The sequence below is a fragment of the Pteronotus mesoamericanus genome, unplaced genomic scaffold (assembly GCF_021234165.1).
Source record: "Pteronotus mesoamericanus isolate MK-2021 breed Mesoamerican mustached bat unplaced genomic scaffold, CSHL_Meso_final scaffold_54, whole genome shotgun sequence".
In the NCBI taxonomy this organism is placed as follows: Eukaryota; Metazoa; Chordata; class Mammalia; order Chiroptera; family Mormoopidae; genus Pteronotus; species Pteronotus mesoamericanus.
The window spans coordinates 47129019-47250914 of record NW_026555321.1 but is presented as its reverse complement, the minus strand read 5'-3'; the positions used below and the strand labels follow the sequence as shown (position 1 = coordinate 47250914).

Genomic DNA, 121896 nt, shown 5'->3' with positions numbered 1-121896 from the left:
GAAAAGACAAAAAGCCAAAGCAGGGCAAAGTCTAGTCAGAACACAATCTCCTTTTGTTCTCAACATTATCCTTCTATTGAACACATCTGAGATTGCATAATTCTGTTTAGGTAACCATAACAACAGTTGACTCTTATTGAGATAGCAATTGATTGAAACCTTTAAGTCAGAGATTGCAAACAAGAATGCTTAAAGAGCCAGGCAGGTAAATGTGAGCAGCTGTGGGATGTAGCAGGGAGGGGTGGGAATGGTGGTAAACTGCAGAGTGCTGGACCAGTCAAACCTTATTGAACTTCAAATTTTTAAGAATATTTGTGCATTTAAAAATGTGGTCTGCCAGTCATATTTGGCCTATGAATCACCAATTTGCTGCCCCCAGAGTTCTTTTTATTTACACTCTGCATTCAGTTAGCCACATCTTTCCCATCAGTGGACTTAAAGCTGATTTCCCCCAGGTTTTAACTTAAGTGTATTAACTTGCATTCTATTGGTTTTTAACTAGTTGTTAAATAGTTTTTGCATTTTATCTCTGTCTGGTTGCATGTTAGTCTCACCTAATAATTTGTAAGCCCTCTGTAAATTTAGTAAGCAGAGATTCTGGGTCTTATTCCAAATCTGGGAGAGATAAACACATAGAACAGGGCAGTACAATATAACTTAGTGACCTGGAATCATTTTAAAACAAAATCCTTTAAAAAATGAATGAGTCTGGTGAGCTGACCATTTCCTGAAGGGCCCCCACAAATTCTGGTCACCCCAGATTTACCAGGATTTGGGAGGCTTTTGCTTTTAGAGTAATATGAACATGGAAATTTCCCCTTTTGTTCAAGCAAATCTCCTTACTGAAGCTTTTGTCCTTTTGAAAGAAGAAGGTGTCACTTTACAGATCAGTTAGCAAGAATTGTGTCATGAGGAAGTGTGTACAGTGTACCTAGAGACAGAATGTTTCTCTGGAGAAGACTCCTGACTCCTTGGAAGTCAGCGAAGGCGAGGGCTGGAGTGAATGTTTCTGTAGAGGCAAGAGGCTTTCCAGTACATGATGCCTTTTTCACACTTGCTTTTGGTGTTGGTTGCTGGCCCAGGTTGGTATGTTTAACTCTGGACTTGTAACACATAGTTCTGAAATAGTCATTTGGTTTGGTTTTACTTTCTTTAGTAACTTCTCAGTGTTGGTCCTGGAAGTTGTTAAGGGTGCTGAGCTGTGTCACATTGGAAAGTTCACATTTCAATCAAAACATTCTCTCAGATACACTTGATCTGTGTGTAGACTGGTGCAAGTTCTTTGGAGGGAATTTTGGCAATATGTACCAGGTCTTAGGGCCAGTATTCCACCTCTGGGAACATATTCTATGAAAATACATAAAAGACAGGATACATGCAGACTTATTTGTGATGAAAAAAACTAGAGGCAACCTATATGTCTATCAATATAGGATTAAATAAATGGTTCTACAGACATACTATGGACATTGGAACCATTAAAAGGAGGAAGCAGATCTGTGTCTTCTGATGTGTAGGTAAAAGGTAATCCACAAAATACTGTGGAGTAGAGACAAGATGTCTTAAACTCTGAACATAAGAAGATCCCTTTTAAAAATCTGTCTATATTCTCAAGCACACAGGGATAGAAAGTTCTGAAAGAATATCTACAAAATATTTAACAGTGTAATTTTTGGTTGGGAGTGGAATGGTAGTAGAACAGCAGAGGTGGGGAGGAATAAGTAGGAGATTAAAAACTTTTTACTTTATATACTTTATATTGTTTGACTTTTAAAAATGAGTATGTATTACATTAAACTAGAAAAATCAAGCCCTAGGATTTAGAAATTAACAAAATTTTGAATACATAACATCAAGATGTTAAAAAGTTTTTTTTTTCCTTACTGTTGCATGGTTTGATTTCATAAAATAACTTAATTGATGAATTTAGCCATTTATTTTAGAACCAGTCACATCTAGAACTGGATAAAAACCAAACTGTCATTATTGCCAACAAAAAGTCATATAAAATATGTTTAATATTCTAAGAATAAATAACAGGATGGGAAAACTGAAAGAGCTCTCTAATTTCCAAATGCTTAGCTAGGCATGATTAGGCTTGATATTTCCAGTAAAATAAATGATAAGATTTGCAAAAACAGCACCAAACTTCTAGAGCTGTGCTGCCCAGTATGATGATCACCATTCAACTATGGTTATTCACCACTTGAAAGTGGCCAGTGTGGTTTGAGTTGTATTGTAAATGTAAAACATATAATGGATTTTGAAGACTTCATATGAATAAAACAATGTAAACTATCTTATTAACATAAAATTCTTATTAAAAATGTTGATCACATGTTGAAATAATATTTTGAATGCATTGGGTTAAATAAAATATAATACAAAAATTAATTTCACCTTAAACTTTTAATGTGGTTACTAGAAAATGTTAACTTACATATTGGACAGGGCTATTACATAGTCCTGATATTCTTTAAACAGAATTTTTCTTCAGGTATGGAATACTCTATGTGAATCCACTGCTCCAGTTTTGTATATTCATCTGTTTCTTTGAAATTGAAATAACAGATGAATTGATCACATTAACTTAGTGGGTGGGACATTTTTACTAAACTTTACTAGTAAGAATAAAATGAAATCTAAGAAAGATTTTTTTAATTTAATTTGTTCTATTTTCACTTATTCTCTGAGTGAAGATTTTTATCTTAAACCTGAGGTCACAAACTAGAAACTCTCAATGCATTTGGTATACCAGATTTTTTTATAAAAATGTTTTATTTATTTGTTTTTAGAGAGGGGGAGGGAGAAAGAGAGGGAGAGGAACATCAATGTGTGGTTGCCTCTCGCACGCCCCCCTACTGGGGACCTGGCCCACAACCCAAGCATGTGCCCTACATTGGGAATTGAATTGGTGATCCTTTGGTTCTCAGGCAGGCACTCAATCCACTGAACCACACCAACCAGGGCTGTATATCAGATGTTTTGAATAGCAGACTATCTTACCAAAATATCTCCATTTTAGGACCCTCACAAGAAATAAGATCCAGCAACTCAAATCACATTTCCATGTGGGCAAGTAGTTGCTGACCTCCCTTAGGTAGAAACAAAAATCTTTTTTTTCAAATCTCTTTTTATTTTTGTCATTGGATACAAAGATGTAGCCTTTCAATCTCCATTAGTCTATGGGCCTACAGTTATTTTGATTCTTTTTACTTTGACTTATTGATTTAATTTCAGAAAGTAGAGAATTTAATATTGAACTATTCTGACAGTAAATGCATAATAAAATGTCAACTTTACTTATTTAAATAACAGCTTGGTGGATGGGTTGATATGCTCTGAAAAATTATTGTTCTCTCTTCTAGAGGTTATTATATGTTCAGGTATTGAGCTGTTTTTCAGAATATACCTTTAGAGTGGAAAACTAAGTATTCCCAAATTTTTCAACACATAATAAGTTGAAAAATATCTAAAATCAATTCATTCTTTAATGCAATGGCAATGAGGTATCAAATACAGAAGTCACCCTTGACATGGAGCAACCTATAGAATTGAATAGAAAATTTGAACCAGTGAAACATCACACAGTTGCAACTTTTCAACAGATACAGTGTCACAAAATAATAAGGTCTTGAGGAATAGGCTGATAGTATGTAATTGACTTACCTCAGTGAAACAGAATAATTTATTTTATTTATTTACTCACTTATTCATTCAACAAATATTTATTAAGTACCTACTGTGGCCAGACACTGTTCTTGGTCCTGGGGATATAGCAGGGGCCTAAACATGGAAGTTCCTCAGTTTCATGAAGGATGTATTCAAGGTGGGAGGAAGGAGGCAGAAAATAAACATATAATATAAATAAGTGAAATAATAAAAATAAACAAATAATATATGAAATTTTATAATTTTCAACTGCAGGAGTGAGAAGACCTCTCTGATACAGGAACATTATATCAGATTCCTAAAGGAAGTGCGTAAATGAGAAATCCAGGGGAGATTGATTTTGGACAGGGAAAACAGTAAAGGCAAAGACCCTGAGGCAAGTCCTGCATAGTATGTTTAAGGAACAGAAAAGTGTGTGTGGCTGGAGCAGAGGAAGTGGGGCCAAGAGTGGAAAATATGAGGCCAGATAAAATAAAAGGCAGGCTTTGTCTGTCATGTGTGGCCGGGAGGCCAGCATATGAACTTAGCTTTCACTCTCTGTGAGATGAAAAACTGATGAAGGATTTTGAGAAAAGGAGTGATGTTACTTGATTTCACTTTTTGCATATTGTGGGTAGCTCAATCTTGTAAAAGATGCTTATTTGTATTTTCTTATGTAATCTAAATAAGCCCTGATTTACTTTTTTTTCCCACTGTAACAAATTACCACAAACTTGGTGATGACTTAAGTCAACATACATTTGTGAACTTCAGTTCTACAGTTAGAAGTCTGGCATGAGTAAAATCAAAGTACTGGCATATCTACATTTTCTTTTGGGGTCCCTAAATGTATGCCCATTTCCTTGCCTTTTCCAGCATCTAGAGGTCACCCATAGTCCCTGGTGAGTTATACCCTTCCTCCCTGATAAAAGGCAGACAATTTGCATCTTTCTGATCATTCTTCACATCTCTGTCTCTCTTCTTCTGCCTACCTCTTCTATTTTAAGGACCCCTGTGATTTCATTGGGTTCATCCAGATAATTCAGGACATCTCCCCATCTCAAGGTCATCACCTATGCAAGGTTCCTCTGTAACATACTCAGAGCTTTTTGTGATTGGGAAGTGGGCATCTTTAAGGTGGAGCTATTATTTTTATCACAACCCCCAATCATCATACCTTGCTAAGTAACTACAACCTCCACCCCTTCATACACATGTATCCCTAATAGAATGCAAATATCAGTTATGGAGAAAATATTCTGAATAAGACTTTGAAATGTTATTCCAGATGGAAATCAATGAGTGGAAATTAAAAATTTCTATTTACAAACTTCATGGTTCAGAAATCCTAAACAGAAAAGATGTATTATGACCTTAAGCACATGTTTAGAAGCAGAAGAGAATTGATTGATTCAGGAAAGAGGACAATGAAAATATAACTGGAGAGAAGCTTGCAACCATCTTTAGAAGCAGGTTCATGAAATAACCCAGAGTCAAGAAGGATCTTTCAATGGAGGAAAAAATAAAAAGAAAAAAGAAAGAAGCATTAATTTTCTAGCACTTCAGTGCTAGAGAGTTCATCATCAGGCAAAAAGCTAAAGGTGCCAGAGGAAGGAAGCTGGGCCTGTGTGCCCTGAAATGATAAAAGCTGAGGGAGAGAGGCAGGGCATGGAAAGTGTCTGCTTCATTCCTCTGCCTGGATACATCACACCTTCTGTTAGGATGGGATTGTCTGGGGTGGGAAAGAAGAAGAAAGTAGTAGGTATAAGAGCATATATATATTCTCTTCTGTGAATGGCCATTGCAATATTCTTTGGGTTTTGTTATACATTGCAAAAAAAAAAAAAAACCAACAAACAAAAAACAGTCATATAACAATACCAGCTTACCTTAACATTCAATAATTGCTTGACCAACTAAATTGGAACAGAGTTTTCACTTGAAAATGGAGAGGCCACAGGACCTGAATTCAGGGCACTGTCTTAATCTTTGCTTTTTTCAAAGAAGCTTTGAGAATGTAGACTTAGTCTACCTTAACTAAAATCCCCGCTGTAAAGTCCATCTGAAATTCAAGGGGAGCAGAAAACAAATAAAAAAGAGGAAAAGAGGAAAAGATATAAAAACAGAGTCAAAGTACGTCATCCTAGTTGGGCATATAATGACTTTTGTCTCTGAAGGCTTTGTGATTTTGAGCATTGAGTAATTTCATGACACTGCAGGGTTAGACAGAAGTTGTATGGAATTTAGTGTTCACAATAAATACATTCCTTATTTAGTGTTCACAGTAAATACCTTCCTAAATAGTTAAAGAGCTTGTGGTTCCCTGAGGAGTCACACACATGAAAGGCAATTATATAACACAATGTGAAATGTCATAATGGGGACATGGAAAACCTAGGCTGCAGGGCAGGGCAGGGTTTCTAAAAGCAGTGGCGTCTAAGAGGCAACTACATGATGGGTAGAATTTTGGGATTCAAAAAAATGTTTTAGTAATAATCCATATAACTGCCCAGAGATGGACTAGAGAAATGGAAAGAAGGTCAGGAACAGAGAGTGTGAAGAGGAAAGAATGGAGAGGAGGTAAGAGAAGTGGGCAGGGATAGGATCCAGCAGGGCCAGAGGTTTTTCCAAACTTCAGTGTTAACCCGAGAGAGCTGCCTGGTTTGATTCTCATTACTTGGAAGGCCACTGCAATAGTCTGTTTTACTATACATTGCAAAAAATGGTTATATCTGATCACCTTAGTTTGGATTCTCCTGGAAGTAGAACCTAAGAGAAGGGTTCAAGTACAAGTTGTGTATTTGGGAGGTGATCCCAGGAAACCCCAGGACAGGGGTAAGTAAATGAAATGATGAGTGGAAGGCAGCCAATGATGGGTGTGTTATCATGCACGTGAGTACTGAGGGCAACTGAGCTCAGTCCCATTGGGGCCTCAGGGATCCAATGCGGACACACATATTGAGTCTCTGAGTTTCCCACACTAAAGGGTGGATGAAGAGGTCAGGGTTTTAACTACCAGGTCTTCCTGGATCATCAGCTGAAGGCTGCTTCCAGGGCCATGAACTCTTGGCTCCTACCCAGGCAGAGCTGAACATGCTCTCAGGAAGTAGCCTTCCGCACACAGAGGTGAGTATGGACTGAATGGGGTGGGATGCTGAGTGTTGCGTACACATTTCTAAACAAGTTTGAAAAAAAGAGAAAGACCCAGCCTGCCTGGAAACAGTTCTCCATGGTCTCTTTCATTCCTGGTCATCTTGTGAGCCCAGGCGCTAGCTGCCTGTGCTCTGGACTATCTCTTTGGGAGTGTTTAAATAGGGATAGAAGGAGTGCCTTCTCTGTGAGAAAGTGCTCTGTTTTCTATGTTCTAAATTGAAGCTCTTTGGTCCCTCCTGGGCAAGGATCAGGCAGGCTTATAGTTCATTTTAAAAGATTTGGATTCCCTATGCCTAGGGTTTCTCAAATGTTATGCCATCCCAATATGCACACACATCTAACAGGTCCACTCTGTATCATTCCAATGGGCTTGAGGAGCAAGGGTAACCTGTGTGAACATGAAGCTCATGTTGCTTGTTGTGCGAAAGGTAATGAAGTCCCATCTCTGAAACAGCTCAGGCTGCCGTAACCAGGTATCACTAATTGAGTGGCTTAAATAACACACATTGACTTTTCTCCCAGTTCTGGAGGCTGCAACTTTGAGATCAGGGTGTCGGTGCCATCAGGTTCTGGTGAAGGCTCTCTTTCTGGCCTTCTCTCTGTGTTTTCATGGCAGAGAATGAGAGAGAGAGAGAGAGAGAATATCTGCCTGTTTTGGGGGGTGGGGAATTCTGTGTAATTTTATTTATTTTCTAAACTAAAAGAAATGTAAATTTTAATAGAAGTCATATATCAAGTATAAAGGAGAGATCTGCCTTTTCTTATAAGGCCACAGTCCTATCAGTTATGGGTCACACCCCTATAACCTCATCTAATATAAATTAACTCCTAAAGATTCTATCTCCAGATACAGTCACATTGGAGGTTAGAGTTTCAACATATACATTTTGGGGGAACACAATTCAGCTCATAGCATTCTGCCTGAATTCAACAGCCCTGATTCAAATGTTAATCTAATTCATAATCACACTCATGGGTGCATCCATCCATAATGCTTGGCCAAATGCCTGGACACCTGAGATCCAATCAGATTGACATATAAAATTAACCCTCACAGTGTCTGACCAGGAGTCTGTGTGTAACCTGGCAGGCCAACTTGTTAGTAGGAAATTAGGGTAAGGTCTCAGATTCTTTACAGTTCTTAATGATCCTACTAAGCCTCCTCAGCTGATTTTATGACTTTTAATAAAAAAGGAACTAAGTATTTATTTTCCATTCCCTTTTTGTGGTTTTAACATAAGAAAGAGGTTGGGAAGCATTGCAAAAACCCTTATAAAAGTAATATTTTGTGTTTCCTTTTCTAAGATGTTCTAGCTTTTCTGAATTTTGCCATTGAAAATGCCAGCCCTCTTCTGGAGAACGTCTCTGAACATACACGGGTAGCCATAATCACGGTGTCTGTCCCACCTCATGCTTCTCTGATTGGAGATCCTGTTATCATTAATGCCAACCCTGTAGTCCACCCATTTGTGCTGTCTCGTCTATCCAAACATCAGTGGGAAGTAAGTATCTAAGCAAGCAGTACTGTTACTTGGTACCACAAGGATTCTAAAGTAAAACAATTATCCTTGCCCCTCTTACATTCTGCATATTATTTAGCACCCACTCATTGGGACCCCATTATGTGCCAGACCCTCTAAACATTATTGAGGATATCAAGAAACATTTATTTTACAGAGATCTGTTGAGGACCTCCTCACATACAGGGCAAAGCACTGGGGCTCTCATGGTGGAACATAGTCCTTACTGTCATGGTATTTGCTGGTTCATAGGGAGATCTATTAATCAAGTGAATGCTCATACAAGTATAAAAATGTAAGTGTAATAAGAGCTATGAAATACAGGTCCACATGTCTATGAACACACTTAAAAGGGACATAGGGTTTATTAGGCTTCCCTGAGGAAGAGCTACGTAAGAAGATTCAGAATGAGTTGGAATTGAGTAGATGAAGAGAGAGTAGAGACCCCAGGCAGAGCATGTGCAAAGGCCTTGTGGCAAGAAGGAGTATAGTAAGGAAATGGGGCCAAGAGAAGGACAAAGTTTAGGAGCTGATGGGAAAGTGTAGTAAGAGATTAAACTGAAAGGAGGCAGAGCCAAGAGGGCCTGTGGACTATGTTAGGACTTTTTTAAAAAATATATTTTATTGATTATGCTATTATAGTTGTCCTAATTTTTCCCCTTTTGTTTCCCTCTTCCCAGTTCCCCCATTCCCTGCAGCAATCCTTCCCTTAGTTCATTTCCATGGGTCATGCATATAAGTACTTTGGCTTCTCCATTTCCTAGACTGTTCTTAACACCCCCTCTCTATTTTGTACCTACCATTTGTACTTCTTAGTCCCTGCACCTTTCCCCTCATTCTCTTCCTATCCCCTCCCAGCTGATAACTCTCCAAATGATCTACATATCTATGATTCTGTTTCTGTTCTTGTTTGCTTTTATTCTTTTATTAGATTCAGTTGTTGATAGTTGTGCATTTGTTGCCATTTTAATGTTCACAGTTTTGATCATCTTTTTCCTAAATAAGTTCCTTTAATATTTCATACAATAATGAATTGATGATGGTGAACTCATTTAGCTTTACCTTGTCTGGGAAGCACTTTATCTGCCCTTCCATTCTAAATGATAGCTTTGCTAGATAGAGTAATCTAGGTTGCGGATCCTTGCTTTTCATCACTTTGAATACCCTTCTAGCCTGCAAAGTTTCACTGGAGAAATCAGCTGACAGTCTTATGGGAACTCCTTTGTGGGTAACTCTCTGCTTTGCTCATGCTGTTTTTAAAATTCCCCTTCATCTCTAACCTTTGGCATTTTAATTATGTGTCTTGGTGTGGTCCTCTTTGGGTCCATCTTGTTTGGAACTCTCTGTGCTTCCTGGACTTGTGTGTCTCTACTTTGTCAAATTAGGGAAGTTTTGTTTATTTTTTCAAATAAGTTTTCAATTTCTTGCTTTTCCTCTTCTCCTTCAGGCATCCCTATGATTCAGATGTTGGTATATTTGGAGATGTCCCAGAGGCTCCATAATTATCCTTGTTTTTTTTTAATTCTTTTTTCTTCTTGCTGTTTTGGTTGAATGTTTATTTCTTCTTTATGTTCCAAAATGTTGATTTTGAAATGTTGTTCTTCCTCTCCTCTCTTGGTCCCCTGTGGATTTTTCTTTATTTCACTTAGTGTAACCTTCATTTCTTCCTGGGTCTTTTTTATTTTACTGCAGTACTCAGTGAGTTCTTTGAGCAACTTGATCACCAGTGTTTTGAACTCTACATCTTATAGGTTGCTTATCTCCATTTCATTTAGTTCTCTTCCTGGAGTTTTGTTCTATTCTTTCATTTGGGCTGTATTTCTTTGTTTCCTCAATTTGGCAGCCTCCCTTTGTTTGTTTCTGTTTATTAAATAGAGCTGCCTTGACTCCCTGTCTTAGTAGCATGGCCTATTGTAGAAAAGGCACCTGTAAGTTGCCAGGGTGGGGCAACCTTTTTTTATTGCTTTGTGGGTTTGCGTGGGGGAAGGCTCAGAGAGGGGACAATGCTGCTCTCTGGCCCTTGAAGATTGCCTGAGAGAAAGCTGTCTCCCCAGCACTCACCCCATTGCCAGTCACTTTACTTTCTCCCCAAATGCCACTTGTGCCCTTCCAGCTGTTGCCCTGGTGCTGAATCCCAGAGAGGGTGGGTCTGTGTGAGTCCTAAGTCTGTTGTGGGCCCTTTAAGAAAAGTCTCTTGAGAATCCCAGTTTCTTCCACCACCCCAAACCCCACTGGTTTTTGCAGTCAGAAGTATGGGAACTTATCTTCCTGATGTTCAAATTATGGGCTGGGTCGTTTGGTCTGGGCCTGGAATCTCTCACTCTGGAGGTGTCCCTTCCAATCATTATCCAAGATGTGTGAATGTGGGACCATCCTTTCTGTCATCACTCCATTCCCCTCTCCTCTCTGTACCTCTGTGTCTCTGCCCGTCCTACCTGTCTGAATGAATGTGGCTTCTTTAAATCCTTGGTTATCAGCCTTCCATGCAGCTCAATATTTCTGACAAAACTGGGTGAAATTTGTTTTGTAGTCTAGTTGTAATTTTTGCTGTAGTTGTGTGTGGAGGTGAAGCATGTTTACCTACACCTTTATTTTGGCCAAAACTTCTTAGGAAATTTTGTTACCATCCTATAGAATAAAGCTAATTTCTTCCTCTGGGGTAAAGTTCAGGCAAGCTTACTGCTCATTTTAAAAGAGTTGGGTTTCCTAAGCTCAGGGCTCCTCAAACATGATGAAGCCAACTGCGTGCATAGCATTCACCTCATTCCCTCTGCATCCTCCCATGGGACCTGGGAGTAAGCTGAACCATATGAACATGAAGTTCATGATGCTTGTTGTGTGATGAATAATAAAGTCTGTAAGAGCAGTGTGTGATTTCCAGCATAGGGACTTATGTAGGGAAATCTGAATTGGTTCCTGGTTTTAAGGGATTCTGAAACTGGTAGGGTGGACAGATACCTAAATGACCAATTGTGGTGTATCATGAGAGGCAGTATAAAAGAGCACTTTAGAACCAGGACCTCTGGAGCCAAACTGCCTGGGTTCAGATCCTGGTTTGTTATTTATTGCTTTGGGCAAAAGACTTAACCTCTCTGATTGGTCACATGTCCATGGCATGGGGTGGAAAGACATATACAGCTTTTATTGGGGGGAACTGTTAAGTCATATGGCAAAGGACATGATTATAGTGAAGGCTGAGGGATTGGGGACATTCAATTCACCACCCACATCTAAGAAACCACTGGGAGGTTTATGGAAAAAAAAGATATAATTTGCTTACATTTTATGGGGTCCTCTTTAGCTGCTGTAATGGGCACAGAATATAGAGGGGCAAAATATATCTGTTAAGGGGTTACTGAATATCCTTGCCAAGCCTTGCTATTGTCAGATTTTAAATTTGCTTCCAACTTCAGTGAGGTGCAAAATGCTATTCATGCATTTATTAGATTTTTAAAATAACTCTAAAAGCAAAATGGCAGCGAAGATCGTTCAATGGTTAAGCTTATTTAATTTTTTTTTTTTTTTAGTTAGCCTTTTATTTTTTGTGAGATAGTGCATTGTAGCTTTTTAAGTACAGGTTTTGGAGTCTGAGAAACCTAGGATTAAAACATAGCTCCTCCAACTAGCAACAACATGACCTTGGGTAAGTTACCTGACTTTTCTACTCTTTGGTTTTCTTTTCTGTACAAAAAGATTAATTATAATAATACCTCACTCAGGACATGGTAAGAAGATCCTATGAAATAATGTATGCCAAGTGCCATCTTTCTGCTTGCCCCATTACAAGGAATTAACACAGTGGTGGTTACTATAATAAATACATTTATACTTCAATATTCAGCACTATTGTAGTCAAATTACAGATAATAAAAACTATACGAAAGAGAGTCACATTATAATACCTGTATCACAGACCAGCTATAGGTAGCTTTAGAAACAGCTCATTATGAAATTTTCCTATCATGGAAATAAATCTGCAGACAAAAGCAGAACTAAATGAGTTGATCTGTCTCTATTACTTTCCAGTAAAAAAGGGCATACATTCCTACTTGAGGTTTAGCATATCATTCACTATCCTTTGGTGAACTTCCTTCCTGCAGGATTTCGGCTTGTTCGGTTTCCAAGGCTGAGATTAAGTGAAGTGACGGGTCAGGCAGTCAAAAAAAAAAAAAAATTGCCAAAACCAAACTAGTCTCCTGAAGAAACAATAGCAAAGCTTGAAGCAAACTGATTATACAGATAAATAAAAATTTCATGGAAATGAGTCAAAGTACATTCTGATTACATAATCTTCAAATTACTACCTGTCATTGAACAACACACATGGCTTGCGCTGACAGGATAAAAAAGGGAATTCAAGCTGCCCTTTGTGCATGCACTTTTCCCGGATGGGGGTAGTCATCAGAGGGCCACTTCAACCACCTTCTTGTCTTCTTCCACTAATAAGTATAAGATTAAGTATGTACATTTTTAAAAATTCAGTATTTGTTGAGAAGCCTGATATTGTATAAAGTGCTAGGGAGCAAAAAGAACACAACATTGCTCCCATGGCAGAGGGAACCACAGCAGCAGGGCCAGCCTGAGCCTGGGGCTGTGCTTCTTGGGTAAGAAAGAATGTGCTTAATGACAGCTTGAAAATACCATATATCCTCAGGAGCATCAGGGTATGCTGAAAAGAAAAAAAATTTAGAGTCAGGAAGACTTACTTTTAAATCTCAGCTCTGTCACTTGCTAGCTGTATTACTCAGGCTTCTAGCTTTTGAGCCTCAGTTTCCTCATTTTTAGCATGAGGGTGATAATAGCATTTGCTTTGTGAGGTAAAGAGAGAAAGTGTCCATTCTGTATTAAGTGTTCAGTAGAGGACAGCTGTCAAATATGAATATATTACTGACTTCTCATGGCAGTGGGTGGATAACACTCAGGTATTACTGCCAGTCATAGTGCTGGTCAGTACAAGGGTCCTGGGGCCAGCTGGCAGGGGTCAGATCCAGGTCTTCCTCTTTCTGCAGCATCACTTTCCTAGCAGTATTATGTAATCTAAGCTTCAGTTGCCTCATCTGTGAAATGGCGGTAATAATACTATCTTCCTCACAGTTTTGTGTTTTTTGTTTTTTTTTTCTGTTTCAATGAGGCAAAGACCTGAGAGCAATACCTGGCTCCTTTTTCATCCATATTTAGGTGCCAGGAAGTTTAGTTTTGATTAAAAGCATGAGCTTGAAGTCAGATGGAGTAAGAGCCATTGCACTTCTCTGTGAAAACTTGGCCAAGCTTCTTAACATCTTCAGACTCAATTTCTGCATCTGTAAAATGCATCCAATAATAGTATCCATTTGCAGTAAAAAAAAAAAAAAAAAAAAAAAAAAAGGTAGAATGACGTGTTTGTTAAGTGCTTAGGATAATCCTTGAAAAATTGGAGGTGGGAGAGGGACTCAATAAACTCTGTTATTAAGAAGAATGACATGGAAAAGTATGAAGGGTGAAAGTGAGATAGCACACGGGAATTCTCTGTTCATGAGATTTTTCAATAAATCAGGTCACATTGCTTCCACACTTTATTTTTCATTTTTTAAAATTGTTGTTGTATGACAGTTGTCCCAATTTTACCCCATTGCTCTGCCTTGCCCCTCCTACACCCCCATTCCCACAGTCAATCCCCACCCTACATGTCTGCCTATTGTCCATGTCCATGGGTCATTTATACTTATTCTTTAACTAGGCCCTTCCCCTTATTTCCTCCCTTATCCCAATCCCCTCTACCCTCTGGTCCCTGTCAGTCTGTTCCTTGTTCTCTGGTTCTATTTTGATCATTTGTTTGTTTTTTTCATTAGGTTCCGCTTATAGGTGAGATCATATGGTATTTATCTTTTGTTGACTGGCTTATTTCACTTAGCATAATATTCTCCAGTTCAACCCATGCTGTCCTGAAGTGTAGGAGTTCCTTCCTTCCTTCTGATGCATAGTATTCCATTGTGTAAATGTCCCACAGTTTTCTGATCCACTCATTTACTGATGGACACTTAGGCTGTTTCTAGTACTTGGCTATTATAAATAATGCTGATGTAAGCATAGGGGTGCATAGATTCTTTTGAATCGGTGTTTTAGGATTCTTAGGGTATAATCCCAGTAGTGGAATCATTGGGCCAATGAGCAGTTCCATTTTTAGTTTTTTGAGGAAATTCCATACTGTTTTTCACAATGGCTGTTCCAGTCTGCAATGGGCAGTTCCATTTTTAGTTTTTTAAGGAAATTCCATACTGTTTTTCACAGTGTCTGTATCAGTCTGCATTCCCACCAACAGTGTGCTAGGGTTCCCTTTTCTCTGCATCCTTGTCAGCACTTGTTTTTCATTGCTTTGTTAATAATGGCCATTCTGACCATTGTGAGGGTGTATCTGATTGTGGTTTTAATTTAAATACAAGATGTTTATCTCTTTTTAAAAAATGCTGATTTATATTGGGATTATAGGTCTAAAATATTCTGTCTACATCCTTATGAAGCCAATCATTCACTCCATTACTCTGCACTTTTTTGTTTGATTTAGTTATTCACCACTGGAGTACCCAAGCTGGACTTTGAGATGGTGACTCTCTATTCCTTGATCATCTATGCCAAAGACAACAAAGGGGCAGCAGCATCACAGACAATTTTAATCCAGATTGCGGATGTGAATGAGCCGCCCACTTTCACTGGAACCCTTGCTCAGAGAGACCAAGGTACACATCTCTTCTCTTGGGGGAAGAGGGTCCAGTGTGATATATATGTGTGGATTCTGTGCCCTGCATCCTATGTGCTCTCCTAGTGTTATGGCTAAATGAGTGATAATGAGAATAGTGATGAATGTCTGCCATTTAGCAGGCACTGTGCTAAAAGTATCAGATAAATTTATGAAATGCTCATAACAGTGGAGGTGGGTACTATTCATATTTGTATTGTACATAATTTGTCAGACTTGGAAAGGTGAAGTAACTTGCTCAGTGTTAAAACATTCATTTTTCTGTTTGATTATTATGTACTAAAGTTATTCTTTTATTTGTGTGATTATTTAATCAACAGTGTGTCTACGTCATTAAGTTAAAAGCTTTGTGAGGGCAGGGATCACGTCCTTTCTGACTGCTTTCTTGCTCTCTCTCTCTCTCTCTTTCTCTGATTTTCACCTCACGTGAATATTTCTCTCACTCTTCTTTTTCATCTCTGCCCCTTTCTACGCCATCAATATTTAATAGCTGCATGTGGATAATTCATGTTCTCTATTAAAAACAAATGATATTGTTATAGTTTAAATTTATAAATCTCTTTGCTCTCTACCTGACATATGATCGATATTTGACCAATGGTGTCTATTATTATTATTATTGCTACAATTATTATGATTAATGGGAATCATCATATAAAATCATCTGTACTGAGCAACCACAATGCCTTAAGTTTTATCTAAAATCCAGGAGTGGATGAGGAATTTTGGGGCTTACCATATCTATTATACACTTTCTGGCAGTTACTGAGATTTACATCCTAGAAGATACTGCTCTGGGCACAGTCATTTACAGAGCAGCGGCCACAGATCCAGAGGATGCTGTTTTGGAGGTAATTTATGATTTTGGGCAGAGAATATCAGTGTCTGGTAGTTTTATGTATGACTGCATTCACATACAAAGCCACAGGGATAATCAGTGCACTATACCATAATTCTGGTTCCAAACATACTTTTCTCCTCAAACACTAGGACATTTCAAGTGCAAATGATTAAAGGCTAGACTGTCTGGGTAATTGCTTCCCTCTAGTGCATCCCATCTATGTAGGCAGGCCCAGCAAATCCTTAGGTGTTGACAAAAGATTCCAAGCCATTTAACCTTGTCCTCAGGGATCTTGGCTAACCACACACCGTTGAGAAACAATATTGCTTTCTGGTGGAATTAATTTGTATTTCAAAATGCTGGGTCTCATCTTCAGGCTTTATAGGCTTTATAATGCCCTAGGAATGTACTTATCTTCCAGTTATAGATACCATGGGATGGGGAGGAAACTATGGACTTTGTGCCAAGAGGCTTGGGTTTAAATTCTAACACTACTGCTGCAAGTCATTTAACATTTCCATCTCTCTGTTTCAACTGTAAAACTAGGGAAAGGATATCTGCTTGTCTTCTCTCTTACTGCTTTCCTCATATTATAATGAACTTGAAAGTAGTTTATAAACTGTAAAATATCTTACAAGTGACAAAATTTATATTACTGTCTTAATTTTTGATGCTCTATGGAATGGTTATGGCATTATTAAGTAGTTTTAGCTAATGAACTCATAGATAAGAAAATCATGTTTTTAATTTTTAATGTATCACTTTCTGAAATTGGCTGAAACCTAGAGAATTATACATACTGATGCTGTACTTTCAGCATTTATAATGTACTGGTAATGCAACTGGGTCACTCATTGCTCAAGGCAACTTGACTTTTACAAAATATTCATTAAACAAATAGATGGCCACTAATATTTGAGGCATTGTCCACATGGTTTTTAAAAGCATTGAATATACTCAAGTAATTACACACAAAAAAACAGTTGTCGCCGAGACCCCTTCTCCCCCATTTGTCTCATTCTCCTCACAGTAGAACAATACCACATCCAGGATGAAACTGGAAAGATCACAGCTTCCTTTACAACATGTAATTAAGCCACCTAATCATGCACATTGCTCCACATCAACTCGTTCAAGATTATAGTACTGAATCTAGCACTGAGCAATTCCAGATGTAAAAGAATCAGATATTATATTGCAATTGCTTCCTTGGTGTTCTCCATGGCAGCCCATCCACTGTGTTGACATTTTAGGGAGGAAAGCACATCATGGTCCAGCTATGCCTCTAACATGCAATTACAATGACTTACTAGCCAATTAACGCAAGCAATTTATTTCAAATGAAGGACTACCAAATGTTTATTCGTATACGATAAATGCTTCTGGCTCTGGCTCTATACTTTTCTCAGAAGAGAACTGGTTCCTGGGCCATATTTGGAAGTGTTCTCTGTGAATTTTACCAAACATGGAATGGCATGTCAGTGTTGACATAGACTGTGGAAACTTACATTTAGACACACTCTTATACACATTATTCTCACACAGTAGATTAGACCAGATGTGTTGTTCAAGTACTCATGACTAGGCAACAATTTTCATTTGTTTAAATCTTCATATTAATTCATAAAAAACTTGTTCTAATCTGAGGAAGAGCTCAGCACTGTTTTGGAGTCTGATGTATGATGATAATAATGCAATTAATAACTTTTTATCATATGACAGGCACTTACTTTATGTAATTGAATCCCCATTTAATTCCTGAAGTAGATGCTATTGTCTACTCTGATATTAATGAATGGATCAATAAGCTAGAGTATTATGTCTTTAATTTATAGATGAGAGATATTTATTCTAATTGAGATCAAGTAATTTGTCTAAAGAGTAAGTAGTGCAGTTGTGATTCAAACCCATGTCCCTTTTGCTCTTTTGCCTATATGTCTCCTATCATACCAACAATTGCCAAATTGCTTCCACAAATGCTCCATGAGAAAAACAACAGATCTCATGCTCAAGTGATTTTGGGAACTAATGTCTCCATATCTGTTCTAAATATAAAATACACAGCATGTTAAATGCCCTGAGAAGTTCTCCAATAGAGAGATGTATATTTAATCACATTTTTCTAATTATTTTCTCATAGCATTTTGTATTAAAAAATTGTATTGTATTTTTTCCTTTATTATTTAACCTCCTTTTACCCTCTTCGATCCTGCAATTACCACATTGTTGTCCATGCCCATGAGTCCTTTTTCCTTTTTGCTTGATCCCTCTATCCCCTAATCTACCCACCCCCCATAGCTGTCATACTGTTCCCTGTGAGTCTGTCTCTATTTTGCTTGTTAGTTCAGATTGTTCATTTGATTCCACATATAAGTGAAATCATATGGTATTTGTCTTTCTCTGATTGGCTTATTTCAATTAGCATATTGTTCCCCAGGCCCATCCAGGCAGGCACAAAAGGTAAAATTTTCTTCTTTTTAATGGCCAAGTAATATTCCATTGTGTGAATGACCCATAGTTGTTTTATCAACTCATCTACTGATTTACACTTGGGCTGCTTCCATATCTTGGTGATTGTAATAAAAACGCTGCAATGAAGGTGAGGGTGATTCTTTTGAATTAGTGGTTTGGGTTCCTTCAGATAAATTGCCAGAAGTGGGATCACTGGGTCAAAAGGCAGATCTGTTTTTAATTATTTGAAGTATCTCCGTACTGCTTTCCACAGTGGCTGCACCAGCCTGCATTCCCACCAACAGTGCAAAATGGTTCCCCTTTCTCCACATCCTCTCCAGCACTTGTTGTTTGTTGATTTATTGATGATAGCCATTCTGACAGGTGTGAGGTGAAATCTCATTGTGGTCTGAATTTGCATTTCTCTAATGATTAGTGATGTTGAGCATATTTTCATGTCTATTGGCCATCTGTATGTCTGTCCCCTTTGGAGAACTCTCTATTCAGGTCCTTCACTCATTTTTTAAAAAATTGGATTGTTTGTTTTTTTGGTGTTAAGTTTTGTAAGTTCTTTATAAATTTTGGCTATTAGCCCCTTATCAGATGTATTGGAGAATATGTTCTCCTATTCTGTGGGCTGTCTTTTTATTTTGTTGATATTTTCCTTTGCTGTGCAAAACCTCTTTAGTTTGATGTAGTCCGTTTGTTTATTTTTTTTCTTTTGTTTTCCTTGCCCGGGGAGACATATCTGATAAAATATTGACACGAGCAATGTCTGAGTTTTACTGCCTATGTTTTCTATGAGATCTCTGAGTGACTGGAGGCTGACTTTACTTTGCCCTGCAGAGGTTCTCCTGATGCTTCCCTGAGTCTCAGTTCTACCCCTACTCTCCATGCTATACGCCATCCATATTACAACCCCACCCACTACCACCAGTGTCATCTTTTCAACCTTTCTGGTTCAATGATGGTGGGAGTATTGGTGGTGAGGCTATAGCATGTGTCTTTCCTTATTATTTATCACATTGAAAGGTCTGTTTTGAAACTTTAAGTACATTACCTCATTTCAATTCTGCTTTAAGAATCCTACTTCTTGAGGCCATGTGGATGCTGCTGATAGTCATGAACAAGAAGTGGGGCAGAGATTCATTTTTCAACATGTATTCTGTCTTTTCCTCTCTTAATGGTGAAATAAACATATACCCTATAAGTTATCTTTCAAATAGTATATGCCTTATTGTATCTATTAAAATAGGTAATTAGGAACTTGTGCCCTGGTTTTGAGATCAAGCAGCATGAGGTGACAAGTGGAGAGAGATGAGAGTGACATTGTGGTTAGAAAGGATAAAATTGGGATGGAATCAGCATGGTCTCATGAAATAAGCTTTAATATTTCCATTTCAAGGTAAATTATCTCATTCAACTTATCCCAAAGTTAATGATGAATCTTAGCATATAGATTTTAGATATATTGTTTTTAGATATTTTAGATATATTTCTTTAACAAATTTTTATTTTCTTTTGGAAATTATATGAGGGCCTAAGGAAATAATCAGCTAAACCAACATTTTAATAATTTGTTTGAAAAAATTTTAAAAACTCTAATAAAAAATAATTTATGAAAGTTTTATGGAACCTTGAAAAATAAAAACGTACACCATTTACCCTGACTGGCATGAGTCAGTGGGTTGGGCATCGTCTGGTTTGATTCCTGGTCAGGGTATGTGCCTGGGTTGTGGGCCATGTCCCTGGTCAAGGGACATGTGGAAGGAAACCAACTGATGTTTTTCTCCCTCTCTTTCTACCTCCCTTCCCCTCTTTCTAAAAATAAATAAATAAAATCTTAAAAAAAGATATATCATTTAATGACAAATGGAAACCTATTTCTATGGTTTCATTATTTTTCCCTCTGATAAAATAAATGGTATGAATAAATGTAGACAACAGACTATATATGGAAATGAAAAATATTTTCCATCCAGTCAAGTATATTGACTGAAGGCTGACAATAATCAGATTTTATGGCAAAGTGATATTTGGAACTTCTGAGAGGTATAATTAGTGGTGGAATCATCAAATGACACAACAATTATATTGCATTAAAACTCATAATTATGGATCTGAGGATTTTAATTATATACTTCTTTTTTCTAACTCAGCTGTGAAACAAACATTAAAGGGGAAAAAAAGATGAGTCTTTTGAGTTAGAAACCAAAATATGTGAATTTTGCTTTATAACTTGCGTGCCAATTCTGGTTTTAATGGATTGTTCCTAAGTACAATCATTTTAGGGAAAAGACCCAATATTGTCCTTTGAATAGCATCTACATTTTCAATTTTTATAAATTTCCTGTGTGTGGGGAAACACATCAAATAGGTAAAAATGTATCCAACTGTTGAAAGTATTAGGTCATGTCATTTCTGTACATATTTTGTAGACAGAATTAATAAATCAAAGTCTGTTTCTTCATTAATCACTCAGAAAGTATATTAGAATTTGCAGTTGCAGCTCCGAGAAAACTCAACCCAGGTGAGGTTCTTGGCTGCAATAACTGAAAAGATTGTGTATCTAGCACAGCAGAATTCTGGGTTCACATGATGTAAGCAGGGCATAATGTAAAGAGGTTTACTGTAGGACCCATGAACTTCAGTTTTTTCTGTCTTCCATTTGGTATTATGTAAAGGGAAGGAATCTGAGTCCCTACCGACCACCAGCTTGAGACCCACCTGAAGCTTTCTCTTTGAGTTTAGGTCATTTTCAGGGCTCTGGCTGCTTCATGTGCTAGTCCTTAACCAATTACTATGGCAAAGTAGAGATAATGCACTGATTGGCTTAGGTCTAGGTCAGATGACCACCAGAAATTTTAGGTGGAAGGAGTTTGGACTGCATACTCATAGGGATTGAGAATGAGGGAGGTTGATTCAGCAAAGAGCTGCTATTATAAGTGCCTGAATAGATGCTCTAAAATACAAAACCAAACACTGCTTACTATAATGAGACTGTATTGTAGCCTATCAAAACTGGCCAATCTTCCTTAACTTTATTTGGTGTAAACAGAGCCTGCTAATAATCTAAAAATTTCAAAATTCCTTCTTACTTTGTCCATGTTGGTCAATGTTAAATTATATTTCCCTGAAAACATTTATAAAAAGAGAAATGATTCAAAGCAATTAACTTTTAGTGTAGGCTATTGTTTGGGAAAGAAATAATTATTTTTTGCCTTTTTATAACACTAATCATAAGTAGTCATCATTTTAAAAAAAGCCTTTATCATGAAACTATAAACTCCATAAAAGCAGGGATTGGGTCTGTATTGTTCACAAGGGTAATCTGATATTTATGAAATGCTTAATAAGTAAAACAAAACCAATGGGAAGGACCATAAAATAAAATATATTCAAAAAATTGTTTAAAACATTTTGGCATGTAATAGAATTTTCAAATATTTAAAAAACATTAATTTCAAAGGAATTAGAACTGTTTTGACACCTCAGTGTATCCATTGTATGAATAGTTCTTGAGTGACTATTCTGTTGTAGGTGTGAGAAGAAAACATTGAATGTGGCATGTAAACTCAGGGAGCTTACAGTCTAGTGAAGAAAATTGACAACAACCAAAGGTGCAAATAAATGATATAGTGTCAGATAGTAAGTGGTGTGTAAAAGATAACAGTAAAGTAGGGCAAAAGGAAAGAGTGATGAGTAGAAAGAGCAATGGTGTGTATTATTTTGGATAGGATGGTTGGTTAGAAAGGTCCTCTCTGAGGAGGAAATATTTGATCAGAGACCTGAATGAAGTGAGGGAGGAAACCAGGCAGATATATTAGGGTAGGATTTTGCAGACAAAGATAGCAGTCTTAAGTACAAAAACCCTGAGGCAGAAACAGGCTTAGCATATTTAAGGAACTACAAATAAACCATTGTAACTGAAAAGCAAAGAGTGAGAAAGAGAGTTAAGAAGATGATGGTGGAAATATAGCCAGAAACCAGATTACCAAGGTCCTTTTAGATATTGCTAAGGACTGGATTTTATTTTGATTAATGTGGAATTTTGGGGGATAGAAGACCAAATGATATTATTTACGTTTTAAAAAGATTATGCTGGTTTTTGTGTGAAAAAAAAAATTCACTGCGAAGAGGCAAGACTGGAAGCAGAGAGACTATTTAGAGATGATTGCAATAGTTAGGTGAGAGATGATGGTGGCCTGGTCTAGGATAATGGCAGCTGGGGTGGGGTGGAGGGGTGAGAAGACTGGAATTTACAATTTGTTCCTCTAATGTTTTATTATGAAAATTTTCAAATGTATAGAAAAGTTGAAAGAGGGGAAAAATTGAAAGAATGCACACCCTTATATCCATCAGTAGTTTCTATAGTTAATATATTTCATGCTATCACTCAGCTACCCATCCTTGTATTCATTCATCAATTCTATTTTATTTATATATTTCAAAGTAAGACATAGTACACTTCACTACTAAACAAGGCAATTTGCATATATTTTAACGGTAATGTTGACAGACTTGTAGACAAATTGGACATACGGTATAAAGAAAAGAAGAAAATCAAAAAGGTTTCTGGGTTTTTTGGCCAGAGGAACTCTTGAAGAGGAGTGGGGTAGATGAGGAAAATCAAGTGCTTTGTTTTAGACATATTGAGATTGGGAAGCAAGATAGACATGCAGGAAGAGTAGACAGCTTGATTAAAATTGTTGAAGCTCAGAAAAGACAAAGGGGCTGGAGCATCAATTTGTGCTTTCCAGGCAACAATTAGTATTTGTTGTTGAGAATAAAATGAGATTACCTAGGAATTAAGTGTGGATATAAGAGAGAAGAAAAAAGTTCAAGGACTAAGCCTGGAAGTGCTCCAAACTTTGGAAGACAGAAAAAGGAAGAAGATTGAGAAAATAAAACTGAGTAGGGCCAGTCAGGAAAAGGAAAATCAGGAGAGTTGAGTGTCTCCCAGAAGCCCAAGAAAATGTATTTCAAGAGGGGATTGATCAAGTGCTGCTGAGTTGTTGAGGTGATGAGAACTGAGATTACTCATCACTGAAGCTGGCAATATTTTAATTTCTAGAACTCAGGTACATGTCTAGCATATAGCAAGTGTTCAGTGAGTGAAGAATTGGAGGGCTTTGGTGATCTTGATAAGTGGAGTAGTTCAGTGAATTAGCAAGAATGAAAATCTGATTAAGGAAGCTTCAAGAGATTCAGAGGTGAGGAAAACAGGAATACTGAGCATAGATGAATTTCAGAGTTTTCTTAAAAAGCAGAGCAGAGAAATTGGGCAGTATCTTGAGGAAGATGTAAAATCAAGGCAAATTTTAATTTTTGAATGATGAGAAATATTATAACATGTTGTATGTTGGCAGTAATAGTCCAGTAGAGAGGAGAAAATTAATAAATAATACAAGAGATAGTGACAACAATTGCTGGAGAAAGGCCTTGAGTAGGCAATCATGGTGTCAGTGCATGGAGGGGGGCCTAATGTTAAGAGCACAGCGTTTCATCTATAGAAACATGAGGAATATGAGGTATAAAGGGGCATATGCAAAAAGTTTAGTAGGAATAGTAGTTGTATGTTCATTTCAACTTGCCCATCCAACAATTATTTGCTGAGCATTTAAAGTAGTCATCCCTTATCAGCTTAGGGTACATTGAAGACCCCCAGTGGATGCCTGAAACCACAGATTGTACAGAATCCTATATATACTACACTTTTTCCTATGACAAAGTTTAATTTATAAATGCACAGTAAGAGATTAGCAGCAATACTAATAGTAAAATAAAAAATTATAACAATAGGCTATACTCACCTTTTTGCTTAAAAGAATCATTTTACAGCTTCTTTTTGATATATCTGAGTTGCCAACATTTGGGGTCATTATTAAGTAAAATAAGGGTGACTTAACACAAGCACTGCAAGCATTTGATGTCCAAGATGGCTGCTACTGACAATGGGCAGGAAGGGTCTATACCTAGAGATGCTGGACAAAGGGATGATTGATGAGGTATGGCACAATATTTCTTCATGCTACTCAAAATCGTATGCAATTTAAAATGAATGAATTATTTCTAGAATTTTCCATTTAATATTTTGGACTACTGTGGACTACCACTACCAATAACTACAAGAAGCTAAACCACACATAAGGGGGGCTCTGTATGAATGTCAACCAGTGATTTAGGAAGTAGCACTTCAGCAGTGAAGAAAGCAGAAAAGAATCCTGGCCTTCATGGGGCTGATATTTTAGGATGAGGACATAGACATATATTTTGCTATATTATACGCTGCCTAGTATTATGGAGCCAAATGAAGCAGGGAAGGAAATAAGAAATTTTATGAAGTAGATTGTAATTTTTAAAATGATAATCAATGGTTTTAAATAGAGTGGCAAGAGAATGTTTTTAAAAAATTATTGCTTCTACTTTTCCCAGTGAAATAGAATAAACAAGCCTAACAACAGAGAGTAGGGAGGAGGAAGAGACTGGGGAGTGCTGGAGATTTGGGGAAAGAGGAGAAAGCATGAATCTGCTCATTCCAAAGAAGGAAAATTAATTGTCTCGATAAATGTGAGAGGTGAAAGGAACACTCAGAGAAAGGGTGGGGAGGATATAGAGGAGTTTGTTGATGAGAGACATTGAGAAGGCTTGGGGTAGGGTTTGGGGATCAGATGGGATGAGTAATTGTGATGACAAGTTTCTTGGGATGACTGAAGTATGTGAGCTATGACAGACATGTCCTGATCATCTCTTAAAAGGAGCGCAATGGGGATAATTGCACTGATTATAACTAACTACTAATTGAGACCAATCTCTTAAGAAGTTTATAGCATTGATGTTGTTGATGTTGAGGAGAGAAATGTGTGGATGGCTATCTTACTGGGAGCGGAAAGAGCTCTTTGTGGCTCCCTTTAATCTGCTGCTGGCAGTGTCAAAAATTTTGGGAGAGGCAACAATCCTGGGAGCCCCGATGCAGGAATTCATAGCGAGTCTATTTACAGAATAAAAATGAAGACTCAGCAATTATTATCCTTTTCAAAGTAAACAGCTGTACTGAACAGCCAACAAGAGAAAACAAGCAAAAATGTTCTGTTCTTATTTGAAAAGTTAATCAGAAATTAACTCCTTCACTTTGACAGTGCCTACCTACATAAATCTTTGCCCAAATTCTTTAAAAGAAAAACTTTCTGTACCTATTAGAAAAAGTAACTTTTATATTTTGGCTGCTTGATGTCAATTAACATAATGAGGGAATGATTTACTTTTACCTGCTTGGTTTGTCGTAGCCTAGACATATCAATTCTCTTATATAAAATTATATTATCTGAATTTGTATCTTTCCTTCACATAAACAGGCAGTGGTCTTACACTTCTTGATTCATGGAAGACTTTCAGGAAATGTTTGTAGGAGAATGTGAATGATTCATTTCATTTTTATAAATTCAAATTTTTTTTTGGTAGGGCCACTTAATATAAGGTTTCTCAACAAATTTTTAAGTGTACATTATAATATTATTAGCTATAAGAACAAGGTTGTACAGCAAAGTCCCAGAACTCTCTCATCTCTCATTACTGAAGCTTTGAATTCTCTGAGTAGCCACTACCTATTTCCCTCTCCTGCATGCTGCTGACAACCACCATTTTCCTCTCTGCATCTCTGCATCCTATGTAAGTGGAATCTTGCAGTATTTGTACCTTTGAAACTGGCTATTTCACTTAGTATATGCCCTCAGGTTTCATCCATTTTGTAGCATATTGCAGTATTTCCTTCTTTTTAAAGGCTTAATAATATTCCATTATATGTATATACCACATTTTCTTTCTTTATCTGTCAATAGACATTTAGGTTGTTTCTACATTTGGCTAGTGTGAAAAATGCTGTGATTTGGGATGGCCACTATCTTTTCAAGATCCTGACTTCAATTCCACATAATCAATACAGTCCCTATCAAAATCCCAATGGCATTTTTTTTTACAGAAATAGAAAAATAATTCTAAAATTCATATGGAACTATAATAGGCTATAAATAGCCAAAATAATCTTGAGAAAGAAAAACAAAGCTGGAAGCACCACACTTCCTCCTATCAAAATTCATAATAAAGAAAATTAAAGCAATATGGTACTGATATAAAGACAGACATAGAGACCAACAGAATAGACTAGAGAACTCATATAAACATCTATAAATATATAGTCAATTGATTTTTTATACGGGTACTAAGAATACATGATGGGGGAAGAACAGTCTGTAAAATAGATGGTGCTGGAAAACTGGATATTCACATGCAAAAGAATGAAACTGAACTCTTATCTTACACCATACGTAAAAATCAACTCAAAATTGATTAAAGACTTACATGTAAGTTCTGAAACTGTACAACTCCTAGAAGAAAACATAGGATAAAATCTTCATGACATTGGTCTTTGATTTCATGGATATGACATCAAAAGCACAGGCAACAAAAGCAAAAACCAACAAGTGGGACTACAGCAAAAGAAATAATAGGGTGAAAAGGCAAGCTACAGAGTGGAAGAAAATATTAGTAAACCATCAGCTATTGATAAGAGATTATACTCCAAAATGTATAAGAAATGCCTACAACTCAATAGCAAAAAACCCTCTTAATAATCTAATTAAAAATGAGCTAAGGAGTTGAAAAGACATTTCTCCAGAGAAGACATGCCAATGGCCACAAGGTATATGAAAAAATGCTCAACATCACCATTATCAAGGAAATGCAAATCAAAACCACAATAGATATCACCTCGCACTTGTCAGGATGGTCGTTATTAAAAAATAAAAAGCGTGTGCTGGCAAGGATGTGAAGAAATCGGAAGCCTGTGCATTGTTGATGGGAAGGCGTAATGGTGCAACAGGTGTGGAAAACAGTATGGAGGTTCCTCAAAAAATTAAAAATAGAACTACAATCTCTTTTGGCTATTTATCCTAAAGATTTATTTCTGAGTTGCCTCCCATGGCTTGGTTTTCAACCCTAACATCATTTTAAAATTTTACCTTTTTGTGACACCAAGAGAAAAAGGGGAAAAGTTTAAATCATACAATATGTTATTACATTCTTGGAAATTCTAGTATGTGGAGAAATGTCATTCAGTTTAGGCATGTACTAGCCAAATGAATTTGAGAACTGAGGCAATTATCTGGGTTATTCAAGCTAAAGAACAATTTTGTTTGAAATTGTATATAATTGAAGAAAAATTGATTTTAAGAAAAGCTTTAATTATCCCGAAAATAATCTTACACTCTCCACATGAAAGGCAGAGGTTGAGAGGAAACCACAGACAAATTTTTAATAAATATTTCATGGAGTATTTACTTCATATTTGCACAACTTGCACCATCCTCCACAAGATGGCATGCAAGTTTGTAACATACTGTAGCCAGTAGTCATGCTATTGCAAAATCACCATGTAACAAGCAATCACACTGAACAATCACATGATAAATTAGTATTTTGCCTTACAAATTTCAAATGTGTAAATCATGGGAATGTTTTTCATAGGTAAAGACTAACATATTATAAAGATATACACATCAACATGTAATTATTTAAAGGATATATGAAAAGAATCAATGAAACTTTATTTACACAAGGCAAATGAAGTGTTGGCAATGACTAGCCCTTATAAAGGACATTGCATTCAGTTATTCATGTTTAAAAAGACATTTTTATGAGACTAAGAAAAGAATTATAAATAAAACATTTGTTTTTTGGAGAATTTATTTCATTATTTTAAAGTATGCCTGAAAATATTTCCTGGGAAATAGCATGGCAATTCATACTGGATATTATTGTGCTTCATCTGATAGAATCACCTGGGATGCTTTGAAAAAAACACAGATGCCAGGGCCCCCTCAGACTAATTAAATTGGAATCTCTGGAGGTAAAGCCCAGCCATCAGTATTTTCAAAAAGCTCCCCAGGTCCCTTAGAGATTAAAATTCTTTTGATAGTATTGTGATTGCCTTCTCATTTGCTTGTGGTGGGCATCACTGATTGAACCTGGTACTTTTCCTACCTGAGCTGAGAGGTTTTCTTGCTATAATGCAACAGTTAGTCCTTACCAATCAACTGAGAGTTAAAATGAAGCCTGCTTGTTATCAGATTGTCAAAGAATATGGGACAGAATTGAATGTTACTCACATATAAGGTGACTGGTATCTTAATGTGATAACTAACTCTGCTTTCTGGCTTGATTCAGCCAAACAACAAATGTTTTTAGCTGTTGTTAATGAAAGATGTGGTAGGTGATATCGATGCTCTCCCTAGGTCTCCTTGGAGACCTCTGAACCATTTCTGTGTGCTGCTCCCCGCTCCTCTACCTTCATTGTGCTTTGACCTCCTTCAACAACAGGAGGGCTGTCTTTGGACTTTTCTTATACTTCACAGAGTCAGAAGTACCTGGGAATTTCTCTTTCTCTTTCTCTGAGGTAACTCTTAACCACTGGATGAAGGGCAAGAAGTAGGAAAACCCCCTCTCCTTTTCCTTGGGGCGGGAATGTCTCTGAGGCATAAGGTCCACTTTGCAGCTACCAGTGGATGAGGCTTACACTGCCCGTGTGGACTTCGACATAGCCCTCTGGCTTGACTTCCTTCCCTTCTCAGTCCCAATTTCCTACTTCCACCCTGGTTTCCCCAGAGCACTTAATTAATGTCACCTGCATGCAAATTTTTACCTCTGGATCTGTTTCTGAGGAACCTTTAAGACAGATGCCAAAACCTCAGGCCATTAGGTTGAAGAAGCGTCTGTGTAATTAAAAAATCACAGATACTCAGGTTGTACCCCCAGAAATTCTGATTCCATTAGTGTTGGATGTGGCCTGGACATTCGCATGTTTATAGATCTCCAGGTGAATCTGTTACCAAGGACCAACTGTAGAGTACATAAAAATCACTGTGGTTAGCCTGTTGTTATAAATTCACATTCTCAAGCCTCCCTATGCCAGGTATTCAGAATCCATTAGGTTTGCATATCTGATAAAGCTGAATGTTTCACACATTATATAAGTAGAGAGAACAATGTAATGAATTCCACTGAATTATCCAGCTTCAACAGTTAACTCACGGATGAAGGTTTTTAATGTGTGGGTGGTCCATTCATGAGCCACAGGCTAAGAAACATTGCAAAAAGCTTTGTAAAGTTAGCTCTGCAAATGCTGTAACTATTATTGGATGTGTAATAAACACCTAGGTAGTCCACTGGGGACATCTGGGTCAGCCAAAGATGGCAGACTAGTTTAAACTTGCACACCTCTCTCATTGACTCTTTGAGGCTCTCAGGAGTGTTGAGAATTCTGCGGCTGAGTCTGTGTTCAGCCAGCAAAGATAGTGGGATGAATGCTTGCATGGGGTCTCTAACTTTAATTAACCATTGGGACAATGTATTAGATATGGCTAATAAGGCTTTGTTCTAGGAAGAATGAGGGTTCTAACAGTCCAGTGTAAGTGTATAGGTAGCAAACTATTCCTTTTTTATAAAGTTAATGTAAGAGTGTGCCATAGTACTTGGAGGAAAGTAAAAAGAATCTCACGTGAAACTCCAAGGCTTTCAAGGGCAAGGGTCTATCTTGTGATGCTTCTGTTGAGGAAAATGCTCAGGATGAGGTGCTATTACTTTCCGTATAGGCCTAGGACTAAAATGCAGTATTATGTGAACATAATTAATGTTTTGTTTAGAATCATAACTGTTTATAGTTTAAAAATATTTTCTTGACAATATATCCCTATGAAAATGTTTTGTAGGTGATGATTAGTCAGTATTTATGCTTTAGAAAAATCATAGAATGTTTTGTTATATAGAAAAAAATTTAGCCCAGATCATACATATATACTAATTGCTTCAAGAAAATATTACCTTGGGTCAAATTAACAGATTAAACACAGTATATGAATATAAGAACTCAGATTCTAATGTCAGATAGCCTAGGTTAAAATTTAGGTTTTACTACTTTCTGGCTCTGTGACCTTGGGCAAGTCTCTTAACCTCTTTGTGTCTCATTTTCTTTATTTGTAATTGGGTTAATTATAGGACTTACCTCAGGGCTATTATGAAGACTATATGAGGTCATACATGTAAAGGGCTTAGAACAGTGCTTGGCAGATAAAATTTTAAAAAATTATGTAATACTGCTAGTATTCTGGAATAATAAACTTTTTTTCCTTACCTTTATGACAACTCTTTTCTATTTTCTTTCCTGGTTTATACTCCTCCATGGACCTTCAAATTTTGGAAGTTTCTTAGCCTTCCCTCCTCTCCCCTTCCCATTATTCCCTCCCCTCCTCTCCCCTTTTCTCCCTTCCCTTCTTTTCCTCTGTAAACAGTAACACTGAGTTGCTCTGTTTCTATACCTTCAGCAACTACATTCCTTTAATCTCCACACAAAACATTAGAAAACAATTTTAAATATGACATTTTTAAAAAGAAATATATACCACCTTTATTCTAGGAAGACAGAGAGAATAACACAATGGCTTTGAATATTTGTAGAATTTTTTCCCTAAAAAAGAAACTATTAACCCTTTTTTAGATGTGTTGTAAATACTTTCCTATTCTATTACTTGTCTTTTAACCTTTTTTATATGTATATTAGTGTATAGTCTTAAATATTTATTATAGTCATATTGTCAATATTTTACTTTATAGCTTCTGGGTTTGAATATGTTACTTCAAGGTAAGAAAAATATTATTTTGTATTTTCTCCAAAAACTCCTTAGATTTTACATATTGACTTTTAATGCACCTTAATATTTTTTGTATAATGTGTGAAATAGGGCTCTATATTTGTTTTATTTCAAATAATAGTGGTCCATGGACCTTATTTGTTGAATAAACCTATTTTCCCCATTGATTTCAGATATATACATTTGTTTCTAGAATGCTCATTTTATTTCATTGATCTACTCGATCATTTCTGTGCAGCTGTCATGATTGCTGAGATTTTATAATCTGCTTAAATTTTTAAATATTGTCTATTGGATCTTGACATTAAATAAATAAATAAAATCAATCTGCATTAGAAAAAAAAGAAAGAAGGAACTCCTACCTTTTGCTACAACACAGATGGAACTGGAGAATATTATGTTAAGTGAAATAAGCCAGTCGGTGAAAGACAAATACCATATGATCTCACCTATAAATGAAATCTATTCAACAAAATAAACTAACAAACAAAATAAACCACAGTCAAGGAAACATGGAGCAGACTGAAAGTGACCAGAGGGGATAGGGAAGGAGGACAATAGTAGAAAGAAGGAGAAGGAACTAAACAAGAACATGTATGAATGACCCATGGTTGTAGACAACAGAGAGGGAATTGACTGTGGGGGGGGGGTGTGGGGTTGGATGGGTGGAGGAGGGCAAAGGGGGAAAAACTGAGACAACTGTAATAGAATAAACTGATTTAAAAATTAAAAAAAAAGAAAGAAATGTATTCCACCTTTCTTCCAGGAAGATAGAGAGAATAACACAATGGCTTTGGAGTTAGAAAGACCCAGGTTTGGGTTTCAGCATAACCACACACTGGATATGTGTTCTTGGACCATTTCCTTAAGATTTGTAAGCCTCAGTTCCCCACCTATAAGATGGAGCTTAGAAGAGTCCCAATCTCATAGCATCATTTTAAGGGTTAGATGAGAGAATTCAAGAAGATGCTGAGCACAGAATCTGGGTCAGAGTAACTGGCAGCCATCTCAGTTGTTGTTTTTATCGTCACTGATGCTAAGGACACAGGGAACCCCACCATGGTGCCTGTGCGGCTTTTCTCAGACCAAGTCCCCAACTCTCTTTGCTGTGATTGTCCTGCAGTTCAAGCTCTGACATTTCCAATCCCTGAGCTTCTCTGAGAGCAAGTAGTCATGAACTAGTCTTTCACAGAAGGTGGGTTTTGAAGATAAGTCCATCCAGGAGGACCCAAGGCTCCCCTGACCTCACATTCTCTTCTGTGAGCTGTTGTTACACCCTGGATCCTGGGAATGGGACTGCCATTGTTATTCTTATGGTTCAGATAGTTCCTTACCAGTTGATAGTGTTATTGCAGACAAATTGGGGGCTGGGGAAAGAATTTAAATTGCTTGGCCCCACAGAGAGTTAATTTCTCATCCCTTGGACTGCTTTCCTATTCAGGGGATCGTTCATTTAGGTAGCTTTCCCAGCAATGGCCCTTGCTGCCTAGCAACTGCCAGCTCCAACCTTCCCAGAACAATGACAGGCAGCCATTGTGTATATCAGTGCCATCAATTTTTTTTATAAAAGATTATCTCATTTTATGAAAAACTAAACATCATAAAAATACAACTTTTCAATATATATATTTTTTCCAAACTGTTACTGACAACTGTAATACCAAAATGAAATTGGGAACTGCAAATTTTTCAGTGGCTACGAACATAAATGTGGGTGACTTAAAAAGAATTATGTACATTAATATATAACCAGACACAGTGCTTGTGAGCCATGAAACAGGCATCATTATTCCTGTGTTAACCCTAAAAGTAAAATATGTGATGGATTTTCCTGCAGTTCCTGAATGCTAATATTCCACAGCATTGTTTTACAAAAAAAAAACAACAACAACAAAAAAAAACAAACAGCAGAAATCAATTTCATCTTATTTATATCTGCAGAAATGGATGGTATGAATTTAAATTAATCAGGACATGATGATTCATCAGAAAATCAATAAATTAAAAGGTCATTAGTTTTCCAAATAATTTTTAGGTTGCTTTGCAAATCTTTTGGGTTTAATCTTCTCTATTAAATTACCTTTGGGTCTACACAATTATTTAGTCAGTAGCACTCAGTATATTAACTCCCAATATTAACTCCCAATATTAATCCTCTGATGGATTTTTGTCCTGGCTTTTTCTAATCATTTGACTCTCACCTCATCTGGAAACCTTGACCTCACCTTCCCTCTTTGGCAAAAGTTTGTCTTAGGAATGCAATGTGGTGAGCAGAGAGGCATTATGTAAAGTGCCTAAAAGCTCAGCTCCTGCACCAGGGGAAGCCACTTGAATTTTCTAAGCCTCAGTGCTCTCTGTGAAATAGGGACAACATGAGTACCTATTGCAGAGTTGTTGCGACAGTTTAAAGACTGTATTTGAAGCATTTCAGAGACTAACTGGAAGATTGTATGAATGAAAGTCAGTGAGACACTAAGAAAAAACAACTTGATAAAGCATTGCCAGTATCTATCCCTCAGTAAATGAGATGAACAGATGTTCTAGGATTTTACTTTTTCCCTCTACAGCTACCTGCCTCCCCCTCAAAAAAACTGTATCTTCAGAACTACTAAACAAACAAAATAATTTCTGTGTTCTCATTATACAGTCAGCTTGCTTCTCTAAATGTAACTCCTTTTAATTTTAGCTTTGAGTGAAGTCTTGTAAGTGAGAAATGTTCAGGTAGCATACTGAATTTAAAAGATTAGGAAAATTCATTTGTAATAAGGGCAGGTTGTCTGGCCTGGAGTTGGTTGAATGGAATATAATTTCATCATCATCACTACTGGCAAATGTTTAATGAGCACCTATCATGCATCGGACAGGCAGTAGGTCCCAGAGCATAAAGAGATTTCAGACCAGGTTCTTGGTGCATGCCATCTGGCTAGGGAACTTGTTGGTGTCTCTGTAAAATTTTGCCTTCTTTTTTACTGTCCAATAAACAGTACTTCCTTTTCCCGGAGGGCTCTGGCTTCACAATTGACAGCATCGGAACCATTTCTACAGCAGCAGCTTTTGATTTTGAGAGGGGAGCTAGAAGGTAAACACTGCTACTGTCTTTTCATTCACCAAAATGTCTGCCCTCTGGTTCATATTCCTTTCTGCATGAATGGTTTCCTCCCTCTGGCTTTAATGGGCTTCCAAGTGCAGGTGCTATTGTCATTGCCTTAAATGTGAATCATCACTCAGACTGTATTTGCACAATTGCTACTTTAGGTACTGGATGTAGCTATTTTGGCCCCTCTCTGTTCATTTTCTGTCCCCAGAGCCAAACATTGAGGTGATGTTGGTGGTTGTGTTTGTGACTTGAGATGGAAGTCAGTGGGGACTTCTCTCTGGACTGCTGGGACACAGAATTCATTCACAATGTAATCCAGTAACTTTGAAAAGTTAATTGACTGACATTTCCTCCTATTTCCTATTCATCTGCCCAAAATGGGTAGCCATTGGTTTGTAGTTATTACTTCCATTTTTATAATGGTTTCTATTACCCCCTTTTCCAGTCATATGTTCTGCATCAAAGTGCTTTACAGAAGAGCAAATAGACCATTAAGCCCTCCCAATAAGCTTGTGCCTGATTCTCATAAGGAGTATCTTCCTGATCACAAAAGTTGAGGATGGTATATATCCTACAAGTTCAAAAACAGAATATGCTTTCTCCTGCTGATTTCATATAGTCTGCTGGAGAAGAGTTCTCCTAAATTTGTATTATCTTTATATATTTTGGGGCAGAAATACTGTTAAAATTTTTATCCATTTTCCCTCACTACCAAATTCCTCTGTCTCATATTTGTTCAGTCTCATTAATAGTTCTGGGAATAATAGATAATGTCCATCACAGTTTCCTTTTATTTTGGCCTAGTTCCTCATGGAAAATGATTATGCACATTTCAAGTTATTTATAGATCTTAAGATTCATTAACAAATGAGAATAAAATTCATTAATGAGAGTTTTAAAGATTAATTTTTTTGATAAGTGAAAACCAAACTTTCTTTTTTTTCAGGGTCTCTGAAATCAGAGGAGCTGACACAAAAATCAAAGCTCTGCTTGTAGAACTTGAATAAATAATTATTTGGCTAAAGTTACACAATGGATACTTACTAAAGTTCTTCAAAGAGAACCGCACTTCTTAATTTTCTCTGCAATTCTAGAGTTTCTAGGGTCCCCAAGCAGAACTTTAAGTGGGAATGAAAGACATTTCAGAATGCTTCATTGATTTTTATCAATTCCTTCCCTTCAAAGGAAATATAGGGGCTGTGAGGTTTCTTATTCAAATGCTGATGCAAGAGTTAGATGGACTCATTGCTTTCTTGCTCCCTTGTGGTCCATTCTCCAGCATCCAGCTAGACCAAATGTAATTTGATGTCTTTGAGGCTGTGGAATGCTATTCACACCTCATTCCTTATGTTCTTGTAGTTTAGGTGTTCCAGAATTATTTTAAAAATTTCTTTATTCTTAAAAGTAAATTGGCTTTATGAAGTTATATAAAAAATAATCATCTGGTAGAAAAAGTTATAAAAGAAGAGGGAAATTAAGAACTGGTTCAATTATTAAGATAGATAAAAGGAAAGAGTAATTTTGGGCTCAATTATCAGTACATTTTAAGATAGAATAGATTTTTTTTTTCTCAGAGGGTGACCAACTGTCCCAGTTTACCTGGGACTGAGAAGTTTCCTGGGATCTGCATGGGACTATCAGTGCTAAAACACAACAGCTCTGGCAAATTAGGATCATTGTCCAGGTCATAGTTTATGAACACAAACAGTCATCTTTCCATTAGGATATATTTTTCCTCCATTCCAAGTACTCTCATTCTTCAAACTCATACACATCTCTACCAAAATAACACCTCTTTGTCATCTAATGTTCCTAATATGGCCCCATAGTCATTATGTTGTTTAAAAATATTCTCACCACCTTCTCTCCTTTGCATTTGTTATCAATTTTCAGAATTGAAAGGTCAGTGTTTAAGGGTAAGTGTCCATAGCCATATTTTTGTTTGCTCTACCGGATTAATGAGCCTACTTTGCTTTTTTTTTTTAATTTTTATTTTTGTGGATGGGGATTAACAGACTTTCCTAAGTTCCTGCTTGTCCTTTCAACAGATTTGACTAATTTGGTTTGTAATGAAGTCTCAGCATTTCCAATTGTTAAAATAACTGGTATGAGTGGTAATTTAACTAAATGAATCCATTGTTTTAACTGGTCAGTTAAGCCCCAGAGTTTCTGTTTCTGTGAAAGCGTGTTAGTTACTATAAAATCTTAACTGGCTTCACTTTCAGTTTCTCACTAGTTGTTAAAGTGGTTGATCCTGGAGGACTGTTCACTGCAGGGAATCTAAAGATTTTCCTAATCAATGTCAACAATAAAAACCCAGTTCTTACCTGCAGGTAAGAAAATGAAATATTCTTTTAACTGACCTTGAAAATTGGATATGAAGATGTAGTCTCTGAAATTCATAGATTTCCATTAGAGTGCAATGGTTTTCTTTTCAGAGAAGGAAAATAAAGAAGTAAAGTATGAACAATCACTTAAGATATAAGAGTCTAAAGAAAGGGCATTCTTAAAAACAGCAAAGAAAATAGTTTTAAAATATAAAACATGTTGAATTGCAGCAGAATAAGGTATTATTAGTGTAATGTATTCTTTTTTAATGGTAAATTTTTTAAAGTAACAGCGTTATTGAGATACAAATCACACAGTTTAGAGTTTACTCTTTGAAAGCATACAATTCAATGGCATTTAGTACAATTGTACAGTTTTGCCGTGATCACCTTTATTTACAATAATTCCAGAACATTCCATCACCCTAGAAAGAAGCCCCATCCCCATTAGCAGTAGCTCTCAAAACCCCCATGTCCCCAGCCCCTGGCAACCACTAACCCACTTACTGCTTCTGTGGATTTGCCTGTTCTGGACATTTCACATAAATGGAATCACACACTATGTGGACTTTTGTCTCTGGCTATACACACATATAAAGTATAAGCACAGATATTAAAAATATACACTAAATTAAGGAAATAATAAAGAAATTATTGGCCAGTGTTAGCTTGGAGGAACTTACAATGAAGCAGATTTGAAAAAAGGTATTTGAAAATTATCCTGCATATGATTTAACTGAAAGAAAAAGTTTCATAAAACAAACGTTAAAGTGCTAATTTCTTGAACTAGAGGACAGAGGCATATGACTTGTTCCATGTATTTGAAGATCTGGTTCATGGCCCTGAATGGCGTGACTGTTGATTGAGTGTCATCCTGTGGAGTGAAAAGTCACTGGTCTTTTTAGTTAATTCATTAATTAACTTTTTGGTTATGCTGTTATAGTTGTCCCAATTTTTTCCCATTTGCCCCTCTCCACTCAGCACCCCCACTCCCTCTCAATGCTCCCTCTGTTGTTCAGGTCTATGGGTCATATAAATTCTTTGGCAGCTCCATATCCTATACTTGCTCTTAACATCCCCCTGCCTATTCTGTTACTACCAACTTATACTACTTAATCCCTTCCCCTTTTCCCCTATTCTCCCTGACCCTCCTCCCCGCTGGCCACCATCTCAGTGTTCTCCATATCTGTAATTCTGTTTCTGTTCTGCTTATTTGCTTAGTTTATTGTTTTTGGATTCAGTTGTTGATAGTTATGTATTTATTACCATTTTAACATTCATAGTTTTGATCTTCTTTTTCTTAAGTCTCTAAGTTAACATTTCATATAATAATGGTTTGGTGATGATCAACTCCTTTAGCTTTACCTTGTCTGGGAAGCACTTTATCTGCTCTGCCATTCTAAATGATAGCTTTTCTGGATAGAGTAATCTAGATTGTAGGTCCTTGTTTTCATTACTTTGAATATTCTTGCTAATCTCTTTTAGCCTGCAGTTTCTTTTGAGAAATCAGTTGACAGTCTTATGAGAACATCCCTGTAGGTACCTAACTGCTTTTCTCTTCCTGCTTTTAAGATTCTCTCTTTATCTTTAACTTTTGGCATTTTTAATTATGATGTGTCTTGGTACAGTCCTCTTTACATCCATCTTGTTTGGGATTCTGTGCTTCCTGGACCTGCATGTCTATTTCCTTCACCAAGTTAGGGAAGTTTTCTTTTATTATTTTTTCAAATAGATTTCCAATTTCTTTTTTTAAATTTATTATCCTATTGTTTAAATACAGTTGTCTCCATTTTCCCACCACCACTTTCTCCTGCACCACCCACCCCACCCTGAATCCTTCCCCACTTTGGTTTTGTCCATGGGTCCTTTATATATGTTCCTTGACTTGACCCTTCTTCTTTTACCCATTACCTCTCTCCCTCCTCTCCTCTTGTTACTGTCAGTTTGGTTTTTTATTTCAGTGTTGCTGGTTATATTTTTCTTGCTTGTTTTGTTGATTAGGTTCCATTTATAGGTGAGATTATATGGTATTTATCTTTCACCGCTTGGCTTATTTCGCTTAGGATAATGCTCTCTACGATTTCCTATTTCTTATTCTCTCTCTTCTCTTTTTGGCATCCCTATGATGTAAATGTTGGAACATTTGAAGTTGTCCCAGAGGGTCCTTACACTATCCTTGATTTTTGGATTCTTTTTTCTTTTCACTGTACATTTTGGATGTCTTTTTCTTTCTTATGTTCCAAATCATTGATTTCATTCTTGGCTTCATCCATGCCACTGTTGATTCCCTATATTATTATTCTTTATTTCAGTTAGTACATCCTTCATTTCTGCCTGGTATTTTCTATGTTTTTGAAGTACCCACTGAGTTCCTTGAGCATCCTTATAACCAGTGTTTTGAACTCTGCATCTGATAGATTGCTTATATCCATTTTGTTTAGGTCTTTTTCTAGAGTTTTGTTGTGTTCTTTTGTTTGGGCCATATTTCTTTGTCTCTTCATTTTGGCAGCCTCCCTGCATTTGATTCTATGTATTAGATAGAACTGCTTTAACTCTGTGTCTTGGTAGTATAACCTAGTGGAGCAGGTGTCCTGTAGGGTCCTGTGGCACAGCCTTCTCTATCTCCCAAGCTGTATACTTGAGTTATGCTCTCCATGTGGACTGAATACTCCCTCCTCTTATAAATGAGACTTGATTGCTCTCAGGAGGTCAATGGGAGGGATTTACCTAGTCCAGATAGCTGGTAGGACTGGCTTTGACCCCTGGCCAGCAACAACCTCCCTCTGTGGCTTGTGGAGGTGGTTGGGTGGTGCTCCAACATGGTCTGTAACTGTACTCTGGCTACACAGGCTCTGGGGTTTCCTGGGTGGTACAGGCCAACTTCCACCTTCACCTGTGTTCTCTCTGGGACCTCTTGGCATAAGCTATAAAGTGATCTGTAGATGGCTGCTGCTAGTGCCAGGCCTCAGGCTATTCAATGAGAGGTACAGGGGGCTGGGATCAGCTATTGCTTGTTCGAGCTGATTTAGGAAGGTCTGGAGCCTGTACCTATTCCAGCCCTTCATATGGAAAAACCACTGTTACCAGGGTGGGAGAGTTGCTTGGGTGGACTTTTAAGTTGGATGGGGCAGAACCTCAGGGAATTGTCAGGACGAGGCTTACCATGTGAGCCAGGTTGATGGAAATTCAGATATGGTGCCATTGCAGTGTGGATCTGTCTAGGGGAGGGCTTGGAAAAGGTACAATGCCACTGTCTACAGTTCTACCTGGGAAGAAGCTATCTCTCAGCTCTTGCCCTGATGCCAGACACTTCAGTTCCTCCCTATATTCCACTGGTTCCCTTAAAGCTTCTGCTCTGGTGCTGGAGCCCAAGAGGAGTGAATCTGAGTAATTTCACGTGTGTTACGAGGCCCTTTAAGAGGAGAGGACTGAGAATTCTACAGTTTCTTCCACTGATCCAGCTCCCACTTATTTTTACAGCCAAAAGTTATGGGGACTTATCTTCCTGGCACTGGGAACCCTGGGCTGATTGGTCTGATGTGGGGGTGGGATCTCTCTCTCCTGCGACATCCCTCCATTTTATATCTACCACACATGGGTTTAGGACCAACCCATTCCATGTCTCTGCATCCCTGCTCCTCTGTCCCTCCTACCTGGATGAATGTGGTTTCTTTAATTTCTTAGTTGTCAGACTTCCATATGCCTCAACTTTCTGATGGTTCTGAGCAATGGTTGTTCTATATTTGAGTTTTAGTTTTGTGTGGTTGTGTGAGGAGGTGAACTGCATTTACCTACACCTCCGTCTTGACTGGAAGTCAATGTAATATATTCTTAGCGTCTAATGGGCTAGATTATCTCTCACTACCTTCAAGAAAAATTCTGATTAAAATATTCACACAGGTAGTTTGAAAACACATTAGGGCCAGCACTCCTAAGACACTGGTTCTTACTATAAAGGGTAAGAACACTGTGGTTAAGCATACAGTCTTTAGTGTCAGGCTTGGAGTCAAACCCTGTCTCAGTCACTTTGATATTTACTTATGAAAGTTACTTGCTTTCCTAATATCTGAATTTCCACATCTGTAAAGTGAGGGGAAATGGTATCTACTTCCTGGGACTGTGAGAAATAAATAGAAAAAATGTAAAAAATGCTTAGCCTTGTGTTTAAACAACAGGCAAATGCTGAACAAATGGGTTAGCTATTAACATTATTGTCAGTTTCCACTTTTGTCATTTCTACCTCTAGCCCTTTATTCCTCCTCCACAGTAAAGGGGTAAAAAAAAATTCACACCCAGCAAGCACCACTCTAATAGTCTTTTCTTTTAAAAAAAAGTTTATCCAATATTGAGAATGGTGTCTTGAGTGTTACTTCTGTAAAGTCAACTCTGCATAATAAAGTCAACATCACACTGGATGAAGAAATTCCAATTGGGAAAATCATTGGAGTATGCCAGGCAACTGATGAAGATAATTTGGGAGATTTAACTTTTCAGCTAAATCCATGGAATGTTTACTTTGCAGTTGACAAAGGTAGGCTGAGATTTGTTTTCAGCAAATTATATTTCTTATATGCTGTTGTTATCATTTGCTTATATTATGTCTTCTCTCTAAGACTTAGTTTCCTGATGGTAGGTTATCAGATTGTCTTCATTTTCAGAGCCCCTGAAATAAGCACGTAGTACTATAGATATTGAATAACTCTCTGCAAGACCAGTTCTTTGGCCACAGGTGAGCTAACATATGGCTCTTCATGTCTGCTACAGAATGAATGCATTGGCTCTGCACTGTACATGACATCCCTGCTCATCTTCTTATATGTAAATCATTCTGCTCTGCTTCAGGTCTAAATTTTTGTGAGAGAGAATCTGATTGGATTATTTAGAGTCAGTCATTCACTTCTCAGCCAATCAGCTATTGCTGAGGCTGGACTTCACTCAGGTTATGGTCCTTCCTTTGGGGAAGCCCCATTCAAGACAGTCACCATTCACCATCCCTTCTTATCTGAATTACTGCACAGATCTTTTAACTGGGCTTCTGCTTTTGCACTTACGCCCTTCATTTGTGTCAGTAGACCAACTAGAATGAATAAAAAAAGTCAAGTTAGATCATATTCCTTCTCCAAGTAAAACCCTCCAGAGATTTCCCTTTGCACTTGGAATACAATCTAGACTTCTCATCTAGTTCTCAAGAACCTATCCTCTCTGGCCCTTATCTCTCTCTCTCCAACATCTTTGTTTTTTGTCTCTCCCTAGTCCATTACACTGCAGCCAAAACACTAGGTTGCCTGCTTCTGGATCCTGGTCCTTGAATCTTTCAGAATCTGACCATTAGACATTAAATGTATCACATTATGGTTTGTATTTCCTAAATAATATGCCTATTCAATTTTTTTTACACTTGTTTAGTGGTTCATTTCTCAGCCAGATTTTAAGTTCCATAAAGACAGGGAGGAACTTCATTGTGGTATATACAGTATTGAGCATGGTACCTGGCACATAGCTGTCATTCCATAAATGTTTGTTGAATGAATGAGTAAGTGGGTTGGGTGGAATGGAGTATGGGGAGCCATTATTTTGTTAGTGTATTTTCACTTATGATATTCTCTCTGCTGGGAATGACTCTTTTACTCACCATGATTTCCTTATCCTGTATGTCCTTCAAGGCCTAAATTAGGGGCCCCTCTCTTCTAGAAAGTCTTCCCTGGTCTCCTAAATTAAAAAAAAATTGTTCTTTGCTAGCAGTTAAAGGTATTTAACTGAAGGTATTTTGGTGATAAACAATGACACATTGTGCCTACATTTTAAATCAGTTTCTTAAGTCTACTGAAGAAGGCATAAATCATACTTTATCTCTTTCAATGTTGTGTAATAAAGTAATTTTGAAAATGACAGCATGGGTTGGTTTGCAGCAAGATGTGTTGTTCTGTTACAGAGCATGGGACCATAGTTACTGCTGCCCGCCTTGATGTGGAGAGAGCTGGGTTTGCACGTGTTCAGTCCTTCTCCATTAAGGCTTGTGACCAAGACCAGCGGTGTGCAGCAATTTCAGTGATGATCTATATCCATGGCATTAATGACAACTCCCCTTTTTGTGATCAATATCTGATTAGGTGAGCTGAGATGAGTGTGCTGGATTAAGAATTCAGAGTGGAGAACAGAGGTATTGCTATATTTATTGGCTCAACTACACGTGGGTTAATCATCATGTTGACTCTTGCTCAGTCTCATATTCTGGTTCTCAGAAACAACCTGTTGGAAGGGGAACTTCCTGGATCTGAGTTAGTAACATGTTAAAAGCCTATGTTTTGAAGTCAGAGACCTGGCTTGGAATCCTGGTTCTATCACTTATTAAAAATGTGATCTTGCGTGATTTACTTAAGCCCTTTGATTTTCAATTTCTTTCATTATTAAATGGGATAATGATAGTGCTTACTCTATAGGGAGTTTTGAATAAGAAATGGGATAATTAATATAACATTCTGAGCACAGAGCTGAGCATGTGGTGTCAGTTTCATAATTGCTATTTATCACAGTTCCATGACCCCTTTTCCAGTGACCCCTTGGCACTGGATTTTTTCAGGATTAAGAATTTTTTTTTTTAACTTTAGGAAGGTAATATGATATATGTATCATGCATTATGTGAATGCCCTAAATTCAAATCTGTGAATATCTCTGCAGTAAATATATGAATACTCACAGTAAGTGGGGCAAATAAAGATCTGACAATTCAGGCCATGTATGGATATCAACAATTTAAGATCAGGTCATGTTTTGATGACAAATAAGTTATGAGAAAATTCTGAGTTTCAGAGCCTTTGAATTTTGGAATTTGAATAGGGATTGTGGAGCTGTGTTCTTGTCAGCATGACTGTTTTTATCACTTGAGGCTCAGTCTCCAATCTTCCATCTCTGTCACTCTTCTATGTCCTTTCACCTTAGGCACTCAACTACACATAGGAGAGCTGCCTCTGTGTTTCTCAGGCTTTATTCCTGATTATCTGGCTTCTGATAATTATTACCAGTGTGGTCTTCTTTGGGCCCCCATATTATTCACCATTTAAATGGAGGTGATAATATCACCTGCCTCATAGAATTGTTATAAGGATCAAGTACAGCAAGCCTTGGAATTTGCTCAGTATGGGATTTGGCATATGCTCAGCAAATGTTATTCTTTTATCTTCCTTCTCCTTTTCCTTTTTCTTTCCCCAGGAATATTATAGTTAATTAACCAAACACCCACCACACACTAAACCCAGTGCTATAGTCCCTGGAGGTGATAGAAGAGTTGCTATGCTCATTTGCTATTAGGAGGTTGTATCCTGTCAGGATGATAAGATGAGTACATGTGAAACAATAGTAAAAAGTTCAAGATGGTTTTAAATTACATGTGCTGTGCTTTAACTGTTAAGAGTAAGGATATATGGGATTGAAGTACTCAGGGGAGCTTCCTAAAGGAGGAAAATCTATGTTAGTCTTTAAAGAATAAGTAGAATTTAAACTCTGAAGGCTTACGAGTGAGCACTGGGTGAACCCAGGGAAGAAATGGGTGAACACATAGACATGGAGGTAAGTCCACTGTGACTGTAGAATGGTAAGGTTTGTCTCTCTTGACTACACCATACAGATGCTCCAGATTGGAACCTTCCTTCTTATCTGATTCCTACTCAAGCATCTCCATTGAAGTGTCCTTGATAGACTTCTAAACAAGTACCTAGCTGGGTGCAGAAAAAAAAAATACTCCCAGAAAATGAGGCGAGTGTTACCAAATTTATAGCACTTTTTTGGAAATGGCTTCCCAGGTGATACCCCAAACCTGGCCTTTCTTCCCAGGATAAATAGAATAGTCACACTTGAGTGTTATCCAAACTACTGGATTTTTATGCAAAAAGTATTATGTTTTAAAAGACTATCCATCTAAGCCATTTTTTCTTCTTAAAAAACAGGTACACAGGAAAAGAGGTGATTGCAAATAATACAGTAGTTGCAAAACTCTTGTGTCATGACCTTGATGATCCTCCTGATGTGATACATTATGCTCCAAGCTTGGGACCAATTGGTTCTGGACAACTCTTTGAACAAGTGCCAAATGCTGAAAATTTCATCCAGGTGAGCACAAGCTGCTGTACCTCCTGGGAGTTTTCCTAAGGAGGCAGTCATTCATGACTGCAGTTGGTAGATTCAGCAAGAGGAGCTCTCACACAGCGGATAGGGTCTGGCCTCCTCTGCTCTCTTGCTGGAAGATATGTGGTCAGGTGCTTTATTATTTCACTGCTGGCCATTGTTTTCTCCTTTTTATTAAAAAAACTATTTTATTGTTCATGCTATTAAGAGTTGTCTGACTTTTTCCTCCTTTACTCCCCTTCACCCAGCCCACCACACACTTCCATTAACAGTCCACTTGTCATTGTCCATGTCCATGTCCATGGGTCCTTCATATATGTTCTTTGACTAACCCCTTCACCTTCTTTTAATCAATACCCACCTCCCTGCTTCCTCTCTTACAGCTGTCAGTGTTCCATGTCTCCATGCCTCTGGTTCTATTTCACTCTTAGTTTATTTTGTTCACTAGATACTTCTTATAAGTGAGATCATATGGTATTTGTTATTCATTGACCAGCATATTTCACTTAGCATAATAGTCTCCAGCTCCATCCATGCTGTCACAAAATGTAGGAATTCCTTCTTTCTTTCTGCTCTGTATTATTCCATTGTGTAGATGGTAGATGTACCACATTTAATCAACTCATCAACTGATGGGTACTTAGGCTGTTCCTAAATGTTGACTATTGTAAATAATGCTACTACGAACACAAGAGTGCATAAATTCTTTTGAATTGGTGTTTTGGGATTCTTAGGGTAGATTCCCAGCAGTGGAATAGCTGGGCCAAAAAGCAGTTCCATTTTTAGTTTTTTGAGGAAATTCCATACTGTTTTCCACAGTGGCTGCACCAGTCTGCATTCCCACCAACAGTGCACAAGGGTTCCTTTTTCTCTCTACTTTCACTAGCACTTGTTGTTTGTTGATTTATTAACGATAGCCATTCTGATAGGTGTGAGGTGATATATCACCTCTCTGATGACTAATAATGTTGAGCATTTTTTCATATGTCTATGTGCCATCTGTATATCCTCCCTGGAGAAGATTCTATTCAGGTCCTTTGCCCATTTTTAATTGGATTATTTGTCTTCCTGGTGTTGAGTCGTATAAGTTCTTCATATATTTTTAAAATTAAAACCTGTCCAGTGTATTTTTGATAAATATGTTCTCCCATACAGTTGGTTCCATTTTCCTTTTGATGATGGTTTCTTTAGCTCTACAGAAGCTTTTTAATTTGATGTAGTCCTATTTGTTTATTTTTCCTTTATTTCTCATGCCCTAGGATACCTATCAGAAAAAATATTGCTACATGAGATCTAACTGAAATTTTACTGCCTGTGTTTTCCTCTGGGATTTTTATAGTATCATGACTTATGTTTAAGTCTTCTATTCATTTTTAATTTATTCTGGTGTATGGTATAAGATGGTGTTCTAGTTTCATTTTGTTGCATGTACCAGTCCAGTTTTATCAACACCATTTATCAAAGAGACTGTCTTTACTCCATTGTATGTTCTTGCCTCCTTTGTCAAATATTAATTGACCATAAAAACATGGGTACATTTTTGAGCTCTCTATTCTGTTCCATTAACTGTGTGTCTGTTCTTATTCCCATACTAGACTGTTTTGATTACAGTGGACTTGTAGTATAGTTTAAAAGAAGATATTGTGACATCTCTACTTTGTTCTTCTTTCTCAGGTTTGCTAAGGCTATTTGGGGTTGTTTTGGTTCCATATAAATTTTTGGAATATTTATTCTGGACCTATGAAATATGCCATTGGTGCCTTAATAGGAATTGTGTTGAATCTATAGGTTGCTTTGGGTAGTATGAACATTTTAATGATGTTAATTGTTCCAATTCATGAACATTGTATATACTTCCACTGATTTGTATCTTCATCAATTTCTTCTTCAGTGTCCTATAGTTTTCAGAGTACAGGTCTTTTATCTCCTTGGTTAAATTTATTCCTAGGTACTTCTTTTGTTGTTGCAATAGTAAATTTTAGGTTCTCTTTCCAATAGTTCATTGTTGGTGTATGAAAATGCCATTGATTTCTGAATATTGACTATAATGACAGCTTTACTTCCTCTTTTCCAATTTGGATGCCTTTTATTTTTTCATCTTGTCTGATCACTGTGGCTGGGACATCAAATACTTTGTAGAATAGGAGTGGTGATAGCAGACACCCCATGCATTGTTCCTGATCTTAAGGGAAATTCTTTAAGTTTTTGCCCATTGAGTATGATATTGACAGTAGGGTTTTTGCATATGGCCTTTTTTACATTGAGGTATGTTCCCTCTAATCCCACTTTGCTGAGCATTTTTATCATAAATCGGTGCTGGGTTTTATCAAATGCTTTTCCCTCATCTATTGATATGATCATGTGATTTTTGTCTCTCTTTATTTATATGTGATATATCATGTTTATTGATTTGTGGATACTGTAACATTCTTACATCCCTGGGATAAAACCCATTTGATCATGGTTTATGACCTTTTTTATGTGTTGCTGGATCTGGTTTGTTGAGGATTTTAGCATCTATGTTCATCAGAAATATTGACCTGTAATTTTCTTTTTTAAAAATTTTATTTTATTTATATTTATTTTTAATTAATTAATTAATTTTTCCAAATACATTTGTCTCTACCTTTCCCCCACCACTTTCCTCTGCCCCCTCCCCCCCTACCTCCCTCAATCCTTCCCCACTTAGGATTTGTCCATGAGTCCTTGCTATATGTTCCTTGACTTGCCCCTTCCCTTCCTTTTCCCCCACCCACACCTCCCTCCTTCCCTCTTGTCTCTGTTGGTTTCTTTTTCTTTCAGTACTGCTGGTCTTATTTTCCTTGCATCTTTGTTTTGTTGGTTAGGTTCCGCTTATAGGTGAGATCATATGCTGTTTGTCTTTTGCCCTCCTGCCTATTTCGCTTAGCATAATGCTCTCTAGTTCCATCCATGCTGTTGTGAAGTGTAGTAGTCTTTTTTTATTTCTGCTGCATAGTATTCCATTCTGTAAATGTACCATAGTTTTTTGATCCAATCATCTACCGATGGACATTTAGGTTGCTTCCAACACTTGGCTATTGTAAATTGTGCTGCTATGAACGTTGGGGTGCATAGGTTCTTTTGAATTGGTGTTTTGGGATTCTTAAGGTATAGTCCCAGCAGGGGAATCACTGGATCAAAAGGCAGTTCCACTGTCAGCTTTTTGAGGAAATTCCACACTGCTTTCCACAATGGCTGCACGACTCGGCATTCCCATCAACAGTGTACTAGTGTTCCCTTTTCTCCACAGCCTTGCCAGCACCTGTTGTTTGTGGATCTGTTTATGATGACCATTCTGACCAGTGTGAGGTGGTATCTCATTGTGGATTTGATCTGCATTTCTCTGATGGCTAGTGATGCCAAGCATCTTTTCAAATGTCTCTGGGCCCTCTGTATCTCTTCCTTGGAAAAGCGTCTGCCCAGGGCCTTTGCCCATTTTTTGATTGGATCATTTGTCGTCTTGGAGTGGAGTCATGTGAGTTCTTTATATATCTTGGAGATCAAACCTCTATCTGATGTATCATTAGCAAATATATTTTCCCATACAGTTGGCTCCTTTTTCATTTTACTGATGTTTTCTTTAGCCGTGCAGAAGCTTCTTATTTTGATGAGGTCCCACTTGTTTATTCTTTCCTTTATGTCCCTTGCGTTAGGAGACATATCAGTGAAAAAATGGCATGGGATATCTGAGAGTTTCCTGCCAATGTTCTCCTCTAGGACTTTTATGGTGTTGCGACTTATATTTAAGTCTTTTATCCATCTTGAGTTTTTTTTGTGTATGGTGTCAGCTGAGGATCCAATTTCAATTTTTTTGCACATAGCTGTCCAGCTCTCCCAACACCATTTGTTAAAGAGGCTATTATTGCTCCATTTTATGCTTCTGCCCCCTTTGTCAAGTATTAGTTGCCCACATAGACCAGGGCTTATTTCTGGGCTTTCTATTCTGTTCCACTGGTCTATGGGTCTGTTCTTGTGCCAGTACCAGATTGGTTTGAGTATAGTGGCTCTGTAATACTGTTTGATGTCCAGTATTGTGATCCCTCCTACTTTGTGTTTCTTTGTCAAAATTGCTGCGGCTATCTGAGGCCATTTATGGTTCCATATAAATTTTTGAAATGTCTGTTTTATTTCTGTGAAATACGTCATTGGAATCTTAATAGGGATTGCATATTTATAAAAGGCTTGTTGATTTTATTTACCTTTTCAAAGAACCACCTTCTGGATTGGTCGATCCTTTAAATTGTTCTTTTTTTCTCTATGTCATTCAGTTCTGCTCTGATTTTGATTATTTCCTTCCTTCTACTTGCTCTGGGACTTATTTGTTGTTGTTTCTCCGGTTCTTGAAGTTGTAGTGTTAGGTCTTTTATTTGAAATGTTTCTATCTTTTTTAGGTAAGGCTGTATTGCTATGAACTTCCCTCTCAGGGCTGCCTTTTCTGTGTCCCATAGGTTTTGGACTGTTTGTTCATTTTCATTTGTTTCCAGAAATTTTTTGATATCTTCTCTTATCTCATTATTGACCCATTCATTGTTTAATAGTGTACTGTTCAGTCTCCATGAGTTTGCAAGTTTTTGTAGTTTCTCTTTGAGATTGATTTCCAGCTTCAAGCCCTTGTGGTTCAAAAAAAAGCTTGGTATTATTTCAATTTTCCTGAATTTGCTGAGGTTTGCTTTTTGTCCTATCATGTGGTCTATCTTTGAAAAAGTTCCATGTGCATTTGAAAAGAATGTGTATTTTTCTTCTTTGGGATGTAAGGTTCTATACATGTCAGTTAAGTCCATTTGATTCACTGCATCATTCAGCTCCACAATATCCTTGTTGTTTTGTTTGGAAGGTCTGTCCATTTTTGACAGGGGGTGTTAAAATCCCCTACTATAAGTTAGTTGCTGTTTATATCTTTTTTGAAGTCATCCAAGATTTTCCTTGTATACTTGGGTCCTCCTATGTTGGGTGCATATAAGTTTACAATGTTTATGTCTTCTTGATAGATTCTTCCTTTAAGTATTATAAAGTGTCCTCTGGGTCTCTTTTTACGGCCTTTGTTTTGAAATCTATTTTGTCTGATGTAAGTATTGCTACCCCTGCTTTCTTCTCTTGCCCATTTTCCTGGAATATATTTTTTCCATCCCTTTACTTTCAATGTGTGTAGGTCTTTTGCCCTGAGGTGGGTCTTTTGTAGGCAGCATCTGTGTGGGTCCTGTTTTCTTATCCATTCAGCTCTCCTGTGTCTTTTGATGGGGGCATTTAGTCCATTTACATTGAGAGTTATTACTGATAGAAAGCTATTCTTTTTTTCTCTTTGTACCTGTGTTTTTCTTTTTCTCACTCTTTTTCTTCATCTTCTTATACCAATCCCTTTAGCATATCATGTAGTGCTGGTTTGGTGGAGACGTATTCTTTTAACCTTCTTTTGTCTGGGAAACTCCTTATTTCCCCTTCTATTTTAATTGAGAGCCTTGCTGTGTAGAGCAGCTTTGGTTGTAGGCCCTTGCTTTTCATTACTTGGAATATTTGTTGCCATTCCCTTCTGGTTTGTAGTGTTTCTGTTGAGAAGTCAGCTCCTAGGCTTTTCGGGGCTCCCTTGTATGTTACTCCCTGTTTCTCCCTTACTGCCTTGAGTATTCTCTCTTTGTCTTTGATATTTGCCATTTTAATGATGATGTGTCTTGGAGTGGGCCTCCTTGGGTCCCTCTTGAATGGGGCACTCTGTGCTTCCTGGATTCATGAAACCTTTTCTCTCATCAAATTGGGGAAATTTTCCATCATTACTTTTTCAAAGAGGTTCTATATTCCTTGCTTCTCTTCTTCTCCTTCTGGTATCTCTATTATGCGGATATTATTGCTTTTCAGGTTGTCCTGCATTTCCTTAAATGTCTCTTTATTCTTTTTGAGACTTTTTTCCATTTCTTGTTCTTTCTTGGAGCTTTTTTCTACCTTATCCTCCATCTCACTGATTTGATCCTCTGCTTCATATAGCCTGCTTTTGATTCCTTTTACTGTGTTCTTCAGTTCAGAGATGATATTCTTAATATCCTTTGTGTCTTCTTGATAGTGTCTATGTCCTTTTCCAGGTTGAGGTAGCTTGCTGTACGATCCTGATAGTTTCTCTGCGGTTTCTCATAGTTCTCTTTGAGCTGTCTGAGCTCATTCAGCTTCCTTAGAGCCATTGTTTTGAATGCGCTATCTGAATTCCTTGCCTCTATTTCATTTAGCTGTCTCTGTGGGGATTCCTCCTTTCCCCTCATATGGGGGGAACTTCTTTGTCCCATTTTTGTGAGAGTCTTTTGTTTGTTTGTTTGTTTGTTTGTTTTGCTACTGCTTCAATTGATCAGTCTAGATTTCCTGACTTTGTGGATTAAACTTCTATGGTAGTAGGCGGGTCTTTTTAGTTATTTATTTTTTTCTTTAGTTTCCGTTCTGGGTCTGCCTTTCATGATGTCAGTTGTTGACCCTATCTGACCTTGGTTCTTTGTTTGAGGCTTCCAGGAATCTTCTGTCTGTGTCTGACTCCTGTCATGTGTTTGCCAATCTGGTCACTCTATCCTGATCTGTCAGACTTAGGCACCACAGGGTGGTGCAGTGCCTCTTGATGGTTGGGACTATTGTGCCCTTACAGGCTGCTGTCACTCAGGAGAGTAGTCCACCTGAGCCAGATGGAGATCGTGGACTGGGGAAAAATCAGCACCGGGACTCCCCAATGCCTCTGTCTCCAATCTCTCCTCTAGGGTCTTTGGGCAGCTCTGTGACCCCTTCAGCCAGGGATCCACTATTTCTGCGGATTGCTCTGTACTCTCATGCCCGCTTACTTGAGCGCACTCTCTGGCCGGGCAAGCGCCCTCCCTTGGCCCAGCTGGCATACCTGCTGGACTTTGCGCGCTTGCCTGCTGCCTCTGCACGCGCCCCAGCACTGGTCAGTTTAGGGTCTTCTATTGTGTGCTTGCCCCGCTCTTGGCTCTTTGGGCGCATGGCCTGCCTGTGCACAGTGGAGACTACAGAAAGAAGAAGGAGTCAGCTCCAGGACTCTCCGGTTAATCCTGTCTCCAATCTCTCCCTAAGGGTCTCTGAGCAGCTCTGTAACCCCTTTGGCTGGGGATGCACTATTTCTGTGGACCATGCTGATCGCACATCTTCCAGCTCCCACACCTGCTTCTGCCTCTTTGGGGGTGTGGCCTGCCTGTGCAAATGGGGACTATGGAATGGGGAGGGACTCTGCTTCGGGGATCTCAGATAATCCTCAACCCCTCCCCTCCGTCTCTAGTCTCTCCTCAAGGGCCTCTATGCAGCTGTGTGACCCCTTTGGACAGGGATCCTGTATTTCTTCCAGCCAGTCTGCACTCAGCTCCTAGTCCACATGTGTACAAGCTGTGTGCTGAGCACGCAAAAGGCAGGTTAATTGATTCTCTTATGCCTGCACGAGGTGGTAGCTGCAGAGTGGGAGGTGAGTTATGACCAGGGCTCTGCTGGCCACCATCTCTGTTCTCTTAACAAAGTTTTCCTCGCCAATCTTTCCTCAGGCACCAGCCCACTCTCCTCCCGCCTCTACCCAGAGATCAAGGAAGGTGGCTGCCACTGCAAATTTTTCTGTTGGCCCTTTAAATGTCTCTTTGCATCTCCAGCCACCTGTTTCTGGCAGAGAGCACCCCTAAGCTTTTCTGGGTTGCATTTTGTCTGTGTGTTTTCCTAGTTTCAGTTGCTCTAGTCTAGGGGTCCCTATTTATGGTTCAGACCCTGTTCTTCCCAGGGGGATCCAACTGGCCATTTCAATGTCCTTCTGGTGCTAGTGCCCATGGCCGCCCAGCCCACCCTCTGGCGCCTCTACTGCACTTCTTACCAGTTGGGATGTGTGAAAGTTGATTCCACTGTCTGTCTGCAGCTCCAAGGCTCCTCTCCCTCTATTGTTCCATTGTTTTCCAGATGATTTCTCCACCATTTAGTTGCAATTCCAGTTTGGTCTTGGGAGGAGGTCAGTGTGACTCCCATTCACTCCTCTGCCATTTTTCCTCTCCTATTTCTGTATTTTTCTTTTTTGTGTCCTCACCTGGTCTTGGAATTAGGATAATACTAGCCTTGAAAAAGAATTTGGAAGTCTTCCTTCTTGAATTTTTTGGAATAGTTTGAGAAAGATAGTTGTTCATTCTTCTTTGAATGATTGGTAAAATTCTCCTGTGAAGCCATCTGGTCCAGGGCTTCTGTGTGCCAGGAGTTTTTTGATTACTACTTCAATTTCACTAGTTGTTATCGGACTATTCTAGTTTTCTGCTTCTTCCTGATTCAGTTTTGGAAAATTATATGTTTCTAGAAATTTATCCACTTTGTACAGGTTGTACATAGAATATACTTGTACATAGTAACTCCTTACAATCCTTTATACTTCTGTGATATCAGTTGTTACTTCTCCCCTTTCATTACTAATTTTATTTATTTTGTACCTCTCTCTTTTCTTCTTGATTAGTTTGGTTAACATTTTGTCAATTTTGTTTACCTTTTCAAAGAACTGGTGTCTGGATTAATTGATCTTTTGATTTTTCTTTTTTTTAGTCTCTATGTCATTTCTGCTCTGATCTTGATTCTTTCATCCCTTCTACATGATCTGAGATTTTGTTGTTCTTGTTCTAGCTTTTTTAGATGCAGGGTTAGGTTGTTTATTTGAGATTTTTCTATCTTCTTTAGGTAGGCCTGTATTGCTATGGACTTTCCTCTCATGACTGCCTTTGCTGTGTCCCATAGATTTTGTGTTGTAATGTGTTCATTTTCATTTGTTTCCAGGTATTTTTGGTTTCTTCCTTGATCTCATTGTTAACCCATTCATTATTTAATAAAATGTTATTTAGTCTCCACGTATTTTAGTGTTTTCAGGTTTTTTCCTTGATTTCTAGTTTCAGGCCATTGTGATTAGAGAAAATGCTTGATATGATTTCAATTTTCTTCAATTTGTTAAGGCTTATTTTGTGTCCTTACCATGTAGTCTGTGTTTGATAATGATCCATGTGCATTTGGGAAAAATGTATATTTTGCTTCTTGGGGTGAAATGTGCTGTAGATATCAATTAAACTATTTGGTCTAGAGTGTCATTTGATGCCATTATATCCTGTTGATTTTTTGCTGGAAAATCTGTTCATTGTATGATGGCATTACTGTTGATCTCTTTCTTAAAGTCTTCCAAGATTTTCTTTATATATCTGGGTGTTCCTATATTGGGTACATATATGTTTACAAGGGTTATACTTCTGTTGGACTGAACCCTTAAGTATTATGTAGTGTCTTTCTTTGTCTCTTAATATGGCCTTTATTTGGAAGTCTATTTTGTCAGAGGGAGGTGAAGCTACCCCAGCTTTTTAAATGTATTTTGAATATTTATTTATATATTAATTATTATTTTTTTAATTTAATATTTATTGTATTTTTTTCCTGTTACCATTTAGTTCCCTTAAACCCCACTCACCTCAGCAATCACTACACTGTTGTCCATGGGCATGAGTACTTTTTCTTTTTTTGCTCAATTCCTCCATCTCCTAACTGCCCCCACCTGCTATCATCCTGCTCTCCATCTCATAGATCTCATAGTCTGTCCCCATTTTCCGTGTTAGTTCAGTTTGTTCATTAGATTTGACATATGAGTGAAATCATATGGTATTTGGCTTTCTCTGACTGGCTAATTTCACTTAACCTAATGTTCTCCAGGTTCATCCATACTGTTGCAAAATTTTCATCTTTTTCTTTCAGCCAAGTAGTATTCCATTGTGTATATGACCCATGGTTGTTTTATCCACTTATCTACTGATGGACACTTAGGTTGCTTCCATATCTTGGCAACTGTAAATAATGCTGCAATGAACATAGGGGTACTCATGTTCTTTTGAATTGGTGTTTTGGGTTTCTTCAGGTATATTATCAGAAGTGGGAATGCTGGGTCAAAAAGTAGATCCATTTTTAATTTTTTGAGGTATTTCCATACTACTTTCCATAGTGGTGACACCAATCTATATTCTCACCAACAGGGCAAAAGAGTTCCCCTTTCTCCACATCCTCGCTGGCACTTGTTTGACAATTTATTGTTGATAGCCATTTGACAGGTGTGAGATGATACATCATCATGGTTTTATTTTGCATTTCTCTGATGGTTAGTGACATTGAGTATATTTTCATAGATCTATAGGCCATCTATATGTCCTCTTTGGAGAAGTCTCTATTTGTGTCTTCTGCCATTTTGTAAATTTCTTTTTTGTTTTGGTGTTGAGTTTTGTAAGTTCTTTATAAGTTTTGGATAGTAACTCCTTATTAGATGTATTGGTGAATATGTTCTCCCATTCTGTGGGTTGTCTCTTGTTTTCTTGATGTTTTCATTCTCTGTGCAAAAACTTTTTAATTTGATGCAGTCCCATTTGTTTTTTTCTTTTCTTTCCCTTGCCTAGAAAAATATATCTGATAAAATATTGCTACAAGCAATGTCCAAGATTTTGCTGCCTATGGTTACTTCTAGGATTTCTATGGTTTCATGTCTAACATTTAAGTGTTTGATCCAGTTTGAATTTATTCTTGTGTAAAAAGGTGGCCTAGTTTCATTTTTCTCCACACATCTATCCCATTTTCCCAGCACCACTTATTGAATAAACTATCTTTAGCCCATTGTATATGCTTGCTCCTTCTGTCAAATATTAATTGACTGTAAAGGTGTGGGTTTATTTCTGGGCTCTCCATTCTGTTCTTTTGATCTATGTGTATGTTTTTATGCCAGTACCAGGCTGTTTTGATTACTATGGCCTTATAGTATAGTTTGATATTGAGTAGTTTGATTCCTCTAACTTCATTCTTTTTTCTCAGGATTGCTGTTACTATGCAGTGCCTTTTGTGGTTCCATATAAATTTTTGAAACATTTGCTCTTGTTCTGTGAAATATGTTATTGGAATCTTGATAGGAATGGCATTGGATCTATAGATTGCTTTTGGTAGTATGAACATTTTAATGATGTTAATCCTTCCTATCCATGAACATAGTATGTGCTTCTGCTTATTTGTATCTTCAATTTCTTTCTTCAGTGTCTTAGAATTTTCCAATTACAGATCTTTTACATCCTTGGTTAGGTTTATTCCTAGGCATTTTATTCTTTTTGTAGCAATTGTGAATGGGATTGTTTTCTTAATTCCCCATTTTGTTAGTTTGTTATTGGCATATAAAAATGCAACTGATTTCTGGATATTAATTTTGTATCCTGTTACTTTGCTGACTTCATTTACCAGTTGTAGTAGTTCCTTGGTGAAATCTTTGGGGTTCCCTATGTACAGTATAATGCCATCTATGAATAAAGAGAGTTTTACTTCCTTTCCAATTTGGATGCCTTTATTTCTTCTTCTTGACTGATTGCTATGGCTAGGACTTCCAGTACTATGTTGAATAAGTGAGGTGGAAGCAGAAATCCTTGTCTTATTCCTGATCTTAAGAGGAATGCTTATAGTTTTTGCCTGTTGAGGATGACACTGGCAGTGGGTTTGTCATATATGGTCTTTATTATGTTTAAGTATGTTCCCTCTAATGCTACTTTGCTGAGTGTTTTTTATCATAAATGGGTGCTGGATTTTACCAAATGCTTTTTCTACATTTATTTATATGATCGTGTGGTTTTATCCTTCATTTTGTTTTTGTGGTGAATTACATTTATTGATTTGGGAATGTTGTACCAACCTTCCATTCCTGGAATAAATCCCACTTGATCATGTGTATCATCTTTTAGAGGTATTGCTGTGTTCAGTTTGCTAATATTTTGTTGAGGATTTTAGCATCTATTGGCCTATAATTTTCTTCATTTATAGTGTCTTTATCTGGTTTTGGAATTAGGATAATGCTGGACTCATAAGATGAGTTTGGGAGCCTTCCCTCCTCTTGAATTTTATGAAATAGATTGAGAAGAAGAGGTGTTAGTTTTTCTTGGACTGTTCGATAAAACTCCCCTGTGAAGCCATTTGGTCTTGGGCTTTTGTTTCTTGGGAGTTTTTAATTACTGCTTCAATTTCAGTTGGTGTAATCTGTACATTCAGGTTTTCTGCATCTTCCTGATTCACTTTTGGAAGACTGTATGTTTCTATAAATTTATCCATTTTGTCCAGGTTGTCCAGTTTTGGGCATATAGTTGTTCATAATATTTTCTTACAATCTTTTGCATTTCTTTGGTGTCAGTTGTTATTTTCCCTTTTTAATTTCTGATTTTATTTATTTAGGTCCTCTCTCTTTTTTTCTTGATGAATCTGGTTAAATGTTTATCAATCTTGTTTATCTTTTCAAAGAATCAGCTGTTGGATTCATTGATTTTTGTATTGTTTTTTACACTCTATTTTGTTTAATTCTACTCACTTTGGGCTTTGTTTATTGTTCAAGTTTCTAAGTGTAAATTTAAATTTTTTATTTGCACTTTTTTTGTTTGTTTTTTGAAATAAGCCTGTAATTCTATGATTTTACCTTTTAGGATTGCTTTCCCTGTGGCCCACATTTTGTTTTTCGGGGTTTTTGTTTTGCGCTGCCCCCCACCCCCCCCAACTTAGTTCATGTCCATGGGTCACACATATAAGTTCTTTGGCTTCTCCATTTCCTATACTACTCTTAACTTTCCCCTGTCTATTTTGTACCTACTATTTATGCTTCTTATTCTCTGTACCTTTTCCCCCACTCTCCCCCCACCCTCCCCTCTGATCTCCGTTGTGATTCTGATCTGTGATTCTGTTTCTGTTCTAGTTATTTGTTTAGTTAGTTGGGTTTTTTTTTTTAGGTTCAGCTGTTGACAGTTGTGAGTTTGTTATCATTTTACTCTTCATAGTTTCTGATCTTCATCTTTTTCTTAAATAAGTCCCTTTAACATTTCATGTAATACGGGCTTAGTGATGATGAACTCCCTTAACTTGACTTTATCTGGGGAGCACTTCATCTGCCCTTCCATTCCAAATGATAGCTTTGCTGGATAGAGTAATCTTGGACGTAGGTCCTTGTCTTTCATGACTTTGGATACTTCTTTCCAGCCCCTTCCTGCCTGCAAGGTTTCTTTTGAGAAGTCAGCTGACAGTCTTATGGGAACTCCTTTGTAGGTAACTGTCTCCTTTTCTCTTGCTGCTTTTAAGATTCTCTCCTTATCTTTAATTTTGGGTAATATAATTATGATATGCTTTGGTATGTGCTTCCTTGGATCCAACATCTTTGGGACTCTGAGCTTCCTGGATCTCTTGGAATTCTAGGAGATTTTCCTGGAATTTCTTTTGCCAGACTGGGGAAATTCGCCTTCACTATTTTTTCAAATAAGTTTTTAATTATTGCTCTTCCTTTTCTTCTGGTGCCCCTGTGATTTAGATGTTGGAATGTTTAAAGTTGTCCCAGAGGTTACTAAGCCTCCCCTTATTTTTGAAAATTCTTTCTTCATTCTGTTCTGGTTGAATGTTTATCTCTTCCTTCTGCCCCAAATCATTGATTTGAGTCCCCGTCTCCTTCCCTTTACTGTTGGTTCCCTGTATATACATCTTTATTTCACTTTGCATAGCCTTCACTTTTTCCTCCATTTTGTAACCATACTCAACCAATTCTGTGAGCATCCTCATTTACTAGTGTTTTGAAGTCTGCATTTGATAGGTTGGCTATCTCTTCATTACTTAGTTCTAGTTTTGGAGTTTTGATCTGTTTTTCATTTGGGTCATATTTCTTTGTCTTAGCCTGCCTGTTATGTTGGAAGGGGTGAAGCCTTAGGTATTCACCAGGGCAGGGCAACCCAGGTTGCTGCACTGTGACACTGTATGTAGGGGAGGGATCTGAGAGGGAACGATGCTGCTTGCTTGGCTCCTGCCCATCTTTCAGTCACTTCCCCCACTACCACAAGCAAATTGGGCCCTTCTAGTGGTGATTCCCAGGTAGGTGGGTTTGTATATGTTCTAGGACCCTGTGGGTCTCTCCAACGAAATCTCTCATGAGTTTCTCCCCCTTCCACAGGTTTTTATAGCCAGAGGTTTTAAGGCTTTCTTTTCCCACACTGGACCCCTGGATTGTGTGGTCTGTCTTGCTCTCCAGCTGTTCCTCACTGTTTATCTGCATGCAAATGTGGGACTGCCCAGACCACCAGCCACTGCCTCACCTGCCTGGTCTTCCAGCCGCTGCCTTGCAACCTGTCCTCTCCACCTCAGCTGCCTTTCTCCAACCCTCCTACTGGTCTGGAAGAATGTTCCTTTTTTAGCTCCTTGGTTGTCAAACTCCATACTGTTTGATTTTCTGGCAGTTTGGTTATTTTTTGTTTTTAAATTTATTGTCCTTCTTTTGGTTGTGTGAGGAGACAAAGTGTATCTACCTACGCTTCAATCTTAGGTGGAAGTCTCCCTGTTGCCCACATTTTAGATTGTTATTTTCTCATTTTGATTTATTTCAAGGTATCTTTTGATTTCTTCCTTGATCTCACCATTGGCCCATTAATTGTTTAATAACATGTTATTTAACTGCTGTGTGTATTTTTCAGTGTTCCTCTTGTGATTGATTTCTAATTTCATAGCATTGTGATCAGAGAAAATGCTACGTATGATTTCAATTTTCTTAAATTTATTGAGACTTGTTTTGTATCTTAACATGTGGTCTATCCTAGAAAATATTCCATGTACCCTTGAAAATTATGTATATTCTGCTGCTTTAGGGTGAAATGCTCTGAAGATATCAGTTAAATCAATTTGATCTAGTGTGTCAGTTAAGGATGCTGCCACCCTGTTGATTTTCTGTCTAGGAGATCTATCCATTGAAGTCAAAGGGGTATGAATATCCCCAACTATGACTGTATTTCTGTCAATTTCTTCCTTTATGTCCATCAATATTTGCTTCACATATTTAGGTGCTCCCGTGTTGGGTGTGCAAATGTTTACGGGGGATTATGTCCTCTTGTTGGATTGTTCCTTTTATCATTATGTAGTGTCCTTTGTCTCAGTATAGCCATGGTTTTAAAGTCTATTTTGTCAGGTATAAGTACTGCTACCCTGGTGTTTTTTCCCTTCTGTTTGCATGAATTATTTTTTCCATCCCTTACTTTTAGTCTGTGTGTATCTTTCTATCTGGAATGGGTCTCTTGGAGGCATCTATGGGTCTAGTTTTCTTATCCATTCAGGTACCCTATGTCTTTTGGTGGGAGTATTGAAGACATCTAAATTTAAAGTGATTTTCGATAGATAAACATTTAGTGCCATTTTATTGTTCAACTATTTTCCTCATTTTTTCTCTTTTTTTCTTTTTCTTCTTCTTAAAGCAAGTCCTTTATTTTGTTGCAGTGCCAGTTTGGTGTTATGAAACTCTTTTCACTTTTTCTTGTCTGGGAAGCTCCTTAAGTCTCCTTCATTTTTGAATGATAGTGTTGCTGGGTAAAGTAGCCTTGGTTGTAGGTCCTTGCTTTTCATCTCTTGAATGTTTCATGCCACTCCCTTCTGGCCTAAAATGTTTCTGTTGAGAAATCTGATGAGACTCTAATTGATGTTCCCTTGTATGTAACTACTTCCTTTTCTCTTGTGGCTTTTAGGATTTTCTCATGGCCTTTAAGTCTTGTTATTTTAATTTTTATGTGTCTTCGTATAGGCCTCTTTGAGTCCAACTTGTTTGGAACTCTCTGAGATTTCTGGACATATGTCCTTTGCCGTCACCTGATTAGGAAATTTTTTCATCATCATTTCTTCAAATAGGTTATCAATCCCTTGCTCACTCTCTTCTTCTTTGGATAGTCCCATGATGCTGATTTTGTTTCACTTCTTGTTGTCCAAAATGTTTCTTAAGCTCTCATTTTTAAAATTATTTTTTCTTTTTTGCTGCTCTGCCTGAGTGTTTTGTTCTACCTTGTCTTTCAAATCAGTGATTCAATTTTCTGTTTCATCTAACTTACTGTTTATTCCTTCTAGCATACTATTTATTTCTGATATTGCATTCTTTCTTTCTAACTCGTCCTTTTTTATGGTTTCTATGTCTTTTTTTCATGCTATTGAGTATCTTTACAATCATTATTCTAAATTCTCTGTCTGATAGATTGCTTGCTTCCATTTCATCTAGCTGTTCTTCTGTAGAATCCTTCAACTCTTTCATTTGGGGTTTGTTTCTTTGTCCTCCCATTTTGGCTGCTTCTTGTATTTGTTTTTATGTATTAGGTAGATCTGCAAAGACTCTGGTGAAGGATATTATCAGATGCTGCTTGTGACTGGCTCTGGTCAACTGTTTGTAGTGATCAGTGATCCACAGCATATGGCTCACTCTGCTGTACCTGTATGTGTGCAGAAAGAACCAGGCTGTGCACTGATGCTGGCTATTATTAGCACTGGGCCCTGGGAAGGGTCAGCTGAATCACTTGGAGAGGAGTGATCTGCCTGAGAAAGATGTCCTCTCCAGTATGAGGAATGGCATAGCACAGGGATCATGGTGGTTCTTCCTTCAGTTCTTTGCCCAGAGCCACCAGCCCTGGACTCTCTTCACATGTCTCTAGTCCAGTCTACCCACCCTCTGCTGGAGCTCCCTGGCAGATGGAAATCCTCTTGCTTTTCACAGCTGGATATTATCTGTGTTCCTTTCCACCTAGATGCTATAGGCTTGGGATTCCAGCATGGGGTTTAGACCCCACACTTCTCAGTGGGAACTTGCCAGCCACTGAAATATCCCTCCAGAATTGCAGCTGTTGCCCATGGGACCCCAGCCAGTCCTCTTGTGCCTCTTCCACACTCCCTACCAGTCTTTTGTGGTGAAGTGGTTTCTTCTGCCTGTCTGTCATTAAAAAGCTTCTTTCCAGCTAGTGTTCAGTTGGTTATTCAGGATACTTTCTCTAGAATTTAATTCTAATTCCAGTTTGGTCCTGGGAGGAGGTTAGTGTAGCTTCCCCCTGTTCTTCTGCCATCTTAATCCTTCACTACCACAGCTTTTCTTTGGTTCCAATTTGCATGGAATCTTTTTTTTCCATCCATTCACTTTCAGCCTGTGCAAATTTTTTGTTCTAAGGTGGGTCTCTTGTAGAGAGCATATATTTGGGTTATGTTGTCCTATCCATTCAGCTACCCTACATTTTTTGATTGGAGCATTTAATCCATTTACATTTAAGGTTAATATTGATAGGTACTGATTCACTGCCTTTTTTCCCTTTATACCTGTGTTCCTCTCTCTCTCTACTTCTTCTTATAGTAATCCTTTCAGCATCTCTTGCAATGCTGGTTTTGTGGAAATGTACACCTTAATATTTTTCTTTTTTGATCTGGGAATATCTTTCTTTCACTTTCCATTTTAAATGAGAGTCTTGCTGGATAGTGTAGTCTTGGTTGCAGGTCATTTCTGTTCATTACTTGGAATATTTCATGCCATTTTTTTTTCTAGCCTGTATTGTTTCTGTTGAGAAATCAGCTGACAGTCTTATTGGAGTTCCCTTGTGCCTAACTACCATATTTTGCCATGTATAATGTGCACCCATGTTTTTTTTTGGCCCAAACATTCAGGAAAGAAATCTTTTATTTTAATTTTTAATTCAATTGTTTTACATATTTATATTTAGAAACAAAATTGATTATTGTATTCCAGGGTATTATTTTGCATACAGATATTGTTGTTGCTTTCTAGAGTTACACTTTTAATGCAAAAACATAAGTAAAAGAATTAAAAACATTTATATAGATACAGAATTAGTACTACCCATGTATAATGTGCATCCTTATTTTTCTCTCATGAATTTGTACAAAGAAGTGCTCATCATACATGGCATAATATGGTAATTATTTCTCTCTTGCTGCCTTTAAGGTTCTCTCCTTGTCTTTAAAATTTGCCATTTTAATTGTGATGTGTCTTGATGTAAGACTCTGGATTCATCTTGTCTGGGACTCTGTGCTTTGTGAACTTGTGTGACTTTTTCCTTCACCAAGTTATGGAAGTTTTCTGTTGTTATTTCTGCAAACAAGTTTTCTATCCCTTCCTCCCTTTCTTCTCTTTCTGGCTTCCCTTTGATGAGAATATTACATATCACGTTGTCCCTGAACTCTCTTAAACTCTCCTCAACTCTCCTCATTCTCTTGAAGTCTTTTTTCCATTTTGCTACTTTTAGTTTTTTTCCTACCTTGTTTTCCAAATCACTGATTTGATCCTCTGCTTCTATTTGCCTGCTTTTAATTCCTTCTAATGTATTCTTCATTTCAGTAATTGCATTATTCATTTCCGTCTGGTTTTTATTCACAGTTTCTATGTTCTTTTTCATGCTGATATAGTTTTCACTAAGTTCGTTGTTGTTCTAAGTTCCTTGAGCATCCTTATAACAGTTACTTTGAACTCAATGTCTGATTGTTTGTTTGCCTGTTTCATTTAGCTCTTTTTCCTGGGGATTTCTCCTTTTCTTTTGATTGGGGGTTGCTTTTTTGTCTCCCCATTTTTGCTGTCTCTTTTTGTCAGTTTCTTTGTTTTAGATAGATCTTCTTTGACTCCCTGTCTTTTGGGGTAGCCTTATTGTGTAGGAGTCCTTTGGGTTTCAGTGGTGCAAACTCCTTGATCTGATCTGGATGCTCTGGAAATCTTCTTTGTGTGGATTATGTGTGCTTTCCTGTTGTATTTGGGTCCTGGCTGTTTTTGGTTTGTTTGTTTGTGGGGACTCCTCTCTGACTGACTGAAAGGCTCAACCCTACCATGTCTTGTATGCTGTTGTAAAGACACTGGCAGAACAAAGCAAAACAATAGGAAAAAAGTGAAACCAGAAAAAAGTGAAAAAGTGAAAAGGGGTGTGTCAGAAAAAAATCCAAATTATTCCCAGATCTGCCTCTGTCTGCTTCCTCCTGCTGGCCTGCTGTCATCCTTAGACTAGTTGTAAACCCAACTGTTTCTGAGAGGGTTTCTGGTGGGATTGAAGGGGTGGGACTTCTGGACTTCCTGTGGCAGGTGCATTTCGCACTTCAGGGAAGATGGTTGGTGTCTTCTTCCACCCCTGAGCCACTGGTCTGAGTTTCTTAGGGATTACTTCCCTATAGTCAGCAGGGTTGGGTAGGCTGTTGGGTGGGACCCCCAGAGTCCAGGTTTTGGGTCTGCTGGTAACTGGGAGGGTGTTTCTATGGCTGTCCCATGAGGGGGAAATGCCAGTCTGATTCTCAGGAGAGTATATGGCATAGCTGTGCCCTACAGCCAGTCTCTGACACCACTGAGTCTGCTATTGTCTTCTCAGCAGGGGTTAAGATGCAGGATAGGAGAAAGGAAAGAATAAAAGTAAAAGAACCCACACAAAACAAAACAAAAAAAATGAACAAACGACAAAGAACTGGAAAAAAAAATAATTCAGGGTCGACAGAGCAGGATTGCAGAGTAAGGGTGGGGCAAGTGATATCCTACAGGGCTGGCAATTCCTTTCCCCCTGGGAGGGGCTTGCTCTTCTTAAGCAAGGTGGGTGCTGAGGAATCCAAGTATATCTTGGCACAAAAGCCTCACAGTTGCTCTCTCATGTCGCTCCCCAGTACCTCCCATATTAGACTCTCCTTGTGAGACTGTTGTCCATGCTGCCTTCCCTTTGCTGGGGCCCAAGGTGAGTGGTTGCAAACATAAGACCTGTGCTTTGGCTCCTTTAAGAATTAAGAAAGAGAAAAGAATAATGTCTTTGTCTCCTGCAGGTCTCATCTCTCCACAGTAGAGATAAACCCTGAATACTTTCACCATTAGGTTCTATGTGGTCTGCCAATCCTGGCTTTGGCACTCTGTGCTTGGAAGCCTGATTTGTACTCCCCACTTCTCTTCTTTCAAGGGGAAGCTCCTACAGCTGTGCCGCTGCCTTGGCACACTGCCTTTGTAAACACGTCAGCTCCTTTAATGACCTTACCCCTCCTACTGGTTGTGGTGTTTTCTGTTTTCCCCATCCTTAATTAAAAGCCTCTTTTTCAGGTAGTCCTTGGTTTATTTCAGGTGTCTAGTCCTCTCAGTTTTATTTCCAATTTGGTTCTGGGAGGAGGTGTGCTATATATCCTTCTACTCTGCTGCCATCTTTTTTCCCTCTCCTTTTTGTAATGAGCACATTACAAAAAATAACATTTTCTAGTTAGCTGGAGAATTAAATCAGAGCTAAAATTTTTGTGCTGATTTCTTCAGAAATAACTCTGTGTGACTCCATTTATTTTAATGACATCCTTTTGGCATTGGCAGTGGTAGTTCAGTTCCTCTTTTTTTTATCTTCTGGACACTTTCCATCAGTGGGGGGGTGAACATAATAAGCTTGTTCCCACTTCTTATGATGAGATTCTGCCTTGGAAGATTTCCTTCCTTTTACTTTTCACAGCTACTTTTATTTCAAAGTGCCAGTCCTTGTTAGATTGGCATGATTGTTCCTTAACCCAAACATAACTAAATACTCTCCCTAGCTAGAAGATGTGGCTGAGAAAGCCATTAATGACCTCTCTTTTGCTTTGGTCCTAATCCTAAATTTTCTTGACAAGCTCCAAGATACACAAACTGAGTTTTTGCACATGTGAATTTTGGAAGCTTAGTCCCTGAGCTAAGAGATTTTCTGGGTTGTTCTTTTTGAAATGTAATGCTAAACTGTCATTTTTTTTTTAAAAAATGAAGTTTGGATAAAGATGTAAGCTTTATAAATATGATGCCAACTAACATTTGGACCTCCACGTATGTTTGCTCTATTTATGAATAACTCCTTCCACCCATCACCTACCTCTAATTAATTTCTTTATTTTCATAATTATCTTTTAAGTCTTAAATATTATGTATTTCTATAAGCTTTCTTTTATTACCATAACTGGCTTAATTCTCCTGGATATGAGCGCACATTATAAATTCTACTTCCCCTGTCAGACGTTCATAAGATTCTATTATAACTGCCTATTTAATTGTTGGTCTCTTTCTGAGTGGTTGATTTTTGTGTAGCAACGCCTTCTATAGTACTAGGTGCATACTGGATACTCAATATACTTGAATGAATGAATAAATGAATGTATGAATCAGATACTAAAGTTTTTAAAATGTTGTTTTTACCAAACACCTAGGTAGTCTGTGTCATATTGATCCATTTCAACTGAGCTTTGTGCCAATGCTCTTATATTAGGGTTGTCTCCAAGTCTTTGCTCTGGGGCCATATTGTTTATTGTTATATCCCTAATGCCTCTGACTATACCTGAAGCTTAATTAGTACTCAATAGATGGTTTTAAAATGTTGAGTAACTGGTAACAAAGGAATAACATCTATTTATTATAGTGCTTTATCAATTACAAAGTACTTTCAAAATATTTTCTCTTTTTAAATATTTTGCCTAAGGTCACACAATTAGCAGGTATTGAAGGCAGGTTGTGACCCATGCTTTTTTTCTATTAGGCCAGGATGCTTTGTCTAAAAATAAGGTGCTCTGGCAGGAGATCAAAGGGGTCCCTTTGTTCTACCAAAATGCTTCCTTCTTGTGTATCACATTTTCACCAGTGTCAGACATATTCTGATGCCATATTTATTGAGTTAAAATGTCCATACCCTTGTCTTTTGTGGAATGATTTATTACTTAGAACAAGTACATTAAAAAAATCAGGCCCTTCTGAAATAATTTTATTCTAAAAGGTTGCCAAAGACATGGATTATGAAAACCCAAAGATGATTGCAGCTGGACATATCTATGAAATGACAATTTCAGTATTTGATGACCTACCTCCTTCCCATACAGGTAAGCTTGATAAACTTTTCAAGGAACATTAAGTAAGGCACTTTAGACTCTTCAGTTCAATTTTTAAAATGTAAAGATTCATTATTTCTGGGACAGTTTTCTTAAGTTAGGCAAAAAAAGGAAAGAGGGTAGACTCATGTTGGAAGTTATAATTAGATCCTGGAAGTTTTTTTTCACCTGCTAGCATCACTTTCAGCGATACAGTTTGTTAAACACAGCTCTGCTAGAGATCTTTGGTACAGAATGTGGCAGAGGATGTGTAAAGCCCACCATTTATGCTTGACACCTAAATGACTTTATGTCTAGTATCTTAGTCTATTTAGGCTGCTATAACAAAACACTCTAAATGAAATGACTTATAAACAATAAAAATTTATTTCTCAGAGTCTGGAGGTGGGGGATGCTAGCAGATCGCGTGTCTGGGAAAATCCACTTCTGAGGTCATAAGTATCTGTCTTCTCACTGTAGCTTCATATAGCGGAAGGCATGGGGGAGTTCCCTGGGGTCTCTTTTATAAGGGCTCTAATCCCATTTTGAGGATTCCACTCTTACTACCTACTTATCTCCCAAAGACCCCACCTTCTAATACAATCACATTGGGGACATAGATTTCAACTTATGAATTTTAGAGGGACACAAATATTCAGTTGGTAATGTTTAGTAATGCCAAACATCTCTTATTTGGAAAGATCCAGATATTGAGTAACATGTAGTATAAAACATACAGGTAATTGGATGCTTTTTTTTTTTGACATTTAATTGGAATTATTTTACACGATATAGGTAGAGCCACTATTAATGCAAACCACTGGGCACTTGCCAAGTTCTGCAGCTCATTACATTTATAAAGGGGCAAATAATGGTCACCTCCTCTGCCATTTGGTCTCCTCATAACTATTGCACCATTTTGGGTTAGGTTGTTTCAGCAAAAATGAGCCTTTGGCGCACTACGATTAAGTCCATCCAGATGGAATGGTCACAGTCTTTTGACATGTGTGGAATTAACAGCCCTGTTTTTTGCTAGTTGTAAAATACCCTAAGGCACAGATATGATTGTGTGCTGTGGATGCAGAGCAGGGTGCTTAGCTAGTGGGTAAACTTAGCCAACCACTTGATACCTGCTTCTCTCTGCTTTTTGTTGTACAAATGAGGACTCACATTGAGTACTCCAAGGGGTCATGTACATGTTCAACTACAGTTTACCACGCTTTAAGAGTAAACTTGTTGCTGTGGAGGTATTTGTGAAAATAAGGATTCACAAAAATTTCTGGATACATCTATTATTGATACCAGGTGTCTATTGTATCGGAAACATGTGGTAATAAGTGATCTAGTTGGTGATTGGCATCAAATACATTCAAGAAGATGTGGGTTTTTGGGTTTTTGGTGTGAACATAGGCTTAGCAGTAAAATATTGATGCTTGGTAAGGGAGAGTCTAGAATAGGAGTGGTGCTTGGGTTTTATCTCTTGTGTCAACTCTGATTTGTTGGTGGTGGTTGCCTGGATCATTGAGTTGAGAAAGATTCTGAGGTTGCATCTGGAAGCAGTGGGAAAGTACTTTGTCATGGACACGAGAGATAAAAGGAAAAAAACCAGATTGGACTCATGAAAATGCAAAACTTTTGTATATCAAAGGACACGGTCAACAAAGTAAAAAAGCAGCCACAGAGAATATTAGCAAGTAGTGTAACTAATAAAGGATTAATCCAGAATATACAGAACTCCAAAAACTCAACAATAAAAAATCTGATTCAAAAATGGGCAAAGAACCCAAAAAGACATTTCTCCAAAGATCTACAAATGGCCAATAAACACAGGAAAAGATGTAAAGGGAACTTAATGCTGAACTTTAAGCAACATATCTAAAATTCTTTAAATCCCCCTTGACTAACAGATATAAGTGTTTTAATGGGGCTAAGTTTACAAATGTGATTTGCAGATTTAAGTGACCCAACTATGTTGAGGAGTGAGGTGCAGAGGACAGGGACACATCATGACAAGCATGCCAGTATCCACAGAAGTGTTCATGTTGTGTTTTCTCTGCTCCCCACTGGTGAAGGTTTTTTTTTGTTTTGTTTTATGTAAAAGCCTGTTACATAGCCTGACTGATCTTTTAGGAAGAAGAATGCTTTTTCTTGTATTTCTTGTTTTCATCCTGCTGGCCTAACTAATCAAATAAAGAATCTGTTCTTCTCACCAAATTTGAGCTTTTCTCTAATACAGAGAGAAAAAAAAAATCACAGTAATAAAACCACACCCTCTCTGGTCCTCACACACTAATATATGCACAACTGCTCATGAAAGGAGCTTTTAACACCGCGGACATGGTTCAATCCATTTTTATAGGCCAGATAATTAGCACAGTTTTGAGTCTTTATGGATGCAATAAAAAAATCATAGTAATAGCAAGTTTGGAAACAACACCTGAATAAGATTTATTGAAGGAAACATGGAGGCTTTCACATAAATCACCTGCCTCCATTGAACAGTGCTTCCTAACCTTTCTTGGTGGTCATGGATACATTTGAGATCCTTATGAAAACTCTAGACCCTGTTCCTAAAAAAAAGTGCACATAATTATAAATCCAAAAATACAAAGAATGCCACTCTTTAGATTCTCTAAAGTGAATGTTTATATATCCCAGTTTAAAATTTGTTTGACACATCTTGCAAAGATTTTACAGAGATATAATATACAAGTGTTCTCCAGAACATGATTTCTGTAAGACAATCCACTAAATAAAAATTTCATGGTCAAATTACTGTAGACAGCAATGCATAACTGGGACATTCAAAATACAGAATGATATATCAGAAACCTTACAAAGTCTTACCAGAAAAAAACATTTTAATCTTTGTTTAGCTAAGCATTTTGCATTTGACATATTAAATATTTCAGAGGAGATATTTTGGGAGAAGTTGGCAGACACAATTAAGTTCAATGCCCACTCCACAACTTACTAGCTGTGTGACCTAGCAAAACACTTGATTCCGAGAACCTCAATTTGTTCATCTGTAAAATGGGGACAGAAAACTACTACTAATGCCTTGCATAGTAAACTATGATTTTATTTTTATTACAAAAAGTTTCTTACTTGCAATTTGCTTGCTTTTACGTTTAATCATCAAATTTCTTCTTTTTGACAACTTTCTAGCTGATTTGAGCCTGTTGGTATAAGATATAGATTCCTTTTCTATGACATACTGTACATAAACATCTGGCAGACATGAGTAAAATATACTATTTTTACTTAACTTTACAATGTAAGAAAACCTTCTTGGACATGATCTCATTTTGCCTTCACACACACATGGTGAAAAGTGGGAGATCGAAACTGATGTTATTCCTTTTTTATTCATGAAGAAACTGGGCCTCTGAGAATTTAAGCTAGTTAAAGACCATACAGCATATGTCAAAGCCGTTCCTTGAACATGCATTTTCTGAGTCTCTTTCCATTTCACCTTCTGAGACATACAGTAGAAGCAGAATGTAGAATGCCGTACACTGGGTTGAGAGTGACATCCAAAGGAACTCTCTAATGGAAGAGATTGTTCTCATAATAAACGCAATAAACTTTCTTTTGTAAAATGTAAAACTATACATTTATATGTGCTATATATGATATATACATACATATTATTATTGTATAAAATATTCTATGGCATGCAGGCATTATATATCTTTGACTAATTGCTTTGGCTAGAATTCACTTGTGTTCCTTAAGAATGCAGAGTCCCAGGACAGAGGTTATTTGGGGCCAGACAGAATCCCATCATAGTTTCATAATCCTCTAACAATCCTGTTCCTGTGGGCACATATAGCTTTTCTGTAGGCTAAAACCACCAGCACAACAATTATTCACTGATAATTTTTTTTATTCACTATTAATTTTACAGTAACTGTGACGATCATTGTACAGATTGCTCCAGCCAATTATTTCAGCCCTGTGTTTAAAGCTGCACACTATTCATTCTCTGTACCGGAAACATCAGGAGGTAAGAGATTCCCCTTCCATGGTGTTGAAGCACAAGGAAACTTCTACCCTATCTCACATGAGTGACCAATGGAAAGATGACCAAACACAAGCAGGTGAGGAAGCTTTATGGGGCTCCAGACCTTCAGAGAATTTGAAAATGACAATAACCTCAGTGTATCATCCTGATAGTTACCCAGAGTTTCCCTTGTGATTTGATATCAGATCTCAGAATTTTGTAATGGAAAAATAAACATGATAATTACTTCATTCCATTTCTCTTCTCTCTTGCCTCTGAATTAGATCCAGTGTAAAGAAGGTAGGGACAATGTGGTCATCACCCATGCAGTTCATATCCTGTGAACATCTGAAGTCAGATTTCAGGTTCAGAGTCAAGATCTGGTCAGGGTTCTTTCTGAGCCATGAGTTAGAAATGAATTAGGACATAGTTACTAACATAAACCAAGGAACATTAGATTTAGAAGCACAGCAGAGATATTGCTTGTATATGGGGGATTCCGGCCTGCAAAGTCCCCCAATTCACTGTGGATGAAAGAGTTGTCCCAGACGCCGTTTGCCTGCCAAGGAAAAGGGAAGGCAATTCTCTCTAAAGGAGAAGGTCCTGAGCCCTCATGCTCAATGGCTTTTATGGAGAGTATTACAAGTGGGGGATAGGTAGTGGGAGTGTATAGGTAGTCTAATTATTTCAGTAATTTAAGCTTACAGAGAATAGGTGATGTTTAAAGAAGACAATGGCAGGAACACACCGAATTGCTTGGGTCAAAGATGAGCAAACATTATGGCGCCAGGTGAGATTTGGGTCACGATCCAGGAATTTTGTAAATTTCCTTCCCGTTCTTGAGCTGGTTATCTGGTACAAGATTAACAGAGCTTGAGGGAGAAACAAAGCACGCTTCACAGAGTGTAATTTACTTCTAGGCCTGCTTTCCTCCGAGGGGCCCTCGGAGTTATTATTGGGTCCTTCTTATGAACTGCATTACCAGTGGTTCAGCCAAGTCATACAGGTCCTCTCCCAGGCCCCAGCTTGCACAGAACTGCAGTCCCAGATACCATTCAAATCAGCCCCCTACACTTGTATCTTGTCAATCCAAGGAAGGAACGTATCCCTTCTTCGTCATCTCTGGATGATGGGTCCTCCAGTCTTAGCTTAAATACTTCAAATTGTGTGCTGAAGTCAAATCATACTTACTCACAAGAGCCACTTACTACATTTTTAAGAACTTTATAATCTAATTATTACTATCATTAAAGTGAAATTATATAAACTTAGTTGCCTAAATTATTTTAAAAACAAAATTAGTAAGCATTCAAAAAACTCAGCACTTCTTAATTATGTCACTGCATTTCACTAGTAACTATACCCTTGAGGTTATTTACATCTATTTGATCTGCTTGGTGAAATTCTGTATATATAATGGTTTGCTACTACACCTCTCTTTCCAACTTAGTATTATTATATTGATAGCTAAAAATTGGCAATCATGGGAGTTTTGATGTTATGGAAAAAGACAAATACTGAATACAAGGGCTTGATTCTTTTTTTTGTTATTATTATAAAAATTGAGGAAATGTTCTCCTGGAAATTCAAAACTATTATCCAATTCAGTAAAGAAGTTGTTTGCATGATTGATAAACTAGTGAAGCTCTAATATTGTTTCACTTTTCACCTTATTCTTTAACATAAGGAAAACAATATTTATGTTTGAACTATCATCATTTGTTAATTGCAGTCATAATATGATATGGATAGAGTAGTTAGGCAAAAATCAAAGCATTCTGTGTGAATTGATTTATATGGGAACTCACAATAAAGAACATTGTGCAATTTATTTTTTGTAAATTTCATGTTATATACTTTTTATATTAGTATTTATACTAAGCTTGTGTATTTATGTGGACATAAGTTCACACACACACATGCATTTTTTTTTCCAGAGAGTTGGTTGTCAATCATTTACCAGAACACCACTAGGTAGAACCCACTACTTCAAACCAACTTATTTCCTTGGCAGACAACTACATTGATTAGACAATTATTCTGAGGAGAGACTAAGAAGTAAAAAAAAATGTAATTTTTGGATTTTAGTTGTTTGCCCTCCCATGCACTTTTGAACAAACCCTTAAAACTCTCTATAAAATAAATGTACACCTATGGTCCTAGTTTTGAAACATAACACAATTGAATCCTATAATTTATAATGAGACTATTCCAGAAAAATACAAATAAACTGAATTATTGTAAACAGTATTCTGCTCCCTCTCCATGGAATTTTGTTGTCATTTCAGAAGTACTCAATATTGATTTCCGAGTAATATTTTTTTGATAGAGCCTCATTACCTTAACTTCTTTCCTTCCTTTGTATTCTCCCCATTCTGTGGTAGTCTTCTCTAGGGAGTTTTATTAAAAGAGCTTTCTGGTGAGTATTTATGCAGAAGTTAAATAGTTCACAATTTTTAAATTACCTCCTAGCTGATAAATTGTAAATATGGAGCTGAGGGTCTGAGCATTGGTCCCAAGGGTCTCTGAGAGAAAAGACCTACAGCCTTCATCAAATTATTGAAGGGTTTCCATGAACCTCCAATTTCACTACAACCAGTCTATATTTTAAAATAGAGACTGGCATTTTTAATAGACTTTATATTTTAGAGCAATTTTAGGTTTACAGCAAAATTGAGAGAAAGGTACAGCGATTTCCCATATATCCCCCTGTCCCTCACACATACATAGCCTCCCCCATTATCAACATCCTCCACCATAGTAGTACAATTATTAAAACTGGTGCAACTACATTGACACATCATTATCATCCAAAGTTCAGAGTTTACATTAAGGTCCACTCTTATGTACATTCTATGGCTTTGGACAATATATATGATGACGTGTATTACCATATGGTATGATACAAAAGAGCTACACTACTCCCAATAACTGTGCTTCACCTATTCATCCTTCTCTCTCCCTCAGTCCCTGGAAACCCTCTATCTTTTCACCATCTCTATAGTTTTGCTTTTCGAGACTGGTATTTTTTTAAAGTAGCATTTTATGGGAATCAAGTGTTTTATGTCAGTTTCTTTTCCAACTATCTGAAGTTGTCCTGAAATGTAATTTTATACTATGAAGGTAGAACTCTCTAAATGTGTTGAATACCTCTATATTTTTTTAATCATAATTTAATGCCTTCTTGATGGCTTACACAAAAGGTTTAGGATTTTTCAATTATACCACTGTCAATTTGGAAGGACTCGAAAGATTCAACCTCTTTATTTTACTATGAGAAATGGGGCTGGAAAGAGAATTGGGCCGCACAGCTAATAAATGGTAGAGACAATAGGTAAATGCAGACTTTTAAATTCCTGGTCCAGTTCTCTGTTTAGTATTTCTGGCTGCTTTTCTTGGATTTATTTTGATGGCCGAGATGACCAGTAGTCTGAAAACAAGTTTAGAAAATTCATATGAAAGGATAAGAGGATTTTTTTTTTTGAGTGTGTGTACTATTCTCCTAATGGCTTGGCTACTGACCTACTGTACCAGAGAGAAGACTTCTAGTTTTTCATTAAGGAGTAGCACGATGTGGCAGAAAAACCATGAGCACTGAAATCAAATAGAACTGGATTCAAATTTTGTCTCTTCCACTGTTAGTCAAATGACCTTAGGTAGATCATATAACTTCCATGTGCCTTTGAGATCTCATCTGTAGCATAGAGATTACAATAATAATGACATAGAGATGAGAATTAACTGATAATTATATGTATATAAGCTATATGCTACATACTAACAAAAGCCACAACAGTATTGACAATAACAGCAACAACAACCACTAACATTTATCGAGTGCCTACAATGTGTCCGAACTTTTTCCTTGCCATTTTTTAAAAACTATTCTTTGCTCTTCCCTACCAGAGTACATAAGATGAATGAAATTAAGGGAGGGTTGGTGTTTTGAGACAATACCCATTGGAGCAGAGAAACTCTTCACAACTCAGTGACAATTTGCTTTAAAGGAGGGAATTAAAAAGTTAAAAAAATTCTGAAAAATTCTTTTCAGAATATCAAACATATAGCCTATAGACCTTGAGGACATTAGCAAGTCCATTAGTAAGGAAGTTTTTTATTGTGCTGTGTTGATTAGCACAGAGAGTTTCAGTGTGCCTTCAGGATTATATAAGGTTTTTTTTTTAATACTAATAAAATTATAGGAATTGATAACCTTTAAAGTAAAACAAAAAATAATAGGTAAATAAATCTCTCATTGAAAAATAGTTTCTGAAGGGAGGTAAGCATAGGCAAAAAAAATCTTTTTATCAGAAATTATTTAGAAGAAAAAGCATGAAAATTAAATTATACAGGGTTGCAAGTCACAAAAGAGAACATTTCATTTCCAATAGTTTTTGATAAGGCTGTCTGGCAGAGTCACACAGAGTTTCATAATTACTCTATTTTAAATTTTTGCTAAAGATACTCAAGATAGCTTTTAATTTTATTGAAAGGTTAATTTTCTCTCTATAGAAGAATAAGCTTTCCTTTATACTTAACCAGATGTTAAATGTAAAAATGACACCACCTTTACCCACAACTGTATGATAAAGATGGCAATTTTATCCTTAATCTGATTTATGTGATTGTCAATCAGTTTTAACATTTTTCTCTTAATAATGATGCTTTTACGCAAGCAACAGGTTGGACTCTTTATACTCTGGATTTGCCATAATGAAACATTATTTTTTTCCATAAATGCATTTTTTCTGTTCTCAGTATTTTGAGTTACGTTCATTGCTTGCTTAATGCCATTATCATAGACTGCTGAATTTTCCTGATAGAATGCAAACTGTGAAAAAAATCCTGTGATGCTGAAGGTGGTGGTATCCCCATTAAACTCTTTCTTCACTATAATTTTTCAGTCTTGATTATCAGCAATCAAAATGTCCTATACTCACATTGTTGAGACTAGTCATTGTGTGGTGGTACTCACTACATGTGGGAGGTATGATACTGGCCCTGCATTTATAATCTAGTAAGAAATGATTGCGGGGTAAACCTATTGTATCTGTTATCTATTACTATAAGTATGCGGTGTAATAACCACCCCCTAAGTTAGAGTAATACAACAATAAACACTTATTTAGCCCATGAGTCTGAGAATTGTCTGAACTATCTCTCTGGTTTTGACTGGGTGGGATTGCTCAAAATTGTGGAAATGGGCTGGCTTTTTGCTAATGTAACTAACCTGGCCCCAGCAGAGGCAACTTATGAGTTGGATCCTCTCTGATCCTCCAACAGGCTTGTCTGAGCATGTTCTCAGGGCAGAGGCAGAGGGGCAGGAGGCAGGCAGGTCTAACCACAGGAGCACTTCTCAGACCCCTGCTTGTCAGGTTTACTAATATCCCATTTGTTAAAATACGTCACATGTGAGGACAAAGACCATGATGTTGGGAAGGATAAAGAATATGGGCATATTAATTCAATCAATATCTTTCTACCCCAAGATTATTTGGAGGAATTACACACTGAAATCACAGCAAATTGATTTAAAAAATGTGGGCTGTAGATTCTGTAGATACAGATTTGATTCCTGACTCTAATATTACTAGTTATGCGACCTTGGGCAAGTTACTTAAGAACATTTTGTTCTTGGACTGCATTTTCCTTATTTGTATAATGGGGACAGTAATAGTACATATATCATCAGGCTGTTGAGAAGATCAATGAGATAATGTGTTTAATTCTGATATAGCATTTATCGATATTATATATGATGCACTATTCTAAATACTTTATATATTTATTTTAACTTACTTAACCCTCACAACTCTATATGACAGCTACTGTTATTATTCATTGTTTTCAGTAAAAAATGTGAGGGCCAAAGAGGTTAAAGAATTTTTCAGAGTTACATCTAGTAAGTGGCAGAGCTGGGATTTGAAACCTAGGCAGTCTAGTCCTAAAGTCTTTACTGTGAACCATTATCTGATGCTAATCTTAGCATAATGCCTGGTAGAAAATTAGCATGCAACACATGTAAGTAATTATTAATGTATGAAGTTACTGTTAACTCATATCATTTGATATATGTCATATGGTTTAAAGTAGAAGAGGACTCTCTATCAATTCACCTTCCATCATGTGGAGTTGGGCTTTTTAAACACATTCATTATCCAAAAAGATTCAGGTTGACCCTTTGAGAAACTATGATCCACTTCAAAAGCAAAGACATGTTAAGCTTTTTAAAGGAGTGTCTCTGCATGGCAAAAATGAATCTTAATAAATGTTATTGACAGCTTTCTACAAAGTTGGAAGAGTGACTGCCATCGATGAAGACTACCCACCAAACTGTATTACGTACAAAATAACCAGTGGAGACATTCAAGTTATACAAAGATTTTGGATTCACCCTCTGTCTGGAATGATTGAGCTCACCACACAGCCAGACTATGAGACTGTGAAGCAGTATAACCTCACAGTGGAAGGTGTGGACTGTGATAGATTTCACCCTCGCACAGCGGTGACTGTAGTAAGTAGAGAGCCTCAGTTTTGATGTGAAAAAGATGCTCTATGAAGTTCTAATTTATTAAAATTGAAACAACCAAACAATAACAATGAAAAATGGTAAAATAATAACACTAATCCTCATGAGATTAAAAAAATTATAGTAATTGTAAATATGCATCTAGCATTTATCATGTGCGAGCTCTTGTTCTTGGCACATTTTATATGTTGATGTAGTTAATCTTTGCATTAAGTCTTCATAGAAGGCAACATTATTATCATTTCCACCTACAGATGAGAAAATTCAGGCACAGTGTTTAAGGAAATTAACTGAAGTTACTCAGGGTTTGTAGAACTGGACTCAAATCCAGGCTGCTTCTCATTGATAGGTAATGTTTACAATGAAGGTAGTTAACCAAGGTGTGTTATTTTGTTATCACAGTTAGGGAAAGTGTGTGTGGGCCTTAAATTATTTTAGAAACATCAAAGAAGTCTTGAAAGATATCAAGAGTGAATACTGCTGTGTTGATAAGGTGATATGTGTTATGAATGACTATAAGGTTTTGTCATTGGAGAAAAGACAGAAATAGGATTTTAAGATTCCCCACCTCGTCTGATGATTCCCTATGCAATTCCTTTTACTACACAGAGTCCCCTGGATTGCTGCTTATGTGTGATTAGGTTTCCTGAGTATGTCATTATGAGGAAAACAGGACCATTCATACCAGCAGATAGAATGAATTTCACAGGGGCTGAACTGTAGTCATGTAGAGAAGATTTTGTGGCTTGATTGTTTCAGGAAAATACCTATGAGAGTGATCTCCATACTAGGGTATCTATGACAGTTTTTCTTGTAGGCTTTTATGAACTCCTAAAATAGTATAGGATAATACCACTTGCAATTATCATTAATATTATAAATCAGAAGAGGGGAAAGCAAATAAAGCAACTTTGTGTGACTGTTCTTATTAAAAGAATTTATATTTTGGCTAAAGACAGAGAAGAAAGTTTTTATTCCTTCTTTTTAAAAAATATTATATTTTATTGATTATGCTATTAGAGCTGTCCCAATTTTTTCCCCTTCTCCCCCTGCATCCTGCAACCCACTTCCTCAGGCAATCCCCACACCATTGTTCATGTCCATGGGTCAGGCATTTAAGTTCCTTGGCAACTCTATTTCCTATACTGTACTTTACATCCCCATGACTATTCTGTAACTGCCTATTTGGATTTCTTAATCCACTCACCTCTTTGCCCACTACCTAATAACTCCCTCATATCTGGCTACCATCAAAATGACCTCCATATCCATGATTCTGTCTCTCTTCTTGTTTGCTTAGGTTTTTTTAGATTCAATTGTTGATAGATACATATTTTTTTGCCATTTTATTGTTTATAGTTTTGATCTCCTTTTTCTTAAATAAGTCCCTTCAAGATTTCATATAATAATGGTTTGGTGATGATGAACTCCTTTAGGGTTTTTTTTTTTTGTCTGAGAAACTTTATTTTCCCTTTTATTCCAAATGATAGCTTTTATGAGTAGAGCAATTTTGTCTTTAGGTCCATGCTTTTCACAACTTTGAATATTCCTTGCCAATCTTTTCTAGCATGCAAAGTTACTTTTGAGAAATCAGCTGATAGTCTCATGAGATCTCCCCTATAGGTAAATAACTTCTTTTCTCTTGCTGCTTTTAAAATTCTCTTTATCTTTAACTTTTGGCATTTTAATTATGGTGTGTCTTGGAGTGGGTCCTTTGCATCATCTTGCTTGGGACTCTGTTTTTCCTGGACTTGTATGTCTATTTCCTTCACCAAGTTAGGGAAGTGTTCTTTATTATTTTTTTCAAATTGATTTCCAATTTCTTGCTCTTTCTCTTCTCTCTCAGGCACCTCTGTGATATAAATGTTGGAATGCTTGAAATTGTCCCAGAAGCTCCTTACACTATCCTCATTTTTTTTGGATTCTTTTTTCTTTTTCTTGTTCCAATTGATTGTTTTTTTGGTTCCTTAAGTTCCAAATAATTGATTTGATTCTCAGCTTCATCTACTCTATTGCTGTTTTACTGTAAATTGTTCTTTATTTCAATTAGTGTATCATTTATTTCTGACTGGATCTTTTTTATGCTGTTGAGGTCCTCACTAAATTCCTTGAACATCCTTATAACCAGTGCTTTGCATTCTGCGTCCAGTAGATTGCTTACCTCCATTTCATTTAGCTCTTTTTCTGGAGTTTTGATCTGTTCTTTCATTTGGGCCATGTTCCTTTATCACTCATTTTGATAGCTTCCCTGTGTTTGTTTCTATGTATTAAGTAGAGGTGCTATGACTCTCTCTCTTGGTAGCATGGCCTAGTGTAGTAGGTGTCCTGTAAAGTCCAGTGGCACAGCCCCCTCCCAATCACCCACACCAGGTACTCAAGATGTGCCCTTTGTGTGGGCTGAGTACACCCTTCTCTTGTAGTTGAGAGTTGGTTGATGTTGGCAGGTCAATGTGAGGGATTTATCCAGGCCAGTCAGCTGCAAGAACTGGTTGTGACCACTGACCACCAAACTCCACCCTCCATGGAGGAACAGCTGTGCAAGGAACAGGATGGTGGTGCTCTGATGACTTTCTAGCTGTCCAGGAGGTGTGCAGGCGCTGGGGTTTTTCAGGTGGTACAGGCCAAGGTTAGCCTTCACCTGTGTTCTACCTGGGGTGACCCTGAATGAGCTATAAAGCAATCTGAGATGGCTGCTACTTGTGCTGGGCTTAGAGGTTCCCAGGTGAAGCCAAGCTGTGAACCTAGTCTGGCTGCTGCTAGTGCCAGGCCTGGGGCAACTTACCAAGTTGTATGGGTGCAAGGAACTAATTGAGGCTGGCTGTTGAGAGGATTCAGGAAGTTGTGAAGTATGAGCCAAGACCAGTCATTCATATGGAAAAGCCACCATTAACAGCTTGGGTGGGCCCATAAAATGGGTGTGAAGGAGTCTCAGGGGATCTTCAGGGCAGGGCAAACAGTGTTAGAGAGGTTGATGGAGTCTCAGATATGGCACCCACCTGCTGGGTCTGTGGCTCTGTTGGGGGAGGATTCAGAAGAAGGACAATGGCCTCTGCCTGCCATTATGCCTGGGAGAAAGCTGTTTCCCAGTTCTCACCCTGATACCAGACACTTCAGTTCAACCTCGTATGCCACTGATGCCTTTCAAGCTGCTGCCTGTGCTGGATCTATGAGAGACTGAGTCTGAATAAGTCTGTGTGTGGGCTCTTTAAGAGGAACTGCTTGGGATTCCAGAATTTTCTTCCACAGACTGAATCACCACTGGTTTTTGCAGGCAGAAATTATGGGGACTTATCTTCTTCCCACTGGAACCCTGGGCTGGGGGCTTGGTGTAGGGCTGGGACTCATTGCTCCTGAGATATCCCTCCCGAATTTTTACCCACCACAGATGGATGTGAGATCAGCCTGTTCTGCATCTTCATCCCTCCTACCAGTCTGGATAGATGTGGTTTCTTTAATTCCATAGTTGTCGGACTTCCATTCAACTTGATTTCTGATGTTTCTGAGTGATGGTTGTTAGATAGTTTAGTTGTAATTTTGATGTTGTTGTGCAAAGGGGTGAGCTGTGTTTTCTTATGACACCATCTTGACCAGAAGTCCCCCCTTTTTTATTACATTTTTTGAAAAATTGAAGTACAATTGACAGATAACATTATATTAGTTTCAGTCATACAACATAATGGTTTGACATTTGCATACATGTGAAAGGATCACCACAATAAGTCTGGTTAACACCTGTCACCTTACATAGTTACAAAATTTCATTCTTTCTTTTAACAAATATTTATTGAATGTTTGTGCACAACATCCTAGGTTAAAAGAAAGTGTAAGACTCCATATGTGTCTTTAGGGAGTTAAAAATTTTAACACAGGAAAGTTAAACAGTATATAGAAAGTAAATTGATGATATAGATAAATGTGACTTTTAAGTTCAGAGAAGGGAACTAGGACTTCAGACTCTAAATTTAGAAATTCATTGTCATCATTGCTGTCACTGTCACCATCAATATCACCCTTTATTGAGAACCCCCAAAAAGCTGATTACTATGTCTCATTTAGTCTTAAATCAATTCCCATAAGGTAGGTATTGATACTCCTCTCTACAGATAGAAAAATTTTCACTTCCAAGTCTTAGAATTTAAATAACTTAACCATGTTTACCCAGCTCCAATGAAGTATTGTAGAAGGATTAACTATGGGTCCTTAATTATTATCATATACCCTAAATTATCCCTCCAATCCATCAGCAAAGTCGAATAAAATGTCTCTACATTCCCAATATATCCTCAGTCCTTCCATTCTTACCCATCTACAGCTAGCACCCTGGTTGTGCCACCATCATCCTATACCTGGGCTGTTGCAGTAGCCTCCTAACTAGAATCTCCACTTCCACTTGTGTTCTTTACAATCTACTCTTCACACAGTAGCCAGAGGGAGCCTTTAAAAAACAAGTCACTTTCTTCCTCAAAGCTCTCTAGTGGCTTCCCATCACACTTAATATAAGCTCCAATGCATTTCTAAGATCTGCACAGCCCTGGCTGCCTCTTTGTCTTCAGCTTCTAGCTCTCTCTCTCTTACTTCAATCCAGCCACATGAACTTCTTGCTGTTGTTTCAACAAACCAAGAATGTCTGCACCTCAGAGCCTTTGCCCCAAGCTGCAATACATTGCTTGCCATCCGGATAGCCACATGACTATTCTCACTTCAATCACATTTCTGCACAAAGGAGACCTGCTCCCAAGGTCTTTTCTGTTGTATGTGATGGTGTAATTTTTAAAAAGATTTTATTTATTTATTTTTAGAGAGAGGGAAAGGAAGTTGAGAGAAACATTGATGTGTGAGAAAAACATTGATTGGTTGCCTCTCTCATGCCCCCAACTGGGGATCTGGTCTGCAACCTAGACGTGTGCCCTAACCAGGGATCAAACTGAAAACCTTTTCGTTTGCAGGCCAGCACTCAATCCATTGGGCAACACCAGCCAGGGCTGATGGTGGGATTTTGAAGCAACGCACATGTTCATCATTAGGAGAATGAATTAGTAAAATAAGGTAGATGCATATGATGAGATAATAAGAATCACAAAGAATTAGAAAACTAGTTCTCCAAACAGAAACATGGAAAAAGCAAGAAAATATGGTGCTTTGTGAGAAAAATAGTAAATAGCACAATATCACTGATGCAAATTAAAACCACATGACCAAACACTATGTATTCTGTGAGGGTATATTCTTGCTTGAGGGCATATATCAAATATGGGGGAGGAGGAAGGAAATAGGGGAGTGAGTCAAAAAAGAAAAGCCTTTTCTGAACACTGTGTTAAAATAGTTCCTTTGCTAGTCTCTATATCCTTAATGTGCAGAGTGTCAATTTCCATATGGCATTGCCTAATATACTTATTTGTTAATTTGTTTATTGTTTTGCCTTATTTTTTAGAATATAAATTGTAGAGGGCACGTGCTTTGTTTGGTTTGCCAGAGGATCACCTGTGTCTAGGTCAGTGTTTAGCACATAGTAAGTGTTAAATAAATATTCACAAATGGATGAATTTATCCCTCAACCATGCTAGGAAGGGAAAAATTGAGATCTCTTTTTTACAGATTAGAAAAACAAGGTTAAATCACTTGTACCAAGTAAAGGATCTGGTGAGGTGAAGAATAAGAGTTTTAATAAATATTTCTGATTTCAAGCCCTGTGCTGTTCTCATTGTATCACAGTAGTCTCCCTAAAATCATATGAAAACACCTCATATATTGAATAGAACAAATAGCAACATTCAATATATAGAAATGGCATTGGAGAATGGGTCATTCCCCAAGAATTTAGCTGTGTCGTTAAAACATTACAAAAACATTTTTAAAAGATAATACTTGTAAATATGAGCACACCAGGGATTCTTCTGCAAATGTTGTTAAGTTATTACTCATCTAATAGGTGGGCAGATAACCTTTATAAGTTGGCTAGCATTCAATTACTGACATTCAAAAATCCTTGATATTTTGATCTTTTTCAATGTAAATCATAGATAAGAAAAGGTTGATAACAATCCTTGATTAAGGTCAGAGCATACTTTGAAGTAATCATAATGTTACCAAAAAAAATCTTGTGCTTGATTGAAAAATATATCATACAGAGGAGGTCACAAAGTTATGAAAGAAGGAAACTCAGGCTACATTTGCTATTAAGCATAGATATTTAAATTAAAAAAAAATCTCACCCAAGGATATGTTTATTAATTTTAGAGAGAGAAGATGGGGACAGGGAGAGAGAGAGAGAGAAGCATGGATGTGAGAGAGAAACATCAATCGGTTACCTCCTGTACATTCCCTGACTGGGGATTGAACCCACATTTTTTTGTATGGGATGACACTCCAACCAGCTAAGCCACCTGGCCAGGCAAGCATAGATATTTAAAAGTTTCAAGGGATTACAATTTTTAGAAGCATCATTCTTAAGTTTTCCTTTTCTCATCATTTCTATAATTTGTGGGTTTTCTTTCCACAGATTCTTCTAATGAGCCCAAATTTCTCCCTAATGACCACACCAAATGTCACAGCTGACCCAGGAATAATAAGGCAACTTATCAGCTTATTATTGACAGCTAAAACCCAAATCTGCAGGAATTTCTTCAAACTCAAAATTCCAGACTTTTAATTTAATAATTCTAAATTGTCTGTTTCTACCCAGATGCTTATTTCTAATTTTGTGTATAAATAGTCACATGATATGGACGTGATGTTTCTTTCTCCCTCATTGCTGATAGGTCACTGTTGACATCGAAGATGAGAATGATGAAGCACCTGTCTGTACACCCTCTCTACATAAGGCAGTCATTTTTGACAATGTTGTTGCTGGGACAAACATCAATGGCTTCAAACTAAACTGCCATGACAGAGATTCAAAAGATTTTGAAATGCACTTCGAGATAGTTTCTGGTGGAAAATTTTATTATTTCCTTTAATCATGGGCATGTGTTAAATTGACATTCATTATACCCTCTTGGAAATGATATAAGCTTAGAAATAACTATGTTTATGAAGATTAAGCTATTTCATATCTATGACATTAAGTTTCCTCAGGGAACCCTTTTCACTTCCACATACCCAATTTAATTCCTCTTGTGGAACTATCAGTAGCTTCAGTGATACTTGACAATGAAGAGACTTTGGACCTGCATGGGAAACACTGAAGGTTAAGCTGCAGTAAACTAAGTCTGCTGTCCTTGGTGGTGGCTGAAAACAGCTGCCATGTTTCTATATGATAGCAATGCAGGTTCTCTAGCATAGATGTTTTCAACTGTATTGTTGGATTCACAAAGATCCATATCAGCTTTGCTCATTATCTTGTGACATATGAAAGAAGCTTATTGGAGACCAATTTTGTACTAAAAGATGGGTACACAGTAGTGTATAAGACAGATACCGATCTTACATTCGTGAACTCATTGTTCATTAAACTAGTACTAACATCAGCAATTATTAAATTACAAAGTATGAAAAGTTCTATTAAGGAAAATTACTGCGTATCATGAGACAGTATAACAAGGAGAACTATAGCTAACGTGTGGATGTTAGACCTGCTGTCATGTATCTGAGAGAATGGGAGTGTGGACATCAGTAAATACCTTACTTAATTATAAGAACTGGTTAAATGTCAGCTTCTCTTGTTAGATGACGGGAGGACTCTGTGTATGTTGTTTACAACAGTGTTTCCAGGACCCTTGAGACTGGACTTGAAACTTAGTAGGGGTTAAATAGATATTTGTGGCCCATTTGATATTGATCTAGACTAAGCTGAAGGTGGAAATAAAATTTCCCTGAGAGACAAAGGAAGAGGAAGAAATTAAGGCAGAATAATTTGATAATAGTCTGATGTTTACTGACCTCATATGGAGATCAGACTCATGATCTTAACCTTTAAAACAATTTTTTCTAATTAACTGCATTTATTGTTTGATTTCAATTTATTATGAATGTTGTGTAGATGTAGGAATTCAAAGAACAATAGGAATTTATTTGCACGTATTGTGTTTCAAAAAGCTATGTATGGCAGCTTAAAGACCTTTAAATATATCTCAAAATAATTATAATTTTTAAATTATCCCTTTTGAAGGAAATGAGAACCATCATTTTGGATTTGACCCAACTCGAGGTTCGAATACTCCAAAATTAATTGTGAAGAATCCTTTTAACTTTGAATCTGGAGCTGAATTGCAGCGGCGATACCATCTTGTGGTGCACATAACTGATGACAACCTGAAATATGGCAAAACCACCAAGCCCAGGACAGGCACTGCTATTATAGATATTTATGTGACCAGGGCCAATGTGCCACCTCCTCCAACCACCAATCCTGAAGTAAAGAGTTATGGAATTTAATTTTGGTCTCCGTGTGGGAAATACTTTCTTGTAAATTTGAGTTTCATCTAGAAAGGCTAAAAGGCTGCTAAGGGCATCACTTTTACCTGTATGCTCACTTGGTTGCTACCTACCCACCCACCAGGCTACATTTTAGTGTGTGCATCTGTGAGTATAAACTGTGAGTGTAAACCGTGGGTGAGAGAGAATTTGTGATGATTGCAGGTGGAGCATAGTGGACCCCCAAGGAACTAATTATGAATGAATGATCTGAAAGTCTGGTGCCCCACCAGAAAGGCCCATGAGTCAATGAAATCTTTCAGTTAAAAAAATCTCACAAATGGGCACTTTTATACATTGTTCTTTTGTGGCCATGTTATTCATAGTAATGGGCACCTACCTTGTGGCAGGTACTATACAACCTGGCTTATATTCATCATTTCATCTAATGTTGATCCAATCCTATGAAGTTTAGCAGACCCTTTAGTGTTTTGTTATTTCAAAAATAGAGAAGCAAAGCCTCTACAGGACTCCACAATGACCTTTGAGTCACCCAAGAATAAAGTATGCTCAGTAGACTGTGTGGTTAGTGTATTTTATTGTCTTCTATACTTTGAAAGAGAGTCATTTTTTTTTACAACATAGATGATAAACCTTTCCACCAGAATATTTGATTTTCAAGAACATGCTTGTTCTCTTAAGCTACACAAAAGGGTTTTTCTTGTGTAGAGTAGATAATTGAGGCATACAAGACTAAAAAATCCTCAGATATTATCTAGTTCAATCCCTCGACTTTACAGATGAGAAAATGAATTTAAGAGGAGAAATTTTTTTTTCAAGTTTACAAAGCAATCATTACATACAATACAAGTCTTTAGATCCTGAAATTGTTGCCTTGTCTAGGACTGGATGTTCCTCAGTATTGCCTGTGGTATAAACAAAAATTCATATATCTGAATCAATACCCCACTGTCTGTATAAGATGATGGCTCTATACTGATATTACTATTTGTAAACAGATGCTCTCTGAAAATATAAACTAATGCTCTGTTTGCTTTGAAATAATATTTCCCAGCAAAGAAAAGGCCTGACCATCGTGTACACAGCTATCAACACATACACATCCAGTGACTGGTACATTCCTTTCATCTTCACTCTGATGGCTGTTTTCTTTGCCGGGTTGTTTTCCTGGGCATGTTTCTTGCTTTGGAGGTATGGAAATACTATGGAATTTTGTCAGAAAATGGCCAAGGAAGTCTACAAGCCCAAACCCAAGTATGTGATTTTTCTTTCTAAACATCTGATGTTTATAAAAAGTTGAAATCAGTTGAGGTTTGGTGATCTTACCCTGAGGGTTTCTACCTAGGAGCCTTTGAGGGGCACAGAGGGAAGTACTTGGGATGGTCCCTTGTACCATGGCTCCAAACCCTCTCTATCTTTAAAAAACAGAAACAACATATCTTTGGCTTCCACCTTAGAACATCTAAATCAGGTTTCCTGTAAGAATAGATTTTAAATCAATTTGTGAGTAGACAAGCCAAACAACTCCTCATATTATTTTGAGTCCAGAAGTTCTGGTGGGGGGTGGGGGGAGGTGTTTGACAACCACTGGGGACTAGCCTAGAGACAGGATGCCCTCTCCACATGGTTTTGAATTTATGTGAAGCTGGGTAGAGGCCAAAGAAATGGAGAGAAAATGCAGATGCTTTCATCATCATCCAAAAATCATTCTTCAGGGAGCAGAAAATCATGGCCTCAAAAATGGAGTTGATTATGAATTTTTATTAACTAAGCAGAGTTAATTTATGATTCAGTGTTGGGAGGTGGTGATGGATAATGAGATCAGTTTATTACTTACCATACACATTTTTTAAAAAAATATGGGATGAGAGAGATGTGATAATAGTCATGAACTGCAAAAGTTGAATTTTTTTTTTTTTACTCTGTGGTAACATAATGAAGCTGATATTTTGTCAAATTTTCTTTTCATATAGGAGAAAAAATTATATTGCAGGTAAGGTGATTATTATGAATTGTGTAATTTCAAAAAGTCACTCATCAGATACATGCCATTTGTTTGTTTGTTTATTTATTTATTTATTTATTGAACAGGCAATAGAAATCAAACAGAAAAGATTCTCACAGAAAACAGAAATAAAAAACTAGAGGTATTAACAGTAAGTACATTTTTGTGATCCTTCTCTAGTAGAAGTAAGACTACATTTTCTCTATAATTATTGTTCAATGAAAAGTTCTTCTAGGATTATTTCAATTTATGTGCTTCTGTTGAATTTCTATGTATTACAAAACTGATTTCAAATCCAGTCTTAGAATCTGGCTTTGGTCAAAATTTGCTCAAATATTGTATGTATATTTCTTAAAAATGACACCAGACAAATGAAAATTCATTATTATCTACAATTATTAAAAAATAAGATCTAGATTTGAAAATAAATTTTATACGTGATAAAAAACAAGTCTGCCAACCCTGGAGTTTCTTAGCAGATGGTAAAATCTACACCCCAGAGAATAGAAATCTTACATTGGCTGATGCACATTCATTAAAGGATCCATGTAAACAACTGTACAAGGGTAAGGCTGTTACAGGAAATATAAATATGGAGCAGAAGCAGAAAAAGAGTTTTTAGCCTCTGCCTCCCTTTTTTACTCTCTACCTGCTGCTCCATTAACAATGGATATTTCCATCTGAATCCTGACTGACCATGCCATTATTTCAGGAGCTGGTTCTCTTTCAATGCTCCCTTCTACTGCCTCTTTCTTTCTGAAACTGATGCCAGCTGATTACCTGTATTAGTGTGCACAGACTGGGTGGTTTCAACAGCAGACATTTATTTTCTTCAAGATCTAGAGGTTGGAAGTCTCAGAAAGGTGCTGGCAGGTTTGGTGCTGAGGTCTTCCTTTTTGGCTTGCACATGGCTGCCTTCTCTTTGTGTTGTCACATGACCATTTCTCATCTGTTTTTTCTGTGTCCTAATCTTTTGTTTTCATAGTGATACCAGTCATATTAGGTCAAGGCCCATCCATATGACCTCATTTTACCTTAATCATCTAGTTATAGGCCCTATCTTTAAATACAAGTCACATTTTGAGGTGCTGGGGGTTAGAGCTTCAACATATGAAATTTGAAGGAACACAGTTTAGCCTATAACACTTCTCATCCAAGATAAGAGGCTTCATATCAATCAAAAGATCTGAGTTAAGAGGGGGCATGGTGGGTAAACTGCTGTGGGGGCTGGGGCTGGGAGGTGACAAAAATAACAGGAAGTTTTTGAACCCAGGTTATTAGCCCTCTGTATTAAAAAAATGAGGTAATTTATAAGTCATCTGCTCAAAGTACTCAACATGTATCAAAATTTTATCAAACTGACTTTATTGTTTTTTGTTTAATTTTAATTTTTAAATCATATTTATTCTATTACAGTTGTCCCAATTTTCCCCCCTTTGCCCTCCTCCACCCATCCCACCCCACCCCCCACTCCCACAGTCAATTCTCACTCTTGTCCATGTTCATGGGTCATTCATACATGTTCTTTGTCTTGACTTTATTGTTAATATTTTGTGTGTGTGTTTTTTTTTAAAGGAAACTGTTGTATATGAGACCATATTTGATGGAGAAGCTATTGATCCAGGTATGGTCTGGAGTACCTTTCAAATTAAGCCCATTTTGACTATTTGGACACCAGTGTTGGGCCTGAGGCCACTCAGCAAAAGTCTCAGGGCAGCAAGGCCAGCCGCCATCTGCTTGGGTCCTTTGGACCTTTGCAATGAGGTTCATTCTCAGGGAGTCATCAGTGTGTAGTTCATGAAGCTAATGCAGATCAAGATTTTGTGTGTGTGGAGGGAAGAAATATGGTGCCCATCAGCCTCCCAGTGGGTTGGTGGCTCAATACAGAGACAATGGTAGCCACCCCTTCAATCCTAGCCCCAAAGCCACACAACTCAGTCTTTCCCTGCATGCCTCTGGTATCCCCCTTTCCTCAAAGGGCTGCTATTCCTCTATTGGAGCCCAATGTGAGCACTTGTGAGCAAGAGTTTTGTGTTTGCTGTTTATGAGGATGCCTGGGTTTCCAGGTGCCTTCTGTCTCCCCTGGACAGACAGAATTCCTGCTTTTCTTTCACAGCCAGATGTCATGTGGGCTCCTCTTCCTGGCACTGGTGTTCAAGATTGAGTAGCTCAGTGTGAGATTGAGACCCCTCACTTTTCAGGGGGACCTCTGCAGCTGAGCTATCCTCTGATTGTTTACTGCCACACCTGGGTATGGGGCCAGCCAATTTTAGGTCTCTGCCCCTCCTATCAATTTTGATGTGGCATCTTTATATCCTTAGTTATAGAACTTCAGTTCAGCTAGTCCTCAGATGGTTATTCAGGTTGATTGTTCTACAATTTAATTGTAATTTTGATGTGGCCAGAAGAGGTAATGAGTGCACCTGCTATGTACTCCACCACCTTGACCGGAACCTCCCACATACTCTTCATGTAATCTCAGGGCCTCTTCATGTTGTCTCTCAAGCAGATAGAGTTCCAAGTGATAGGGGGGTGAAGTTGCCTGTTTCTTGAGGCCTGAGCCTGGAAGCTAGCACAGTGTTACACTTGCCACATTCTATTGGTTAATCCAATCATTTAACCCAGATTTAAAAAACAACACATATATTCCACCTCACAAGGAGTGAGGGTCAAAGAATTTGTGACCACCTTTAATCACCACAATATACATAGGCCAGATGGGTCATGGATTTGCAGTTCCTGGTCTAAAGATTTATTTCTTATTAACTTTTAAATTATATAGCAGGTCATACTTCAATTTTATAAAATGTTTCAGAAGCTTTTGGTTTTTCCATGCATTTATTCTCTAAAGAAGGGGGAAGATTAGAAAATCATTGGAGGTATTGGTAAAGTCCTAGATGTACATTAGATTTGGGTTTGAATGCTGACACAATGTGAAGCTGCACAAAGTACTTAATTTCTCTGAGTCTTCCTTTTTCCCACTGAAAATCAGCATAATACTGTGGGCTTTGCCTGTTACATGGGATGATTCTGATTTTTAAATATGAATGAGTTTAGGCCGATCAATGCATTTGCCTTTTTTTGAAGCTGGATATTTGATGTGTGACTACCTAGCAATTAGTCTTCAAGTTCCAGCATGCTTTTTTGAGTGATGGTATAGATTTTTTTGGTGGACAGAGGTATTTTAAGGGAAGTGTGTTGCCCACCCTAACACAATGGCCCTGGCAGAAGAAGCATCTTTTTAATCAATGGAGGTTTTTGAGACCTCACTTAGCACATTGAAGTATTACATGACACTTAACAGAAGATAAATATTTTAAAATAAAAATAAGTTTTGCTATATGTGTTCAGGCATACAATCATCATTTATCTAATGTTCAGTGGAACCCAGAATGTGATGCATAAGGTATTGTGTTATTCATAAAGGTTAATCAAAGTAAAAGAAAGCATGGGCTCTTGCCCTAGATGGTTAGTAGCTGGGCATCCTGGGTTCAAATCTAGGTCTCATTGACAAGTTACTTAACATCTGTGTGCCCCAGTTTCCTTATTTCTAAAATGTAGCTCATAATATATATGCATGTCATAAGGATAATGAGTGGATTAAATAAATTAACATACGAAAACAGAGTCTGGCATATAGTAAATACTATAGGAATAATCTATTATTATTATATATTGCTGTTGTTGTTAGTATTATTTTTATTTATTAATTATGTCCTAGACACCTAAGAAAGTATAATTTGTTGACTTTCTGCAATATTATGCCCTACTTACCCTATTTCTTTTCTCTTGCATATTATTATATTTCATTATTATTTCTATAAAAGATTGGTGGGTTAAATCTCAGACACTGTGTAAGGAACATCACTTGAGGGGCAATTAAAAATATTTTGACATGCTATTTTTTTTCAAAGTTTGATTTTAAAATAATTACAGATTCACAAGAAATTGCAAAAAAGTACAGAGAAGTACTTTGTACCTATCACCTAGCTTACCCCAAAGGCAACAGTTTCCATAACTACAGCACCAAAACTAGGAAACTGACATTGGTCAATGAACTGGACTACAGACTGTACTCAGATCTGACCGGTTTTAGCATGCACTTATTTTTTTACATGTCTGTGTGAATGGTTCTATTGACATTTAATTACCTAAATAGATTCATATGACCACTACCGCAGTTGAGATGAAAAACCATTCCTTTACCACAGAAGAGCTCCCTAGTGCTAAAGGGACAATTTTTAACGCATGTGAAATCACATACTGCTTTAAGTTATGCTTATAGTTTTTCCTTTGATAGCAGAGCAAGCCTTGAAAAGACCAGAAACCTGTCGCTATGCTGGATGTATAGGAAATGCTCATAAACACTTTGTGGGATGAACAAGTGCTTTGTGAGCTCATTGTAATTCACTTTATCTGTGTTTTGTGTTCCCTCCACAGTTTCTGGGAATGTGTATGAATATAACAGCAGAACAGGTGCGAGAAAATGGAAGAAGCCTCCCAGGCACCAGGAGCCCTCCTTGGCAATCATACACTCCCTCCCAGCGTCTCACCCTTCTGAGGAGTCTACATCCTTAAAAATTCCTTTGCAGGAGTAGCATTTTCTGGTTTATCTGAATGATTGCTTTTTTTTTGTTTTTATGTTACTCTCATGACAATTTTTTCTTGGCTATTTGAAATTAAATTGTACATGTGAGGCCTAGCTGCTTTGTTTATAGCTTTCTGTAACCTTCCAGTTCAGGGTATCTGGGTGAGGACAGCAGGACTGGTCATACTTGAGTCTCTAAATATCCTTTGCTGAAAATTAGAAACTACATTAATATATGTTCACTATCTGACTTTGCCCAGTGGAAGATGCGCTTGTTATGACTGGAGACTTTGTTTTGCTCACTCCTATAATCCCTGCACGTGCTTGGCACAGAGTAGGGACTCATACACATTTGATGAATAAAGGAATTTGAATATCTAAATTTATATCTCTTGCCTTTAATTCAAACTGTCGATTACTCCTATGATCCACAGAACAGAAATGGGAATTACCTTTTTTAAAAATTATGTTTTTATTGTTCAAATACATTTGTCTCCATTTTCCTGCTGCCACTTACCCCTGCCCCAGCCACCCCCATCTCCCATTCTCAATCCTTTTCCACTTTGGCTTTGTCCATGGGTCCTTTATACATGTTTCTTGATTTGACTCTTTCCCTTCTTTTCTCTGTTACCCATTTCCCTCCTTCACTCTCGTTACTGTCTGTTTCTTTTTTCTTTCAATGTTGCTGGTTATATTTTTCTTGCTTGTTTGTTTTGTTGATTAGGTTCCACTTGTGGGTGAGATCATATGGCATTTGTCTTTCACCCCCTGGCTTATTTTGCTTAGCATAATGCTCTCCAGTTCCATCCAAGCTGTCTCAAAGGGTAGTAGCTCTTTCTGCTGCATAGTATTCTAGTGTGTAAATGTACCATAGTTTTTCGATCCACTCCTTTGTTGATGGGAACTTAGATTACTTCCAGCACTTGGATAATGTATTACATTTATTGATTTGCAAATATTGAACCATCCTTGCATCTCTGGGATGAATGCCACTTGATCATGGTGGATGATCTTTTTAATGTATTGTTGGAGATGGTCTGCCAATATTTTGTTGAAGATTAGCCTCTATGTTCATCAGCGATACTGATCTGTAGTTTTCTTTCTTTGTTGCATCTTTATCTGGTTTTGGGATTAGGATGATGCTCTCCTCATGAAAAGAGTTTGGGAATCTTCTCTCTTCTCAAATATTTTGGAATAGTCTGAGAAGGAGAGATGATAGCTCTTCCTTAAATGTTTTGTAAAATTCTCCTGTGAAACCGTCTGGTCCAGTGCTTTTGTGAGCCAGAAGTTTTTTGATTACTGCTTCAATTTCATCATCTGTTATTGGTCTCTGCAGGCTTTCTGCTTCTTCCTCATTCAGCGTTTGAAGGTTCTATTTTTCTAAAAATTTATCCATTTCATCAAGGTTTTCAAATTTCTTGGCATATGATTGTTCATAGTAATTTCTTACAGTCCTTTGTATTTCTGTGCTATCAGCTGTTATTTCTGTTCTCCTCTTTGGTTTCTGATTTTATTTATTTGGGTCCTCTCCCTTTTTTTCTTGATGAGCCTACTTAAATACTTGTTCATTTTGTTTATTTTTTCAAAGAACCAGCTCCAGGATTTATTGATCTTTCGAGTTGTTCTTTTAGTCTCTATATCATTCAGTTCTGCTCTGATCTTGTTTATTTCCTTCCTTCTACTCATTCAGGGCTTTGTTTGTTGTTGTTTCTCCAGTTCTTGAAGATGTAGGGTTAGGTTGTGTTTTTGAAATATTTCTATCTTTTTGAGGTAGGCCTGTATTGCTATGAACTTCCCTCTCAGGACTGCCTTTGCTGTGTCCCATAGATTTTGGACTGTCGTGTGTTCATTTTCATTTGTTTCCAGAAACTTTTTGATTTTTCCTTTGATCTCATTATTGTCCCATTCATTGTTTAATAACATGCTCTTCAGTCTCCATTAATTTGAATGTTTTTCAGTTTTTTCCTTGAGATTGGTTTCTAGTTTGAAGCCCTTGTGGTCCGAGAAAATGTTTGTTATGATTTCAATTTTCTTGAATGTTTCTTGCTGAGGCTTGTTTTGTGTCTATCATGTGGTCTGTCTTTGACAATGTGCCATGTGCATTTGAAAAGAATGTGTATCTTGCTTCTTTGGGATGAAAGTTTCTATATATGTATCAGTTAAGTCCATTTGATCTAATGCATCATTCAGTTCCAAAATATCCTTGTTGATATTTTGTTTGGGAGATGTATCTGTTGGTGACAATGGGGTGTTAGAATCCCCTACTATCAGTGTGTTGCTGTCTATATCTTTCTCGAAGTCCTCCAAGATTTTCCTTATATATTTGGGTGCTCCTATGTTGGGTGCATATAGGCTTACAATGTTTATATGTTTTTTTAAAATTATTTTAATTTTATTTTTTATTATTTATTTTTAGAGAGCAGAAGTGAGGGAGAAGGTGAGGGAGAGAAAAATCTATGTATGGTTGCCTCTTGAGTGCCCCCTTCTGGGGGCTTGGCTGCAACTCAGGCATGTGCCCTGACTGGGAATTGAACTGCAACCTTTTGGTTTACAGTCTGGTGCTGAATTCACTGAGCCACATCAGCCAGGGCTGAATGTTTATGTCTTCTTGATGAACTCTTCCTTTGAGATTTATGAAGTGTCCTTCTGGGTCTCTTTTTATTGACTTTGTTTTGAAATTTGTTTTGTCTGATGTAAGTATTGCTATCCTGGCTTTTGTTTCCTGTCCATTTGCTTGGAATAGTTTTTTCTATCCTTTTACTTTCAGTCTGTGTACATCTTTTGTTCTGAGGTGTGTCTCTTGTAGGCAGCATATGTGCGGGTCATGTTTTCTTATCCATTCACCTATCCTATGTTTTTTGATTGGAGCATTTAATACATTTACATTTAAGGTTATTATTAATAGGTACCTATGCGTTATTTCCCTTTGTACCTGTGTTCCTCCTTTCTCACTCTTTTTCTTCATCTTCTTAAAGCAGTCCCTTTAGCATATCTTGAAATGCTGGTTTGGTGGAGGTGTATCTTTTAGTCTTCTTTTGTCTGGGAAACTTCTTATTTTGCCTTTCATTTTAATTGAGAACCTTGCTGGATAGAGTAGTCTTGGCTGCAGGCCTTTGCTTTTCATGACTTTGAGTATTTGTTGCCATTCCCTTCTGGCTTGTAGTGTTTCTGTTGAGAAGTTAACTGCTAGCCCTATCTGGGCTCCCTTGTATGTTACTCTACCTGTTTCTCCCTTGCTGCCTTTAAGATTCTCTGTTTGTCTTTGATACTTGCCATTTTAATGATGATGTGTCTTGGAGTGGGCCTCATTGGGTTCCTCTTGAATGGGACCCTCTGTGCCTCCTGGACTTGTGTGACTTTTTCTCTCCTCCAATTAGGGAAGCTTTTCATCGTTATTTTTTCAAACAAGTTCTCTATCCCTTGCTCCTCCTCTTCTCCCTCTAGTATCCCTATTATATGGATATTATTATGTTTCAGGTTGTCCTGCATTTCTCTCAATGCCTCTTCATTTTTTTTGAGTCTTTTTTCATTTTCTTGCTCTTTCTGGGAGCTTTTTTCTACTTTGTCCTCCAGTTCTCTGATTTTGTCCTCTGCTTTATGGAGCCTGCTTTTGATTCCTTCTACTGTGTTCTTGAATTCAGAAATTGCATTCTTCATTTCCTCTTGTCTTTTGTTCATAGTTCCTGTATCCTTTTTCATGCTGATATAGTTTGCACTAAGTTCCTCGTAGTTTCACTGTAGTTTTGGTAATTTTCCCTGAGCTCACTGAGCTCACTGAGCTTCCTTAAAACCATTGTTTTGAACTCATTATCTGATAATTTACTTGCCTCTATATCATTTAATCCTCTTTGAGAGGATTCCTCCTTTCCTTTCAGTTGAGGGGTGTTTCTTTGTCTTCCCATTATTTGTGAGACTCTTCTTTTTTGCTTCTGCTTCTTAAATTGATTTGTGTTGATTTCCTGTCTTTGTGGTATAAACTTCTATGGTAGGAGACTTGTGAGATTCAGTGGTACAGTCTCCTTGATCTCCTGAACTTGCTGTGCTTTGGATACCTTTTATGCCATTTATGTTGGCTCTCTGTAGGTAATTAGGTTTTGATTGTTGGTGGTCATTCTTTGGTGGGCCCTACCCTCCAGCTGATTGACTAGGTGTCACTCTACCCACTTCTTGTGTGTTTTTGTGCAGGTGCTGCCAGAACAAAACCACAATGCGCAGGAAACAAGCCCCCATCTGCAAAAATAATTACCCCACAATCCCACTATCAATGGCAAATGAACCAGTATTAATAAGGCTGTTAAGAGATTAAGACTATTATAAGAAAGGAGAGAAATGACCTATTAGTATAAAATATAATGACTTAATTTGCATAAACTTGATGGACCCGAAATGAACATTAAAAAGCTATGTAGTAAGGAAAATATCACCAATCATGGAGAAGACCATGGTGGATTTTGCCTCAGTGGCTTCTAGTATTTACTGCTGTTTTTTCTTTCTGGATCTGCCTCTGGTGATGTCAGATGTTGACCCCATCTGACCTTAGGCAGTCTGTTTGAGACTTCCTGGAGTCTACTGTTTGTGGCTGTCTCCTACAGTTGTTTATTTAGTCATGCTGCACTCAGCAGTTAGGTTAGGCACCACAGGGTGGGGTAGAATCCCTCCTGAGGATGGGGCTATTGTTTTCTCTCAAGCTGCTGCCAGTCAGGGGAGTGGCCCGCCTGAGCAAGATGGCTGCTGCCAAATGGGAGATGAGTCAGCACTGGATTCTGCTGGCTATTTCCTCAGTTCTCTCCCCAAAGCCTCCGTCCCTAGTGTCTACTCGGGTGTCTCTAGCCCACTCTGCCCCCATCTTTGCCAGAGACCAGGGTAAGTGCCTGCAAATAAAAATTTATGGTTTAGCCCTTTAAATAGCTCTTTGCATCTCCAGCCACCAGTGCCTGGGAGAGAGCAACCCTGCCACTTATCACAGCTGGCTGTTATCTTTGTACTTTTTGGGCTCTGGTGCTATAGTCTGGGAATCCCCACCCATGGTTTAGACCCTGCTCTTCTCAGGGGGATCCAACTGGCCATTTAAATATCCCTCTGGCACTGCTTCCCGTAGGTGCTCAGCCAGCCTTCTCGAGTCTCCACCACACTCCTCACCAGTCAGGTTGTGCTAAATCCGATTCTTCTGTCTGTCCAAGGTTATGAGGCTTCTCTCTCACTGCTTGTTCAGTTTTTTGTTTGGGGTTATTTCTCTACAATTTAGTTGTAATCTCAGGTTGGTTCTGGGAGGTCAGTGTGACCTCCATTCACTTCTTTGCCATCTTGCTCCTCTCTGGAATTATCTTTAGAGAAGAAGTTTTTTGCTTTCCAGTAGTAAAAAAAAAGGAATAATTTTCTTCAGCATTTTCAGAAAACACAATTGATCTTGTTTTTAATTTGCTTTTTGTAGTACTATGGAGAACAAACCCTGGAAACTTTATTATTACTGATGTCTTGCCAAGGAAATTTAGGCATTCAATCTTTTGAGAGCTATATACTTAGGCAAAAATATTATTTATTTATTTATTTTTAAAAAGAGGGGAAAGGAGAGAGAAAGATAAAGATAGGAAGAGAAATATTGATGTGAGAGAGAAATATTCATTGGTTGCATCTCATACACACCCCAACCAGGGACTCAACCTGTAACCCAAGCATGTGCCCTGACCAGAAATTGAGCCTATGACCTTTCGGTTATTGGGACGACATCCAATAAACTGAGCCATATAGGCCAAGGAGGGATATATATATATTTTTTAAACAAATCTTATTCAATGTAAAACAACCATGAGCAATGAATTTGAGTCAAAGGATAATGGGAGGTTGGATGATCTGAAATATCTTGATATTGGTCCCCCTTTACTTGTGCACACAGAGATGATTCCTTTTCAGTCCAGGGACACCTCACCTTCTAAGAAGAGAGAGCACCTGAAGATAAACAGGCTAATTTTTTCATTTATGTCTAGCTCAGATAGGTCAATGCTTAGGAGCCGTTATGCTGTAGCAACTAATTGGATTTGAAGTCTGGAGCTTAGACAAGAGATATAGCCTTTTGAAATTCAGTTTTCTTCTAGACTATTGTATACAATGCATACATTCATCCGTGCCCCATTTCTAGCTCATAAGTTTGTTATGAGAAACAACAAAAAAGGATTGAGATTCTACATTTGGCAGTACTTTTTATACTATAAGCATTATCTAAGTGTAAAATAGGATTAGTTTCATTAAGTCAAAGTTGCCCTGTGAGAGAGCGGTGGCTTGGAATACAGAAGGGGTCACTCTATGGTTCTAAGCCAGCCTATGTTGGAATTGGTCCGTAATTAGCTTCACAACTTTTGTGAAAGGAGTACACTGCTTTGTTCCAGATAGCATGATAATTCTTTACCAGGGGAGAGACTAGAGACTGGGAAAATGCTCTCCCCTCTCCAGAAATACTCTCGCTGCGTTAATTACAATTAGATGGATGTAGATATGTTAAGTCTCCATCTGCCACCACCTGAGCTTTTAAGAAAAAAAACCCCAAAGCATTTATAAACTTCCTTCTCAAAGTCTGAGCTGGATCAATTAGTAGTGCATGTGGCTGTGCCAAAACTGAGAAAAACTGGTTAAGTTGTATTGGCATTCCTTTGTTTAGTTGTTTTGGCTGTCAGTTTCAGATCTGATCAAGAGAAAATGTATGCACTGGAAACGACAGGGGGGTTGGGAGGAGGCTTAAGAAAACTGCTCTCAGGGGCAGGACCCTGGAATTTAATCTTTCTTCTGGTGCATAATCAATTTGCCTTCAAACTCTAAGTATTCTTTTCTGTTTTACCACCAGACTCCAATTTAACAATAATGGTTGTATTCATTGCCTCAGGCTGCCATAACAAAAGAGCACCGACTTGGTGGCTTAAACAACAGCAATTTGTTCTTTCACAGTTCTGGTAGCTAGAATTCTAAAGTGAAATTTTGGCAGGACCACACTTCCTCAGAGCCTCTAGGGGAGGATTTGTTACTGGCCCCTGGTGGCAGCCCTGGCCTTCCTGGGTTTGTGGCTGCCTTTCTCTAATCTCTGCCTTTCACATCACTTCTGGCTTGATGGGTCTGTCACATTTCCCTTTACCTCACTCTTATAAGGACATTTGTTATTAGATATATGGTCCCCTGAGTAATCCAGGATGATCTCCTTGTTTCAAGTGCCTTAACTTAAATTTAGCCGCAAAGACTTTTTTCCCCCAATAAGATCATGTTTACAGGTTCTAGGGATTAGGACACAAACATGTCTTTTTTGGGGGGGTTACCATTTTACAAACTATAATGATTTTATTTATTTTTATTTTTCCCTGTGGAAAAAGTATTTTGTGCCTGCAAGGCAGCAATGTCGGAAAGCCTTTCATTTCAACCTGTGAGTCCCATCCAAGAGAAATGGAGGTTGGAGGGACAGGAAGGCAACTCTATGGGCACCCTCTCTCTAGCAATAACCCTGTCTCTGGTCCCTCTCCAGAATGCAAAGGAAGCCCCACTCAGTGGTTCACAGGATTTGAGGCTAGTCTCTGAGTTTTAGCAGTAAAACAAGATGGGAGAAGCTGGCTGGGAACACTGACTCTCAGACCTGCAGAGGTCTGAGGCACAGCACACAGGTCCAGTACTGTCCTTCCCTTTAAAGAGTGGTCCTCAGTTTATGGGCTAGTATTCTGAGTATCTCTTGAGGCCCAGCAGCAGAAACAGACCTTCAGCCAGCAACATGAACCCTGGAGCACCCATGGCCACCACGATGATTCCTAGGACTAGTTGGGACAAGATAGATATCCACTGGAGGGGTACCCACACCCAGGAACATCGACCTAGAGCAAGCAAAGAAAGAGAAGTAAGCAGATTTAAGAGGGAAGGCTGAGAGGCCCAGCCTTCTTCCACTTCAACCTCCTGAACCCTTGGCCCAGAACCTAACTCTTACCAGCTGAGATAGTGTTGGCCCCAGTAGCCAGGGCTTGTAAAAGCCCCAAAGATCAGACTGAAGTCACAGAAGTTGTTCTGAGACCCAAAGAAGGCTTGGACAATAGGTGATTGGGGGAGAAGGTATGCCGAAGTGGGATAAACAAGGGAATCTTGGCAGGAAGGGCTGATTCTTTGCTCCCCTGCTTCTGGGAGAAAGCCACTGGTTGCCACGGCACAAAGCCTGATGGGAGGGAGCCCCATAGTAGCTGGTCCAACTGGGGAGAAGAGCAGACAAGGCAGAGTAAGGAGGAACAACCTGTGCCTGGCCCTTCTGTACCCCACTCTTTTTTCAGGCTCCATCTGTCACTAGTTGTCCTGAGTACTAGGCCTTGTTCTAGAACTCAAAGGCTATTGCACCAGGACCTCAACCTTTCCTCTGTAGAGAGGGGAGTTGGACTGGATGAACACTAGGTGCTTTTCTAGCCCTATTTCTCTGCAAGCCTGCACTCACTCCCTCCTCTGGGTCCCTAGGCCCTTGCACCTGCCAGAGCACTGAGTCACATTGCACTGTGTGCTTTCTGTCTTCCCTTCTGAGGGCAGAGACTGGGTCAAATTCATTAGCATAGTGCCCAGCACTTAAAAGAGCTGAATAAATTGTTGCTAAATGGTAAGTGGTTGAATGATCGTCTGAGGTGCTAATTGGGGTTCCATCTACACTCCCCCCACCCATCTCTCTGCTGGAAGCCTGACCTGGTAGACGGTGGTTGTATATTCATCATAGATGGAGTGCTGCTCCCTCACTGAGGGACAGTCAGGGCACTGGCCCAAGGTGGCTACCTCCAGTCCAAAAAGGGAACAGTTTCTTCAGGGAGAGGCCTCAATCAGGGCCACCTCTAGCTGGTGTCCATTGTGTGCAGGAGGCGAGTGGGTTAGGCTGGTCAGTCAGATCTGGAGAAGGCCTGCTCCTAGGATAGATGAGGCATGGGGAGCATGGGAAGCAGATGGATGCCTGTGCTTGAAGGCCACCCCCATCATTAACTCCCACCTTCGTAAATCAGCCTTTTGAGTTCTTCTATTACCACACCCTTACCCTAAAGGCCAGGCTACCATTGGCAAAATCCCCAGTGGGGTTGTGCTTGTGGTGGCCTCGAAATGTGGAGCTCAAGGTGGCAGGATCCAATGAGTCAGTGATGTTGTTCCAGGAGAACTTGGCCAAGGAGTATGGGGGATATAGTTTTCCTGGAGGTTTTGCTGCAACATGAGACAAGTTGGTACTGTCAAACGCAAACAGCTGGCAGGTGGAGTGAGGTGGGAAGGGGCTTGCCTGAGTCCAGCTCTCTCCTGTATAATGCCCTGCTCTCCATCACTCACTGGAACCCATGCCCAGACTCTCACACCTGACTCTACTTCACACACCCAGTCTTCAGTTCCTCCAATTTGATGAAGCTTATCCTCTTCCCTTTGGTTCTCCCCCAACCTCCTCGCCCTGGTAAAGACAAGGGCAGAGGCAAACGATGTTGTCCTTGGGGAGCATCATCAGGCTCAGGGGAGAGCAGTTGACACTCAGGATGCTATGGGGAGTATTGGTGGCCACCGGCAGCACTGCTGGATGTCTGAGGCTGCTCCACACATAGTGCAGTGTGGAATTGGTGCCCACTGCCTGGATACGAAGCAGGTTCCGGAAGGAGGGTCCCACATTGCTAGGGATGACTACCTGAGACACCTGGGACAAGGAGTAATGGAAGGTCAGGAAAAGAGGATTAGGGAGAGACACAGGGCAAAGGAGAAACTTGGGGAGTAGAGGCAGGGAACCTTGGAAATTCTGGGGACAGGGTGGGGCCTAGACAAGAGAAATTTGTGTGGGAGCTAAGGTAGTCTTGGTGCAAAGGCAGAGACGGGTGAAGGAGAAGGGGGAAGAGCCAGGTTTGCCTAGACCCAGGTTAAGAGATCAGGACATAGAGCTGAGAGAAGGAAAAAGCTAACATTGCCTGGATGTGGGTCACTCAGGGCTGAGTCAGGGTCCAGACTTCCCCAGAAAACAAGAAGCCCTAATACCCCCCTCCAAAATGAAGAACTCTTCCCTATGCAGCTCTCCAAAACTACCAACACTCCCTGCCCTGCCTCCCTCCCCCACCCCCACCCCGCCCATTGTCCTAGATTCCAAACATGCTCTAAGAATAGCATTTCCTGAAACCTCTACTGGTCAAGCCCCTCACCTGGCGGGGGATCCCCCAGCAGGCCAAACAGAGCTGCAGACAGAAGATTCAGGAGGAGAATGGGGCTGGGGTCACAAGCAACCCCAGCTCCAGTGGGGTTGCTCACGGCAATATATGCAGCCCCAGCTTCAGGGAGCAGAAGACACCAGAGTCCTAAACTATAATGATTTTAAGAGTCTTTAATATGTGGTATAAACTAATGCCATCTTCTGGCAAACAATATGACCATTTTAATTTGTTTAAAAATATTTACTGAGTGCCTACTATGTACCAGGAATATTTTTAAGGCCTTTAATCAATAATATGCAAGTGCCTTGACCTGGAAATTTCATTGCTTGGTATTTCCCAGTAGATAGGTTTACAAAAAAAAAAAAAATCTGTGAGTTTTTTTAGATGGCTGCTCATGGTAGCACTGTATTAAGAGAAAAATAACTGGAATAAAATTAAAGTGTCCATTTAATAAGGAGTCAGTTGCAAAATCACATCATGTCCATATCATACTACAATATTTTAAAAATTAGGCATATATTAATATGAAAGATATATTAAGTGATCAATGATGGTAAACTGCATAATTTTTATTAATGTAAATAAATTTATAAAAGCATCTGTGTAGATCTATATGTTGGTATATGCATAAACTTGGGGGCCAGTGAGGAGTTGCAGGGAATTGTTAATAATGATTACCTTTTATGGAAAGTTTGAGGATTTATGAAAATGTAGAGAATGAAGGGAAATTTTTACTTTTCACAGTTTATAAACCACTGAATTTTCTAACCTTATATATATGTTATTTTTATTTTTTAATAATGTAAGTAGGTATTATCTGGTGGTGAGAATTTAGGAGATTTATTTCTTTTTAAATACTTTATTCTAGAATTTTGTAAGAGGTCTGAGGCTTTTCTTTCAAACCAATTTGAACTAAGTTAGATCTGTCTACTGCTTTGGGTATTTTCTTTCTTGATTTGTATAATTATTGTTCATTTTTCCTTCTGTCTCTTTTTCTCCTTTGAAATTGATTGTTCTCATGTTAGGTCTATAGGATTTAGTAGCTAAATCTCTTTTCCTCTTCCAATTCCTAACCCATTGAATTATTGCTCTGCTGTTAGAGATTTCTTTCACATGATATTCTGGGTCACTAATTGGGTCTCACCAGCAACTGCCCTCAATTTCATTTCATCTACTGATTTTTTAACTTTTAAGATCCTATTTTTAGTTCTAGGAAGATGTGTGAGTATGTGTGTGTGAGCGTGTGTATGTATAGAATGTATGCACACATGTACATTATACACGAATGTAAGTCATCTTATAATCTATTTTTGTTGAAGTTGTCCATTTCAGTAAAGGTCTATTCTGAATATTTTATATTTTCTTCTCCAGGGTTCCATGGCTCCCTTAGGCTCTTGGACCCCTTGAGCTTCATGTCATTATTTTCTGTCAGGTTTGGGCCGGGGTCGAATAGCTATGAACCTTTCTGAGGCCATAAAGGAGTAACAGTTGTTTCTCTCCATGTGGTCTGATGAGACAGCAGAGGAGGTCATTGGCTCTTTCATGGTGACAAAGCTTTGTTTGCCCTCTTAGTTCCAGGGACAGAGGAGCCTTACCCAGCCTTTTCAGTGCTTCTGCACATCTTTGTGGGCCAGGGAGACATGGCATCTCCTTATTGGCTAACATCTTTTCTCTCTGGCTTTGGGGAGGGGTCAGGGAGCTTGAACTGTAGGAGTGAGATCTTAGATCTGTGCAATAGGACTCTCCTGTGCTGGTCTTACACTTCTATTCTGGTTCAAAGAGGAGGAAATCTTGGCTGACTTTCAATCACTTTCCCCTTGCCTGATATATATACCACCTGGATGCCCAAACCAACCTACAGATACATGGATGTAGCCTAGATGAGCAGAATGGCCCAGCCAATGCAGCCTAGTTCAGCCAACCGTTAGCTGACCCTAAATGTGTGGGCTCCAACAACAAATACTTGTTCAAAGCCTCTGGTTTGCCATACAGTGACAGCTAGCTGATACCAGAAAGAAGGTGAGGTGCTATCCTCTTATATGTTTCTCCATATTTAAAAACCCCCACACAAAATTTTTTATTTAAAAAATTGAGACAATTTTTCTTTAAATTCAAGAAATTATTGACAAGGTAGAAAAGAGAGAGCTGATATAAATTTCATTAAGATGAATTTGTGGAACCTCAAAGTTAAAAGAATTACTGGACTGTATTTTCCTTGAAGACAGAAGCCATGAGCTACCCAAAATTCCCTTCCATAGTGCCTGGCCCAAGAGAGGGGCCAAAAATATTTATTTAATAAATTACTTTCAAATATTCCTAGTCAAATCCTTATACATAGATCAATTGTAAAGAATTTCCCCATATGTTTCCAGTGTTGATTCTGGGTGTGGTTAAATATCCCATACTGGGGAACTCACTGTTTACCAGGCAACTCTCTCCATTGTGGAATGACTGTAATTACAGAATTATTTTATCAAAACAAAAAGGAAATCTAGTTGACAGTGTGAAATTTGAGTTAAATGATTCAAAAACACAATTTTTCCTCACTAAGGATGAGGAAAGGCTGATGAAGGAGTCGCCATGGACCAGAACATCTGCACAATTGCTTCCATTCAGTATTGTTACCTTGTATTGTATTTCATCCACCTCCAAGTTATGCTCCTTCATTTATAATAAATGGGTTATCTCTGTTATAAAAAGCAAAATAATCCCTTTGGAATAAAAACTACCTAAGAATGTAATTAACAGCATCTCATTTTGTTAGCTCATCATCTAAAGTCTCTGAGGGTGGCTGTAAGTAGGAAAAGTTGGCAGTTTTATTGTATTCTAGTTGTATTACAAACATCACTTACTAGCATAGCTGTAGGGCCAGTCTAGACAGTTCATTGGATCTAAAACAAATTTAATTTGTGTTTGTTGTTGTGAACAGTAATATTAGATTTAAACAATTCCTTATTTAACATTATGCAGTATCTTGACAGCAACTTAGCTTATTGCAGGTAAGGCTCCAGAACAAAGACTACCTGTTGAGTTCTCTATCTCTCTCACCCTTTTAATTCAGTGGTCCCCAACTTTTTGTTATCAAGGACTGGTTTTGTGGAAGACAATTTTTCCATGGTCCAGCATAGAGGTATGTTTTTGGGATGATTCAAGCGCATTACATTCAAGCTCATCTTCTGCTGTGTAGCCCGGGCTGCTAACAGGCCTGGGCTATTACTGGTCCACAGCCTGGAAGTTGGAGACCCCTGCTTTAATTTTAAGAGATCAATATGGAAGTCTGTATTCAATTTTTATGAAATGATTAGCAAAATATATAATGCATGATAAGTTATCATTAAGTTTGAGAGAAGTTATCAATTACATTGATTATTATATGCAACTACTATTACTACTGCTGGTAGTAGTATTATTACTAGCCAGTAGTACTATTACTCTTATCCAGCTCCTCACACAATATGCTGAATCCTCAACTCTTTCTCACTTGCACATTCATTCCCTCCTTCCAATAGACAAACAGGAAAATACTCAATGTCACAAATCATCAGAGAAATGCAAATTAAAACCACAATGAGATAATCACCTCATACCTGTCAGAATGGCCATGATCTATAAATCTACAAACAACAAGTGTTGCTGAGGATGTGGAGAAAAGGGAACCCTGTTGCACTGTTGGTGGGAATGCAGACTGGTGCAGCCACTGTGGAAAGCAGTGTAGAGTTACCTGAAAAATTAAAAATGGAACTGCCTTGTGACCCAGCAATTTTACTTCTGGGTACACATCTGAAGAAACCCAAATCACTAATTTGAAAGAATATATGCAGCCCCACACTCATTGCAGCATTATTTACAATAACCATGCTATAGAAACAACACGAGTGCCCAGCAATACACAAGTGGATACATATGTGGTGGTAGATATACGCAATGTAATATTACTTGGCCATAAAAAAAAGAACAAAATCTTGCCATTTGCAACAGCATGGATGGACCTAGAGGATATTATGCTAAGTGAAATAAGTCAGAGAATGACAAATACCATAGGCTTTCACTTATATGTGGAATCTAAAGAACAATATAAACAAACAACAAAACAGAAACTGACTGATGGTTGCCAGAGGGGAAGGGGGCTTGGGAGACTGGGAGAAAAAGGTGAAGAAGTTAAGAAGTACAGATTGATAGTTACAAAATAGTCATGGGATGTGGAGAACAGCATAGGGAATACAGTCAATAGTATTGTAATAACTACATACGATGCCAGGTGGGTACTGGAACTATTGGGGGAGCCCTGTGTAAAGTATATAATTGCCTAACCATTAATTTAAAATATATTGAATGTAAACTGTAATACAAATTAGAAATATTGTTTTTAAATAGAAGAAAAAAGAAAGGAAGAGAGAAAAAGAAAGAATAAAAGAAAGAAAGAGAAAGAAAGAAAAAGAGGATCAACAACAACAACAAAAAAATCCTTAGAAGCCTGAGGATCTTTGACTGGAAGCCACTGCTCCAGGTGAACAAATGAATGAACACACAAACAAGTGGAAGAGAAAGGGATGGAAGAAAAACACATCTAATAATTTTAAATCAATGTATAAAACATTATTTTATTAATAAAAAGTAGCATAACTTTTTATGCTACTTAAACCCTCTTATTACCAGACTTCCAAGGTCAAAGCTCATGGAGGCTCAGTGGAGAGTGTAAGGTGGAATTCCAAAGGTCTGTTATTGTAGGACTGGGCTTTCCTAGCTGGGGCTATAGAGACTAAAGAAGCCCATGTGCTGATGGTGCACACATAATTAATTGGGTAAAGGCCAACTTCATGAGGCAAGAAGTGCAAGCCTTATGAGTTTAAGAGTGAAATCATCCATTGCTTTTGGGTCACTCTTCTCTGTCATGTTCCAACATCAAGCTTCATGCTTGACACATAATGGGTACTTAGTAAGTCAATGTGGAATAAACAAAGGAGGGGATGAGAACTTTCTTATCAGAAACCAAAGGAATGTTTCCATATTCAATCCAGCGCAATAGATAGTTGACTGGATGGTAAGCAGGCTTCATTCCTCATTTGACTTACATGCTTTTTGGTTTTCTTCCACATCCAGTTTAGCTTTTAGGTATTATCATGGTATTTCAGTCACAGGACTTACCCATTGGTCCCTACATTGCCGAACACCTGGCACAGATGCCGTCACAAACAGGGCTTGTGGCAGACATAGTTAATAGATTGCAGCATGCCTTTTGCTGAGTGTGGATGTACACTGGGGTGGCCATGGAGATGTGCCACCCAGATTCCTGTTCAAGGAGGGATTTGCTGTCCAGCTGCAGGCAGGTGGTCAGCAGACACTCCAGCTGTCAGCATTTTGGAGGTCAGCCTCAGCTGCACAGTGCCACCTACCCAGAAATCATGTTCTTCCTAGGGGAGTGTTCACCTAGAAACTGAGCCTGCTGTGTTGTTAAGGGAGAGGAGCTCATAAGGACCCCTAGATTCCAGCCCACTGTCAGACAACTCTGATGAGAATACCAGTTCCAGAGCGTCCCCCCACCCCCACCTTGTTATAGAACCAAAAGAGTTTGTCCACCTGGCTCTGGCAGAGCCAAACACTTTATAAACACTGAGAACTGCGGTGAAGGAAGACTAGCTATTTTATTATGAGAGGGAAGGTAATGTTCAAAAGCCCAAACTCCCCAAGGAGTATAACATGTAAGATAAAAGTTATATAGGGCAAAATCACAAGACACCATGGGTTAGGGGTTTCAGGTTGCGCTGGGAGCTCACTGGTCAGAGGTGAGGTCTGGAGGACAGTTCGAGGTCTACTATGGCATCCCTCTGCCTGGTTTCATGAGAAAGTAGCCAGGGGGCTGTTCCACCTTAGGGTTCAGGAGCTGAAACTCAACCTGGGTCAGGATGTTATCTTTAGCTTAACAGAAACCCATATCTTGTGGCCATTAGACATTAGTCAAGACATGGGCATTGTTTTTGGCTGCCCCAGGAAGTTGATGACTAGTAAGGAAAAGGGTTAAGGGAAGGTGAATAGCATGCTTGGGCTACATGTTAAATTGAAATCATACGTTAAATTAGAACCCTCAGTTTCACCCTCACCCCCGGCTAGGTGGGCTGAGACTTTGTTAGACCTTGTGCTTTGTCTTCTCCCTGTGCCCAATCCTACTTCTTCTCCCTTCTTTTCAGAGGTACCAATCTCTAATAAACACCATATACTACAAACCTTGTCTCAGGTTCTGCTTCTGGAGAACCCACCTGGCACTGACATGGAATTCAGCCCATCTTCCTCTCCTGTCCTCCTTAAGGCCAATGCTCACTGATAAATGTGTAATGAAGATACTCAGGATATTCAAATAATTCCTAAAAATAGATAAGCCCAGCACCCCCTGTCCTGGAGGCCAAAGAGAATATAACCAGGCACAAGGAATCTGGCTCATTTCAGCAAAAACACATGCCTTCCTTCAAAGCATCCAAATATTTTCCTTCATTGTCTAAGACAGTGTTTCTCAACATTGGCACTATTGATATTAGGTACTGGATAATTCTTTTTTGTGGGGACTACACATTTCTTTCTATTCTATTCTATTCTATTCTATTCTATTCTATTCTATTCTATTCTATTCTATTCTATTCTATTCTATTCTATTCTATTCCCTTCCCTTCTTCTATTTTAGAAAAAGTTCTGAACTTATCTTGCTTTCTATCATGTTTGTAGTGAAATAATAGAATGAGCACCCACTCCAAAGCTTTATTACCAGTGGTGTTGTTGCATGTTTGAAACAGGAATGTAGCTTCTTTAAAATAGGAATGTAGCATGGAGTCTGATTTACCCTTGAACGTTTTCTGATAAAGAACAGGGTGGTATGATCTTAATGTATACGAAACAAACTTCATTCTTGTGAGCCATTTAAATGTGTACAATGGACACACTGGCACTTAGAGTTTCTGTTTTGATTCTTTTTTAATAATCTACTCTTTGAAAAAAAAAACAAAAAACTGTAGACCTACCAACAGTAGTGTGACCACCAACAGTAGAGTAAATAAAAAATCTTTCATAATTTTACTACCTAATAATGACTCTAATTAATATTTTGAAATATAATTTTCTGGATCTCTTTCTTATATGTGAAATGTAAACTTTATAATGAAGATAGCATTATATTGTGATACCAATGTATAAGTAACTCTCTTTGTTTTACGTATAAATATAGGCCAAACCTATATTTCTTGTATTTTCACTTTCTCTCTCGCTCTCTTTTTGAGGTTACTGTCCCTTCATTTACAATGAAACATTCTGAGAAAGTGAGTTTTTTTTAGGCCTAGCCTAACTCTGGTTTTACAGAAGGATTAAATATAGGCTAGGAATGGGAGAATGCTGACCACATTCCCTGCCCTGATCTCACCCACGATTGCAGTCCCCACTTGCCTTCCACCCTGGGCTTGGGGAGGGAGTGCTCACTGACTTAGTTCACAGCTTCACCCAGAGAAATTGAAGGCAAGTCCTGAAGGAAATCTCCACTAATGGTACAATAACTGAGCAAAAAGTTTCAAAACAACATCTGCAACATTAGTGTGTAGCACCTAATGCTGCTTACATATAATACTTAAAATCTGTAGGATTTTTTTTAATACAACCTTTTATTTTTTTTAAATTTTATTTTAATTTATTTTTTCAAATACATTTGTCTCTACCTCCTCCCCCACCACTTTCCCTTCCCCCATCCCTCCTTCCCTCCCTCAGCTCTTCCCCTTTAGTTTTGTCCATGAGTCCTTGCTATATGTTCCTTGACTTTCCCCTTCCCTTCCTTTTCCCTGCCCTTCTCCCTCCTTCCCTCTTGTCTCTATTGGTTTCTTTTCCTTTCAGTGTTGCTGGTCTTATTTTCCTTGCATCTTTGTACTGTTGGTTGGGTTCCACTTATAGGTGAGATCATATGGTATTTGTCTTTCGCCCCCTGGCTTATTTCGCTTAGCATAACGCTCTCCAGTTCCATCCATGCTGTCGCGGAGTTTAGTAGTTCTTTTTTTCTTTCTGCTGCGTAGTATTCCATTGTGTATATGTACCATTACTTTTTGATGCACTAATCTACTGATGGGCATTTAGGTTGCTTCCAACACTTGGCTATTGTAAATTGTGCTGCTATGAACATTGGGGTGCATAGGTTCTTTTGTATTGGTGTTCTGGTGTTCTTATGGTATAGTCCCAGCAGGGGAATCACTGGATCAAAAGGCGGTTCCATTTTCAGCTTTTTGAGGAAATTCCACACTGCTTTCCACAGTGGCTGCACCAGTCTGCATTCCCACCAGTCTGCATTCCCACCAACAGTGTACTAGTGTTCCCTTTTCTCCATAGCCTCGCCAGCACCTGTTGTTTGTTGATCTGTTTATGATGGCCATTCTGACCGAAGTGAGGTGGTACCTCATGGTGGTTTTGATCTGCATTTCTCTGATGGCTAGTGATGCTGAGCATCCTTTCAAATGGCTCTGGGCCCTCTGTATCTCTTCCTTGGAAAAGCGTCTGCCCAGGTCCTTTGCCCATTTTTTGATTGGATCGTCTGTCTTCTTGGAGTGGAGTCAAGTGAGTTCTTTATATATCTTGGAGATCAAACCTCTATCTGATATATCATTAGCGAATATATTTTCCCATACGGTTGGCTCCCTTTTCATTTTGCTGATGTTTTCGTTAGCTGTGCAGAAGCTTCTTATTTTGATGAGGTCCCACTTGTTTATTCTTTCCTTTATGTCCCTTGCTTTAGGAGACATATCAGTGAAAAAATTGCTGCGTGGGATATCTGAGAGTTTCCTGCCAATGTTCTCCTCTAGGACTTTGATGGTGTTGCAACTTATATTTAAGTCTTTTATCCATCTTGAGTTTATTTTTGTGTATGGTGTCAGCTAATGATCCAATTTCAATTTTTTGCATGTAACCGTCCAGCTCTCCCAACACCATTTGTTGAAGAGGCTATTATTTCTCCATTTTATGCTTCTGCCCCCTTTGTCAAATATTAGATGCCCATAGAGACCTGGGCTTATTTCTGGGCTTTCTATTCTGTTCCACTGGTCTATGGGTCTGTTCTTGTGCCAGTCCCAGATTGTTTTGAGTATGGTGGCTTTGTCGTAGAGTTTGATGTCCGGTATTGTGATCCCTCCTACTTTGTGTTTCTTTCTCAAAATTGCTGCGGCTATTCGGGGTCGTTTATGGTTCCATATAAATTTTTGAAATGTCTGTTCTATTTCTGTGAAATACGTCATTGGTATCTTAATAGGGATTGCGTTGAATCTATAAATTGCTTTGGGTAGTATGGACATTTTGATGATATTAATTCTTCCAATCCATGAGCACGGTATATGCTTCCATTTATTTGTGTCTTCCTTAATTTGTTTTTTCAATGTTGTATAGTTTCCTGAGTACAGGTCTTTTACGTCTTTGGTTAAATTGCTGCCTAGGTACTTTATTTTTCTTCTTGCTATATCGAATGGTATTTTTTTCTCTGATTTCTTCTTCTTCTATTGCATTGCTGGTGTACAAAAATGCCTTTGATTTCTGAATGTTGACTTTGTATCCTGCTGTTTTGCCAAATTCACCTATAAGGTTGAGGAGTTTTTTGGTAGAGTCTACAGGGTTCTCTATGTATACTATCATGTCATCTGCAAACAATGATAGCTTTACTTCCTCCTTTCCTATTTGGATGCCTTTTATCTCTTTCTCTTGTCTGACTGCTGTGGCTAGGACTTCCAATACGATGTTGAAAAGAAGCGGTGAGAGCGGACATCCTTGTCGTGTTCCCGATCTTAGTGGGAAAGCTTTCAGTTTTTTCCCTGTTGAGTATTTATTGGCTGTAGGTTTTTCATATATGGCCTTTATTATGTTGAGGATTGCCCCATGTATTCCCATTTTGCTGAGTGTTTTGATTTTAAATGGGTGCTGTACCTTATCCAATGCTTTTTCTGCATCTATCGAGATGATCATGTGGTTTTTGTCTTTTCTTCTCTATTTATGTGATGGATCACGTTTACTGATTTGCGTATATTGAACCATCCCTGCATCCCTGGGATGAATCCCACTTGATTGTGGTGGATAATCTTTTGAATGTATTGCTGGATGCGGTTTGCCAATATTTTGTTGAGGATTTTAGCATCTATGTTCATCGGAGAAATTGTCTTGTAGTTTTCTTTCTTTGTAGGGTCTTTATCGAGTTTTGGGATCAGGGTGATGCTGGCCTCATAGAAAGATTCTGAGAGTCTTCCCTCCTCTTGGATTTTTTGGAATAGTCTGATAAGGACAGGGGTTAGCTCCTCCTTAAATGTTTTGTAAAAATTCTCCTGTGAAACCATCCGGCCCTGGGCTTTTGTGTGCTGGGAGTTTCTTGATTATGCTTCAATTTCCCCAGCTGGTATTGGTCTGTTCAAGCTTCCTGTTTCTTCCTCCTTCAGTGTTGGAAGATTATACTTTTCTAAAAATTTGTCCATTTCATCAAGGTTCTCAAATTTCTTGGCATATAATTGTTCATATTAGTTTCTGACGTTCATATGTATTTCTGTGGTATCAGTTGTTATTTCTCCTCTTTCATTTCTGATATTATTAATTTGGGTTCTCTCACTTTTTTTCTTGATGAGTCTGCTTAAGGCCTTGTCAATTTTATTTATCTTTTCAAAGAACCAGCTTCTGGATTGGTTGATCCTCTGAATTGTTCTTTTCGTCTCTGTGTCATTCAGTTCTGCTCTAATCTTGACTATTTCCTTCCTTCTACTTGCTCTGGGATTTATTTGTTGTTGTTTCTCCAGTTCTTAAAGTTGTAGTGTTAGGTCTTTTATTTGAAATGTGTCTATCTTTTTTAGGTAAGGCTGTATTGCTATGAACTTCCCTTCAGGACCGCCTTTGCTGTGTCCCGTAGGTTTTGGACTGTTGTCTGTTCATTTTCATTTGTTTCCAGAAATTTTCTGATTTCTTCTCTTATCTCATTATTGACCCATTCATTGTTCAATAGTCTACTGTTCAGTCTACATGAGTTTGCAAGTTTTTGAAATTTCTCTTTGAGGTTGATTTCCAGTTTCAAGGCCTTGTGGTCTGAGAAAAAGTTTGGTATTATTTCAATTTTCCTGAATTTGCTGAGGTTTGCTTCATGTCCTGTCATGTGGTCTATCTTTGAAAAACTGCCATGAGCATTTGAAAAGAATGTGTATTTGTCTTCTTTGGGATGTAAGGTTCTATATATGTCACTTAAGTCTCTTTGATTCAGTGTGTCGTTCAGAGCTGCAATATGTTTATTAATGTTTTGTTTGGAAGATCTGTCCATTTTTGACAGTGGGGTGTTGAAAGCCCCTACTATCAGTGTGTTGTTGTCTATATCTTTTTTGAAGTCATCCAACCATTTCCTTATAAACTTGGGGGCTCCTATATTGGGCGCACATAAGTTTACAATGTTGATGTCTTCTTGATAGATTCTTTCTTTTAGTATTATAAAGTGCCCCTCTGGGTCTCTCTTTATGGCCTTTGTTTTGAAATCTACTTTGTCTGATACAAGTATGGCAACCCCAGCCTTTTTCTCATGCTCATTTGCTTGGACTATTTTTTTCCATCCCTTTACTTTCAATCTGTGTAGGTCTCTTGCTCTGAGGTGGGTCTCTTGCAGGCAGCATATGTGTGGGTCATGTTTTCTTATCCATTCAGCTACCTTGTGTCTTTTGATTGGGGCATTGAGTCCATTCACATTGAGAGATATTACTGATAGAAACTTACTCATCTTTTCTCTTTGTACCTGTGTTCCTCTCTCTCTCATTCTTTTCCTTCATCTGCTTAAACCAATCCCCTTAGCATATCTTGGAGTGCTGGTTTGGTAGAGATGTATTCTTTTAGTCTTCTCTTGTCTGGGAAACTCCGTATTTCCCCTTCTATTTTAATGGAGAGCCTAGCTGGGTAGATCAGCCTTGGCTGTAGGCCCTTGCTTTTCATGGCTTGGAATATTTGTTTCCATTCCCTTCTGGCTTGTAGTGTTTCTGTTGAGAAGTCAGCTCCTAGGCATATCGGGGCCCCCTTGTATGTTACTTTCTCCTTCTCCCTTGCTGCCTTGAGGATTCTCTCTTTGTCTTTGACATTTGCCATTTTAATGATGATGTGTCTTGGAGTGGATCTCTTTGAGTCCCTCTTGAGTGGGGTCCTCTGTGCCTCCTGGATCCATGAGAGCCTTTCTCTCCTCAAATTGGGGAAATTTTCCATCATTACTTTTTCGAGAAGGTTCTCTATCCCTTGCTCCTCTTCTTCTCCTTCTGGTATCCCTATTATGTGGATGTTATTGCGTTTCAGGTTGTCCTGCATTTCCCTAAATGCCTCTTCATTCTTTTTGAGTCGGTTTCCATTTCTTGTTCTTTCTCGGAGCTTCTTTCTACCTTATCCTCCAGCTCACTGATTCGATCTTTGGCTTCATCCAGCCTGCTTTGGATTCCTTCTACTGTGTTCTTCAATTCAGAAATGGTATTCTTCCTATCCTCTTGTGTCTTTTTGATAGTTTCTATGTCCTTTTCCAGGCTGATATAGTTTGCTGTAAGATCCTGATAGTTTCTCTGCAGTTTCTCATAGTTATTTTTGAGCTGGCTGAGCTCATTGAGCTTCCTTAGAACCATTGTTTTGAATTCAGTATCTGATAGTTCCTTTGCCTGTATTTCATTTAGCTCTCTGTGTGGGGAGTTCCCTTTTCCACTCATTTTGGGGGAACTTCTTTTTCTTCCCATTTTTTGAGAGTCTGTTAAGTATTTTTGTCCTTTACTTTTCTTTCTAGGCCTGCCTCTGATGATGTCAGTTGTTGACCCTATAGGGCCTTGGGTTGTTTGTTTGAGCCTTCCAGGAGTCTAATGTCTGTGTCTGACTCCTGCTTGGAGCAGCTCTGTGACCCCTTCAGTCAGGGCTAGGCTATTTTTTGGGATCTCTCTGCACTCTCATGCAGGCTCCTTGAGCATGCTCCCAGCGCTGCAGGATCCCCTGCCTGTCTGGGCTCACATGTGCTTGCCCCAGACCAGGGGGCTTACTCAGGACCTTGCGTACTCATCTGGCCCCCTGGCTGGCGAGCTCCGCGGCACTGGTCAGTTTAGGGTCTTCTATTGTGTATTTTCCCCGCTTTTGGCTCTTTGGGTGCGTTGCTTGCCCTCGCCAAATGGGGACTACGGAAATGGGAGGTAGTCAGCTCCAGGACTCTCCGGTTAATCCTGTCTCTGGTCTCTCCTCCATGGACTCTGGGCAGCTCTACTAATTTTGTGGGCCCCTCTGCAATTGTGGGCTGGCGGGTCAATTTACGCCTGCCTTTGCCGCTCTGTGCACTCCCTCACAGGCCGTATGGGTGCCAATGTGTGGAAGGCCTTGCCGGCTGGTGCAAGTATTCACCAGACCGCACGGGTTACACACACGCTCACCAACCCTCGCTGGTCACTCGGCGCAAGTGTCCCTTCTTCCCTTTTATTACTGTCAGTTTCTTTTTTTCTTTCAATGTTTCTGGTTACATTTTCCTTGCTTGTTTGTTTTGTTGATTAGGTTCCACTTGTAGATGAGATCATATGATATTTGTCTTTCACCCCCTGCCTTATTTTGCTTAGTGTAATGCTCTCCAGTTCTATCCATGCTGTCGCAAAAGGTAGTAGCTCTTTGTTCCTGCTCTGTAGTATTCCATTGTGTAAATGTACCATAGTTTTTTGATCCACTCATTTACTGGTAGGTATTTAGGTTGCTTCCAGCACTTGGCTATTGTAAATTGTACTGCTATGAACATTGGGGTGCATAGGTTCTTTTGAATTGGTGTTTTGGGATTCTTAGGGTATAATCCCAGCAGGGGAATCACTGGATCAAAAGGCAGTTCCATTTTCAGCTTTTTGAGGAAATTCTGCACTGCTTTCCACAATGGCTGCACCAGTTTACATTCCCACCAACAGTGTACTAGTGTTCCCTTTTCTCCACAACCTCGCCAGCACCTGTTTTTTGTTTATTTGTTTATGCTGGCCATTCTGACCAGTGTGAAGTGGTATCTCACTGCTGTTTTAATTTGCATTTCTCTGACAGCTAGTGATGCCGAGCATCCTTTCATATGTCTCTGGGTCTTGTGTATGCCCTCCCTGGAGAAGTGTCTGTTTAGGTCCTTTGCTCATTTTTTAATTGGATTGTTTGTCTTCCTGGAGTGGAGTCATGTGAGTTCTTTATGTATTTTGGAGATCAAACCCCTGTCCAAGGCATCATTGGCAAATATATTTTCCCATATGGTTGATTCCCTTTTCATTTTGCTGATGTTTTCTTTAGCCTGAAGCTTCTTATTTTGATGATGTATTTCACACACATAGAACGAACATTTAAAAAATTTATATGGAACCATAAATGACCCTGAATAGCTGCAGTAATTTTGAGAAAGAACAAAGCTGGAGGGATCACAATACCTGACATCAAACTACATTACAAGGCCTCTGTAATCAAAACAGTCTGGTACTGGCATAAGAACAGACATATACATCAATGGAACAAAATACAGAGCCCAGAAATAAACCCATGTCTATATGGTCAACTAATATTCGACAAACGGGGAAGAAGCACAAAATGGAGTAAAAATAGCTTCTTCAACAAATGGTGCTGGGAGAGCTGGATAGCTACATGCAAAAAATTGAAATTTAACCACCAAATAACACAATGCACAAACATAAACTCAAGATGGATAAAAGACTTAAATATAAGTCACAATACCATAAAAGTCTTAGAGGAGAACATAGGCAGGAAACTCTCTCTCAGACGTCCCATGCAGCAATATTTTCACCAATATGTCCCCTAGAGCAAGGGACAAGAAGGAAAGAATAAACAAATGGGATTTCATCAAAATAGCAGATAAATTATCAGTGGGCTGACTTCCTCTGTCTTCCATCAGAACATTTTCAAATAAATCAAAAGTGCCTTTCCCATCCTTCCTCCTCTTGCCCATGTTCATCCTTTTCCTTTTCAACAAATCTGTTGAATGGTGCTCTTACAAACCCTAGTGCCCCAGCCAAAGCCACCCAAATGTAAATTCATTTCCCTCCCTTTCCTTTATGCTCTTTTCCTGACATTACCACCTGAGAATAACTCTTTTCTGGGAAAGACTCTTGTGAATCAAACTAGGGACAATGTGAAGGATGGAGAGATAGGAATATGAGCAGTTCCTCTGCATGGGTCAAAGCTGAACTACTGTAGAGACCAGAAAAAGGGAGATGAGACCAATATGAAAAGCAAGGCCTCATCCTAGAACCTATTGTAATCTGATCCTCTTCCCAGACAGTGAGGTAGCTGGATACAGAGAGAAGTAGGAGTAGACATTCATTCATTTACACAATTTAATTGTCTAATAAAAAGGTCTGCAAACTTTTCCTTTAAACGGTCAAAAGGTAAGGATTGTATATTATATGGGCCATTATGGTCTTTGTCACAGTTACTCAACTCTGATGTTGAAGTTCAAAAACAGCTATAGAAGATACATAAACAAGTGAGCAGAGACCAAAAAATGCAGTTACGGACTCTGGAATTTGAATTTCATATAATGTTCGCATGCCATTAAAGAGTAGTCATCTTTTGATTTTTTACAACCACGTAAAATGTGAAATCCACACTTAGCTCATGGGCTGGATTTTGCCTACTGGCCATAGTTTGCCAGCTCCTACTTTTTACTCTGTACCAGACACAGTGTGAACACATGGATATGGCCTTGACACTCACAGGGCTTGTGTGGAGTTGTTTGGTTTTCTCAAAGAGTGTTCCTTGGAACATGTTTTAATTAATATCTCACTAAAAAGGATATCTATGCTCAAGAATGTTTAGGAACATTAGGAAGAATGTTTAGGGGAGCTAGGGAGAGTTCCTTTACTATAGGACTTTTCAGAGCCTTTAAAATGCTAATGCACATTGTGAACTTCTAAGAGGAGAATATCGTAAGAGAAACTTGCGAATGCAGATTCATTTGAGTACAGAACATTTTTACATTTGGAACACTTTTTACAATTGGTGTTCCATGGAACACACTGTGATAAAACCCTCTTTTTTTAAATAGGAAAATGAAGTCATTTGCTAAGGTCTCCTCCACTGCTGAACTGAAAGATTAGTCTGAAGCGTAGGTCTCCTTTTTCTATGGTTATCATCTATCTCCGAAAGTCCAGACAATGTTTTAGAATTACATTCACTCTTAAAAACATAGAACTAATGAAGAGAAAGATTTATTTTGCTATTTTCTAAAGAACATTGTATTACTTCTCATTTGGTTATGTAAATGCTGGTGAATAGCCTGGTTGTGTCTGTGGCTCTGAGTTCTTACAGTCCCCATGGCTCCTCTCAAACTCACCCCACCATCAGCTGCTGGATTCATTTCCGATTTCACTCTTCTGAATTGTATAATTGCTGCTTTAATAATTAAACTTCAAAGCCCATCTGACCCTAAGCTCTTCAGGGCCAGGGTCTACAATGCTAAAAGCAGCTGAAATGAGACTGGGAAAAGCTCTCACAGATTCACCCAAGGTGTGAGTTATTTAAAAGCAAACATGAACACAATACTAGGATTTAGTGGGATCACTTCAATCAGAAGCAGAGATCCTTTCAAGAAACTCATATAATATGAATGATCTCAAGGCCTCAGGTGCTAAAGGATTTAAGAGTAAAGTCACATCTTATGTGGGAGTCAGTGTTTGAAGTCAGCACATAAGCCAAAAATCATCAATAAAATGCCCCCCAAAAACCCATGACTTTGTGTACACTCTGTAGTCTCTCAGTAAGTCTAAAAAACTACAAAGTCATTTTCCCCCTCCTCATGTTGCATGAACTCCCTTAGCATCAGATGAAGTAGATGGCCTCACATTCCGGGGTCTTGCTGTACAAAAATGATCTTGCCCTCCTTGGTGACTCATTTTCCCCGAGGGATATGTACCTCCTTCGTGGCCTGTTTGTCCTGAAATGTCTTATCATACATGACTTTAGATAAGTCACATTGCAGAATGTGGTTTTATTTTTCATCTGTCCTGCTTGGAGTTCCCAAATTTCTTCTGAGTTTAAGTTTATTTATCACCAGCATAATGTCCTTGGCATTGTTGTGACACTGTGTATTCACAGACCCTGGCTGGGCTCTACCCACCACCCAACAAAATCCTGAAAAGGACATGGGTAAATACAAGGATAAGAAATATTGGCAAGATCCATTTTGGCTGAAAGGGTAAAAAGAAGGAAATAAACAGGGTGAGATGAAGTAAAAAAAATCTTAATATTCTCATTGACCCTAGCCCCCACCCCTTTCCTGACACATATACATACAATAGAGTGGAGAAGAACAATGTTCTCTTCTTAGAAGAAAACCATTTCACGTGGGACTTGAGCCCAGGCTTTCTGATTCCAGAATCTATACTTTGATCCCCATTCTATAACATGTACACAAACCTGCCTCCTGGAGTCACCACAGAGGGTGACTAGATGTGGCTGCAAGTATCTCTGGAGCTACAGCCAAATAAATGATCCACCACTGACCTATGGCCCTCACCTGGTATCCGAGTGGTCTCAGGTATTATCTCTTGGATGAGTAGTATTCAAACAGAATTTTTAGAATAAGTAGAATTTAGGTGTGCTTAAATTGGGCTGCAGGTGGGGCATCAAAATGCTATTTCTGAAAGAGGGAACATTTTAAAACAGAGGCATAGAGAAGTCCTCTAGGTACGAATCTGCTCTAATGATATTTACTTTCCTGGGATTGAAGAGCATGGAAGATCAAAGATTTATTGGAATGAAATTTATTAATCATATTTATTGGCATTTCTAGAGGAGGGTAGATGTTTTTGTTTGACTAGAGCCCAGAGTATAAAGATGAATCAAGGGAAAGAAGGTTGAAAAACAGGTGGGGTCAGATCCTGGAGGGACTGTAGGAAGCAGAATAATGGCCCTCAAAGGCATCCACATCTTAATCCCTGGAACCAGTGACTACATTAGGTGACATGGCAAAGGGGAATTAATGTTACAAATGGAATCAGTGTTGCTAACTGACCTTATGAGGGAGATATTATCCTGAATTATCTGGGTGAGCCAAAATAACCTTGAGTGGAAGAGAGAGGCTGACAATGGATAGCAAGAGAGACACAGAGTGAGGAGGACTCAGCTGATGTTGCTGGTTTTGAGGATGGAGAAAGGAGCTTCTTGCTAGCCAAGGAATGGGGTGGTCTCTAGAATCTGGATAAAGCAACAGAATGCGTTCTTGGAGGCTCCAGAAGAAATGCAGCCCTCCTGACACCTTGATTTTAGCCCAGTGAGATTCATTTCAGATGTCTGACCTTCAGAACTGTAAGATAATACATTTGTGGTACTGTAAGCCACTAAGTTTGTGATAATTTATTACAACAGCAATAGGAAACTAATGTACTGTCTCGAGCAGAGGTTGTATGTCCTGTGAGGTAGAGCCTGGGATACACCCAAATTCTCACTAGCCATAGAATCTTAGGTAAATTCCTTTACCAATTAGACCAACTTCACTGAATGGAACTTTCCACAATGATGAAAATATTCTAAACCTGTGCTGTCCAATATGGTAGCCACTAGCCACATGCGTCTGGTGGGCTTTTATGTTGTGGCTACTAACTGAATTTTTAATTTAATTTTAATTAACTTAGATTTAAATTTAAATATCCTCATCTGGCCAGTGGCTACCCTGATGGAGAGCACAATGTCAGAGCCTTGACTTTCTCATATAAATAGGAGATAATACTAGAACTTAACCTAAGAGTTACTGTTTAATAATAGATATGCTTTAGATAATATAAAATAATGTTTGGGTTATGCTCAGTAGGAATGAAAACATTTGCATTCACCTAGGTGGACAAGGACATCCCATTTTTTTGGATGGTTGGATTAGGTCCTACATCCTTGAAAAACAGAACAATTTGTCATGATCTTCCATGACTTTCCTCTTTAGCAGGCTGAATAAATTTGGTACTATCTTGACGTTTTTCATATGCCTCCATTTCTAACCTTTTAAAGTAACAGTTAAAGTTTTTTTCTAACCATGTGCAACATTTCTGAATTTTTTTAAAACTGCGTCAGGGTCTGCCTGAGCTCATTTATATGTTTGGGTGCCTGTAACAGAAGACAGCTGTCCATGGCTTGTGCTCCAGCTCTAGGGTATGTTTAGTCTTCTAGGCTCTGTGACTTGCTCTACTCTACCTTCTCCCACACCTCATTCTCCTTTCACTGCTGAATACCTGCTGCACCTCTGGCCTCAGGTCCCCATTTCAGGTAGGCAGGCAGAAGATATGCATTTCCTTTGAGACTTTGCCTTTTTACTTTCAGGGAAAAGTCCTTCTCAGGAGATTTCATTCCATTTCAAGACATTTAATATCTATCAAAGACGTCACCTGGATACCACTGGGAAAGTAATTCATCACACTTTGTAGCCTCGAGTAGAGGAAGAGAAAGTGGCTGGTTTGGGTATTGAGTGAGTCAACCTACCTTATCTGGCCAGGTGTTTAAACAATTCAAGCAGCAACTCAAACCAAATACTTACTATGTATCTGAACATGCTGAGTCTAATCTCTTTGACCCTCAGTTTGTCTGTCTCAAAAAATGGAAGGACAGTACTTACCTGTCAGAGATATATGTGAAGATTTTTTGCAAACTATAACAGTAATGGAAAATATAGTGATAGGATGATGTTGGTCCCTCACTTAAAATGTCCCCCTTTCCTATATTTGGTCCCTTTTCCTCATGTGCTCTAGTTAAAGTCCTTTTTACAATGGCCCTGTTAACCCTATTAATAACTAATTTGACTTGTCAAAGGCCAATATCTTAGGCTGGGTTCCTTAAAAGCAGAGCCTAAGGGGGGATACTTGTGCAAATGAATCATTGAGGAGGTACCTCAGCAGAGACCTGTAAGGGAAGAAGGGAAGGATGAAGAAAGGCAATAGGTAAGTAGAGATGTTTTTATCAGAGTTCAGTCTGACCCCAGGAAGAGCTCTGGAATATGAATTCTACCTCAGAGATTG

General features: G+C 38.3%; 1 protein-coding gene and 1 pseudogene across 1 annotated transcript; one reads left to right on the top strand and one right to left on the bottom strand.

The window, feature by feature from the left end:
* Positions 1-1036: 1036 nt before the first annotated feature.
* Positions 1037-91755, top strand: LOC129087830 (cadherin-related family member 3-like). Its single transcript, XM_054594854.1, has 19 exons — positions 1037-1082; positions 8110-8306; positions 14866-15037; positions 15820-15908; positions 34035-34129; positions 36373-36480; positions 40809-41005; positions 42407-42584; positions 44419-44581; positions 66154-66256; positions 70155-70253; positions 76532-76764; positions 83538-83709; positions 84887-85131; positions 86207-86406; positions 87126-87145; positions 87244-87308; positions 88733-88781; positions 91598-91755. The coding sequence occupies exons 1-19, from the start codon at positions 1037-1039 to the stop codon at positions 91753-91755; spliced, it is 2589 nt and encodes an 862-aa protein (XP_054450829.1).
* Positions 91756-99428: 7673 nt separating this feature from the next.
* LOC129088141 (glycosylated lysosomal membrane protein-like) lies at positions 99429-105018 on the bottom strand (annotated as a pseudogene).
* Between the last annotated feature and the right edge of the window lie 16878 nt (positions 105019-121896).

Excerpts from the sequence above, each read along its gene's own strand:
- LOC129087830 (XM_054594854.1), top strand. The coding sequence starts at position 1,037 with ATGATGCCTTTTTCACACTTGCTTTTGGTGTTGGTTGCTGGCCCAG. Across the intron at positions 15,909-34,034 it reads CAGAGGATGCTGTTTTGGAG|TACTTCCTTTTCCCGGAGGG; the intron begins GTAATTTATGAT and ends TCCAATAAACAG. Across the intron at positions 44,582-66,153 it reads ATGCTGAAAATTTCATCCAG|GTTGCCAAAGACATGGATTA; the intron begins GTGAGCACAAGC and ends TTATTCTAAAAG.